The sequence below is a fragment of the Schistocerca nitens genome, chromosome 9, assembly GCF_023898315.1.
Source record: "Schistocerca nitens isolate TAMUIC-IGC-003100 chromosome 9, iqSchNite1.1, whole genome shotgun sequence".
In the NCBI taxonomy this organism is placed as follows: domain Eukaryota; kingdom Metazoa; phylum Arthropoda; class Insecta; order Orthoptera; family Acrididae; genus Schistocerca; species Schistocerca nitens.
The window spans coordinates 467,870,243-468,014,421 of record NC_064622.1 but is presented as its reverse complement, the minus strand read 5'-3'; the positions used below and the strand labels follow the sequence as shown (position 1 = coordinate 468,014,421).

General features: G+C 41.4%; 1 protein-coding gene across 5 annotated transcripts; it reads right to left on the bottom strand.

Moving 5' to 3' along the window:
• Positions 1-66,308: 66,308 nt before the first annotated feature.
• Positions 66,309-143,415, bottom strand: LOC126203893 (uncharacterized). 5 transcript variants are annotated; one of them, XM_049938279.1, is made up of 7 exons: positions 143,166-143,223; positions 142,999-143,076; positions 139,238-139,398; positions 129,807-129,969; positions 98,323-98,605; positions 79,943-80,180; positions 66,309-67,169 (listed from the first exon to the last, which is right to left on the bottom strand). In XM_049938279.1, exons 4-6 carry the CDS (start codon positions 129,962-129,964, stop codon positions 79,959-79,961), a joined length of 663 nt encoding a protein of 220 aa, XP_049794236.1. In that variant the 5' UTR covers positions 129,965-129,969; positions 139,238-139,398; positions 142,999-143,076; positions 143,166-143,223; the 3' UTR covers positions 66,309-67,169; positions 79,943-79,958. The 5 variants fall into 5 exon arrangements, with proteins under 5 accessions (XP_049794236.1, XP_049794233.1, XP_049794234.1 ...); XM_049938276.1 differs by lacking the exons at positions 139,238-139,398; positions 143,166-143,223 and adding an exon at positions 143,306-143,415 and having other exon boundaries at positions 142,999-143,165; XM_049938277.1 differs by having other exon boundaries at positions 142,999-143,268.
• Between the last annotated feature and the right edge of the window lie 764 nt (positions 143,416-144,179).

Here is a 144,179-nt window from a genome sequence, read left to right as displayed (position 1 = left end):
TGTAAAACAGCAAAAGTTGTGGATGATTAAGTTCTCAGGGCACTGTACTACGGACCTGTGTTCCCATATCTGTCCTACTCAATTCATATATGGGAAAGTGCAGAAGATAGATACCTAAAAAGAGTATTTAAAATTCAGAAAAGAACAGTGAGATGTATAGCATGGATACCACCAAGACAAACTTGTAGACAATCCTTTATACACCAAAATATTATGAAAGTGTGCTCGCTGCACATACATCATAATGTTGTGGCAGTGAGACCAGCTGCTAAACACCACATAAATAAAGATGTACAAGACCACGCAACAAGAAGAAGGGAAAATTATCACACAAGACAGTGAAATCTCAAACTGACAATGAGTGCTCCCAATGACACAGAAAAAAATGTTTTTTAACAAGCTGCCAAAATCAGTTACGGAATTAAAGGGATTAAATTTACTTAAAACTTATTTAAAAGTGTATTTCACAGAAAAAATGGATATACAGTATCTGTGAGTAATAAATATGAAATTATATGTTAGCTGTTATATTGTAACAGAAAATATGTAATCCTGTTTTCTTTACTTTAAATTTATTGTATATATTAAATTGTGTAGCACACCCTATACCCTCAGCTGAAAATTATCGCTTAGAGTTCAAGAGCAAAGAAAACATAAATAAATAAATAAAACTGAAATTCCAGCCTAGCAAAGAAACTCTGAGAAAACTGGTTTCCTTAATGCTACCGTGGACCGTACACTCTACAAGTCAATAAAAGTTTCAAGGTGACAGTGTGGGAAGCGTATTGTCAAACAACAGCACCAGGAAAAATTTCATTTTTGTAAATGCAGAGTATCATTTTGTGGTCACTTATCCTCTACAACTATAACAGGAAGTCTTCAAGCTATCATGTAGAAATTAACTAAAAAAAAATTAAAAGTACATAGAGACAAGGAAAGCCTAACTTTAGTCACTAATTAAGGAGCCTTCTCCTCCATTTTGCAGCGACAAAATTTTGCAAGAAAGTGGTTCCCTTCCAACTGACACCATACCATCTACACCTAAATCCTATAGAACTGCTCTGGAATCTTCCAGAGAGTAAGCTCTGTATTTGTAACACATCAGGTATCTCACTCTGTAACCCAACGTTTCTGCTGCTCATAAATATGCAGGCGAATCTAGAAGTCAGTCAAGGGGGGAGGGGGGGATAATGGGGGGAGGGGGTTTGAGGGAATGGAATATCACTTAACAAAAGGAGAGTTGGGGTCCTCCACTGACAAATTGGTAAAAATTTGGTGTTGCTTAAAGTAGTTTTTGGCAACTGTTTTGGAGTTCAGCGTAAAACGTGTATTAATAAATAATAAGACACCAAATTTAAGTTAAATGATATTTATTGGTTTAGATAGTAAGCTATTTGCCGCTCTTATTCTTTTGTTAAAATGTGTTTGAAATACATTGCAACCTATATTGTTACATAATTATTTAAAAAATGATTGAATCTGTTGGCGTAATATATTCGCTGTTTTCTGAAGTCATTTTACCCAGTGTAATATAATACATAAGGGGGGGGGGGGGGGGGGGGGCTATAGCCCCCCTTGTCACTGCCCCTGCAAATATACGTTGTATCACCTAGCATGTTGCAAACCTTTAGGTACAACTCTATTTCCCTGCGAGTCAGTTTCACTGCTCTTATATTCAAGCAGCTCTTCTGTTGACGTCACAAGGCTGAGTACACCTCCTTCCATACCTTTGCACCAGAGAAAAATTTGAGGTGGTCACCAGAACAGACCCATGACCTCAATTTTTCAATTCAAAAATGCTAACCACTAGTAGAGCATGTAGTCTGTTACTGTCTCTGCTATGACATTAGTTTGTTGACATTGGAAGTCTTGAAAGCCATGTATTAGGACAAAAATTTCTGTGATGAATGCTGGAGGAGAGATACTTTGACAGGCAAGGGAAGATTCAAAAGAGTGGGCATTATTATGCGGAACTGAAGCAGTAATCTACAAATCAACAGAGACAGCTGTGGAAATTGGCAGATTACCCAGGAAGGTAGTTTTACAAATACTGCTAGCTAAGTATTGTAAGCAGCCAGGGTGAGATATACCATAAGCACTGGTTCTGTTCACATTAGTAATGGGCACTTCCCTCAGTGACACAAAAAAGCATGCATCTTGTGGCAGTACTGTTTATGCATTAGTACTGATCTACTGGAGTGTATGTTGTTACTTACTCCCCTACCTGCTCCTCAGACATAAAAATGATGGTGCTGTCACCCAGTCCAGGTAACCAGTTCACCTTGCCAACGAACATCAAATATCAAACAACTTTGTGACTGGATTCAGGAACTGTCAGTGGATAAGACTCAACACGCCATTCTTAACCCGACAAAATCGACAGATGTCAATATTTCTTTGGAAAATCTCATATAAAGATGTGAAACAAATACTAACAAAGAGATAGAGGGGCTGGCCAGTACTTACCTCAGCTCAGTACAGCCGATAGATACACATAAAACAGAACCAAAAATTTACCTTCCTAGCTTTCGGAACAAATGTTCCTTCATCGGGGTGGAGAGAGGGGAAAGAAAGGGAAGAAGGGAAAGGAGATTCAGTTACTCACAACTCGGGTTATGAAGCAACAGGGAAAGGAAAATAGGGAGGGTAGCAAGGATGGAGGCATGGTTGTCAGAGGAAAGCCAAAGATATTCTACTGTAAGTACTGTGACAGCTTCAGACCAAAGAGGATGCATACAGAAGTAAAGAGGTATATACACTCCTGGAAATTGAAATAAGAACACCGTGAATTCATTGTCCCAGGAAGGGGAAATTTTATTGACACATTCCTGGGGTCAGATACATCACATGATCACACTGACAGAACCACAGGCACATAGACACAGGCAACAGAGCATGCACAATGTCGGCACTAGTACAGTGTATATCCACCTTTCGCAGCAATGCAGGCTGCTATTCTCCCATGGAGATGATCGTAGAGATGCTGGATGTAGTCCTGTGGAACGGCTTGCCATGCCATTTCCACCTGGTGCCTCAGTTGGACCAGCGTTCGTGCTGGACGTGCAGACCGTGTGAGACGACGCTTCATCCAGTCCCAAACATGCTCAATGGGGGACAGATCTGGAGATCTTGCTGGCCAGGATAGTTGACTTACACCTTCTAGAGCACGTTGGGTGGCACGGGGTACATGCGGACGTGCATTGTCCTGTTGGAACAGCAAGTTCCCTTGCCTGTCTAGGAATGGTAGAACGATGGGTTCGATGACGGTTTGGATGTACCGTGCACTATTCAGTGTCCCCTCGACGATCACCAGTGGTGTACGGCCAGTGAAGGAGATCGCTCCCCACACCATGATGCCGGGTGTTGGCCCTGTGTGCCTCGGTCGTATACAGTCCTGATTGTGGCGCTCACCTGCACAGCGCCAAACACGCATACGACCATCATTGGCACCAAGGCAGAAGCGACTCTCATCGCTGAAGACGACACGTCTCCATTCGTCCCTCCATTCACACCTGTCGTGACACCACTGGAGGCGGGCTGCACGATGTTGGGGCGTGAGCGGAAGATGGCCTAACGGTGTGCGGGACCGTAGTCCAGCTTCATGGAGACGGTTGCGAATGGTCCTCGCCAATACCCCAGGAGCAACAGTGTCCCTAATTTGCTGGGAAGTGGCGGTGCGGTCCCCTACGGCACTGCGTAGGATCCTACGGTCTTGGTGTGCATCCGTGCGTTGCTGCGGTCCGGTCCCAGGTCGACGGGCACGTGCACCTTCCGCCGACCACTGGCGACAACATCGATGTACTGTGGAGACCTCACGCCCCACGTGTTGAGCAATTCGGCGGTACGTCCACCCGGCCTCCCGCATGCCCACTATACGCCCTCGCTCAAAGTCCGTCAACTGCACATGCGGTTCACGTCCACGCTGTCGCGGCATGCTACCAGTGTTAAAGACTGCGATGGAGCTCCGTATGCCACGGCAAACTGGCTGACACTGACGGCGGCGGTGCACAAATGCTGCGCAGCTAGCGCCATTCGACGGCCAACACCGCAGTTCCTGGTGTGTCCGCTGTGCCGTGCGTGTGATCATTGCTTGTACAGCCCTCTCGCAGTGTCCGGAGCAAGTATGGTGGGTCTGACACACCGGTGTCAATGTGTTCTTTTTTCCATTTCCAGGAGTGTAGTATAAAGATAAACACAACTATGTAGGATGAAAAGATGTGTGAATGGCTAAAGAGGAAAGGGAAAGAGGAGAAGACTGAAGAGTAAATGGGAGTGAGGTTGTTTAACGTAGGTTCAGTCCAGGGGGATGGCGGGATGAAAGGATGTGTTGGAGTGCAAGTTCCCATCTCCGCAGTTCAGAGGGACTGGTGTTGGTGTTGGGTGGGAGAAGCCAAATGGCACATACTACACCGTATGTGCCATTTGGCTTCTCCCACCCAACACCAGTCCCTCTGAACTGCGGAGATGGGAACTTGCACTCCAACACTACATGCACTCCATGCACTCCATGCACTGCACCGTATGTGCCATTTGGCTTCTCCCACCCAACACCAGTCCCTCTGAACTGCGGAGATGGGAACTTGCACTCCAACACATCCTTTCATCCCACCATCCCCCTGGACTGAACCTACGTTAAACAATCTCACTCCCATTTACTCTTCAGTCTTCTCCTCTTTCCCTTTCCTCTTTAGCCATTCACGCATCTTTTCATCCTACATAGTTGTGTTTATCTTTATACTATATACCTCTTTACTTCTGTATGCATCCTCTTTGGTCTGAAGCTGGCACAGTACTTACAGTAGAATATCTTTGGCTTCCCTCTGGGTTAATAATTGGCTCCTTTTACCGACCTCCCGACTCAGCACCATTAGTGGCAGAACAACTGAGAGAAAATTTGGAATACATTTCACATAAATTTCCTTAGCATGTTATAGTCTTAGGTGGAGATTTCAATTTACCAGATATAGACTGGGACACTCAGATGTTTAGGACGGGTGGTAGGGACAGAGCATTGAGTGACATTATACTGAGTGCACTATCCGAAAATTACCTCGAGCAATTAAACAGAGAACCGACTCGTGGAGATAACATCTTGGACCTACTGATAACAAACAGACCCAAACTTTTCGACTCTGTAAGTGCAGAACAGGGAATAAGTGATCATAAGGCCGTTGTAGCATCCCTGAATATGGAAGTTAATAGGAATATAAAAAAAGGGAGGAAGGTTTATCTGTTTGGCAAGAGTAATAGAAGGCAGATTTCAGACTACCTAACAGATAAAAACGAAAATTTCTGTTCCAACACTGACAATGTTGAGTGTTTATGGAAAAAGTTCAAAGCAATCGTAAAATGTGTTTTAGACAGGTACGTGCCGAGTAAAACTGTGAGGGACGGGAAAAACCCACCGTGGTACAACAACAAAGATAGGAAACTACTGCGAAAGCAAAGAGAGCTTCACTCCAAGTTTAAACGCAGCCAAAACCTCTCAGACAAACAGAAGCTAAGCGATGTCAAAGTTAGTGTAAGGAGGGCTATGCGAGAAGCGTTCAGTGAATTCCTAGGAAGTTCTGGTCTTACGTTAAATCAGTAAGTGGCTCGAAACAGCATATCCAGACACTCCGGGATGATGATGGCATTGAAAAAGAGGATGACACGCGTAAAGCTGAAATACTAAACACCTATTTCCAAAGCTGTTTCACAGAGGAAGACCACACTGCAGTTCCTTCTCTAAATCCTCGCACAAACGAAAAAATGGCTGACATCGAAATAAGTGTCCAAAGAATAGAAAAGCAACTGGAATCACTCAACAGAGGAAAGTCCACTGGACCTGACGGGATACCAATTCGATTCTACACAGAGTACGCGAAAGAACTTGCCCCCCTTCTAACAGCCGTGTACCGCAAGTCTCTAGAGGAACGGAGGGTTCCAAATGATTGGAAAAGAGCACAGGTAGTCCCAGTCTTCAAGAAGGGTCGTTGAGCAGATGCGCAAAACTATAGACCTATATCTCTGACGTCGATCTGTTGTAGAATTTTAGAACATGTTTTTTGCTCGAGTATCATGTCGTTTTTGGAAACCCAGAATCTACTATGTAGGAATCAACATGGATTCCGGAAACAGCGATCGTGTGAGACCCACCTCGCGTTATTTGTTCATGAGACCCAGAAAATATTAGATACAGGCTCCCAGGTAGATGCTATTTTTCTTGACTTCCGGAAGGCGTTCGATACAGTTCCGCACTGTCGCCTGATAAACAAAGTAAGAGCCTACGGAATATCAGACCAGCTGTGTGGCTGGATTGAAGAGTTTTTAGCAAACAGAACACAGCATGTTGTTATCAATGGAGAGACGTCTGCAGACGTTAAGGTAACCTCTGGCGTGCCACAGGGGAGTGTTATGGGACCATTGCTTTTCACAATATATATAAATGACCTAGTAGATAGTGTCGGAAGTTCCATGCGGCTTTTTGCGGATGATGCTGTAGTATACAGAGAAGTTGCAGCATTAGAAAATTGTAGCGAAATGCAGGAAGATCTGCAGCGGATAGGCACTTGGTGCAGGGAGTGGCAACTGTCCCTTAACATAGACAAATGTAATGTATTGCGAATACATAGAAAGAAGGATCCTTTATTGTATGATTATATGATAGCGGAACAAACACTGGTAGCAGTTACTTCTGTAAAATATCTGGGAGTATGCGTGCGGAACAATTTGAAGTGGAATGATCATATAAAATTAATTGTTGGTAAGGCGGGTACCAGGTTGAGATTCATTGGGAGAGTGCTTAGAAAATGTAGTCCAGCAACAAAGGAGGTGGCTTACAAAACACTCGTTCGACCTATACTTGAGTATTGCTCATCAGTGTGGGATCTGTAGCAGATCGGGTTGACGGAGGAGATAGAGAAGATCCAAAGAAGAGCGACGCGTTTCATCACAGGGTTATTTGGTAACCGTGATAGTGTTACAGAGATGTTTAATAAACTCAAGTGGCAGACTCTGCAAGAGAGGCGCTCTGCATCGCGGTGTAGCTTGCTCGCCAGGTTTCGAGAGGGTGCGTTTCTGGATGAGGTATCGAATATATTGCTTCCCCCTACTTATACCTCCCGAGGAGATCACGAATGTAAAATTAGAGAGATTAGAGCGCGCACGGAGGCTTTCAGACAGTCGTTCTTCCCGCGAACCATACGCGACTGGAACAGGAAAGGGAGGTAATGACAGTGGCACGTAAAGTGCCCTCTGCCACACACCGTTGGGTGGCTTGCGGAGTATGAATGTAGATGTAGATGTAGACAACCATGCCTCCATCCTTGCTACCCTCCCTATTTTCCTTTCCCTGTTGCTTCATAACCTGGGTTGTGAGTAACTGAATCTCCTTTCCCTTCTTCCCTTTCTTTCCCCTCTCTCCACCCCGATGAAGGAACATTTGTTCCGAAAGCTACGAACGTAAATTTTCGGTTCTGTTTTATGTGTATCTATCGGCTGTGCCGAGCTGAGGTAAGTACTGGCCAGCATCTCTAACTCTTTGTTAGTATTTGTTAAATATATCTTTGGGCATATCTGAAAGGCTGTTATCGTTTCAGTATAAGAGGGGTGTTCAGTGAGTAATGAAATTTCTTTCTTTCTTTCTTCTTTTTTTTTATTTGCATTTTGGTTGAAAACATGTCCCTATAGTTTCATGAAACTCTGATAGGAGGTGACGCTATATGTAGCCTTCAAAATGGTGTGTGTAACAATGTGCATTCATAGGTGCTTGTAGAATGTCTACAGAGACCTGGTACTGAATAAAAGAATGGTGATCCATTGGGTGAGATGTCTGCCATCATCACAACAATGTTGTGCAAACCTGTCCATTCTCTGACATGCCAGCTGATGGGCCACAATGAAGTACAGCACTGCTCAACTGGATGCCTCCGTTGGTAGTATTGACACACTTGTCCACCAGTTGGGGTCCTCAAAGTTGTGTGCCCACTGGATTCCTCGCCATCTAACAGAAGACCATAAAGAGCAACGAATGACCACATGTGAGGAACTGCTTCAATATCATGAGGCTGTTTGTGACAATTTTTTGTCGAACATCATCGCAGGTGATGAAACATGGGTTCGTCACTTCAAAACAGAAACAAAACAGCAATCTTTGGAGTGGCACCATACAACCTCTCCTTCAAAAAAGAAAGTCAAACTCATTCCCTCAGCCTTTAAAGTCATGCCAATAGTCTTCTCAGACTCTGAAGGGGTTATTCTGTTTGTTGTCCTCCCTCATGGTGCAATGATCAACTCTGAAGTGTATTGTCCTATCCTCAGGAAAATGAAGAAAGACTTCAGCATGTCAATCACCACAAAAAATCAAACAAACTTCTCCTTCTCTATGAGAATGCAAGACCTCCCACAAGTCTGCACAGCCAAGAGTAGCTCACATAACTTCATTGGACTGTTCTTTCTCATCTTGCTTTCTGACTTTCACCTGTCTGGCAGAGCATAGGATGCTCTCTGTGTAGGTGGATGATGGAGAGGTTATTGCACCGCTGCAAGATATTGCCTTTGACATTGTCCAGTAGAGTGGTATCATGCAGGCACACATGTCTTCCCAGTAAGGTGATGTAAGGCCATCACAGTGAACCAAGATTATGTTGAAAAATTGGGTTTTGTAACCAAAATAGTGAGGAATAATATGGTGTACTGGAATCCTGAATAAAACAGATCTGCTTTCAGAAGAAAAAGTACTGCATTACTTATTGAACACCCCTTGCATATAAATGACCTAGTGGGCCTCTCTGCAGGCAATAGGCCTGCTGTTCCCCACATGAAGAATGTAGCACCAAAATACTGTAACAAAATGCAGGAATATCTGTAGACGATCAATGATTGGTGCAACGGCTGGCAGCTGTCAATTGCTCTCAAAAACAAATCATCACTTTGGTATCTACTTTGAAGTAAGCTATGAATTATGTCTCTGTACAAAAATAGTTTTGTGAAACACTGTCTATTTCCATCAACTGGTACACTGACTCAAGAACTGCTTTCGAATTTGGAGACGTGTTGCATGCTGTGGCTGTGAGCGTATTTGAATTTATGCAGCAAGTCTACATCTACATTTACATCTACATTTCTACATTTATACTCCGCAAGCCACCCAACGGTTTGTGGCGGAGGGCACTTTACGTGCCACTGTCATTACCTCCCTTTCCTGTTCCAGTCGCGTATGGTTCGCCGGAAGAACGACTGTCTGAAAGCCTCCGTGCGCGCTCTAATCTCTCTAATTTTACATTCGTGATCTCCTCGGGAGGTATAAGTAGGGGGAAGCAATATATTCGATACCTCATCCAGAAACGCACCCTCTCGAAACCTGGCGAGCAAGCTACACCGCGATGCAGAGCGCCTCTCTTGCAGAGTCTGCCACTTGAGTTTGCTAAACATCTCCGTAACGCTATCACGGTTACCAAATAACCCTGTGATGAAACGCGCCACTCTTCTTTGGATCTTCTCTATCTCCTCCGTCAACCCGATCTGCTACAGATCCCACACTGATGAGCAATACTCAAGTATAGGTCGAACGAGTGTTTTGTAAGCCACCTCCTTTGTTGCTGGACTACATTTTCTAAGCACTCTCCCAATGAATCTCAACCTGGTACCCGCCTTACCAACAATTAATTTTATATGATCATTCCACTTCAAATCGTTCCGCACGCATACTCCCAGATATTTTACAGAAGTAACTGCTACCAGTGTTTGTTCCGCTATCATATAATCATACAATAAAGGATCCTTCTTTCTATGTATTCACAATACATTACATTTGTCTATGTTAAGGGACAGTTGCCACTCCCTGCACCAAGTACCTATCCGCTGCAGATCTTCCTGCATTTCGCTACAATTTTCTAATGCTGCAACTTCTCTGTATACTACAGCATCATCCGCGAAAAGTCGCATGGAACTTCCGACACTATCTACTAGGTCATTTATATATATTGTGAAAAGCAATGGTCCCATAACACTCCCCTGTGGCACGCCAGAGGTTACTTTAACGTCTGTAGACGTCTCTCCATTGATAACAACATGCTGTGTTCTGTTTGCTAAAAACTCTTCAATCCAGCCACACAGCTGGTCTGATATTCCGTAGGCTCTTACTTTGTTTATCAGGCGACAGTGCGGAACTGTATTGAACGCCTTCCGGAAGTCAAGAAAAATAGCATCTACCTGGGAGCCTGTATCTAATATTTTCTGGGTCTCATGAACAAATAACGCGAGGTGGGTCTCACACGATCGCTGTTTCCGGAATCCATGTTGATTCCTACATAGTAGATTCTGGGTTTCCAAAAACGACATGATACTCGAGCAAAAAACATGTTCTAAAATTCTACAACAGATCGACGTCAGAGATATAGGTCTATAGTTTTGCGCATCTGCTTGACGACCCTTCTTGAAGACTGGGACTACCTGTGCTCTTTTCCAATCATTTGGAACCCTCTGTTCCTCTAGAGACTTGCGGTACATGGCTGTTAGAAGGGGGGCAAGTTCTTTCGCGTACTCTGTGTAGAATCGAATTGGTATCCCGTCAGGTCCAGTGGACTTTCCTCTGTTGAGTGATTCCAGTTGCTTTTCTAAGGGAGTCCTACAGTACTCATTCATCAATAATAATATTGAACCATGTCTTCTGATAACAGCTTTCTCATTCAGTGCTCTAAAATGATTAATTTCACTGCAATGAGATACAAGGTTTTAAACACTTATCACAAAAAGGACTAAAACTGGAATTTACATGCAGAGCCACAGCGGTAGTGTCTTCACTTGTGACCCCCCACCCCTACAAAAATATCAAATAAGTTTCTTTGAAGAGGCAGTTTTTTGATAGAAGTGATTAAGTAAGAAAATTACAATGTTAACTATTTTCTAAACAGTTTTTTAATGGAAACAACTAAGTAAAATGGATTTTTATAATAAAATAGTGTTGTGTCTTCCCCAATGGATGCAACAGGAAGAGTTGCAGCTCGTAGCTACAGTTCATAGCGGACATCAGCCTGCGAGACTCAGTCTACAAGTGTAGATGCCTATATTCTTTGCATAGGGACAAGTGTTAACTACAGTGATTGACAGTGTGGCACCCAGGAGAGGCAAAGTCTTCTTGACATTTTATTCAGTAATGCACACCTTGACAGCCTACTGCTTAGTCGTATCTGTCCACACGCACATCCAACGAGTTGCTGAACAACTTAAGTACCACAGCACGATAAAGTGTATATATGTGTGTTACTGCTTTGTTTGCACTGTCACAGTTCCTCTCTCCATCTCAGAGTGCCTAAAACTAATACAATGTTTGTGAGCCATTCTACCCAGATGACCTGTACACATCAAGTAGTTTAACTCATTATTAATTATGCAGTACAAATAACCAAAGATTTCCTTAGTGATAGGTGACTTTAAATGTAGCTTGGACTCTCTTTCTTCTAACTTTTTGAGAGACAAATTTTGAAAGTATGGCATCAAAATCAATAACTTTGGCTACACAGTTTATGACTGACAAAATTGCCAAAATAAAGAGTTGTACTTGACTCAAAGTGGACCTAAGATCATTTGTTAATTAGAACAAGGGAACAGATTCAAAAATTCTTACTCACTGATGAACTGCAAGAATCTTAAAGATGTCAAACCAAGAGACTCATCCTTAAGAACTTTGGCAGGTTGCAGAAATCTTCTTATGTGTGGAAGGATAGTACTTTCAGAAATCTCATCATAGCTATCAGATTACAATTTTAAATAAGTGGTAAGTTCCAGTTCTGATGTTTCTGAGTGATTTTCCAAATTTCTTGGGTTTAGGGGCAGTCTGTAGTGGTATATGATATTACATATTTTTGCCCTATAATGGTCCAAAATTCATGAGTAGCAGATTTCTGCATCTAATATGCACTTAATGTATTTCACACATAAATACTAAGGGACAACAGTATTTGATATCACAGTCCATTAAACAATCAACCTGTAGGTACTGGAGTAGGTATAGGATAGAAATTGGGAATGTGCTGCCTATCACTGGTCCGCTATCAACCAGAAAGTTGCATTTATCTGCTAATCTCCTGTCCAAAGCCATGGAGATACTATTGTTATTCATCTGCTGCAAGTGTTTCACCACCTAAATTGGTGATGTAATTAAAGAAAGGCAACAGTGGGAAAGATATGTAACAGTAATAGCGAGTAATTGAAATTAATTCCCATTATATTGAAAATTAAGTTTTAGGAAGTCTTTTCTGAAGGCATCTGTCTGGAATGCAGCCTTGTATGAAAGTGAAATGTGGACAATAAGCTGTTCAAACAAGAAGAGAATACAAACTTTTGAAATGTGGTACCAAGGGTGCCCATATGATAGCTGATAGGGATAGGGATGGTGGTGTAGACCCATTTTTACTATATTGGAAGATGAATGGTGACTTGTTTGTAGCCCTAAAAAAAGCTTCAGTCCTGGCCCTTTTAAAATCTGTACAATACCAACTTTTAAATCTCCACTCGCTGCTCAGATCCTTAGGCCCATCCCAGAACCTCTCCCCGAAATCCGTCTCTCTACTTACCCCTACCACTCCCCGCACTCCTACCTTCTACATGCTTCCTAAAGTCCATAAACCTAACACCCCCCAGGACGCCCCACTGTGGCCAGTTACTGTGCCTCCACTGAGAGAATCTCTGCTCTCATAGACCAACACCTTCAAACTATTACCTGGAACCTACCCTCCTATATAAAAGATACCAACCATTTCCTCCATTTCCACCATTTACCACACAGTGCCCAGCTCATCACTATTGATGCCACCTCCCTGTACACTAACATTCCTAATGCCCATGGCCTTACTGCTATTGAACACTACCTTTCCCAATGCCCAACAGATTCCAAACCAACAATCTCCTTCCTAGTCACCATGACCAACTATATCCTCAACCACAATTACTTCTCCTTTGAAGGCATTACCTACAAACAAATCCAAGGTACGGCTATGGGCACCCGCATGGCACCATCCTATGCCAACCTATTCACAAGCCATCTAGAGGAATCCTTCCTAAACACCCAGAATCCTAAACCACTCACCTGGTTCAGATTCACTGATGACATCTTTGCTATCTGGATCAAAGGTGAGGACACCCTATCCACATTCATCCAGAACCTCAACAACTTCTCCCCCATTTGCTTCACCTGGTCCTACTCAGCCCAACAAGCCACCTTCCTAAATGTTGACCTCCACCTCGAAGATGGCTTCAACAGTACCTCCATCCATATCAAACCTACTAACCATCAGCAATACCTCCACTTCGACAGCTGCCACCCGTTCCATACCAAGAAGTCCCTTCCGTACAGCCTAGCCACCTGTGGTCATTGCATCTGCAGTGACGAGAGGCCCCTCTCAAAATATACTGAAGGTCTCATTGAAGCCTTCACTGACCATAATTATCCTCCCAACCTTGTACAAAAACAAATCTTCCATGCCTTATCTTTTCACTCTCCAACCACCTCCCAAAGCCCCACTGTACGGCCACAGAGGAGCATTCCCTTCATAACTCAGAACCACCCAGGACTAGAGCAACTGAATTACACTCTTTGCCAGGGTTTCGATTACCTCTCGTCATGCCCTGGAATGAGAAATGTCCTGCCCACTATTCTCCCCACCCCTCCCACAGTGGTATTCTGCCATCCCCTGAACCTATCGTCCATCCTTACGCAACCTCCTGCTCCCAATCTCTTACCTCATGGCTTGTACCCCTGTAATAGACTCATGGATCGTACCCCTGTAATAGACCTAGATGCAAGACCTGTCCCATGCATGCTCCCACCACCACCTACTCCAATCTGGTCATTAACATCACCTATCCCATCAAAGGCAGGGCTACCTGTGAAACCATTCATGTGGTCTACAAGCTAAGCTACAACCACTGTGCTGCATTCTATGTAGGTACGACAACCAACAAGCTGTCTGTCTGCATGAATGGCCACCGACAAACTGTGGCCAAGTAACAAGTGGACCACCCTGTTGCTGAACACGCTGCCAAACACGATCTCCATCCTTTGAATGATCCTTCCCACGAACACCAGCTTTTCTGAATTGCACAGGTGGGAACTCTCCCTGCAATACACCCTAGTTCCCGTAACCCTTCTGCCTTCAACCTTCATTAGTTGCTGTTCTCACCCACCCAGCCCCTTCCCTGCTCCCATTCCAGTACTAAAGAGCCGTCATTCCACTACCACACCCAGTCTTTTTTATTTTTTTCTCTCTATTTCTCTTCTTTTCCGCGGCTTCCCCCCCCCCCCCCTCCCCTGCACAACCTGACCTGCAGCACTTCACTGTCCGCCATCCCCACCATATTATCCCTCCCTCCCCTGCCCCAGCCTCCTCCTTTTCTCCACCCAGTCTCCAATCCCATCATGGACTGGTGCTGCTGCCCGCAGTGTGGTTTCAGTTGCCTGAGACTGCAGTCATGTGTGTGAGTTGTGTTTGGGTGAGTGTGTGTGTACATGTGTGTGTCTATTGTTGACAAAGGCCATTAGCTGAAAGCTTTAAGTGTGAAATCTTTTTGTTGTGACTCAGCATCTCTGGTATATGGTAAGTAGCAACTTTCCTTCTCAGAATATTATGACTGCACTGTATTTTTTCCTTTCCCTGTACACTGGACAGGGGGAGGGGGGGGGCACTTGCCCCTGGATACTGGTGCTCTTTGTGGCACTACAGAAGTATGCTGAAGATTAGATGGATAAATGATGTAATTAATGAGAAAGTACTGAGCAGGATTGCGATGAAAATAAATTTGTGACATAACTTGATTAAAAGAAGGGATGAGTTCATAGAACACATTCTGAGACATCAAGAAACCATCTATTTAGCACTGGAAGGATAAGTCAAAGGTAAAAATCATAGAGGAAGACCAAGAGCTGAGTACAGCTGGCAGTTGTAGATGGATGTGGATTGTATGTGTTATTAGGAAATGAAGAGGCTTGCACAGAATAGAGTATGTTGAGAGCTACATCGAACCAGCATTGAGAATGAAGACAACAACAAAATATTGAAAATGAAGACATAATGTAAGACACAATGTGTTACCATGTTGACTCACAATTCTGAGTGACTTGGCAAACTGCCACCTTGCTGTAGTACAAGTAATGAAATAGAAAATACATCAAGGCACAATGGAAACTAAATAAGAATGTGTCCAATCCCTAGTGAGAATTTCCGAAGTGAGATGACTTAAGAGAAGAGAAGATGTTAGCCAAGAGTGAAATACAATCACAGAGACAGGAGCAGCACAACAAAGTTTACTGCATTGCTATCAGTGGAATCACAATGCTGGGTGCTCGTGGTGAAAATGGCTTGATTGTATGGTAGCAATCAATGTAGTTGCTGCAAGCATTCTATCACAAAATATGTTAATCAAACTAGACTGTCTTCACACAAGGCTGCTCCCATGGTAACAGAAGACAATGTTTGTGCATCAAAATGGTGGTAACTTCTGCTCTACTACCATCCACACTGGGAAGATGTCGACAATCTGCAACCAAATTGACTCAAAGCGCATTGTCTCCACGCTTTTGTAAACTCAGATGCCACACCAGAGTGTGGGTCCATGATTACAAGAAGGTTCCCCTACCCAACATGACAGGAAGTGGAGGTAGAAGTGATGCTGCTGCCTCTGGCTGGTGGGACAGTATAACCTCCTGGTGCACAAATTGAGGAACCTGCTTTGCTGCCAATTTTTCAAAAAGTGCATTGAATTTGTACCCCTCTGCAGTGGTACCAACTTAAATTCAAAAGTAATGGCCTCAAACTTCAAGGGTTTTCTCCATCTTGCACACTTGCTAAATTAATTAAATAGTTAATATGGAAATTAATTGATCTTATCAATCTATGATCCTCTGTGGAAGTAAGCTGTAGTTGGTGTCTTGCACAACAGATAAAATTAATTTTTATTAAATAAAATAATTGATTTAGTTTAATGACCTTTTACTTAACTGAGGTCCTCAGCTGTAAACCATACTAACAGGACAAGTTGGTCGTTTTTAAAAATTGCACAGTAAAGTTTCAATAAAATTTCATAAACAAGTACATCTATTATATTTCAAGTATACCTATTATGATCTTTTATTCAGACAGGTTATTGTTTTCAAATATTTCAGAGTAATGACATATTTTTAAAATTGTAAATTCAATATGAAAGATATTCTCGAAAATATATCAATGAGTATTTGACACTGTCTACTTGGATACTAAGTGCACTTACCATGGGTTAGCAATGATTGACAACTGTGTTCGTGTTGGATGAGTTAGTGATAAATTACTGTGAAACATCTCAAACCACAAAGTTCGAACAACCGAAGTTTTATTACCAATTTTTGAAATAATAAAGTGTAACAATCTCAATAACTAATCTCTGTTTCAGCAAAACATGAATAAAACAAATCATGTGCCATGTTTCACATGCAATAACACTGTTTTTCATCGACTGTCTCTTTCCACTGTTTACAACCAAGGTCATCAATTGCCAGTCAGGTCCACAATTACTATCAATGACCTCAGAAATTTGCAATCAATTCCAGTGTGTGATTGAACTTATGGAATTAATTTTCTTTGGCTCTCTTTCTTCATGATGAAGAGTGGATTGTACATCCATTGTGGCTCTGACATGTGCACTGTATGTATTCTAAAAGTCTCGACATTGTAAATGCGTCTTTTATTTTCTTGGAATTTTCAATGTCTTATTGTTACACTACACAATATAATAGACAATACAGGTAGCTATAGCAAAAGAAACAGCTCCTTTTTTTTGTACTACACTAGTTTTGCTATTGGGTCTTGCTTTTTACATCTGAGCACTTGATTATCCCAGCACCAGGTAAATATGTGATAATGTAATTCTGCTTTTTAGCAGGGATCCTCTGGCCAAAAGGCTGTTTATTTCATTTGGTTTTACCATGCAGACCAGAATAAAAGGATACATTATTCATAGTGACCATTTCCACACCAGAATTGATATTAATATTTGAATAAGTATCATATTCACTTCCTTCAACCTTATCATGTTCAAGCTCAGAGAAACATCTCAACATTCATCACTACCACCACCACCACTGCAAAATAATCCCACAAGAATTTTCAGGCTTTGTGTATAAAAAAAACTGATAAATAAATAAAACAGTAAAGAAAGCACTTGTCACCTTCCATATGACTTTTTGCTGTTGTCTATACTATCCTAATGCATTCACTACGTTGTTTTGTAACAGCTTACATGTATTCCTATTTTCTTATTCATTGTTACACCTGTTCCTCCTAAACCTCTATTTGATTCTCCACTGATAATGCTGTACTGATCCAACCAAAAGTCCTGTTCTTCCTGCTACTGCACTTCACTAATTACCACAACATCCTAAATTCAATCCATCCTTTCTAAATTCTCTAAGCTACCTTAAGGGATCTAACATTCCACATTCTCGCCCATAGAACAACAGCCTTGTTTTGTCTGATAACAGTGTCTCCATGAGTAGTTCCTACCCAGAGTTCCAAACAAGTGAGCACCTTACCTCCAGAACATTTTACTGAAGCAGCTGCCATCATCATTAAGCCTCACAGTAGAGCAACATGAACTCAAGGAAAAAGGTAATGACTGGAGTTTCCTGTTGCTTTTAGCCATTTGCAGCAGCTTTGCTAAGCCATATTAGCTGTTACAAGACTAGATCAGTCAATCATCCAGATCATTGTTCTTGCAGCTAATGAAAAGGCTTCTACTACTCTTTAGTCTGGTGTCTCCACAGATACTCCTCCATTATGGCTGCATGTATGTTACAGCTATCTGTATCGTTCACGAACACAAGCCAACCCACCATGGCAAGGTCCATGGTTCATGGTGGGACTAAGAGAAGAAAAAAATGTGTACAAAAAATATTCATAACTATTTCCATGTACTTGCATATAAAAAAATAAATATTTTATTTGATCTTCTGTAGAGCATATCCTGCAGCATAAAACACTCACTCCCATTGGATCACACACAATGAGAAGAATGCCATCACTTACATTTGGTCAGACACACAATAACAGCAGTTTACCACGAAACAGTAATACAAACAATGACCAATTACATTACTCCGGGCATGTAGACAATATAAGAAAATACACTGCTGCAGAAAGTGTCAGAATAGGAACAGCTCATTTTGATTCACACTGAATACTCATGCACATAGTTAAAAAGTATTTAACAGTTCTGGAGAGAGCACAGCATCAAAGTTAGATGATTTAACAAATGTAAAAGCTCTGGATTTGTTGTAAATACGTACAACCAACTAGAGACCCTGAAAAAAATTGTTATTTAATATACATATATCAGTTTATATATATTCAAACAAAGAAATTATATTCAGCTACACATTTTTTGGAGAAACACTTCACTGAATCCAGGAAGCTCTGAATCAGGTATCTCCTCCATATGCAACCTCAGTTTTTATCATCGGAGCAGCTGTGCTAATAAAGGATCAGTTTTATTTATTTTACAGTCTCAAATCTCTACCTACCACAAAATAACAACAGCAAGAAAATGTTCACAGCACAACCCAATTGTAAAAATAATCTCAAGTACTGTGTGAGGATTTTTTTTACACACTATTTGAGCCGTTATATGTGCGTATTCATGCTAAAGGGCCTGGTCCAGTTCGTAAGCTCTCTATTTGCCACATGCTCCTACAAGTATCAGGAATGAAACATCGAATCTATATAACTCATGCCACAGAAGCTAGCAAGTTTTGTCATCCCCACAGACTGCACCTCCTGTGCCCCACTACCTGTAACACTTCATGTAAGCATTACATTTATTTTCATCTGTTATTAAATTATAGATTTGAAGTGCTGCTTTGGCATCACCAGACCGTCTCATGTTGTCTATAGGTGACTCAATTTCACCTTGTGAAGCAATCTTATTGTACATTCTACACACAGTACGATAAAAAAATTATGGCTGTCATACGATTGACCACGCTGTTCATATAGGACGTCCAACCTGGTCTGAATATTGTAGCCACACACTGCTGTCACACGCAGGATTTATGACTTTTATTCGTGTGAGTTTCCACTGTAGCCATACAATGTCTCCACTGCAACTTTTGAGAGTATCCATCTCCCCTAATGACACATTCATTATAAAAGTTGATGGCCGTCCTTCTTCCATCTTTGTGTCAACATCTGACTGTTGCATAAGGATGATTATGTTTTCCCATTTAGCTTTTATTCTGAGCCTTTATTTGTAAATGCATGACAGGCAAGTAGTTCTACATTGTTTCTCTTCCTACATCTGTGATAGGACTGAACCTCTTTAATTCCCACACTCAAGCTGTATGTTCTGCTTCTGTTTTACTTAAGTGTAGTAAGTTCATAGTAAAAGCCTTGCAGATAGGAATTCTTGGACATAAAATCACCACTACCACAATGATGCACTGATCACTATTCCCTAATCACCAATGTGCATCGCCCACAGGTGTTATGCTGTTATTATCTCAACTGTTTGCATTTTTTACAGTGCACCGCCGAATGGTATAGAGAATGTGTGCCAATCATAACATGCTACAAACCCATGTGGAATATCAAATGTGGAAAAAATGGTTAAAGTTGACATTCCAAAGACTTTCCTTTTGTCATATGTAACATGTATACATGGAAGAATCCTGGAGATACTAAAAGGTATCAGGTAGATTATATAATGGTAAGACAGAGATTTAGGAACCAGGTTTTAAAATGTAAGACATTTCCAGGGGCAGATGTGGACTCTGACCACAATCTATTGGTTATGTGCTGTAGGTTAAAACTGAAGAAACTGCAAAAAGGTGCTAATTTAAGGAGATGGGACCTGGATAAACTGACTAAACCAGAGGTTGTACAGAGTTTCAGGGAGAGCATAAGGGAACAATAGACAGGAATGAGGGAAAGAAATACAATAGAAGAAGAATGGGTAGCTCTGAGGGATGAAGTAGTGAAGGCAGCAGACGATCAAGTAGGTAAAAAGACGAGGGCTAATAGAAATCCTTGGGTAACAGAAGAAATATTGAATTTAATTGATGAAAGGAGAAAATATAAAAATGCAGTAAATGAAGCAGGCAAAAAGGAATACAAACGTCTCAAAAATGAGATCGACAGGAAGCGCAAAATGGCTAAGCAGGGATGGCTAGAGGACACATGTAAGGATGTAGAGGCTTATCTCACGAGGGGTAAGATAGATACTGCCTACAGGAAAATTAAAGAGACCTTTGGAGAGAAGAAAACTACTTGTATGAACATCAAGAGCTCAGATGGAAACCCAGTTCTAAGCAAAGAAAGGAAGGCAGAAAGGTGGAAGGAGTATATAGAGAGTTTATATAAGGGTGATGTTCTTGAGGACAATATTATGGAAATGGAAGAGGATGTAGATGAAGACGAAATGGGAGATAAGATACTGCGTGAAGAGTTTGACAGAGCACTGAAAGACCAGAGTCGAAACAAGGCCCCGGGAATAGACAACATTCCATTAGCACTACTGACGGCCTTGGGAGAGCCAGGCCTAACAAAACTCTACCATCTGGTGAGCAAGATGTATGAGACAGGCGAAATTCCCTCAGACTTCAAGACGAATATAATAATTCCAATCCCAAAGAAAGCAGGTGCCGACAGATGTGAAAATTACCGAACTATCAGTTTAATAAGTCACAGCTGCAAAATACTAACACAAATTCTTTACAGACAAATGGAAAAACTGGTAGAAGCGGACCTCGGGGAAGATCATTTTCGATTCCGTAGAAATGTTGGAACACGTGAGGCCATACTAACCTTATGACTTATCTTAGAAGAAAGATTAAGAAAAGGCAAACCTACGTTTCCAGCATTTGTAGACTTAGAGAAAGCTTTTGACAATGTTAACTGGAATACTCTCTTTCGAATTCTGAAGTTGGCAGGGGTAAAATACAGGGAGCGAAAGGCTATTTACAATTTGTACAGAAACCAAATGGCAGTTATAAGAGTCGAGGGGCACAAAAGGGAAGCAGTGGTTGGGTGAGACAGGGTTGTAGCCTCTCCCCGATGTTATTCAATCTGTATATTGAGCAAGCAGTAAAGGAAACAAAAGAAAAATTCGGAGTAGGTATTAAAATTCATGGAGAAGAAATAAAAACTTTGAGGTTCGCCGATGACATTGTAATTCTGTCAGAGACAGCAAAGGACTTGGAAGAGCAGTTGAATGGAATGGACAGTGTCTTGAAAGGAGGGTATAAGATGAACATCAACTAAAGCAAAACGAGGATAATGGAATGTAGTCAAATTAAATCAGGTGATGCTGAGGGAATTAGATTAGGAAATGAGACACTTAAAGTAGTAAAGGAGTTTTGCTATTTAGGGAGTAAAATAACTGATGATGGTCAAAGTAGAGAGGATATAAAATGTAGTCTGGCAATGGCAAGGAAAGCGTTTCTGAAGAAGAGAAATTTGTTAACATCGAGTATAGATTTAAGTGTCAGGAAGTCGTTTCTGAAAGTATTTGTATGGAGTGTAGCTATGAATGGAAGTGAAACATGGACGATAAATAGTTTGGACAAGAAGAGAATAAAAGCTTTCGAAATGTGGTGCTACAGAAGAATGCTGAAGATTAGATGGGTAGATCACATAACTAATGAGGAGGTATTGAATAGAATTGGGGAGAAGAGGAGTTTGTGGCACAAGTTGACAAAAAGAAGGGACCGGCTGGTAGGACATGTTCTGAGGCATCAAGGGATCACAAATTTAGCATTGGAGGGCATTGTGGAGGGTAAAAATCGTAGAGGGAGACCAAGAGATGAATACGCTAAGCAGATTCAGAAGGATGTAGGTTGCAGTAGGTACTGGGAGATGAAGAAGCTTGCACAGGATAGAGTAGCATGGAGAGCTGCATCAAACCAGTCTCAGGACTGAAGACCACAACAACAACAACAACAACAAATATGGTTAGACTAATCTTCCACATTTGCACTATTTATTTTGAAGAATGCCACTTAACCTGCCTTTGGGAGGGCAAAGTCATAAGTAAAAGTAGAGAGCATATGTATTGAGATGGAGTGGCGAACACTGCTACAGTGGTCACATTTTGTCCAAACTGAGATGTATCATACAAACCGATGATAGTGGTGTGCAAAGTTCACAGAACTATTTCTGTTAGTAAGACAGCAACACATAATGAAATTGTGATAAATATAACAGTTAACATTTTTTTAACTACTGGGTCAATGCTAGAATCCCTAGTGCTGTTTAGACTTACACAACATGGAGATCATATAGTGAATGTAAAAGCCATTTAGGCACATACATATTTCTGCTTTGGAGATTATTCAGGAGACAGGTCTCTGTGCCAACAAGAATACAGAGAACATTTAAGATTTGTTTTCCATGTAAAGTGTAAAAAGTTGAATCTGAAATACATTGTACCAGATGAGAGACAATCGTAAGCAGTCAGCCATTCTGACAATCGGCATGTCTTTGAAAATGAAAACATTCACAGACTTGTGCTGAAATAATTTCATGGTGATCTGATGAATAACAGTCACTTTAGAGATCCCATAAACTTAAACCGTACTTCAAAAACAAAATAAAACAACAAATGTAACAAGAAAATAGCCTCTGCCGCACAATAAATATTACTTCCTTAATGTGGATTTGTAGTGTGTCATGAAACTGTAAAATGACTAGGCAAATTGTGCAGCAAAAACTCAACTGGACATTTATTTCAATGAACAGTGCAACAACAATCAATTATAAATGCAAAAAATGTGCTAACAATTTATCTGCTCAAACAGTCATTAGTAATACCAAAACTGAAACAATGCCTAGTCTTCCGGGTTGCAATATAAGGGGTGATCAAAAAGTTTCCATTCAAAGGCCATATAGCCCAAAATCAGTATGCCAATCAGTCATCCCACTGACACACCAGGTTGAGGACAACAACAGTGCACAAAAAAGTTAATTCATTGCACTACTTGGTGGTCCATATGACATGAGGGAAGATCAGAAGTAACACACAACAATTTTATTACCAGGAATTTTAATAGACAAGAAAACCAAAAAAAATCAGAAATGAACTTAAAATTTTTACCTGCTTTTCTACATAGTCAACAATGCTCTAAAACAGATGGAAGTCTGATGGCGCAAGGACCAGACAGTATGTTGAGTACTGCAGCACCTCCCATACAAATCTGGTGATTTTCTCATGAACAGGAGCAGCAACTTGGAGCGAGCATTGTCATGAAGAAATTTGACACTGCCAGCATTAATTTTGCGGCATTTGTCATGAAGGAAATGACAAAACTTAACCAAAGTTTTAATATAGGCTGCAGCATTTACTGTGGTCCCATGTTCAGAAAATTCCACCAAAAACAACCCGTGCATATCCCAGAACACTGCCACAACCACTTTCCTAACAGACTGAGTCATTCTGAATGTTTCTCATACTGGGGAACCAGCATGCTTCCACTCCATAGACATCTGCTACGTTTTGAGTGTGTGGTGGTACAGGCACGATTCATCACCAGTCATTATTCCTTCAGAAAGTCATGTCCTTCTGTGACATAACACATTAAGTGATCCTAGCTTGTCATCATTCCCCAGCCCTCGCGGTTGTCTATCAGTTAGTTAGGAAACCAGTGAGCACCAACTTTACAGAATTTCAATGTGCCATGAACAATAGTGTAATCAGCCCATAGGAAATTTTGAACTGCAGTGATGAGGTTTGCATTTGTACACACCAGTCATTCAAAATTGCTGTCTCAGTGGCTCTGACTTTCTGCGGGGTTGCAGCTGTTACCAGCTACCTGGAGCACGATGGATCACTAAGGTTCACAGGGCAATCTCGGATGAATCCACACCACCTGGAGACATTGCTACAGTCCATACAGTTGTCCCCATACACGGCATGCATGTCCCTGTGAATTACACTTGGTTTATGACCTTTGGGCCAAAAATATCGAACTACACTTCGCTGCTCTTCACAAGTTGACACGCTCGTGCATATGAAAACAAAATATCCTCTGTGGCGCAAACTTCAAATATATCATCATGAAATTTCAACATCCCATCTGGTATATCAGGGGAGAGAAAAATCATTGTGTATTACTTTATGATCCTCTCTCATATTTGCAGGAACAAGCTAAAACAGTCACAAGACATTTTGAGAGTCACAATGAGTGAAGTAAAGAACCAATGATTATGACTGGCATAGGAGTACTCTAATAGATTCTTCTTGTGTAATGGAGGTTCGAAAGCAAGGCAGTGTCTATAGAAATATCTGTTAGTCAACTGCCAATGGACTTTTTCCCTGTATGTTTTATATTTCCTCTGTTTACTGCTTATGTCCACTGAATTCTGCTTTCCTCATTCTGTAGAAAAAAAAGTGTAGAATACTTTATTATTTCTAGAGACCAAACCGTATTACTCCTGTGTATAATTTATGTCATTTTCATAACATGTTATTCTTCTTAGAAAATAATTACAGTCAACTGTGCAATACATTTTTGTACTTAACAACACTCAAAAATTCTCTAATCTCCTCCTTTCGAGAATTGAATTATACTGCTTTAGGAAACTGATGTCCAGGTGTTGATCTGCAAGCCCTGTAAGTCTGAATGAAATTGAAGAGGGCAAAGCAATTTCTAAGGTCCTCTTCTCACTCATTCTATACAGCCTGCTTCTGGTCAAAGTGTAAACACATACAGTGTGCATAAAGTGTCCAAAAATAAATCAGTACAATGCAAACATCGCACAAGGTTCAAAAACAGTATTCCTCTTCCGGCGTAATGACAAGCACCGGCACAAAGATCAAGAACGATACAGCAGAGAGGGCTGAGAGACAATGCCAGCCAATAGCATGCTGATTAGGACGTCAATGACAGGAGCAGTCTCTACACGACAAGATTAAAAGTGACACGATGCCTAGCCTTGGGCACACTAGAAGGCGGACTAGAAGATGGGCGCTGGAAGATCTGCACTAGAAGAGCCGTGACTTGAGATCCATATCATTTAATTGCACAGAAATTGTATATTTTGAAGGACACTGATTGTTTGCACGTCGCCAATTGATTGTGACACCACCTTGTACATGCACAAGTTAAGTATTATTAGTTCAATTACTGTAATAAACCCCATTAATATGATTTGCTTGTATGTTGTATAGCTATCCGAGACAACAGCTTCCTAGGCACCCTATAAGAGAGGAGTGGGTAGGATCCCACAATTCCAGCAGTGAAAAGCACTGCAACATATTAATCAAAAGACAACCATAGACAAAGCATGACCTCACAGCTGAAGAACCAATCACGCAATTTCACCTATGAACACTCTCCCTCTGCATTCAAGTGGATGCTCTAAATAAAAGGCTATGTTGGCACTACCATTGGCAAGAATTGGAACTGACTGTTGCAAGAGAGAGGAAGAACATCATAGTACACCAGCCAATGGTGGAGCCATTCGAACTACCACAAAAAAATTAGATGTAGAGGGAATGATAAAAAATATCTATAATTTTCATTTTAATAATGTAAAAAGAGAGTCGGATGCATACATTTCATATTTTCTACATGTATTATTCTATGTAGCCTGAAGGTTTCCCTGCTAGTATGAAGCAGGTGAAGCTGATTCATCATCTGCCCCCTTTTATAGAAGAAAATAAAAACCATAACTAAAAGTATTTTTTAAATTGTTGATACTTACAGTTTACATGAAGTAGTGTTGAACCTGAAATTCCCATCATTTGCTTCCTTTTTCAAGGAAGTGTTGTGTGCAATGTAGAAAGCTGTGTAGGAAAAATAATTTATTTTTTTTATCCATATATTGTCTTTTTTTTTAATTTACATATTAAATTCACACTAAGAAGTCTGTCTGTATTATCTGCTGTAAACTACTTAGAAAATTAAATCTAATATGAGTTTTACAACATAGCAGTATGCAATCATCATGCTATAGTTTTTGTGGCTCTATGTACAGGGTGTCCCTGGAGGAATGGTAAATATTTAGCAATATCACTGGGACCATCATTGAAAGCAAAAAAGTTTAGTAAAAATGGTCTCTAAAACGCATATCATAAGAACTACAAGCACCATATCTTTGATACCATAAAAGAAATCTCTTCTACTGCAAGCTTTTTGCTTTCCAAATTTTGGGAGCAGACAGTATGAATCAAAACAAGAAGAAATTGTCTAGCAAACATGGGTAGTAAAATTAAACCCTTAAGAGCTATGAGCATTTATTTAGTAGACTGGGTGTGTTGCACAGTAGTGAAGATGAACAAGTGCTCATAGCTTTTACGGTATGCACTTTAGAACCCATGTTTTCAGGACATCTTTCTCTTGGTTTGGTCATATTCAAAGATGAAGTGCTCATGGATCCTATGGTATGCATTTTAGAGTCCACATTTCCTACACCTTTTTGCTTCATATGATCATTCTTGTCATACCCCTGGACATTGACCATTTCTCTTGGGACACCTGTATTCCATTCATTAAGAGGTAAACAGTTAAAAAGAAATAAATAAAATTATCTATGAGTTTGCACCTCTGCAGTGAAATAAAAGATCTTTTCTCTAAACTTTTCAGTGAATTAGTTATAAACTTATTTAACATTATTTTTTTCTTGTCGATGGTCAATGCCACTTCATTTTAAGCAGCTTGATAGTGTTATACAACACTCTCAGGCATTGTGCAGAATCAGTAGTGGTACATTGTCACAGAATACTACGTAGTGTTACTAGTTACACAAGTTATTACTGGGTACAAGTGTCAATGAAATAAGAAGCCAGTTACATAATATCTCACCCATGCAGTGGTAAACATGAGGCACAGGGCCACATTTAGGAACTATGGCCATTTCTAGGTAGAATCTTTGGTGCAGGCATTGCCAAGGGACATTTTGTGACAATAATGCAGCATTTAAGATTCACTACTACTTTTGTATAAAATTTTACTACACTATTTATAATTTAATGAACTGATGAGATCTAAAAAGTGAAAAGAACTGAAATAATAAAAATCAATATTTCAGTTCTGAAAATAACTTAATGTAACCATATGCAAACATGTATGTAAGGCAAATACAAGATAAAAATAGTGTTACAACTAACCACTAACCTAAACAATCTGCCCTAAACTAAAAGTTTCAAATAATCTTAAGAGCGAATTGGTTTGCACCTACACTTCATACTAATGCACCTTCTTACATCATCATTATTCAATTTTTTTCAAACTATCACTTTCAATGTTAACTAAAGACAAAATGTTGGGCCTGTCTTCTAACATCGAGATTTGAAGCGAGATTAATTTCATTTTGAAAATGACCTCTTTCGACTACTGTTTGTGACCGTAGAAGGTAGGTACATTTTAGGACTGACCTTGATACTATTGTTGTACTGCCGCCAACATACATTTCGTTGAAGGACGACGAAGACAAGATAAGAGAAATGAAGGCTTGTACAGAGGGATATAATCATCAGTTTCCCCCCTTACTCCATTTGCAAGTGGAACGGGAAAGGAAATGATTAGTAGTGGTGCACGGTACTTCAACCCATATGCCATATGGTGACTTGCAGAGAATGTATGTATATGTGGATCCACCTCTGCTCACTAATTACTTTTTGGTTGTTCATTTTCTTTCCAACGCTCGTCGTAGAAACCCTTGAACTCAATAAATTTCCTAATTGACCTCATACGTCCTTGTTAAGCATCTCAATTATGCCTTTGTGCTGCTGCAATTCTCTCTTCTTTCAGAATATATCCAGCTCGATTTCTGGTGCTTGAATGGTGTTAAGAGGTGACAAACATTTTCTTCTTGCACTGTTCCACATTTGTTCTCAATGCACTATGCTAACTCAGCAGCTTCCACCTCACCACCATCATCATAGCTGCCCTTTTGTTTCTATGGAGTGATGTCAGTATTGATGCAACTGTCTTCATGTAGAATTTTTGTGCCAAGTTTCATTAGGTTTGTTTATTTGTCTCAAAGTGTCATCCCAACATATTGTATAGGGCCCATTTTCTTCTTTGACATTTTGTTGGCAATCTTTGACATTTTGTTGTGCCAACTTAAAGCAATTATGTGTGATCTGCATGATCGTTCCATGTCTTCTGAAATTTTAAAAAGTGAATTCTCAATTTTTTATGACCTCACAGGAGCACTTGTATAGCATCAGCTCAGCATGACCAATGTGTTGTTTTTATCCTTTCTGACATGACAAGTAGTTTATCAGTTTTGCTCTTTTCAAGTTGTTGGTTGGAACTTGTTTACAGCGTCAACTAACACTTATTAAGTTCTTCCACACAAAAAAAATATTATCATCATCTTCTTGGAAATGTAGTTCATCTTTACAACTAAATATTTTAGGAGTGTACGAAATGAAATTCTTACTTGAGAATCTAGATGATACACAACATTACACAACTTATAAACAGAAACAAACAGTAAGAATAACGGAAAACACACCAATGTTTGAAACAGCATTTTATGTTAACAAAAAAGCTTAGACAGTATAACAGATTTTAAGTTAAAATCGGAAAGGATGTCCACATTAACAACAAAGTGCAAGGATAACAGCTACACCTAGTAAATTGTCTTGCACCTAAAAAGAAGAAAACATAAGAAATCTACATAAAGTAAACCAATTTTGGGATACTTTAGAATATGACATCTGCAATACACTTAGAAACAATGTTAACCCATTAATGCCCAAAGCTTGTGACAAAGCAAACTGGGATATTTTACTTCCCCTCTTGTTTTGCCATCTGCCTCCTTTAATTTCATTTTTTTTCACTTTTAACTAATTAACATTAACATATGTGAGTATAATTTGCATTTTCATAAAAGAGAAATGTTGGCCCTCAGTTTTAAAAAATATAACACCAGATCTAATTTTGTGCTCAGTTTTATGTTTGTAATTGATTTTCTAATTTATTTCAATTATTCATAGTTAGTATCTTTCATTATAGGGCAAAATCAGTAATTGTTTCATAACTTAAATTCTATTGTTGACTTGTAAACAAATATAAATTCTGTAATAATTATAAACATTTGGAACACAAAATGCTACTAATCTTAAAGTATCTGTTTGGCTCTATTTGAAAACATGTTAGCAAAACCAGCCCTTAATTAATTCCAAAGTAATTAACAGTTTTGTCAAAAGTATTATTTGCATAACTATATATGTTAATTTCATCATTTCAACAAATAATTCAGGCTAAAACCTTGTAGTAGAAGAAACTGTTAAAAATACAGAAGTTTTTGATGTATGCAATTAATTTAATGATTTAAGTTTTAATTGTAATTTTTGTAAATTTAACTTTGAACAATGTGTAGTTTCAGTACCTATTATTGTGATGATATATAAGGGCCCGATTTTTTAGCAAGAGACAGTCAGACCACAGCCGAGTTTCAGACAAGAGACCTGTGTTGGTTAGAACAACAAAAACAATGCTTCAACTCAACTGTGAAATAACTGTTACACAATTAGGCAGTGTTAAGACAATGACAGTGTCTGCTCCATATGTATTTTATTTATTTATTTATTTATTGTTCCGTGGGACCAAATTAAGGAGAAGTCTCCATGGTCATGGAACAAGACAATACATAAAATTATAACACGATATTAGAAACAGATAAAATGAAATATAAGAAACATATTCAGGTGTCAATTCGTAAGTTTAAATAAAGAAAATCAACAATGTAACACTGGAATTTGCTTAATTTTCTAGCTCTTCCAGGAGCTCCTCGACAGAATAGAAGGAATGAGCCATGAGGAAACTCTTCAGTTTAGACTTAAAAGAGTTTGGGCTACTGCTAAGATTTTTGAGTTCTTGTGGTAGCTTATTGAAAATGGATGCAGCAGAATACTGCACTCCTTTCTGCACAAGAGTCAAGGAAGTGCATTCCACATGCAGATTTGATTTCTGCCTAGTATTAACTGAGTCAAAGCTGCTAACTCTTGGGAAAAGGCTAATATTGCTCACAACAAATGACATTAAAGAAAATATATACTGTGAGGGCAATGTCAGAATTCCCAGACTATTGAATAGGGGTCGACAAGAGGTTTTCGAACTTACACCACATATAGCTTGAACAGCCCATTTTTGAGCCAAAAATACCATTTTTGAATCAGAAGAATTACCCCAAAAAATAATACCATACGACATAAGCGTATGAAAATATGCGAAGTAGACTACTTTTTGTGTTGAAGTGTCACTTATTTCAGATACTGTTCTAATGGTAAATAAAGCAGCATTTAGTTTCTGAACAAGATCCTGGACATGGGCTTTCCACAACAGCTTACTATCTATCCGAACGCCTAGGAACTTGAACTGTTCCGTCTCGCTTATAATATGCCCATTCTGACTGATCAAAATATCGGTTCTTGTTGAATTGTGAGTTAGAAACTGTAAAAACTGAGTCTTACTGTGATTTAGCATCAAATTATTTTCCACAAGCCACAAACTTATTTCATGAAGTACATTATTTGATACTGTTTCAATATTATACACAAGATCCTTCACTATCAAGCTGGTGTCATCAGCAAACAGAAATATTTTTGAATCACCTGTAATACTAGAAGGCATATCATTAAATAAATAAGAAACAGCAGTGGCCCCAGCACGGACCCTTGGGGAACGCCCCACTTAACAGTGCCCCATTGGGACTGAACATCACTACCACTCTCACTCTCAATATTGCGGAGAATTACCTTCTGCTTTCTGTTCTTAAAGTAAGAGGCGAACCAATTGTAAGCTACTCCCCTTACTCCATAATGGTCCAACTTCTGCTGTAATATTTCGTGGTCAACACAGTCAAAAGCCTTCGTTAAATCAAAGAAAACACCTAGCATTCGCAAACTTTTATTTAATCCGTCCAAAACCTCACAGAGCAAAGAGAATATAGCATTTTCAGTTGTTAAACCATTTCTAAAACCAAACTGAACATTTGACAGCAAATTATGTGAATTTAAATGCTCCAGTAACCTTGTATATACAGCCTTCTCGATAACTTTAGCAAACACCGATGGCATAGAAATAGGTCTAAAATTGTCAACATTATCAATGTCTCCCATTTTATGAAGTGGCTTCACTACCGAGTACTTTAATCGGTCAGGAAACTGACCACTCCTAAAGAAAAAGTTACAGATATGGCTAAGTACTGAGCTAACATACATAGTACCCTGTTTTGAACGTTCTAACGGAAAGCAACTTTCAAAGAGCACGAGAAAAGTCTTGAGAAAAGCATTATATTTATCTACTGTATCAGCGCTATAAACATCTTGCCACTCTTGTTCCTTGATAAGGTTTACAAAGGTCTCTACAGCAACTGGATCAGCTTTCCTAAACAGCTGGTGACTATATTTAACACGTGTTGCAGCACAAAAATCTTTTAGAGTTAAAATTTGTGCATCATGATCTGAAAGGCCATTCACCTTTTTGCTAACAGAATGCCCTTCTAGTAATGAGGAATGAACAAAAATGTTATCTATGGTTGTTCTACTGTTCCCTTGCACTCTCGTTGGAAAGAATATGGTTTGCACAAGATTATATGAATTAAGGAGGTCTACCAGCATCCTCTTCCTTGCACAATCACTTATACAATTAATATTGAAGTCACCACATATAACTAACTTTTTGTATTTCCTATAAAGTGAACCAAGAACCTACTCTAGCTTTAGCAAAAATGTTGTGAAATCGGAGTCTGGGGATCTATAAATAACAACAGTTAGAAGTTTAGCTCCATTAAATTTAACCACACCTGCACAACATTCAAACACCTTTTCAGTGCAGTACTTTGAAACATCAACTGACTCAAATGGGATGCCGTTTTTCACATACATGGCTACTCCCCCACACTGCAAAGAGCTCCTCGAAAAGCTGCCAGCCAACCTGTATCCTGGTAAAGGAAGCCTCTGAATTATCTCCTCATTTAACAAGTGTTCAGATATACCAATAATTTCAGAGTCAACATCTATAAGCAGTTCAATAACTTTATCTCTAATACCTTGTACATTTTGATGAAATATACTAATTCCCTCATTACTCGGATACCTAAGCTTTGTCGAAGGTGGTTCCTTTGTTAGAGAGACTTCCCTTAAGCAGGAATACCTATCAGCTGACTTCAATCTAAAAAAGGTGCAGCTCTAACACCCACTACTGCAGGAATTTTCCCATGAGTGATCCCACCCACCCCACCTATGCTGTCACCTATAAGCTTTGCCAACCTCCCCTTCCCATACCTGTTGAGGTGCAGGCCATGTCTAGTGAAACCCGTCCTGCTGATAGACTCCACCGACACCACTGAAATGTGACCCATGCTTTCTGTCGTCAGCGCACCCCCAAGTCTCATGTTATTACGCCTGACGGCTGTATTAAGATGAGGCCGATCGTGACGCTGAAACAGTTCCACGAAATGCACATTCGTGTTGCCAGTCTGAGTGGCTATCTTTTCCATCTATGTCATACTCCCCATCCCTATCAATACTATTACCAGCCCCACCCACAATCACTACCTGATCCTCTTTAGTAAAATCCCTACATAACCCCCCTATGTTAACAGTCACCTGAGCCAATCCTGCATTAGGCTTCACAATGCTGGTGACCTGGTACTCACTACCCAGCACTTCCTGCAACTGCTGGCCTACACCTCTGTCATGAGAACTACCTAACAGCAGAACCTTCTTCTTCCTCTTCGACTTTGCAACTGTTCTAGCCACCGTAACTACTGAGGTCTGCTGCATACTTCCTACACCTACAGCTACTAGAGATTCCTCTCCACTAGACTCTGACAGTTGGTCATTCCTACATCTACAGCTACTAGAGATTCCTCTCCACTAGACTCTGACAGTTGGTCGTATCTATTGTAAACACCAATAGTAAAACTACCTGAAAATCTTCTTCTCCTAGCAGATCTCTTGCCAACAGCCAGCTCCCATTCCCCAACCCCCTTCTCCCTCCTCATCCTATCTAGCTCCTCCTGTGCGTTTTTCAACTGCACCTGAAGGGCACAGATCTTACGCTCCTGCTCCTCTATCAACTTACTCTTGCTACATAACCTGCAGTTCCAGGAGAGGATCTCACCAGAATGCCCACTGGCTTCCCCACTGCATTCCCCCCAGTGAAAATACTTCGAACAAGTCTCACACCGCAATCCACTACTCACGAACCTACGGCAAAGCCCACACTTCTCACTCATGGTAAAATTTTACTTTTACTAAGTTCCGCTACTACAATAAGAAGATGTTAAAAACCTGACTACAATAATCACAAACTTACTCTACAAGGGAAGTAACTACTATTATTAACAGTATTAATAAACAACAAATGTGAATATAACAAAATACTAATACAGAAAGAGAATCAAACGTCTAATGACACAGTAACGAAGCTGAAAACAGTTCCCAAAAGGTTATTCTGAAATTATTTCACCACAAAACACAAAAAACTCCGGTTGAAGACTACTAAAGTTCCTAAATAAACCACTATACACAAACAATTAATTAGTACTTAGCTTTCGATGCGCCGCTACAGCTGCAACTGGTCAGCGCGGAATGTAAACACAGGTAAGAGGTTACGTTGCTCAATACGAAACACTCACAAATATCAGGTCACACCACAAGAAAGGCAGAGGTGAATGAAGAAACCACTAATAAATCACTTATATAGTAAATATTATCACAAAAACCGTTAAAATATGTATCTGAAACCTAAAAATATTCTATTCTATTCTATTCTATTCATTTCTTCAAGAACTGTGAACTTTGTGATTAGGTTTTTACTACTCCTAGATGTTCAAAGGTAACCTATTGTAGCAGTATGAGGATTTTCGCTTATCAAAAGTTAAACAATAGTGCAGTGGCCATTCAACTGTGTAATATTGGAGCGCAGTAAACAGTGAAAGTAAACTACTGTGAAATGCAACTGTGCACCTGTTGACTACATTATTTAAAGTAGACAGTGTTGCACTTCCACAACCCACTTTTCAGCCAGTGTAGCGACGCAGTACGTCGACATCAAGGGCAACAAATGAAGAAATAAAAGTAGGCAAGCATCGTCACAAGCTATATCTTGTTTTTGATTCCGATGAAATTATGTCAAAGTAGTTCTTTTAAGGGTTGTTGTTGTTGTGGTCTTCAGTCCTGAGACTGGTTTGATGCAGCTCTCCATGCTACTCTATCCTGTGCAATCTTCTTCATCTCCCAGTACCTACTGCAACCTACATCCTTCTGAATCTGCTTAGTGTATTCATCTCTTGGTCTCCCTCTACGATTTTTACCCTCCACGCTGCCCTTCAATGCTAAATTTGTGATCCCTTGATGCCTCAAAACATGTCCTACCAACCGATCCCTTCTTCTAGTCAAGTTGTGCCACAAACTTCTCTGCTTCCCAATCCTATTCAATACCTCCTCATTAGTTACGTGATCTATCCACCTTATCTTCAGCATTCTTCTGTAGCACCACATTTCGAAAGCTTCTATTCTCTTCTTGTCCAAACTAGTTACCGTCCATGTTTCACTTCCATACATGGCTACACTCCATACAAATACTTTCAGAAACGACTTCCTGACACTTAAATCAATACTCGATGTTAACAAATTTCTCTTCTTCAGAAACGATTTCCTTGCCATTGCCAGTCTACATTTTATATCCTCTCTACTTCGACCATCATCAGTTATTTTACTCCCTAAATAGCTAAACTCCTTTACTACTTTAAGTGTCTCATTTCCTAATCTAATTCCCTCAGCATCACCCGTTTTAATTTGACTACATTCCATTATCCTTGTTTTGCTTTTGTTGATGTTCATCTTATATCCTCCTTTCAAGACACTGTTCATTCCGTACAACTGCTCTTCCAAGTCCTTTGCTGTCTCTGACAGAATTACAATGTCATCGGCGAACCTCAAAGTTTTTACTTCTTCTCCATGAATTTTAATACCTACTCTGAAGTTTTCTTTTGTTTCCTTTACTGCTTGCTCAATATACAGATTGAATAACATCGGGGAGAGGCTACAACCCTGTCTCACTCCTTTCCCAACCACTGCTTCCCTTTCATGCCCCTCGACTCTTATAACTGCCATCTGGTTTCTGTACAAATTGTAAATAGCCTTTCGCTCCCTGTATTTTACCCCTGCCACCTTCAGAATTTGAAAGAGAGTATTCCAATTAACATTGTCAAAAGCCTTCTCTAAGTCTACAAATGCTAGAAACGTAGGTTTGCCTTTCCTTAATCTTTCTTCTAAGTTAAGTCGTAAGGTTAGTATTGCCTCACATATTCCAACATTTCTACGGAATCCAAACTGATCTTCCCCGAGGTCCGCTTCTACCAATTTTTCCATTCGTCTGTAAAGAATTTGCATTAGTATTTTGCAGCTGTGACTTATTAAACTGATAGTTCGGTAATTTTCACATCTGTCGGCACCTGCTTTCTTTGGGATTGGAATTATTATATTCTTCTTGAAGTCTGAGGGTATTTCGCCTGTCTCTTACATCTTGCTCACCAGATAGTAGAGTTTTGTCAGGACTGGTTCTCCCAAGGCCGTCAGTAGTTCTAATGGAATGTTGTCTATTCCCGGGGCCTTGTTTTGACTCAGGTCTTTCAGTGCTCTGTCAAACTCTTCACGCAGTATCTTATCTGCCATTTTGTCTTCATCTACATCCTCTTCCATTTCCATAATATTGTCCTCCAGTACATCGCCCTTGTATAAACCCTCTATATACTCCTTCCACCTTTCTGCCTTCCCTTCTTTGCTTAGAACTGGGTTGCCATCTGAGCTCTTGATATTCATACAAGTGGTTTTCTTCTCTCCAAAGGTCTCTTTAATTTTCCTGTAGGCAGTATCTATCTTACCCCTAGTGAGACAAGCCTCTACATCCTTACATTTGTCCTCTAGCCATCCCAGCTTAGTCATTTTGCACTTCCTGCGATCTCATTTTTGAGATGTTTGTATTCCTTTTTCTCCTTTCATCAATTAAATTCAATATTTCTTCTGTTACCCAAGGATTTCTATTAGCCCTCGTCTTTTTACCTACTTGATCGTCTGCTGCCTTCACTACTTCATCCCTCAGAGCTACCCATTCTTCTTCTACTGTATTTCTTTCCCCCATTCCTGTCAATTGTTCCCTTATGCTCTCCCTCAAACTCTCTACAACCTCTGGTTCTTTCAGTTTATCCAGGTCCCATCTCCTTAAATTCCCACTTTTTGCAGTTTCTTCAGTTTCAATCTGCAGTTCATAACCAATAGATTGTGGTCAGAATCCACATCTGCCCAAGGAAATGTCTTACAATTTAAAACCTGGTTCCTAAATCTCTGTCTTACCATTATATAATCTATCTGATACCTTTTAGTATCTCCAGGATTCTTCCAGGTATACAACCTTCTTTTATGATTCTTGAACCAAGTGTTAGCTACGATTAAGTTATGCTCTGTGCAAAATTCTACAAGGCGGCTTCCTCTTTCATTTCTTCCCCCCAATCCATATTCACCTACTATGTTTCCTTCTCTCCCTTTTCCTACTGACGAATTCCAGTCACCCATGACTATTAAATTTTCATCTCCCTTCACTACCTGAATAATTTCTTTTATCTCGTCATACATTTCATCAATTTCTTGATCATCTGCAGAGCTGGTTGGCATATAAACTTGTACTACTGTAGTAGGCATGGGCTTTGTGTCTATCTTGGCCACAATAATGCGTTCACTATGTTGTTTGTAGTAGGTTACCCGCACTCCTATTTTTTTATTCATTCTTAAACTTCTCCTGCAATACCCCTATTTGATTTTGTATTTATAACCCTGTAATCACCTGACCAAAAGTCTTGTTCCTCCTGCCACCGAACTTCACTAATTCCCACTATATCTAACTTTAATCTATCCATTTCCCTTTTTAAATTTTCTAACCTACCTGCCCAATTAAGGGATCTGACATTCCACGCTCCGATCCGTAGAACGCCAGTTTTCTTTCTCCTGATAACGATGTCCTCTTGAGTAGTCCCCGCCCGGAGATCCGAATGGGGGACTATTTTACCTCCGGAATATTTTACCCAAGAGGACGCCATCATCATTTAATCATACAGTAAAGCTGCATGTCCTCGGGAAAAATTACGGCTGTAGTTTCCACTTGCTTTCAGCCGTTCGCAGTACCAGCACAGCAAGGCCGTTTTGGTTAATGTTACAAGGCCAGATCAGTCAATCATCCAGACTGTTGCCCCTGCAACTACTGAAAAGGCTGCTGCCCCTCTTCAGGAACCACACGTTTGTCTGGCCTCTCAACAGATACCCCTCCGTTGTGGTTGCACCTACGGTACGGCCATCTGTATCGCTGAGGCACGCAAGCCTCCCCACCAACGGCAAGGTCCATGGTTCATGGGGGGGCTTTTAAGGGTAACAGCATGTATAATGACTAAAACATTATTTTTTTTAATTTTTAACTGTGTTGTTTCGTGTATGATAAAACATATGATGGGCATTAACATTTACAGTTCAATAGCGCAATGTAATTTTTTATGTTGCAAGAAAACAATGTTAAATCTAATTTTATTCATAAAAACTGATACATTACTGTCTTTCCAATTAACAACTCAGTCTTTAATGGTATTAGCAAAATAAAAACGAACTGGATGAAGTCCAACATCACATCATATCAGTGATATATTCTGTATTTTGCACAATGTTTACCTGTGATATCACAAGAAACAAGAATCTGGGTGAAGACCAACATTACATTTTATGCAACAAAATTTTGTTGCATTTTCCACAATTTTTACATCTTCTGAGTTGGAAATTTGTCCATGAGGTGTCTAACATTGTCTCTGCGGATATCGTTTGGTACATCTTTCCTGGATTTTGGCATGGGCCCTTGAGGTGTATCTATTACTGGTGACGTCGGTAGAGACAATACAACACCTCATTGGAACTCCCACAAACTTACATTAATCACCTTTCTATACAGCATCCCTCTGGCCCTGTAACACTAACCAAAACGGTCTTGCTGTTGTGGTACTGCGAACGGCTGAAAGCAAGGGGAAACTACAGCCGTAATTTTTCCTGAGGGCATACAGCTTTACTGTATCGAACTGGTATCCCATCAGGTCCAGCGGCCTTTCCTCTTTTGATTGATTTTAATTGTTTCTCTATCCCTCTGTCGTCGAAATAGACAACAGAGGGATAGAGAAACAATTAAAATCGCTCAAAAGAGGAAAGGGCGCTGGACCTGATGGAATACCAGTTCGATTTTACACAGAGTACGCGAAGGAACTTGCCCCCCCTTCTTGCAGCGGTGTACCGTAAGTCTCTAGAAGAGACTAGAGTTCCAAAGGATTGGAAAAGGGCACACATCATTCCCGTTTTCAAGAAGGGACGTCGAACAGATATGCAGAACTATAGACCTATATCTCTAATGTCGATCAGTTGTAGAATTTTGGAACACGTATTATGTTCGAGTATAATGACTTTTCTGGAGACTAGAAATCTACTCTGTAGGAATCAGCAAGGGTTTCGAAAATGATGTTCGTGTGAAACCCAGCTCGCACTATTCGGCCACGAGACTCAGAGGGCCATAGACACGGGTTCCCAGGTAGATGCCGTGTTTTTTCTTGACTTCCGCAAGGAGTTTGATTCAGTTCCCCACAGTTGTTTAATGAACAAAGTAAGAGCATATGGACTATAAGACCAATTGTGCGATTGGATTGAAGAGTTCCTAGATAACAGAACGCAGCATGTCATTCTCAATGGAGAGAAGTCTTCCGAAGTAAGAGTGATTTCAGGTGTGCCGCAGGGGAGTGTCGTACGACCGTTGCTATTCACAATATACATAAATGACCTTGTGGATGACATCGGAAGTTCACTGAGGCTTTTTGCGGATGATGCTGTGGTATATCGAGAGGTTGTAACAATGGAAAATTGTACTGAAATGCAGGAGGATCTGCAGCGAATTGATGCATGGTGCAGGGAATGGCAATTGAATCTCAATGTAGACAAGTGTAATGTGCTGCGAATACATAGAAAGATAGATCCCTTATCATTTAGCTTCAAAATAGAAGGTCAGCAACTGGAAGCAGTTAATTCCATAAATTATCTGGGAGTACGCATTAGAAGTGATTTAAAATGGAATGATCATATAAAGTTAATCATTGGTAAATCAGACGCCAGACTGAGATTCAATGGAAGAATCCTAAGGAAATGCAATCCGAAAACAAAGGAAGTAGGTTACAGTACGCATGTTCGCCCACTGCTTGAATACTGCTCAGCAGTGTGGGATCCATACCAGATAGGATTGATTGAAGAAATAGAGAAGATCCAACAGAGAGCAGCACGCTTAATTACAGGATCACTGAGTAATCGCGAAAGTGTTACGGAGATGATAGATAAACTCCAGTGGAAGACTCTGCAGGAGAGATGCTCCGTAGCTCGGTACGGGCTTTTGTTGAAGTTTCGAGAACATACCTTCACCGAAGAGTCAAGCAGTATATTGCTCCCTCCTACGTATATCTCACGAAGGGCCCATGAGGATAAAATCAGAGAGATTAGAGCCCACACAGAAGCATACCGACAATCCTTTCCACGAACAATACGAGACTGGAATAGAAGGGAGAACCGATAGAGGTACTCAAGGTACCCTCCACCACACACCGTCAGGTGGCTTGCAGAGTATGGATGTAGATGTAGATATGATTAAATGATGATGGCGTCCTCTTGGGTAAAATATTCTGGAGGTAAAATAGTCCCCCATTCGGATCTCCGGGCGGGGACTACTCAAGAGGACGTCATTATCAAAAGAAAGAAAACTGGCGTTCTACGGAGCGGAGCTTGGAATGTCAGATCCCTTAATCAGGCAGGTAGGTTAGAAAATTTAAAAATGGAAATGGATAGGTTAGATATAGTGGGAATTAGTAAAGTTCGGTGACAGGAGGAACAAGACTTTTGGTCAGGTGAATACAGGGTTAGAAATACAAAATCAAATAGGGGTAATGCAGGAGCTGATTTAATAATGAATAAAAAAATAGGAGTGAGGGTAAGCTACTACAAACAGCATAGTGAACGCACTATTGTGGCCAAGATAGATATGAAGCCCACGCCTACTACAGTAGTACAAGTTTATATGCCAACTAGCTCTGCAGATGATGAAATTGATGAAATGTATGATAAGATAAAAGAAATTATTTAGGTAGTGAAGGGAGACGAAAATTTAATAGTCACGGGTGACTGGAATTCGAGAGTAGAGAAGGGGAGGGAAGGAAACATAGTAGGTGAATATGGATTGGGGCTAAGAAATGAAAGAGGAAGCCGCCTGGTAGAATTTTGCACAGAGCATAACTTAATCATAGCTAACACTTGGTTCAAGAATCATGAAAGAAGGTTGTATATATGGAAGAACCCTGGAGATACTAAAAGGTTTCAGAAAGATTATATAATTGTAAGACAGAGATTTAGGAACCAGATTTTAAATTGTAAGACATTTCCAGGGGCAGATGTGGACTCTGACCACAATCTATTGGTTATGAACTGAAGATTAAAACTGAAGAAACTGCAAAAAGGTGGGAATTTAAGGAGATGGGCTCTGAATAAACTGACAGAACCAGAGGTTGTAGAGAGTTTCAGGGAAAGCATAAGGGAACAATTGACACGAATGGGCGAAAGAAATACAGTAGAAGAAGAATGGGTAGCTTTGAGGAATGAAATAGTGAAGGCAGGAGAGGATCAAGTGGGTAAAAAGAGGGGGCTAGTAGAAATCCTTGGGTAACAGAAGAGATACTGAATTTAATTGATGAAAGGAGAAAATACAAAAATGCAGTAAGTGACGCAGGCAAAAAGGAATACAAAAGTCTCAAAAATGAGATCGACAGGAAGTGCAAAATGGCTAAGCGGGGATGGCTACAGGACAAATGTAAGGATGTAGAGGCTTATCTCACGAGGGGTAAGATAGATACTGCCTACAGGAAAATTAAAGAGACCTTTGGAGAAAAGAGAACCACTTGCATGAATATCAAGAGCTCAGATGGAAACCCAGTTCTAAGCAAAGAAGGGAAAGCAGAAAGGTGGAAGGAGTATATGGAGGGTCTATACAGGGGCAATTATACAATTACACAATATTATGGACATGGAAGAGGATGTAGATGAAGATGAAATGGGAGATATGATACTGCGTGAAGAGTTTGATAGAGCACCGAAAGACCTAAGTCGAAACAAGGCCCCGGGAGTAGACAACATTCCATTAGAATTACTGACAGCCTTGGGAGAGCCAAGCCTAACAAAACTCTACCATCTGGTGAGCAAGATGTAAGAGACAGGCGAAATTCCCTCAGACTTCAAGAAGAATATAATAATTCCAATCCCAAAGAAAGCAGGTGTCGACAGATGTGAAAATTACCGAACTATCAGTTTAATAAGTCACAGCTGCAAAATACTAATGCAAATTCTTTACAGACGAATGGAAAAACTGGTAGAAGCTGGCCTCGGGGAAGATCAGTTTGGATTCCATAGAAATGATGGAACACGGGAGGCAATACTGACCTTATGACTTATCTTAGAAGAAAGATTAAGGAAAGGCAAACCTATGTTTCTAGCATTTGTAGACTTAGAGAAAGCTTTTGGCAATGTTGACTGGAATACTCTCTTTCAAATTATGAAGGTGGCAGGGGTAAAATACAGGGAGCGAAAGGCTATTTACAATTTGCACAGAAACCAGATGGCAGTTATAAGAGTCGAGGGGCATGAAAGGGAAGCAGTGGTTGGGAAAGGAGTGAGACAGGGTTGTAGACTCTCCCCGATGTTATTCAATCTGTATATTGAGCAAGCAGTAAAGGAAACAAAAGAAAACTTCGGAGTAGGTATTAAAATTCATGGAGAAGAAGTAAAAACATTGAGGTTCGCCGATGACATTGTAATTCTGTCAGAGACTGCAAAGGACTTGGAAGAGCAGTTGAACGGAATGAACAGTGTCTTGAAAGGAGGATATAAGATGAACATCAACACAAGCAAAACGAGGATAATGGAATGTAGTCGAATTAATTCCGGCGATGCTCAGGGAATTAGATCAGGAAATGAGTCACTTAAAGTAGTAAAGGAGTTTTGCTATTTGGGGAGCAAATTACTGATGATGGTCGAAGTAGAGAGTATATAAAATGCAGACTGGCAATGGAAAGGAAAGCGTTTCTGAAGAAGAGAAATTTGTTAACATCAAGTATTGATTTAAGTGTCAGGAAGTCGTTTCTGAAAGTATTTGTATGGAGTGTAGCCATGTATGGACGTGAAACATGGACGATAAATAGTTTAGACAAGAAGAGAACAGAAGCTTTCGAAATGTGGTGCTACAGAAGGATGCTGAAGATTAGATGGGTAGATCACATAACTAATGAAGAGGTATTGAACAGAATTGGGGAGAAGAGGAGTTTGTGGCACAACTTGACTAGAAGAAGGGATCAGTTGGTAGGACATGTTCTGAGGCATCAAGGGATCACCAATTTCGTACTGGAGGGCAGCATGGAGGGTAAAAATCGTAGAGGGAGACCAAGAGATGAGTACACTAAGCAGATTCAGAAGGATGTAGGCTGCAGTAGTTACTGGGAGATGAAGAAGCTTGCACAGGATAGAGTAGCATGGAGAGCTGCATCAAACCAGTCTCAGAACTGAAGACCACAACAAACAACATACAGCATCATCCACATATTGATGAGGCTAACATCAAGGCAGAATTTAACGAGAAGTCAGTACCACTTCTTGAAGTGAATCCTGGTTCTACACAGACCTCTCACTTTAACAAAAAGATTGACACCTCCCATCCCTTTGTTGTAGAGTTGTACTAAGGTCGATTGACCCACGGGTACATGCTTTTGTTCTGCTTTACTCCATCTCTCGCAGGTCTCCTTGGCAAGACAATCACTGATTTACAGATATGTTGCTAATGTCACTTGGCAGTTGTCATACCACCTTAGCAGCATTAGTTGTTCATCATGAAGGACATGATAAGATCCATGAGGTTCCCTTTTTAAGTCTTTCAGTGGTGCTTTCTCAATCCTGTCTCTCCAGATAGTGCCAATGAAGTGTAGTTCATGCCTGCTTAGTGTTTCCAAGAGCTGCAGAAAGTTGAAATAGTTGGCAACAAAGACAACATAATTAGGAGGAAAAAAAAACCTACCCAAATTTTTTTCTGTAATTGAAGTTCCCAGTATATGTCCTTTTTCTTCGTCACCAGCACCAGAATAAGGCACCATAACTTGTAACCACAACAAATATGTTTTCCCCTTATGAATTGTTTCATCCTGTCATGTCCATAGTAGGTTTCCATGGCTTCATCTAAAGAGAATGAATGTCCTAGCGACCGATCAAGTTCCAGAAACATAATGTCGATGTGTTTCAAAAGCCTATAAATTTTGTAAGCTTTATTACTTGGATCTATAGTTGTGTTGTTATTGAACTACGAAAGCGATGAATTTGTTCAAACTTGTTTCTGTTGAGTTAAGTACTAGATAATTGTAAATATCTGTCCTTCTCTCCCAATATGTTCTTCTAAATGGCACAAAGGGACTGAATTGTAACCATAAAGAATAAGAATTCCAAAATATTTGTACAACTCATCAACTGAAAGTTGAAATTTTAATATCCTCTCTGAGCAGCAATTTCACTGTCTCTTTACAAGTTTACTCCACAAATTCTTCCTTGAAAATGTACTTGAATATATCTATAGGCATTTTATGAGACAGTGAAATCTATTTGACTGCCAACAGTCATGGTTTTCAGTTCCTTTAATATGCACTTCCTTGGTATTGTTTTACATTTCTTTGGTAGTTCTGGTGTGTTATTAGCTGCACTGTTGCATTCTCTCACAGGCTGAACAATAACATCATTTCTGTTTCCTTCTGAAGTGGCTTGTACTTCTGTTGGTTGCAAAAGAACTCCTTTACCAGTGTCACAGAAACTAACAAGCCTTTCACTGTCACAAGGCACATCATCACGTGGTGGAAGGAGGACTAAATCCATCTCATCAGCTCATTCTATTTCACTGCAGATACTATCTTCATCACTGAAATTTTCAAGCACTTTTAGAATCTCTTCTGCACCACGGGGATTGTCAGGATTATAATAGTATTTGTCTGACCTGCCAATAAGCTATACTACATCCGAATCTAACAGAATGACCTCAGGAAACAACTGCATCTATGATTTTACTCCAAAAATAAAATATAAATGTTTCCTGAATTATGTTTAAAAGTAGTGATAGTTTCCCAGTGTATGACACATCATACGATAAAGTATTACCCTGTTACATAGATAAAGATTTAAAACCAGAAATAAAGTCATGCTTAATTGTTATTCTGATCTAATACTAGAGCCATAAGCCAAACATTTATACCAATACCAGCAGTTTCAGTATAGGACCAAATTCTTACTTGTCAAACATTATCTTGCTGGTTCAGAGTGGCACTAAGAGGAAATAGCAAACTGTGCAGTAATAGTATTTTTGTGTCACTGAGAACTACCATTGTGGAGAGGCATTCACTGACAGTACACACAAATACACTATTCCATCTAGTGGTAACATATGGGCTACCTATGATATAACAAACTGTCGGCATTAATGGGTCGAAAGATTACTTACCGAATTCAGTACATAAATTAGGAATGAAAGGAAATTTAAGAATATTGTATGCATGCATATATCCACCACACTTAAGAACAAACAGAAATGGTGTGATCAATATGTGCAAAATGTTCAATTTAAAACTGGTGTCCACCCATTTTTGCAAACTGCAAAGAAATGCCAAAACTTTTCATCCCCATATCTAGAAGAATTTCAACTGCAGCAGACAGCTATATCCAAAAGGAATATCAAGAAATTACTGATGTTAAAAGCGATAATAAATGGGGGATTTTGATACATATCGTAATCTCTTTGAGGTTGAAATATGAGCTAGCCCATCTAAGAGAAAAACAAAAACCCAGAAAGTAGTCAGGTGTAACTCTAGTACAGCCACTATTACAAAAGAAAAGACGAAAAAATTATAGAACGTGAGACAGCTGAAAAAGGTGACTGGTATGAACTCCAGGTACAAATTACTACAGCAGCAAAGAAAACATTAGGATTGGTCAAGAATATAAAAAAAAGACATGGTGGAATGATGAGAGCAAAGAAGCACTAGAACAAGTATTTCAAAAATGAAGAAAAGGAGATGTTCAGAAAAGAACACCTGAAACAATTAAGATCTCAAAGAAAAGAAACATAAAAAAATATTCTGGAAACTCAAAAGAAGCTTTGAAAATCTCAGCTTATAGAAATACATGAAAATTTCATCAAAAATAAAACTTTTGAACACACATTTAAAGTGTATCAAGCCCCAAGTATTTGTTTAAAAGCTGAAAATGGCATATTGGGATTAAATAATACAGAAAGTTTTGAAATATTACTAAAAATTTTTGTCAGGCTGTTACACCACTTACCTCAAACAGTTAAGTTAGAATTTCCAGGAATACCAAAAAAATCTTGAGAAAGATTTCCCAATGACAGAGCTAGAAATTCATGAATACATCAAAACACTCAAAAACAAAGCAGGTGAGAAGATGACATTTCAGCAGAATTATTGAAATTGGAAGACCCAAAGATTATTAGTCGTCTACATTTGCTTTTTGAAAACATTTGGAGAATAGGAGAGTTGGAAACAGCATTAATCCACAAGCTACATAAAAAGGCAGAGAAACAAAATATCAAAAATTACAGAGGAGTATCACTTCTGCCAGTGACATACAACATATTGCAAACATTCTCCTGGAAAGAGTTGAAGAAACTTTAACAGACAACTGGGAGCGTATCAGTGTGGATACTGCACAGAACAGATTTTTAGCTGAAAAGCAATAATTTGCCACACAGTGTTCACCAACAAATTTATAATAGTATCATTTACTGATTTTAAGGAAGCATTTGAATTGGTAGACAGACAAATATCAGGGTGTATATGCAGACAAGGAAAAAAAAATTCCCAGACTTTTCCCAGATTTCCCAGTTAAAAATACAATTTCTCTGGTGAAAACACTTTTTCCATGTTAAGTGACAGTATATTTTCCCTTGGAATTGCAAAACTTATCAATCCTTTGAATGGTTATGGTTTTATACATGGGCATACAACTTCCCGGCACTTAGAAAACGAAACTCAGGTGGGGAAAAAATCACCTTTTGGAAATATCTTTGATGTGCAGCAACATGTACGCTGCGTATTTTTGTATTACGAAAGTATACATTGGAATTCCGCCATACACCACGTTACTTTCCAAATCATTGAAATCGAGATTGTGATGCGCTTTTGTAAGCGTCATAGCTCATGTCACGTGGTCTCGCCAGCCAATGACAGCAGATATTCAGAGCACTGAACCAGCCAAAAGCTACATCACTGTTAAGTAGCACGAACACACAAACAGGGAAAGTTAATAGTTTAAATTAATATACATAGTGCTGCTACAAGAAAAGTAAAGCTTTCACGTATAATATAGGTCTCTAAGGTTAATAAGCTGCAAGAGAAGCTAAGCTTTCGCATATAACGCTGATCTTTTTTGCACGTGTTACACTTCAAGATATACACACAAATGAGCCAGTAAAATTTTTAACAATGACATAAATGTCTGATCTTCAGGGTTCGAAATTCTTCTAAAATGGCTCGTCATCAAAGAGTTGATTTTTAAATGAGAGTCAAACGCTCTGTGATTTTAAGAAATTCATGGTACATTCTCACACATAGTTCAACTTAAGTAAAAGGATATTTACTTTGAAAGTAACGCTTTTCAGACCACCATTCGCAATATTTTCCCGCGACCTGTTAGAAATAGGTTCGTTTCAGCAGTTGCCAGAGAGCGCAGATAACAGGCGACACGGCATTTGTGCAGCTACCATGACGTAGGGAGCCAGTATGTACGTACGTGTAAGACATTGAAAGATCATAAATTATGCCATAAAAGAAATAATACATCAGAGGATACTCCTAGAGCATCATAATTTCATGAACCATACTAAAATGTGCACATTTAAAGTGCATACTTAAAGTGCACATTCGTATGTTTAGATTCCCAATGAAGTAGACCTCGACCTGATATTAAGCTTTTCAGTGTGGTTTTCAGGATGTAAATTTTCTTGGAGCACCAGTACTGTATTATATCATGTTTGGTTCGTTATTATGGCATAACGCCATACATGCTAGAAGATGAAAACGTGCACTTGAAATGCAGCTAACAGCTGACAGCCAGTACTGTGGAATTAAACATTTCGTTTCAAATACATTGAGTGCCTCTGCTGGAAAGGTTAATAAAAGTCAAATTTCTTTAGCAAACAGACTAAAATGACTTCATTGTTCTGCAAGGTGATTAATGCTTGACTGTCAGAAAGGTGGAAATAAAATAAAATCTAAAACTAATACCATATTTAAGGCTTCCATAATTATGTGAATGTATTTTAATTCACTTGATAGCTCCCAGCCACAGATATCCGTTTTGTTTGAGAGTAAACGAAGGGGAAACAGCAAAATCACTAAACGTAAACACGGGTCATGTGGAGACTACCCACTATAACTCAAAACTGTACTGTGCATCAGCCCCAGATCTACGATATTTGATAACCAGGTCAATACTAAAAAAATTGAACGTTCAAAAATATGTTCATCTTGTAGCGCACATCTTTCTGAAAAGTCTGAAACATAAAACATATGTGTTCGAGGAAATTTAAGACATGTTATTTGGTCTTAAGTGTGCGAAAGTGCAGTGCCACGCCTCTTCATACAGCATTCTTCTATCACACGTCACTGCATTTCGCTCTGTGGAACTGAAACGTGTATATTTTGTAATGGATGCCATCAAACTGTATTCAGGACAGCGGAAATTGAAATGTCCTGTGGTGCCTCTCCTGCTCCCAGTTGGCCGGTTTGACAACCTGACCAACCCCCCTTCCCACCCCCCCTTTAAAAAAAAAATCGCTCAGTTAATAGCGGATGAGATTATTTATAATCGGGAGAACAAAAACTTTTCAGAAAATTTGCACTCTATATTACCTATTAGCTAATAGCTTGCTGTTTTGTGTGACATAAAATTAAATATAGAATACATAAAACCAATAAAGACAAGAGACAAGCAAGAAAGTACACATTTCTTCAATCCTTAGCTCCTAGCATTTTCTCTTTAATCTCACTACAGCTTTACATGGCATGCTTTCCTTTCTGCAAAAGAATCTATTACCTCATCAAAGTTTGTCAACCGTTTTGCTATATGAAAAATCGAAATGTCGTTATCTAATACTGAAAAAGCTGTCAGTACAAATAATACCCAAGACTGTTGTCGTTTCTCGATCTGATTAAGTCTATTTTGTCACAGTCTGCTAGATAAAACAAAATAGGCCTCTCTAATATTACAGCAATTTTGTAACACACACCAAATAAACGAGACTGTTTTGGCACAAATGGTCATTTTTATAACACGACAGAATATAATTCACAAATATCAAATGCCTGTTAGGCCTACTACAAGCAAAAAGCTTTATATTAGGAAATAGTTTCACATTTCATTCATACGCACCAGTTTCTCAAGCACGAGATTGAAAAGTAGTATTATGAAATTTTTATATAAATTTGGAATCATCTAATTCTTCCATAATTTGTGTGATGTCCCCATTTCTTCTCTTCCTCATTCTAACAAACAATCTTGTCGTCACCAATTCTGTAGCTATTCCTGCCACTGTCAAAATTTGTTCGCCGATTAACTTCACTGAATCACAGGTTTAGTTATCCCGCTATTATTCTCCGGTTAGGCGTTGGTACATGTTCATACAACATGTTTTCCGCGTTACTTCCAGAATAGAACTTAAGCAGCTGCTAGCCAGGGACTGTACAACTGGTCTTTACTAGTGTAGCAATCAAGCCAAAAAAATTTCTGTCAAAATTTGATTTTCTTGGATACATTGAGAAGATAACACGTAATATTTGTCATCTGTTCTTCCTGTTAGTCGTTTATTTCTATTCTGGCAGTCTGAATCTACGGATTTCGCTTATAATTGTAATAACGCTGATCATTCACAAACTCAGTCAACCACATAATCGGACAGCGATTGGCATTATTCATCTGTTCAGCTTTACTCTGCTCAGCTCGTACAGCCCCGTCCCCTTTTGTCTGCGGAAAGTTTATTTCTAGATGCGACGAGGATTCTCCTGACAGACACATCACATACACTAAGCTCGCGTTCAAAAATCAACTTATGATTCATTCAGAAATCAACTTAAAATTTGTTCAAAAATGTTCAAAAACCAACATGGATGCTTTTCAAAACCATATGAATAATCGATAGACCAACGTCCGTTGGATGCTTGGCTCTTTGTGAAACAAGTTTTTTTTCCCTCAAGAATATGAATTTAACACCCCCTTTTCCGATAGCATCTATCTGCTTGCTGCGACTGCTTGCACCACCAACAGCCACATTCCTGTAGCCAGAAACGGAAGAATCTACAACTCAAACAAGACTCAACTGTGCATGCGCATGAACCCCAGTTGTGACTTCACGCTCATCGGACACACTTTGCTGTTGGCAGATGCTTGCATAAGCACTGTGTGTCGTCGTTACATATGGCGCATTTCCTTTGCAATTTAAGTAATTTTCATTTTTTTCTCTCATTTATGTTTTGTTGTTGAAGTATTATTCTGCAGTAGTGGGATACAGTAATATCCTTTGTTAGAGTATAGGTTCTTACCAGTCAAAATTACAAAAATTTAACAGAAAACTAAAACAATCTCAAATTCCCGGAATTCTAAAAAATTCCTGGATTTTTCCCGGTTTTCTCCTGGATGAAAAAATTCCCGGATCTCCCGGTTGTCCCAGGTCGTATACACCCTGAATATTAGATAAAGTCCTTGGAGACTTTATCTCAGCCATGTGAAATAAAACCAGATTATTTGCAATGTTTTCGAAATAATTGTAAGAATCTGGAATTTTGAACTAAAAAAAAAAAACACAAAATTGAACCAACAATTCTTTCTGGTTAGAAAGACAAATGAGATTAAGGAAAACTGCCTGGCTTCTGCAGACATTTTCATAATACTTTCAGAAAATCTAACAGAAGCAGTTACTCACATTTTCTGGAAAGAAATAATGAATAGTAGTGAGCTCAAAATCTAAGCTGCAAAAAATGACAAATATCAAATATGCACCAAAACACATAGAAACACAAACAAGTAAAATTGAGTGAGACTATAAATTTAAATATTTTGGAGAAGCTTTACAGCAGCATGGAGTAGGTAAATTTGCAATAGAGACGTAAGAGTTATAACATTTTGCAAAAAAGACATCTACAGTAAAAAATACATCTCTAAGAAAAGAAAACTAAAATAATCTACCACAGTTACCACTGTGGTAAGAATAGACCAATTGAAAGAAGGTTTATTAGAAAAATAGTTGATGAATTACAAATTAAAGATGGTTGGGAAATTAGAAACAACAGGGAGATCAATGAAAATATCAAGAAATTATCAAAGGTGATGGCAAAGTGAAGATTAATCTCCTTTGGACAGTTCTAACTAAAGAATGAGAACACACTAATGAAACAAATATTCCCACTTTTTTGTAAAAAAAAATAAACAATACCATGAAATATAGAAATAATAACAAAATAGCTACAAAGAAACGCTATCAAGGAATCAGGAACAACAGACAGAAACATTTTTCAGAATAAAATATTAAATTTAGAAGTCCTTCAAGGCACAAAAAAAAAAAAAGAAAAAAAAACAGAAATCAGGAGCAAAACGGACAGAAGAAAGGAATAGATAACAAGATAGAGCACAGGAAAAATAGAAAACAACAAAGAAAGGAGAGGTAATGAAGTTGTTAGGTGATCCTAGTTGACCTGCAGGACAGCCACAGCTCAGATTGTTAAAGAACACACTTCTGGGTCACCTAGAGGTGCACCAGCCCCAGATCAAATCCACCTCAGTGATTATTGGCAATGGACAGGATGCCAGCCAACCTGGTTGCGATCCTTAGCCAGTTTCGCACATCTGAGTAAGAAAATACCAGGCTGGTATCCACGTCCTGCTTTTATATACACATTATTCAGACACTTAGAAAATGTTATGCCACTTGAACTTGAGATATACATTAGATGACACAGATAAGGTAGTGGTAATGTAGATGACAGCTCTGTTGAAATGCTTTGCATTTGCATTTCCAAGCATATATTACAGATCATGGCAATTTAATCTGTTGCATGCTTCCTTTGTGGTGTTACAATTTACTTTACAGCAGTGTAAAATAATTGTTGTCATAATTATATGGTACCTAATAATACATTTCTTCACTTACTTAATTTTATTTTTTACCTATTTTAATGCAAAAGAATTTTGTAGTGTAGTGCTTCAGCAGGTTTAAATTTTTCTTCTCCCTTACTTAAAAGAACATCTCCTTCCTTATTTGCTACTGCTGGTTACAGAAAAAACTCAATGTGTCTTATTTTGAACTCAAAATGTTTCTGGATCAAATCCAATGACAAGCAACTATTCAAATTTCCAGGGAAGTGGACTTTGACCATAATTTATTGGTTGTGAAATGCATGTTAAAATTGCAGAAAGGTATGAAATTAAGGATATGGGGCCCAGTTGAGATTTTCAAAGAGAGCAATTTGGCAACATCTGATTGAAATAGAGGAAAGGAATACTTCAGAACGTGAATGGACAGCTTTTGAGAGGTGAGATATTGAGGTAGGCAGAGGACCAAATAGGCAAAGAAACAAGGTCCAGTAGTAATTCTTAAATAACAGAGGAGACACTGATTTAATTGGTAAAAGGAGCAAATATAAAAATGCGACACTTGAAGTGGGCAAAGAAGAATATAGATGTCTGAAAAATGATATTGACAGGAAGTGCAAAATGGCAACACAAATATGGGTAGAGGGCAAAAGCAGGGCTGTACAAAGAAGCACGAATATTGCAAAGATAAATTAAAGAAATCTTTGGAGAAAGGAGAAGCACCTGTATGACTGTCAAGAGATCAGATGGCATGCCTATACAAAGCATAGAAGGAAAAGTTAAAAACCAGCAGGAATGTCTACAATGTGTCTGACTATTACAGGCAGAAATGAAAAGGAACAAGTAGAGGACAATCAAACCAAGTGAACAGTCTTAATAAACAATGTATTATCACTGAGTATATAAACACCTTGTAAAAGTTTCCAAGGATGCAGACTGCAGATATGCACATGGGAACAAACACATAACAACAAGTGTCCCACTTTATGAAGTATAACATGAGATTTTCCAGAATGACATGTTCCACTACTATCCTCTTAGGCTGATGAAAGATGGTCATGAAAGTAGAAAACATAATTGAGGTAGTTTGTAGGTAGCAAACACGCAACTGTATCCACTTTATGTTGATACATGCAGAAACAATAAATGAAGTGTGGACACAGGACATCAGCAAAGTGTTATGATGATAGAACATCTCCAGCTGCTGTGAAGGGATTGCTTATGCTTTGGCATCACAGCTTGGTGATATTTTGGATGGCAGAGACAAAGGGCTGCTGTCTACAGTGTCAACACCCAAGAAAACAATTGAAATGATTTAAGTCTGATATGTAACGTGACTTGATGTACTCTTGACATGATGTCATAAGATTCACTTCCAATCTGTTGCTCGAGTTAATGAAATATGTGTTCACCCAACTGTGTCATGGTTTTATTTGAGCAACAAAACATATAAGAGTTCTTTCAAAAGCAGTTACATCATTTCGTAGTGAGTTGACATAGTTGTGAGCTCCCTTACAGCTCTTGAGCCTCCGCAGGTGGCAAAGAAGTCCGCATGATATAATTTAATAGAACTGAGTAGCAGGTCCATAGCTTCAAGAAAATACAACAAGGTAAACATCAAGAGTTTTTACTATGTACAGCATTGGGGTGACAGATCAACTAGAAGTGAGAACATAGTTACAATCCATAACAATGGAATCCCACTTTGTCCCACTTCAGTGACCACCAATCATGTGAAGGCAGGCTTCAACACATCTCTTCATTGAGCCTGTATATGTTCATACATCCTAAGTATGTTTCAAAGGCACTGACAACCATCCACAATGCATTCCCCCAGTTCACCAATTCTGTCAACAGGACTGGAATACATCTAAGATTTTGCATATTCCCACACAAAAAAAATCCAAGTGATTTAAGTAAGAGAGCTACGGCACCGGCAAACCAAGAATGATAATAAAACACAAGGCAGTTTATCACTTTGTAATTTACTCCTCACTTGCTGTGTTTTGACAGAAACATAGCCTTGAACATCAACAGCCTTGTAACACTGGCACAACTGCACTTGTGTATCAGGTTTCCCAAACAATGTTTATCACAATTATATGGTTTTTTTTTTCATAGTCCTCTACTTGCACCTTTAGTTTATGCTTATAATAGTCAAACACCCAGCAGAAGAGCTACACAACAGAAATTAATGTCAAGAGAAAGATATTAGTTTTATGTTCCACTGATAATTTGCACTGTAAATCATGATGTGGAATGAGTCATTTTACATTCAGATCACAAATTAATTTGTAGATATGGCTGCATGTGACGACTTACAAGAGTTAATATGTACATGTGAGAGAAATTTCTGTCCACCACCTTCCATACACTACAGCACCATCATTTCTTCTATGAAATATCAGTTATCAAGGAGATGTTTTCAATTTGTTTTCAAATTTTACTTTGCTTTCTGTCAGACATTTTACATTACTGAGTAAATGATCAAAAATTTTAGTTGCCAGATTGTGCACCCATTTTTGGGCTACTCACAACCTTATTGTGGTGTAATTAATGTCATTTTTTTCTTATGGTATTGTACTTGTGAATGTCATTCATCCTTTCAAACTGCAGTGATTCATTTAAACAAACTTTATGATAGCATAAGTGTACTGTGAAGCAGTAGTCAAAATGCCTTACTCCTTAAACAGATGTCTGCAGGAGAATCATGTGTGACCATTATGTAATATTCCTACAGCACATTTTTGAGCTTAAAGAAGAGTTATCTAAGAACATTATTCCAAAAAACACTACTAAATGAAAATATGCAAAATACGCCAACTTGCTGATTTCTCTCTCAAAGTTCAAATGTGACTAAACTGTGTTTGTATTTAAAGAGTATCTTATTGTTCTTTTTTCAGTTTAAATTTTTACCAGTATTAACAACTAAAAATTTTGAAGTTTCCATCCTATTTATTACTTCCTCGCCAAAACTGGGAAAGGGAATTAAAGTTCAGTGAGAGAAAATAAAAACAATGTTTAGCAATGACATTGTAACTCTGTCAGGAATGACAAATGATATGGAAGAACACTTCAATTAAATGGGTAGTGTCTTGCCCTTTTGAAATGTAGAGCTACAGAACAATGCTGGAGATTAGACGGGAAATCAATGAACTAATAATGAGAAATTAAACTGAACAGGAAGAAATTTATGGTACAGCTTGACTAAAAAGTAGGATCAGTTGATGGAACACTTTCTGAGGCATCAAGGAACTCACAGTTTGGCAATGAAGGAAGTGTATGGGGTTGTATGTTTATAGGAGGAGGTCAAGGCTTGAATACAATGAACAGGATCAAATGATTGCAGGTTGGTACGAAGAGATGAAGAGGCTGGCAGAAGACTAATGCAGAGAGCTGCATCAAACCAGGACGTGTGCATTCAGCATTTTCTGAACAATTTTGTAGGGCCTGTGATTAGCATGTCAGACATAATTCCTGCTTTGTTTGCATGCCTGAAATCAAGGTTTTTCTGTCTAATACTTTTCTGTTGCTCTGTAACATTGTAGGCTGCTATTTTTCAGTCAACTCTTTTTTTGTTGCTCTGGAACATCAGAGGTCACTATTTTCTTCGCCTGAAACATCGGGAGTCACTTTCTACGTGTTCTCCTGTCTCCCTCACTCACCTTCCCATGGGAGCCATTTTGTAACCACATTCCCTAGTTTGTGTTCAGATCCCATATTTAAAATACACAACACACAGACAATTTATCAATACGTTTATTCTGCTTTTATAACATGAATGTGATTTTAGCATTTTCCACGTTATTTATGTTAAACATGAATTAAAAATCAGCTCTATAGTAAGTATGTGGTTTTCTTGTACTTGCATCTATTCTATCAGATTACAGGTACACCTGGAAATTTTAGTATAAAAAAGTCGTTCTCGATTGGTGGCTATTATAAGAAAAAAAACATTCAAGAAAGAATTTAAAATAAATATATTTCACTGCAATAAAAATGTACACTGAATACTTTGTACAAAATAACATAACTTTATTTAAAAAGTACAGAGTATATGACTAGGAATTTGTATCATTGCTGACTGAGAATATGCACATACTGTGGAGTCTTCACATTTATTCTTTGGTCATCTGCCTTTCACAGCTCCTTTTTTTTTTAAATTATTTTATGACATAGGTATTATGGTATTTGATGAAAATAATTAAGCATTGCAAATAGTTACATGTATCCAGAAGAGCTTGTACAGTCAATTATGTTCTCAATTATGTTCATCACAATTTGCTACACACGACACTCACTTAGAATATGCATTACAGAGAAATGATTTTTCAACCAATTAATACTGTTAGCCGTATCATCATTTGTACAAGGTGACAAATTCAAACATTATGTTCCAACAGTACTTAAAGGTTTTACATAAAAATTTATAGAGCGCCACTGTCTGTGACATGATGATATTAACATTGTCTCTAAAGATTATATCAGATGTTTGAGCATTAAAAGAAAATATTAATCATGAATAACAGAAGCTTACCAAAATTGTAGGTAGACATATTACCAGTAACAAGTAATTACCAAGTTGAAACAGCAGAAAGAAGAAGTGGGGAACACCTAGAACTGCCCCACTGACGAAGATTGCAATATAGTCCCAACTTTTGATCATCACATAATTGTTAAAGTGGCATACATAAATGAGTAAACACAGAATTGACAAAACAGTTGAAGCTGCTCAACAGATGATTGTGTATTGAATATGACACGACTGTCATTAAAATCTGTATTAAGTGGAAGAAATGGTTATCTTCCAACATCAGTTTATTGTAGGCAACTGGTGCAATTAAGTGTTAGGCAACCAGACTCATGCACAAGTCATTCTAATCTGTAATAAGGGTTGAAAGACATGCAATACTGCCTGCCAAACACACTTATGTAAATTGGTTTTAGAATTATGGAATACATTTTGTGCCCGCATTTGATGACTTTTAGAGACTGAACAGCTACTCTGCTGGAATCAAGACTGATTCTGCAAGAACAAATCATGTGAAAAATAGCTTATTTTGTTTGTGCATGGTATGCAGAAGACAGAGCTCGAGTTGATGCCATGCCTCATATTCAATATAGTCTCAGATCATTATCTGGTACACAAAGTACATCCTTACTGAAGATGCAGGGTTGCAATCGAACTGAGAGATTCCCAGCAAACGGAACTCAGTAATACTTGGTACTGAGGTAATGTCAGAGGAGAAATGGACATCTTGTATACCTCATGATAATCACATTATGCTGTTAGTATTCACTATGGAAGACTTTAAAAGACGACACCTTTGGTTCAAAGAGGAGCTTTGCCAATGAGTTGGGCTACGTAAAGTAAACTCAATACTTTATGACTATATACTTTATCATCAGTCACTGAGTAAATAAGAGAATGAAAAATAATAGTTTGACATTACATCCACTGCAGATACCCTTACTCTGCAGATACTGAGAGTACACTGTCTCCGACATAAAGCCTTCATAATGGCCACAACTGTAAAATTAGATAAATTTATGTTTCAAACAGTAGTCTTTCCTGTCTTTCCTATCTGCCATATGCTAACACCCCTCCCAAACACACACACACACACACACACACACACACACACACACACACACACAGTGTATGGTTGTTTATGGAGCAGAAATGCAAATGTAAATGGACATCAGAGAACACAAAAAAAAAAAAGAAGAAGAAGATAAGGTCACCTCTAATTTCATATGATGACAGCAGTAGCACAATCACTGTATTAATGTCTTCTTTTTCACTATTTGTATAAGATGTCACGCAATTTCGGCTGACAGCATGGGGATAATGATTGTCCTTTAAAATGTCGACACACAAGGGGTACTGTTAATCTCTGATGATATGATATAGAGATATTGATCCCCCTTATTTATCACTGGCTTACAGTATTTTCGAACCTTGGAGTGCTTTTTCTCTGGAGGGAGCATTGTCTTGCTACATAACATCTACAATGCCACAGTGGTACCGGTCAAATGCCAAGTTAAGAGTGGAGAGAGTGTAAGTTAGGCTTCAGTAAGGAGTGGACAGGAGCAGCCATGTTGTGGATAAATAGTGTGAAGAGTGTGCTAGAAAAATATATGAGACACTTGTTCATATTAGGCACATGGTAAGGTTTATCTAATAACAAAGCGAGTTCTCTCAGTAAAGCCACAAAACTCTAGTTCACGAAAAATATACTTAACAAACCACGGGTACAGAGCAGGTGTACTACACTTGTCTCTGTGACAGGACACAATTTAATTTTTATCACTGTAACAACAGAGATGGGAAGATATATTACAAAGTTTCAAAATTTTCAAATAATTCGCAAGCAAACTTCTAAACTAGAAGAACCCATGAGAGGTGAAATGAGGAAAGAGTAGAAAACATAAAAGCACGATTAGAAAAGGTAAATCACAGGGTTTTAGAGTAAAATAGGAAAAGTTGGAGTCAGCAACAAGCGAAACTCTAGCACAAGACTTGAAAAGCTTATTGGACTACGAGTAGTCTCACGAAATTGTAGAATACTAATAACCACAGATGAAACTATGAAATTTAACTCTTCCTAATAAGAAAAACAATTTTCCTTTCAGCTGTGTTCTGCACTGTTCTGTTCATTTTACGGTGCTGTTGATTTCACATCCTCTGACTCCATCTTCAGAAACATGGCAGAAGTGCACAGTATAATAAACATTGGCGAAAATGTTACATGTTTTTTTTCTATCAGCTGTACCAGGAGTGGATCCTGATTAAGTAACATGCTACCAAATTAAGGAATTTCTAAATAGGACTTCTCTTTTTATACAATAAATCACCTTCTTGGTCCACCATTGTCTTGTTATTTCCCAAAGTGTTAGACTTCATTCTTGTCTGTTGTCTGTTCCAAATTTCTTTTAAAATGTTGACTTGTTTTGTGTGTCTAGCAGTCAGTCTCCTCTCTCCTGCTATATTTTTTTGTAGAGAGGTACTTTTTCTAAGGTCAGTTACCATTTTTCCTAGTGAGATGCTGTTCGTTCTTGTCTAGAAATACTTAGTGTCTTTAGAAATTTACTTTATTGGAAAATTGTTTGGTATAATTTATTACAAAGCCTAACAATCCTTTTTGTACACTTTGTCTGACACCTATTTGTCTCTTATAATGTTACTTTTCATCAGTGTTACTTGTCCCACTTTTTAATTAGTAGCCCTCTGTTTTGTTTCCAATACTACTCTATCTATAATGACCTCAATGTCAGTGGGATATTAAATCCTTATCTATCTATCTATCTTTCTTCCTTCCTTCCTTCTTTCCTGTACCATTACATGTGCTTTTCTCAGCACTCCTGTAAAAATGCATTCACCATAGCTAACCTACAGTTCTCATTTTTCACACAATCCTACAGGATCTTTGGTACTGCCTCCAAAGACTTCATCTTAAAAGTTTTTATACCAAAGCACTATCCATCTTTTCAATGATAAGTTTTTAAATTTCAAACAGTCAAAACTTGGTGCCTTGTTAGCTTTATCACTGACCAACACATTGTCTCTGTTGGGTAATTGAGAGCTACCCACTATCTATTCAAAGATATACCAACATGAGGAGTACTCTATTCTTAATATTGCAGCTCTGGTATTTCAGTACATTTGGTGGTTAAAGAACTCAAATGTCACTGAAACAGTAATCGTAATCAAAACATATATGGAGAAATTCTTGAGGATGTAAAGATAGACAAACCTGAAGCTAAGTGTAATAGCTTGGAAATTTGACAATGATCCACTGCTGCATGCTGAAGCTGATGTTTTTTTTCTTTCTTCCTCTGGCAGTTAACATGGAACCATCCCTTTGAGAAGTTCAATCTGATGCTACATTAGCTCATTTTCTACATACTGCCTTGAGTTTAAGCAAACACTGAATGAAACCTGAAATCACTTCTAAAATTAATGGGTAAAATATTTTTCCAGTATACATTGACTTACAGACTGACAGAAGCTGACGGTAATCTAATTCAAACTATCTCCAATTTGAAAAACAATTAGTTGAATATAGTACTTTAAATACTTGCACAAAATAAGCAACTTCGTGGTTCTGTAACTGATGGGGCAATGTGCAAGTTACATTTATTTATCACATGTCTACGAATAACCGATGTGTTGGGAAAATAAGGTTGGGCAGAAAAACTGGATGATCAATTTTTGAGAAATGTTCTTGGCAAAAACTTTGCCAACTTCATGTATACAGTTAAAATGGCAGTGTTTCCCAAAGCAATGGTAATGTAGAGTGAGGCTTCTTTGTGAATGCAAAGCGCATGTTTGAGAAAAAAAAAAAGTATCAGCTGTCACATGTTGTCAATCCAGGTTACTGTAGATAAAAGTTTCCAGGTTGTCAACGTGCTTCTTGACTTCAGTAAGGCATTTGATACAGTTCCGCACTATCATTTAGTGAAGAAAACATGAAGTACCGAGTATCAGAGCAGATTTTTGACTGGATCCCGGGCTTCCTTACAGAGAGAATTCAACACATTGTTCTTAACAGGACCAAAATCTTCAGATGTAAGGATAATTTCAAAAGTACTACGAGTAAATGTAATAGGACCCTTACATTTTACAGAATATCTAAATGATCCAGTGGATAATATCGAAAGCACCATAAGGCTGTTTGCAGATGATGTGGTTGTCTATAAGAAGGAAGCATCATCATAAGACTTTAGAAAACTGTAGGAAAACATGCTGAGGACTGGTGAATAGTGCAGGAAGATTTGGCAACCTTGCACATAAATAGGCTACTGTCCAATTACACTATTTGTGGCACATCACTGGAAACATTAAGTAAAGTAAAACACCTATAAATTACCATACAGATCAACCTAAAGTGGAATGAGCACATAAAACAAGCAATAGGGAAAGCAAATGCCAGACAGATTCATAGGAAGCATCTGAAGGAAATGTAATTCATCCACAAAATAAGTGGTTTACAAAATGTTTGTTTGACCGATTCTTGATTATTACTCATTAGTCTGGGACTTCTACCAGGTCAGGCATCAATCACCGAGCAGCCGAGCTGTGTGGATGCAGTAGGAGCGTGTAGCGGTACAAGACACCTCCTACGCGTCAAAAGAAAAATTGTCATGTCATAGGGCCGACATAGACGACAGGCGAGGCCACCCGTGCTAAATGGGCAGTTAGATGAATAGCATAGGGTACAAAGAGGAACCAGGGCCTCATCCCTGGGCGGCTGACCAGCATACGGCCCACCCCCCAGCGGGTGTACGTCCGCGCTCCTCAAGGCAAAGATCCAGGAGTAGGGCAAAGGCAGATTCCGCGGCTAGGTCTGAGCCGAACCAACCACCCACCCAAATCGTCAAGACGGCGTTCCGACAACAAACTGAAAAACTGTAGAGACAACAGAAAGCTGTAATGGCTAACAACGCCGGTGCCAACATGGCCGCCGACTATCAAGGACAAAAGACCAACTACCATACGGAAGACGCAGTAATGGAGTACCAATCGTCAAACCCAGACACATCAAGCGAGGAGGAAATGGAACAAGGAGAAAATGAAGGAGAATTCCAAAGCCCACCCCGCCAGAAAACCATAAAAAGGAAAAACTCCACAGATGGGGGAACCCCCAATAAGCAGTTCACGGTTACAACTCAAAACTGTTTCGAACCGCTAACAGGGAGAACAACCACCAGCAACGCTGCAAACACCAAGGCAGCAAATCCACCTACACAAGAACAACGCAACATGCCTCCAACCACTGAAAAAAGACCGATCACAATTCAATATGACGGACACTATTTCACCCTGAATGCGACGCTCAAAAAACACATGGAAGGACAGATCAAAGCCATCCACAAGGGCAAATCAATAAGTACCATTTCGACACCATCACCGATCAGAGAACAGCACTGGCATTCTTCAAACACCACAAGATTCATAATTTCACACATCAACCACAGGAAGAAAGACAACTGAAAGTCGTAGTAAAAGGACTACTGGTCACTATCACGGAAGACGAAGTAGCAGCCGACCTCCGACTACTAAATTTCAATCCCAGACACGTCTACCAATACCAAAAGAGAAATACAGAAACCAAGGATCTTTATACCCAATGGACATCTTCGTCGTCACACTAGACAAAAAAACAGAAAATGACGCGGTGCGATACATATTGGACACGAAAGTCACAATCGAAAGTTACGAGAGCATGGAAGGCCCCCCTCAGTGCAAAAAATGCCAGGGTTTCTTCCATACAGCGAACTATTGCGACATGCCCACCAGATGTGTACACTGTGGAGGGGACCACAGAGCTAGAGACTGCACCAAACCGCCAAATGCAACTCTCCACTGGGCACACTGCAATCAAGACGGCCACCCTGCGTCCTTCAGAGGGTGCGACGAATACCAGAAAGCAATCAGGGCCTACCACAAACAAAGACCAGTCAACACAGCAACCACCACCAGACAACTGCAACAAACCATAAAGAACACTGCAATGCCAACCCCAGCAGAAGCACAACAAATGAGGCACGGAGCCTGGGCAACAAATGTACAAGCAAACGAAGCAACCACCTCATCCAGCGACAACCAAAACCAGCAGACCATAAACAACAATCAACAGAACAACTTTTCGTCCTTCTTTGAAATGTTCAATCAGACCAAATCAGTGGGAACGTCTTCAGTGGAAAAATATAATTACAATAGCAACAACAACTATTCAAGAATTTACAGCAGCACCAGACATCATGTCAAAGATCATGGGAATCATCGGAGAGGTGATGAAATTCTTCGGCTCCGATAATGGAAATTAGACCCTCAAAACGTTCAAACCTCCGATTTTGCAATTTTAACGCAAGAGGAATTAAAAACAAGAAACACATTTTAAATGAATTTGTAGAAGACCAAAAAATCGATGTCTTATTCGTCACAGAAACCTACCTGCCCCCCACAGAAGACTTCAGACTGAGAAATATGACATGCCACAGAACAGATCGAGTCAACCGACTGGGAGGAGGATCAGCAATTTTCCTAAGATCGCACATAACGCACAACGCAGAACCGACACCACCGATGACATCACTAGAGGCCACAATCGTCACAATAGAAGCAGACCATGGAAAAATAGTGCTAGTAGCAGCATACCTCAGCCTACACGTCGTCTCTGGATGAAAATGATTTACTACAAATCTTCGACAATCATAACCAGGTAATTCTGTGCCGAGATCTAAATGCAAAAAACGCGGCTTGGAACTCGCACCAAAATAACGCAAGAGGCCACATGCTCCAAAACCTAGAAGGATGTCTCCACGCTGTTATTACAGCTCCTGAAGAAATCACCTACATCCCCTATAATCGAAGACACCATCTGGACGTCCTCGACATCACCATCGCAAATAACAATGACCCCAATTTCAGCCTAAGGGTACTAAATGAACTCACGTCCAACCACCTTCCCATGATCGGACATGTTGGAAAAGCGAATGAGCCGCCAAGACCGAGATGCACCACCACAATAGACAGGGATCAGTTTGAAAGAAGGCTGAACAACAATGTACAGCCAAACATCGAACTAAACACGCAACAATAAATTGATGAAGCAATAGAGAAACTAACAGGAAAAATCAAATCAGCACATAGGCAAGCATCAACAAAAATCACATTTCTGGACAAAAAATTCAACACCCTCCCACCACTCATCCAAGACCTCAAATATCTAAAGAACCAAGCAAAGACGCAGGTGGTTACGATCCCGAAATCCGGCAGACAGAACAGAAATAAACCGACTAACGAAACAGATCCACCGTAGAGTGAAGGAATGGGAGGCAGAAATCGAATGAGTGAACTTCGCCTCCGCAACCGAGACGACTGGAAGTTAATCAAAGGCATCAGAAACTCCAAACCAAGAAAATCCGCACTCGAAGACAACAACTACACCTTAATCTTCGACGCCCTAAAAAAAGTGGAACTCTTCGCTGCCACATATGAAAATCAAAACATGATAAATGAAGAAGCTCAGCCACACCCCGAAGCAGCAGACTTCAAAGACAGAGTCGCAGCCACAGCAAACCGCATAAGAGAGGACCCAGTAAACGATAGACCAGAACTCACGACACCTGCAGAAGTCAGAAAAATAATTAACCAGCTAGGAACGAACTCTGCACCAGTACCGGACCAAATCTCCAACATGCAATTGAAACACCTGCCACGGAAACCCTTGGTTCTCCTAAGAAGAGTAATTAATGCGTGCATGATCCAACACTACTTTCGTCATGCATGGAAAATCAATAAAATAGTGCCAATACCGAAGAAAGGAAAAGACCTGAAAAAACCAGAAAACCATAGGCCCATAAGCCTACTCTCCACTTTATCTAAAGTACCAGAAAGGGTGCTATTACCCAGAATCAGACAACCACTATTAGACGGAAACATCATACGCAGGGAACAATTCACCTACCAAGAAACTCTATCTGCACAACTCCAGCTACTGAGAATAACCAAATACGTAACAAGAAACATGAATTTCTCCAAATACACGGTGGCAATCCTACTAGATGTCGAGAAAGCGTACGACAATGTGTGGAAGGAAAATCTACTGGCTAAACTCAGAGTGGACACAGACATCTCACACTGCTACCTAAAAACCATTAACAGCTACTTAACAAACAGGAGGTTCTACATACAAATCGACGGCAAGAGATCCGAAACAAGACCACTGGACCAAGGAATCCCCCAAGGATCCGTGTTATCGCCCACCCTGTTTACGGTTTACGTAAATGACGTACCACTAACTGGAGAACAGGTCGACCTCACAGACAAATGGGCAAAGCTAAATAAAGTCACAATAAACACGGAAAAAACAAAAGCAATTATGTTCACTCGCAGAAGACCCATCCTCCATGACAGAATCGAACTAAATGGAAGACGCATTGAGTGGTCCAATGACGTTAAATATCTCGGGGTCACAATCGACAAAAAAATGCTATTCAAGAAGCACGTAGAAGAGAAAAAGACAAAGATCAACAAAGCCATCCATGCAATCTACCCACTACTTTCCAGTAAGGAGATGCTACCGAAACTGTAAATCTACAAATCAATAATACAACCCATGATGCTGTATGGTTGCTCGTCCTGGGGAATCACAAGCAAAACTAACGCCAAACCCCTTCAAATATTACAAAATAGATGTCTTAAACTCGCACTCAACGCCCCATGGTGGACAAACACCGAACTGATACACCACGAACTTCAGATGCCGAAGGTAGAACAACAGATAACAGAAACAACAAGAAGGCTAATAGAAAAGGTAGATCAGCTCAGGAATCAACTAGAGAACCTTGCCACTTTTGAGCCAGCCCCATGACACAAAGTCCGAGTACCCCTGACGATTGTAAGAAATCAAAACAAAATTTTGGAAAAGAAAGACTACAAATCAAAAGCAACAGAACACCAAGAAGGAATGCCTAAAAGGACCAACTTGAGCCCAAAGGCATCTCCAAAGATGACAAAATGGTACCCATATAATATTAATAAATGGTGTCCCAAGTAAGCAACCTTACCCTACACACACGAGGGACCAATCTCCGCTGGAGATAGAGCCCTGGCCTCGAACACACACAAAAAGAAAAAAACCAGACAGAAGAGACAGTCATGGTTCAACAAAGAGTGGTGCAATTCATCACAGGATGTTCAGTCTGTGCCCATGCTTTATGGAGATTTTCAACAAACTCCAGTGGCAGTCGTTACAATAGAGGCATTTACTACTGAAATTTCAAGAGTATGTTACAGAAAGAGCCAAGCAACATATTACTTCCTCCCGCGTATGTCTCAGGAAAGGACCACAACAAGACAATCCAATAAATTAGAGTTAAAATAGAGGTTTACCGACAATCCTTCTTCCCGTGCACTATTCCCAAATGGGACTGGGAAGGAGTGAGCAAACAGAGGTACCAGAAGTACCCTCTATCACACACCATCTGGCACCTTGCGGATTACAGATGTACATGCAGATGTACTATGCAACAGGACAGGATAGAGAATGTATGCTTAACAAAGTATCGTCTACTCAGTGTTAGACACAGACTTCCTCTGCACTTTCAAGATAAGGAGTGTAGTTATGAAAACGGGCTACTGTCGCAGAGAAAGGATGGGAAAAGAGAATGATACAACACAAAGTAAAAGAGTTGTGACATACAGGGAAAAAAAAGACCTACTGACAGAGGAAGTCAGTACAATGGCAGCTAAGGTTTTGTTGTAAATTTACTGACTCAGAGGAGAAAAGTATTTTTTTGTTTATTTTAAGTGTCCATAATAAACAGTTTTATGTTGGGGAGGGGAAGGGGGGGGGGGGGGGGGAAGTCCCCAAGAGAATACAGCAGCTAAAACATGTCCACATCTCCACGAGATGAAAATGATCCTTGAAGAGCTTCTCAGGAAAGTTTTAATAACACATCACGAATAAATAGCTATGTATCTTCTACAAATATGAATAAAGCCTAAGAAGTCAGAAACAACACTGCATTACTACTTTCCCTCAAATGAGGACAAAAAAGATGTGTTTTGCGTGAAGCATAAGGGAAGTGCCAGGAAGATGTGAAAAACTATACTTACAGCCAGAAATCTGCAACAAATCTAGGACTTCATTCTACTGGTTGTTTTGAAATGTATCGTACTTTACATAAAGTATCTTCAGCAAAACTGTTGTTTTCCCTCAGTAAAAACATTAGAAATCTGCAAGTATATGCAAACATCACAGTCAATCATGGCTAAAAGTTTGTGCTGGGTGTCACAAGGAAAAAGAGAATATGACCATAACAGATTGAATGGAACACATTAAGACAATAATTGTGCCACAGTGACAGGAAATCGATTTGCACAAAAAAAAAAGAAAAAAGAAAAAGAGAGCAATAATGCTTCCTACGCCTGCACATCCAGGCTGAATATCTTGTGATTGATGAATGATCACCTTCATAACAAGAATGTTCACAATGTTATATTTTTCATAAACATGAAAAACAGAAATCACAATCTGGTATCACACATAATTGACAATACAAAGCTTATTTATTGTTGTCTTGATATAGAAACACTGACAACAGGATGTGTGGCAATAGATAAACTACACTGATGATGCAACTTACAATGAGAGTCAAGTTTGAACTGTTTCCCACTTTACAATTTCTTCTTCTATTATTACAATATCAACCTTCTCTTATATTAAACTTCTATTTTGCTAATTAAAGCATTTATAATAGATATATGACATAAAATGGCCCCTTTTTCAATTCAGTACAATGAGTAAACAAACTGACAAGGTGTGGAACTTTAATTAATTATCACAAAAAAGAGGTGTTAAAGGTGTACAATCAGAAAGTTGAAAGATACTGCCTATAAGTGCTGTTACTTATGATATAAAAATATGCCACAATCATCAATGGAAATGAACAATGCATGAAGTAAATGGCAAGCATAAATATTAAAGTCAACACAATACGATCAATGTGTATAAGATGTCTGCTCTATCTCATTCAAACTATGTTAAACGCAAAATGCAGTAATACAGGAATGTAACATTCCTGTTGTAACACACTGTGCTTTACGCAGATTAATTCACACTATTTTTTTAACTGATTTGATGATAATTTTGAAACAACTGTCAGTTACTGGCAACATAACAACAGAATCTAAACACTTTTCCTTCTTCGTATTCAGTTACACTTTCACATTCCACAATGGGGAGTACTTCTGAAAAACCTCATTTTTAGAAGTACCTCATCTTTGAGATAATACATTTCTACCAGACTTCTGGTTGTGCACTCTTCCTGTCTTATCTCCCTCTTAAGTCAGTGGCACATTGCACCGACCTGACAATTTCTTTTTTAATGAAGGAAGCTTTCTGAAATAAATAAAACAATTTCACTGCAATAAAGCTTATCAGAAAAATGCTTCAACAAAGATCAAGAATTATCTCAGATATAATCAAAACTCATAATATCTGAAAGTTCCCTAAATTTCAAGACACCACTACAAGATGTAAATACAGTAATAGTTGGTGAAGCTTCCAAGTGGTATGCTCACGGTCCATGAAATGCTTCTGTTTATAACATTTTGTCCATAGCTGTGGCAGAAATCTTCACAGGTGCTCCTGGTTCAACCACATCTTGATGACAGAACCAGGAGGATCTCTGAAGATGTTCAATGCGGCTCTGGACAAAATTTTCCGAACCACAACGTTTCATGGATCATGAGGATACAACCCAAAAGACTCACCAGCTACTAAGAAAACTCGAGAAAGAAATGGCAGTCTCAGTCGCGTAATGGTTTTTTATTTATTTAATTTGCAATGTGTGTCACTATCACAGGGGCATCATCAGATATCTGGGGGAAAAACAAGTTCCTCAGCCAGGAATTAGCTATAAAGTTACATTGTCAGTTAAATAAAGCAACAGGGAAACCTTGGCCTGAGTTGTGAAAAGAGCATAATCAAAGACATACTTAGCATATAAAAACACTCTAGGACCACTGGCAAGTGTACAGAAAGTTCTGCCGTCACCAAAAATGGCTCATCATCCAATAAAATTTACAGGACACATCCACCGGGTAAAAACACTTAAGGATTACTGGCAATAGTACAGAACATCCCGCAATCACCAAAGATGGGACATTGTCGAATAAAACATACGCAACACATCTATCTATGGAAATAAAAAAAAATATATGTTTCAAAGCAAAGGGTGGTAAGCGGACCAAACGTAAGGAACCACGTAAGTAAGGTTGGAGATAAAGGAACAACTACTGAGGGCTAAGATACCTTGGTTGACAGAGTATGTGAGCAATATAAAGACTAAAATCATACAAGAGTCACATGTACCTGTGTTAAGCATATCCACTCTTAACACAACGCAGCACATGTTTACAACATAGGTCAGGTGTATACATCAGCCCTATGACACACATTTACAGCTCTTACTACAGAGCTATGAATCAAAGTGAAAGACACCATAGTAGGTGGTCCTGCCAGACAGGAAAACGGAGAATGTGTTTACAGAATAATGATATACTTAGATCCATTAAATAATATAAAAATAAGGAAGCACAACTAAACCATATCAATGTATAAACCAAAGCCAAGTGTGCAAAAACATTTATTTAAAAAGTAACGTCATGGCCTCAAAGTAACCCAGGTTATAAAGGCCCCCCATAAAAGATCAAACATTTTGTCAAACTTGACTATGCTTGCCAAATATCTGACTGTGAACAGTGCAGTTTGATGTGTTTCTCAAGCATAGATCATGTTTGATGCGTTCGTGAGAAATTTTGATTGATGAAAAGTTTGACCATACGGTGTACGTTGTTTGTGTCGATGTTTCACCGTGCTTGTTTAGTGAAAAATTGTTGTATTACAATTTATCTCACTGTATCGTGAGTTTCCGCTACTATGATCAAGTATAAAAAAGAATTGCACTGACAATCACCAAAATGATACAGGTGCCACACCTTTCCCAACCCTATATTATGCATGAAGAGGTTAGAAACAAAATCAATATTTTACACATACAGTGACATATAAGTGGAGTGTAATGAAATAAAAGAAATCTAAGTTCTCCGGTTCTTCCATGGACGCTGTGGGCTAACCATGAGGTTCTGAGTGCAACATTTCCATTAACAGGTTTCCAGTTGTTTATTATCTAAATCATTCCTTGGACCAGCATCTTGTTTTCTTCTTCTTTAAACAAAGTGTCAGAAGCAAAGTTAGGAATGCTTTATCAGTACCAAAATACAGCATACATGAAAAGCATCTGCTTCAAAAGTAAGGTCAAACTGACAAGCTTTCTCAGTACATGTACGGGATAGTTTGACACATCCGTAGCTATGTAAGAGATAACTTGACAAGCTAGTTTGTTCCAGACTTAATAAGTTTTTAAAACATTTCACTGTCCATTCAAAGAAAGTTGATGTACTCACTCTGGGAGTGATATTTCCTTTAGCATACGTACATGGAGAAAATCTCTCATTTTAAGCCATTCTGTGGATCAGAGTTGTTTTTTCTGTCTTCTTTAACCACAGTACTTCTTTGTCTGCATTTGTGGCCATTCGCACTACTCTCAAAATATACACGAACATGAATATCATCTGCTTCAAAGTGAGTTAAGCTGACAAACATTGTTTGAATGTGTACAGACTTGCTTGGCACATCTGTGGCTAGGTAAGAGAGATTTTGCCAACCACATTTGATCATTTATGGGGGCCTTAAAGGGTCAGTTATTTGTCGAGCAGGCCTGGGCTCTTAAAACAGACTCTTTTTCAAAATTTCAAATTCTTTGAGGGTATTCATCTTCTTGCCTTTTTGTACGACACGCAAAATATCAAGGTCATTTATGGATGGTGTGTGATGGTGAAAAGTTTTCAAATGTTGTGCAAAGGGAGAATATTTTTTAAGTTGCCTTTTTTTTGTTAAAAGATGCTCACTGAAACAGACTATAAAGGACCTCCCTGTATGGCCGATACAGTGTGTCACAATCAAGACACTTAATTTTATATACTCCTGACCTCAAAAAGAGGAAAGACCTAGGTTTCTCATTGTGAGGAAGCAGGAACTGTGTTCCCACATTTCTAGAGAACACAATTTGCACCTCAGTGTTCTATAGAAAAATGAGAACACAGTTCCTGCATCCTCCCTTTCTCGTGACTTCAAACAATAATCATAATTAATATATCTAAAAACACAGATGATGTGACTTACCGAACGAAAGCTGTGCTGGCAGGTCGATAGACACACAAACAAACACAAACATACACACAAAATTCAAGCTTTCGCAACAAACTGCCTCATCAGGAAAGAGGGAAGGAGAGGGAAAGACGAAAGGATGTGGGTTTTAAGGGAGAGGGTAAGGAACTTCCTGGCAGATTAAAACTGTGTGCCCGACCGAGACTGGAACTCGGGACCTTTGCCTTTCGCGGGCAAGTGCTCTACCAACTGAGCTACCGAAGCACGACTCACGCCCGGTACTCACAGCTTTACTTCTGCCAGTACCTCGTCTCCTACCTTCCAAACTTTACAGAAGCTCTCCTGCGAACCTTGCAGAACTAGCACTCCTGAAAGAAAGGATATTGCGGAGACATGGCTTAGCCACAGCCTGGGGGATGTTTCCAGAATGAGATTTTCACTCTGCAGCGGAGTGTGCGCTGATATGAAACTTCCTGGCAGATTAAAACTGTGTGCCCAACCGAGACTCGAACTCGGGACCTTTGCCTTTCGCGGGCAAGTGCTCTACCAACTGAGCTACCGAAGCACGACTCACGCCCGGTACTCACAGCTTTACTTCTGCCAGTACCTCGTCTCCTACCTTCCAAACTTTACAGAAGCTCTCCTGCGAACCTTGCAGAACTAGCACTCCTGAAAGAAAGGATATTGCGGAGACATGGCTTAGCCACAGCCTGGGGGATGTTTCCAGAATGAGATTTTCACTCTGCAGCGGAGTGTGCGCTGATATGAAACTTCCTGGCAGATTAAAACTGTGTGCCCAACCGAGACTCGAACTCGGGACCTTTGCCTTTCGCGGGCAAGTGCTCTACCAACTGAGCTACCGAAGCACGACTCACGCCCGGTACTCACAGCTTTACTTCTGCCAGTACCTCGTCTCCTACCTTCCAAACTTTACAGAAGCTCTCCTGCGAACCTTGCAGAACTAGCACTCCTGAAAGAAAGGATATTGCGGAGACATGGCTTAGCCACAGCCTGGGGGATGTTTCCAGAATGAGATTTTCACTCTGCAGCGGAGTGTGCGCTGATATGAAACTTCCTGGCAGATTAAAACTGTGTGCCCGACCGAGACTCGAACTCGGGACCTTTGCCTCATTCTGGAAACATCCCCCAGGCTGTGGCTAAGCCATGTCTCCGCAATATCCTTTCTTTCAGGAGTGCTAGTTCTGCAAGGTTCGCAGGAGAGCTTCTGTAAAGTTTGGAAGGTAGGAGACGAGGTACTGGCAGAAGTAAAGCTGTGAGTACCGGGCGTGAGTCGTGCTTCGGTAGCTCAGTTGGTAGAGCACTTGCCCGCGAAAGGCAAAGGTCCCGAGTTCGAGTCTCGGTCGGGCACACAGTTTTAATCTGCCAGGAAGTTTCATATCAGCGCACACTCCGCTGCAGAGTGAAAATCTCATTCGAGAGGGTAAGGAGTCATTCCAATCCCAGGAGCGGAAAAACTTACCTTAGGGGGAAAACAGGAAAAAAGGACAGGCATACACTCGCACACACACGCATATCCATCCGCACATACACAGACACACTTTCTTGTTACAGTCCTATAATTCTGTACTTGCATCTATTCTATCAGATTACAGGTACACCTGGAAATTTTAGTATAAAAAAGTCATTCTCGATTGGTGGCTATTATAAGAAAAAAAACATTCAAGAAAGAATTTAAAATAAATATATTTCACTGCAATAAAAATGTACACTGAATACTTTGTACAAAATAACATAACTTTATTTAAAAAGTACAGAGTATATAACTAGGAATTTGTATCATTGCTGACTGAGAATATGCACATACTGTGGAGTCTTCACATTTATTCTTTGGTCATCTGCCTTTCACAGCTCCTTTTTTTAAAATTATTTTATGACATAGGTATTATGGTATATGTGTGTATTGTTCGATGCTCTTATGTACAGTTGATCGCCACTCCGATTGGCGCAATGCTAGCTCCTCCCAACGGTTGCTTGGAATGCCAGAGGCTGCAAGGTGGCGTTTAATGGTGTCTTTATATCGCAGGTGTTGACCACCTTTCCTCCTCTTCCCGCACGAGAGCTACGAGTAGAACACCGCTTTAGGTAGCCTACTGTCATCCATGTGTACTATGTGACCACTCCATCTCAGTCGATGTTTCATTATTAAAGCTTCAATACCAGCCAGTTTCACGTGGCGCAAAATCTCCGTGTTTGGGACACGGTCTTCCCATTTGATGTGCAGAATTGATCTCAGACATCGAAGATGAAATTTATCTAGCTTCTTAATGTCAGCTTTGTAACAGCACCAGGTTTCCGAGCCATAGAGTAAGGTGGATAATACTACTGCTTTGTAGACAGCAATTTTTGTTTGTAGTTTGAGATCATGTGATTTCCATACTTGGTCATTAAGCTTACCGAAGGCTGAGGCTGCGCTGGCTATACGCGCTGTGATTTCCGTTGTCAGGCTGTTGTCACTTCTAATTTGGCTTCCCAGGTATTTGAAATTTGACACATTTTGCAAGGGTTTGTTATTTATCTCAATACTGGAGTCATCTGCATTAAGTCCTCTAAGTGGCTGTTTGAGAACTTGCGTCTTAGTGATGCTAATGGCTAAGCCAAATCATCTGCAGGAGGCATTTAGCAGATTTATGTAAGTCTGAAGAGTTTCGCATGAATTAGCCATCATGCATACATCATCCGCATAGAGAATCTCTAAGATGGATAGTTTGGTTACGCGACTTTTTGTTCTGAGGCGAGAGATGTTGAAGACACTTTTGTCTGTCCTTGTGTCAAGACTAATTTGATTACTACAGGCTTTGGTCGCGTCTCTCATAACAACTGCGAAGTAAAGTGAGAAGAGTGTGGGAGCCAGAACACAGCCTTGTTTTACACCACATGTCACGGGAAACTGTTCTGAGAGCTTGTCCTCATGGTGGATTTTTGCCATCATGTTTTCATGAAACTGCCGAATCAAACTGACAATTTTGTCAGGGCACACAGTTTTCTTTAGTATGATCCAGAGAGCTTCCCGTGGGACACGATCAAAAGCTTTTTCCAGGTCTACAAAGCACATGAACACAGGCTGATGTTGCTCTAAGCTTTTCTCTTGCATTTGTTTGACAACAAATATGGCATCCACTGTGCCTCTGTTTGGGCGAAAGCCACACTGGGTCTCTGGTAGCAGTTTTTCTGCAAAGTGTGTTAACCGGGTGTTAATTATGTGGGCAAGGACTTTTCCCGCTGCTGAGAGAAGAGAAATGCCCCTGTGGGAGCTGCAGTCTGATGTGTCGTCACCCTTGCCTTTATAGATCTTGGAAATACAAGCATCTCTCCAGTCTTGTAGAATCATTTCATACTCCCAAATCCTTAAGATCAGAGCAAACAATGGTTTCTTGATGTTTGCCCCCCCCATATTTATATAGCTCTGATGGCAAGTTATCTAATCCTGCTGTTTTGTCATTTTTCAGCTTAGCCAGTGCTGAAATGAATTCATCGTAGGAAGGGGCATCCGCAAGTTGTTCCTAAACTGGCAGGTCTTCAAGTGCTTCTATGTATGGAATATCGGTTGTCTGATGGTCGGGATTAAGAACGTCATTAAAATGTTCCGCCCACCGAGACAGGATGTCACTCTGTTGCGTCAGCCGACAACTTTTATCTTTGTTATAGACTGGTGCTATCTTCCCAACTCTTGGACCAAAGATAGTTTTCAGGGACCCAAAGAATCTGCCCGTTTGGTTTGTGTCGGCATATAACTGTATTTCATTTGCTTTATTTGCCCACCAACTGTCTTTGAGAGCACGTAGCTTCACTTTCAGATTGTAATGCGCTGCTCTACACTTGTTATCGTCAGGGGTGCGAAGAGAGGTTCTGAAATCATTAATTAGCTTTCTGATCTCTGGATCTGAGTCGTCAAACCAGTCCTGGTGCTTCTTCTGAGGCTTTCCCAAGACTTTTGAAGCACAGCCACGCAGTCTGCTAGCGCATGCACTCCACTGTTCATCTACAGGGGCAGATTCAGATATCAAAAGGCCATCGACAACAAATTTTTCATCCAGTTTTGCTCTCATAGTCTGATCATTGGCCAAGATTTTGCAGGACAATTTTGTTGGTATTTTGTGTGAAGCTCGGCGTGGTGCCTTCAAAGTTATCTTTAATTTGGACCTCACGAGTCGATGGTCTGTCCATCCCTGAGCGCCTCTCATTGCACGTGTGACCAGTACGTCACCAAGATCTTTTTTCCGTAATATCACATAATCCAGAAGGAATCCAGAAGGTGCCAGTGTTTAGATCGCGGATGCATCCATGTCGTTTTATATTTTTCAGGCAGACGAAAATATGTATTTGTCAGACAGAGTTCAAACTCGGCACATAGAGTTAGAAGATCCAAACCATTCGAGTTGCATTTTCCAATCCCATGGCGACCGAGGACTCCATTCCAAGCACTGAAATCATTCCCAACACGAGCATTAAAATCACCAAGTAACAGAAGTTTATCTGCAGAAGGAATATCCCTAAGGACATGTCGGAGGTCTTGGTAGAACTTGTTCTTCTCTTCATCCGGAGATGGCAATGTAGGTGCGTATACAGTGATCAAGTGAAGATATTTCTTGGATGCCAGATGAATTCTGAGTGTTATTATTCTGTCACTGATACCTTTTGGGAGTTCTGTTAGTGAACATGCCAATTTATTGCGTATGGCAAAGCCTACCCCACTTTCCGCCCTTTCAGTGGATGATTTTCCACTCCAGTAGTAGGTATAACCTCCGAGCGGTTCACATAACTGTCCAGAGTCACTAAGATGTGTTTCACTTATGGCGGTAATGTCGATGTTATATCTAGCCAATTCCCTTGCGATAAGTCCTGTCTTTCTCTCTGGGCGCTGATTATGGTCGTTATCCTGTAAAGTACGGACGTTCCAAACTCCAATCATTAGCTATTTAAGGTAACTGTTTATTTTATTATTTTTTTGACCGCATATGTTAGTGAACAAGTGACCACAGTTTGCCACTTGTGCTGGGTTGAGACGGGCTATGTTTAGGCCACCTTTTCTAGGCCCCTCCCTGGATTAGGGAAAGCAGAGCGATCCTAAATAGGGCTGCTTTGTCTTCTGACGAGCTGCCGAACCAGTCCTCCCGTCTCTCACGAGTACCAGAACGACCATCACCGCCTAACGTGCAGAGCACCAACTAAGGTTCAGGTACACCAAACCCTTGCCTCACCATCAGTACTCCATCGCCGCAGGACTTTCAAAGCTCATAGTCCATTGAAACTTTGCTGGAGTCATCTGCGCATGAAGGTATTTAAAGTGGACAAGCAGTTGCGCAGATGCAGATCCACTCTCTCGTCCTCTGCCTCTGGTTGGCAGTGGATCGTAGGGCCGATACGACTGGCAAGAGGCAGGGGATGCAGTGAATGGCCATATACCACTGGAAGTATCCTGACATACGCCCTTAAGGCACATCACAGGTGCCTTGCTTCGTCGGTACAGAAGCCGTGAGTGTTTACCTATCGATATTACCCGCCTCCTACACCGATGAAGAGACTGACAGAAGGGAAGAAGGAAAGGGGACTGGAAGGGAAAGGGAGGAAAGGACGGTAGGTCGTTGTGAGGCTCCTCTGCTGAGACCTGACCGGCTAGGTCGAACCTGCCAGTAGCTACGCTACCACCGGTATAGCTCTCAGCATCACAGGAACACGCACTCTCTCCCACCCGCACGGACAGTGCTACGATAAGGTGGTGCCTCCAGGGAGAGACACAAGCAGACATTTTCAAAATGAATAGGAGAAATTAGAACAGAATTTAATGGAAGCCTTCAGCTGAATTAAAAGACAGTGAAAGAAAAGGCAAACCCAACAGTTTCATACAGTGGTTGAATAATATTTCAAGCAAGAACTGAGAATTCAATGGGTTCATCATCTTAGTGTTCAATAAATTCTTGTGAAATTAATGAGTAATAGCCTGTATTAACATATTATTAGCTAACTTTTCATTGTGTTTCATCTTTGCTTTAAGTTTGCTTGTCTGAGACAAGTGTTACAACAATTTTTGGCCAAATACTACTACCACTACTACTACTACAACTACTACTACTACTAATAATAATAATAATTATTATTATTATTATTATTATTATTATTATTATTATTATCCCCGTGGAGGCCCAGGAAAAGAATAGGCCTCCGGTATGTTCTGCCAGTCGTAAAAGGCGACGAAAAGAACAAACCACTAATAGTGCTAACCCCCCTTTTAGTGTGATTAGTTGGTTCAGGACAGAACTAAAGAAGCCTCGGACAAGCGCCGTCATGGTCGGGGACGACGCTTGAACCCTATGCCCGCCCACAATGGTAACGACACTGCTAGCCAACTGGAAAATGATTTAAATCCAAATAGAGGTGTTTTGTAGGATATGCTTCCTGCAACCACCCTAGAAGGAAAACAAAGAAAGAGGATGAGATGGTCAGATGAAGTTAATCGACACCTCATGTTCTGTTATTACCAAGCAACAAACCTAGGAACCAACACAACTGGATACAAATCACAAGTATACACAACATTCATTACCAGATACCCAGAATTAAAATTTTTAACAGAACAACGACTAGCTGATCAGATCCGTGTAATAATCAAAAATAACAGGATACCCCATTCAGAATTAGAAAACATCAAACAACAAGTACAACAAATACTGGAACAAAATAATGTGCAATCAGAAGAAGAAGAAAATACGGTAATGGACTCAAACATCCCAGAGCAAACAAACAAAGAACAACACGCACCAATTAAACAATCAGAGGAAAACGAAATCTTAAGACAGCCACCAGAACAAGCACAAATAGAACACGAAGTGACACAGATGTTAGATATAGAAGAAAAATTTCAGCTAACATATATAGAATACAAAGACACAAATACAGACATCAGACCATTCTTGCATAGACCACCAAATAACCCACAAGTCGAAACAACAATAAAAACTATCAACACAATCATACACAACAAAATAAATGAAAACACAACTATGGAAGAGTTACAACTACTGGTTTATATAGGAGCACTCACTACACTAAATATACACACTAGGCAGAGATCAGAACCAACCAACACACAGAAGAAACCCACAAAACCAGCATGGCAACACAGGCTACAGATCAAAATAGAAAAACTGAGAAAAGATATCGGACAGCTAACACAATTTATAAGAAATGAAATCTCGGAAAAAAAAAACGAAAAAGGTTAGGTAAAATAACAAGAAGCGACAGAGCAATTAGGCGAAAAGAAGCAGAAACTACAAGCATTAGCCAAACGACTCAGAAGATACAAAAAAAGTGAAAATAGAAGGAAACAAAACCAAACATTCAACACAAACCAAAAGAAATTTTACCAGACAATAGATAACACACACATTAAAATAAACAATCCACCAAACATAACAGACATGGAACACTTCTGGAGCAACATATGGTCAAACCCGGTACAACATAACAGGCATGCACGGTGGATACAAGCAGAAACAGACACATACAAGATGATACCACAAATGCCTGAAGTGATAATTTTGCAACATGAAGTCACCCAAGCAATTAATTCTACTCACAATTGGAAAGCCCCTGGAAATGATAAAATAGCAAATTTCTGGTTAAAGTAGTTCACCTCAACACATTCACATCTAACTAAATTATTTAACAGTTACATTGCAGACCCATACACATTCCCTGATACACTTACACATGGAATAACTTATCTGAAACCTAAAGATCAAGCAGACACAGCGAACCCAGCTAAATATCGCCCCATAACATGCCTACCAACAATATACAAAATATTAACTTCAGTCATTAAACAGAAATTAATGACACATACAACACAGAACAAAATTATATACGAAGAACAAAAAGGCTGTTGCAAAGGAGCACGAGGATGTAAATAGCAACTGATAATAGATGCAGAGGTGACATATCAAGCTAAAACTAAACAAAGGTCGCTACACTACGCATACATTGATTACCAAAAAGCTTTTGATAGTGTACCCCACTCATGGTTACTACAAATATTGGAAATATACAAAGTAGATCCTAAATTGATACAGTTCCTAAACATAGTAATGAAATATTGGAAAACCACACTTAATATCCAAACAAATTCAAATAATATCACATCACAGCCAATACAGATTAAGCGTGGAATATACCAAGGAGACTCATTAAGTCCTTTCTGGTTCTGCCTTGCTCTGAACCCACTATCCAACATGCTAAATAATACAAATTATGGATACAATATTACTGGAACATACCCACACAAAATCACACATTTGCTATACATGGATGATCTAAAACTACAGGCAGCAACAAATCAACAACTCAACCAATTACTAAAGATAACAGAAGTATTCAGCAATGATATAAGTATGGCTTTTGGAACAGACAAATGTAAGAAAAATAGCATAGTCAAGGGAAAACACACTAAACAAGAAGATTACATATTGGATAACCACAGCGACTGCATAGAAGCGATGGAAAAAACGGATGCCTATAAATATCTAGGATACAGACAAAAAATAGGAATAGATAATACAAATATTAAAGAAGAACTAAAAGAAAAATATAGACAAAGACTAACAAAAATACTGAAAACAGAATTGACAGCAAGAAACAAGACAAAAGCTATAAATACTTATGCCATACCAATATTGACCTACTCATTTGGAGTAGTGAAATGGAGTAACACAGACCTAGAATCACTCAATACACTTACACAATCACAATGCCACAAATATAGAATACATCACATACATTCAGCAACAGAAAGATTCACATTAAGCAGAAAGGAAGGAGGAAGGGGATTTATCGACATAAAAAACCTACATTATGGACAGGTAGACAATTTAAGAAAGTTCTTTCTAGAACGAGCAGAAACTAGCAAAATACACAAGGCACTCACTCATATAAATACATCGGCTACACCACTGCAATTTCATAACCACTTCTACAACCCTTTAGATCACATAACATCAACAGATACGAAGAAAGTAAAGTGGAAAAAGAAAACACTTCATGGCAAGCACCCGTACCATCTAACACAGCCACACATCAAGACGCATCCAACACATGGCTAAGAAAAGGCAATATATACAGTGAGACGGAAGGATTCATGATTGCAATACAGGATCAAACAATAAACACCAGATATTACAGCAAGCATATTATTAAAGATCCCAATACCACAACAGATAAATGCAGACTTTGTAAACAACAAATAGAAACAGTAGATCACATCACAAGCGGATGTACAATACTAGCAAATACAGAATACCCCAGAAGACATGACAATGTCGCAAAAATAATACATCAACAGCTTGCCTTACAACATAAACTTTTAAAACAACAAGTTCCTACATACAAGTATGCACCACAAAATGTACTGGAGAATGATGAATACAAATTATACTGGAACAGGACCATTATAACAAATAAAACAACGCCACATAACAAACCTGACATCATACTCACCAATAAAAAGAAGAAATTAACACAACTAATCGAAATATCCATACCCAATACAACAAATATACAAAAGAAAACAGGAGAAAAAATTGAAAAATACATCCAACTGGCTGAGGAAGTCAAAGACATGTGGCATCAGGATAAAGTTGACATCATACCAATTATACTATCAACTACAGGAGTCATACCACACAATATCCACCAGTACATCAATGCAATACAGCTACATCCAAACATATATATACAACTACAGAAATCCGTAATTATTGATACATGTTCAATTACCCGAAAGTTCCTAAATGCAATATAACACATACCGTACAGTTAATAGGAAGTGACGCTTGATCAAGGTCCGCGTCACTTTCCATTCTTAACCAGACTTAACGTCTGAGAAAGTAAAGAAATAATAATTATTATTATTATAAACTGTGGAAACATACCTTAGCCAAGTTATATTTAACAGTTCTTAGGCAACACTTCCTTCCACCAGTTACTGGGATAGTGGTACTTCTGTATCTCGATACCTTCACGTGGTACAGGCATGACATATCCACCAAACTCCTTCTGAGGCAACGGAGGAGTGATCAGCCTTGGCGGGAAGCACTGCAGGGAGTCCATGCTCTCGCAGTCTGGTGGAAGGACCCTGCGCTTCCATCCCACTCTCCGGAGCATGTTTATCTGGACCACAAAGGAATGTAGTGTTCAAAAGCACATTTAATGTCTGAAGATAGCCTTGTAACTCGAAAACCGATTAACACAATACAAGTAATACTGTAGAACAAAAGCAAACTACTGCTTTTCATTTATTATAATGTTATTCTAGAAAGAACCGACAGAAGATTCAGTTAACATGAATGTAGTGTTAACTTAGAACAGAAATTTAATAACATAGGTCCCCTACCATGGTGACATCTGCAACACAAACACTGAACAGCAATACATAAGATCACAAAAAGGTGTACAATGAATGTTCTAACAGATCTCGAGTTAAAATATAATGCAAAAATGTCACCTAAAAACCATTAAATTTGGAAAAATACAACTCTACAAAAGGTGAGAACAATGTAAGCTTTGATAGTTCCCATACAGATGGCAACACTTATCTCTCAGTTTTTACGTTTGAGGGCTAGCACATTTTTCCACGCATATCTTTATACGATAAGTTGCAGGAGGAGTTCCCAACTGCACAATTCACAAAAGGTGGTGTTGGAGGGAAGAAGCCAGATGACTATGAGGTGGTCAGTGAAGACAAGCATGGAGTGTTGTGCAGCATGCTCGGCAATGAGGTGGTCAAGCTGCCTCTGGGTCACAGTTTGGCAGTGACCTTTTGTGTGAACAGACAGTTTGCTAGCTGCTGTCCCCCAGTATGCTGCACAGAGGTTGCAGATAAATTAGTAATACACAGGGCTGCTTTCACAGGTGTCTCTGCATTTCACAGGGGGGGGGGGGGGGGGGGGGGTAGGAAATGCATGTGACAGGACTGAAGTGTAGCAGTGGGAGGATGTAAGGGACAGATCTTGCAGCTATGTCTTTTACACGAATAGGAGACGTGGGGGGCAACCCAGACAAAGAGGAAACAACAAGAAATTTTGAGAGAATAGGATTTGTAGTTCCCAACTGCTATCCGGAACAAGAGGACAGGATACATTTGATGAAATAAATGCAAGGACATCAAACTACCAGTGGAATATTAGAAGAAAAAGAGGATTAAAATAGGTGAGAAATTGCATACTAGCAAATTTGCAAACACTAAGCCGCTGTGGTGAAGATACACACCAAAAAGGAATGTGATTGTTGAGCACTTGAACCAAAACTGTATGAGAAAGTACTATGATTGTAACCATATAAGCTCAGGTTGCAGGAAGCTGGTTGAGAAATGTAACACATGAAGACATCAAACCACTGCCCACAAGTGTGAAGGTAATATTTGTGGTGAGGAAGAGTGCGCAACAAATGAACACATGCTTATTGTAAACATGTTTCAACAAACAGCAGGTCACAGCAATAGAGATAAATTTGGGAATGCGGTTTATGATGTTCAGAACCAAGACAGTCAAAATATTGAAGTTCTAGAACAACAGACATGAAACACACAAATATATAGACACTGGACAAAACTGTAAAAAAGGATGACAATTATAAGAACAACAAGTTGGATTCTAGTATAATAGTCAGTAGTAGTACAAGAAGAATTACTTGACTTAGTGGAAGGTGTGAAGAAATGGTCTATGAGAATTCTACTCAAGAGGAGATATACAACATTGTAGAGCATTGTAAAAAGGAAGAGAGTGCTGTAGCTGACATTACAGAACACAAAAAATAATAATAATAATAATAAAGAAAGCCTCTAATTGCATTCTGACGTTTACACAAGCAACGAAGATGAAGGTACTGGTAATGAACAGGAGGACAATTTTAAAGTGAAGTGCCACATGATTAATTGTGAAAGAAGATATGTGTGAATTTGAAAAAGACTGGATAGAAGCATGAATTTAAAAGAAGTTGCAGTGTAATTACTAATATGCACTAAGAAGAAAAGAGGTAGATTTGAAAGAAAATGAAGAACATAGGGAAAGATAGATTGCTACTTACTGTGAAGATGACACACTAAGCTGCAGGCAGGTACAGGGTGTACATAAAGTCTGGGAACACTTTGAATGATTTATTGCACAAGAACCAAACATTGTACAGATATCACATATATGTCATTTTGAAGAGAATCTCTGAAACTTTTTTTTTCATATATACTGCCACACAGTGTAGTTTGGTAATTTGTGGATAGTCAGCGCTAGTCACAAACATGGCGAGTTCAGGTGTGGAGTGAGCTTTCTGTGTGTTGGAGTTCCAAAAGCAAGTGTGCTACAGCAGTTCAACAGAACCAAGCCACCAACAAGGAAGGCCATTTACCACTGGCAGAACAAATTCGTTATGACAGGTTGTTTGTGCCCGGCAAAGAGAAGCAGATGTTCCAGTGTGAGGGAAGTGAATGTGAAATCCAAAGAAATCGGTGCGTCGTGAACTCAAACCGGCTCTAAGGACAGTGTGGAAAGTCGTGCGACAGAAACTGCCCATAAAACTAGTCAAGCTGGAGCTAGTGTGGAAGCTCAACGACAATGACAAAGACAAGCATTTTGAGTTTTGTTTGCAGTTGCAACAACTGAATGAGGATGGTGATGGCATTGTTGATTGCTTAATTTTTAGCGACAAGGCCGCTTTTCTCACTAATGGGAAAGTGAGCAGGCATAATTGTCGAATCTTAGGTACAAAGCATCCACACGAATGCATTAAATTTGAGTGTGATTCTCTAAAGGTAAAAGTTTTTTGTGCCTTGTCACATCGAAATTATACGAGCCATTCTTCTTCACTGAGAAAACTGTCACTGGATATTTCTACTTGGACATGCTGATGCCTCACATGCAATCAGGCTCTCCGTTCATCTTTCAGCAGGATGGGGCTCCACTCCATTTTCATCGTGAAGTTCGTGGGTACCTGAACACGGAGCTGCCGCATCGATGGATCGGCTGTGCTACAGAAGGGGAAAACTGTTTCATGGAATGGACTCCCCGATCACCAGATCTCATTCCATGTGACTTTTCTGTGGGGACACATTAAAGATCTGGTGCATGTACCACCTCTACCATATGATGTAGCAGAGCTCAGGGAGGAGAGAATATGGGAAGCAACTACAACGGTCGACGATGCCATGCTGAGACAGGTATGGCAAGAATTTGATTACCGTATTGACATCTGCTGGGTCACTCATGGTTCACATATCAAATGTTTGTAAAAAAAAAAAAAAAAAACTTTTGAGTCTCTTCAAAATGCAATATGTATGACATCTGTAAAATGTTTAGTTCTTGTGCAATAAATAATTGAAAGTGTACCTGGACTTTATGTACACTCTGTACAATAAAGAGACACTTAAGCCCATTTCACACAAGTGACTTTTAGCTCAAAACTGACAACTCAAAGTGTGTGTAGCTTTTGTGTCAGCATGTAAATCAGCAACCAACCATGATGAAATGTGTCTATGACGTCAACGATCTACAGATTGTGCCGAGTGTGGAGTTCTAAATTACTAAGTATGCTGCAAACTGCACATGCACAGTGGCACGGGATTATGGCGGCATTTGCTAACATCGTAAGTTATGACCTATTCTCGTTGAGTTCACTTCCATTATAGAAATGGATTTTGTGCATTTATGTATGCTGTATATTTGCTATGTTGTTTACTTCATTTCTGTGACACACTGGAAAGGTTGCACAAGGTCTTGGCATTTTTCGTACTAGTTTTCTCCAACAAAAGAGATGGAATATATGAAAGCAAAAAGTATTTACATTTTAGAGAGATGAAAAACTTACACTGTGCACAAACAAGAACATTAACAGATAAACATATTTTAATGGCATTTACTTCAACAGAGAGGATCTCAGTGTTATAGGACAAAAAAAATAATGTTCATCGTAAGCGTATTTGGCACTTAACACAAAAAGCATGTTACAAAGGATAAAGCAGAAAGGCACTATTTACTGCGCTCTACATTTTGTCTAATGTGTTTACAAATATATATTTTCTCCAGCAAATACGTGTTTATGTTCTGAAATGTTTGGATGACAATTTTCCGACACTTTCACTTCTCAGGAATGTGAACAATTTATCACAAGACCTTCAACAAGAACTTCCAATATCAATTCCTATTTAGTCTTTAATAAACTCTATTGTCATTGCCTGTTCCTACATTCTCTTACTATCTTTTGATTTTCCTGTAACAAGAATAGCACCTCATAGCCTCACTTTCACCACTCAGATGAAAAACTGCACAGTAGACATCTCTCACACCGGCAAATTTGGTGCTGACATGTTAACAAAAATGTCTACTCCACGCATACAAGACTCAGTATGCAAATAAAATGCCAAGAGCACCACAGTCGACGCACTTGTCTCGAGTAGTCAATTGAGACAAGCAAGAAAATCATGTAAAAAGGGCTTTACACATTAGTTGTTGGCCACTGCCTTCATCAGAAAAGGAAACACATACACATTCACTCGCAAAAGCAAGCACAGCTAATGCACACATGACTATCATCTCCAGCAACTCAGACCAGACTTCTTTACCAGTCCAAGCTGCCTCAGATGGTGTTCATTTCGTGTGTTAGGTGTTCTTGCTTGTGTGATTGAATGTGAATGTGTTTCTTCTTATGACAAAGGCTGTGGTCAAAAGCTAATGTGCAAGTGCCTTAATTGTGGATATCTGCAACTTAGCATGTCATCTTTACAGTAAATAGTAATCTATCTTTTTCCTTACATTGTTGATAATCCAATATGGAATTTCCATTGTTTAAAGAGAATAAATAGAAAGGAAAACATGAAGAGATGTAGAACAGGGGCAGCATGAAAATATGTTAGAAGACTTTTGAAAGCAGCAACACAAACCAATGTTCGCGAACAAAGCGAAAAGCTCAATATTGTAGAATTGAGAAAGGTGAACATATAATCAGACCAGCACAGAACGTTTTTAGTAAGCAGGGGAGAAAGAAGGAGGGACTGACTTCTGGTGAGGAAAGATATCAATACCTGAGCCAATCAAAGAATGGAGTGAAGGAAGCATGACAAAAGAAAGTCAAACTGTGACAGAACCATTAATTCGGAGTCACAACAAGCTGAAATGCTATTTCATGGGTGAGGAAGACAGGAGCGGAAAATATGATTTTCACTGTATCAGTGAATGATGATAATTTACATACTGGGAACAAGTGGAAGAAATACAAGGAACATGGAAAGACAGAATACAATTGCTACACTTGCTCAAACAATGGATGCTGGTGTGAGTCACAAAACTCACACATGAAACTTTTGAACTTAAATCACAAATTAGCATTACCACATTCCTTTAGAACTACTGATAGCCTTGAGAGAGCCAGCCCTGACTGGTGAGCAAGATGTATGAGACAGACAAAATACCCCCAAACATACACACAGAATTCAAGCTTTCGCAACAAACTGTTGCCTCATCAGGAAAGAGGGGAAGGAGAGTGAAAGACGAAAGGATGTGGGTTTTAAGGGAGAGGGTAAGGAGTCATTCCAATCCCGGGAGCGGAAAGACTAACCTTAGGGGGAAAAAAGGACGGGTATACACTCGCACACACACACATATCCATCCACACATATACAGACACAAGCAGACATATTTAAAGACAAAGAGTTTGGGCAGAGATGTCAGTCGAGGCAGAAGTGCAGAGGCAAAGATGTTGTTGAATGACAGGTGAGGAATGAGTGGCGGCAACTTGAAATTAGCAGAGATTGAGGCCTGGTGGATAACGGGAAGAGAGGATATATTGAAGAGCAAGTTCCCATCTCCGGAGTTCGGATAGGTTGGCGTTAGTGGGAAGTATCCAGATAACCCGGACGGTGTAACACTGCGCCAAGATGTGCTGCCCGTGCACCAAGGCATGTTTAGCCACAGGGTGATCCTCATTACCAACAAACACTGTCTGCCTGTGTCCATTCATATGAATGGACAGTTTGTTGCTGGTCATTCCCACATAGAATGCATCACAGTGTAGGCAGGTCAGTTGGTAGATCACGTGGGTGCTTTCACACGTGGCTCTGCCTTTGATCGTGTACACCTTCCGGGTTACAGGACTAGAGTAGGTGGTGGTGGGAGGGTGCATGGGACAGGTTTTACACCGGGGGCGGTTACAAGGGTAGGAGCCAGAGGGTAGGGAAGGTGGTTTGGGGATTTCATAGGGATGAACTAAGAGGTTACGAAGGTTAGGTGGACAGCGGAAAGACACTCTTGGTGGAGTGGGGAGGATTTCATGAAGGATGGATCTCATTTCAGGGCAGGATTTGAGGAAGTCGTAACCCTGCTGGAGAGCCACATTCAGAATCTGATCCAGTCCCGGAAAGTATCCTGTCACAAGTGGGGCACTTTTGTGGTTCTTCTGTGGGAGGTTCTGGGTTTGAGAGGATGAGGAAGTGGCTCTAGTTATTTGCTTCTGTATCAGGTCGGGAGGGTACCCATCACATTCACCTGGTCCTACTCCAAATCCCATGCCACTTTCCTTGATGTTGACCTCCACCTGTCCAATGGCCAGCTTCACACGTCCGTCCACATCAAACCCACCAACAAGCAACAGTACCTCCATTACAACAGCTGCCACCCATTCCACATCAAACGGTCCCTTCCCTACAGCCTAGGTCTTCGTGGCAAACGAATCTGCTCCAGTCCGGAATCCCTGAAGCATTACACCAACAACCTGACAACAGCTTTCGCATCCCGCAACTACCCTCCCGACCTGGTACAGAAGCAAATAACCAGAGCCACTTCCTCATCCTCTCAAACCCAGAACCTCCCACAGAAGAACCACAAAAGTGCCCCACTTGTGACAGGATACTTTCCGGGACTGGATCAGATTCTGAATGTGGCTCTCCACCAGGGATACGACTTCATCAAATCCTGCCCTGAAATGAGATCCATCCTTCATGAAATCCTCCCCACTCCACCAAGAGTGTCTTTCCGCCGTCCACCTAACCTTCGTAACCTCTTAGTTCATCCCTATGAAATCCCCAAACCACCTTCCCTACCCTCTGGCTCCTACCCTTGTAACCGCCCCCGGTGTAAAACCTGTCCCATGCACCCTCCCACCACCACCTACTCCAGTCCTGTAACCCGGAAGGTGTACACGATCAAAGGCAGAGCCACGTGTGAAAGCACCCACGTGATCTACCAACTGACCTGCCTGCACTGTGATGCATTCTATGTGGGAATGACCAGCAACAAACTGTCCATTCGCATGAATGGACACAGGCAGACAGTGTTTGTTGGTAATGAGGATCACCCTGTGGCTAAACATGCCTTGGTGCACGGCCAGCACATCTTGGCGCAGTGTTACACCGTCCGGGTTATCTGGATACTTCCCACTAACGCCAACCTATCCGAACTCCGGAGATGGGATCTTGCTCTTCAATATATCCTCTCTTCCCGTTATCCACCAGGCCTCAATCTCCGCTAATTTCAAGTTGCCGCCACTCATTCCTCACCTGTCATTCAACAACATCTTTGCCTCTGCACTTCTGCCTCGACTGACATCTCTGCCCAAACTCTTTGTCTTTAAATATGTCTGCTTGTGTCTGTATATGTGTGGATGGATAGTGTGTGTGTGCGAGTGTATACCAGTCCTTTTTTCCCCCTAAGGTAAGTCTTTCCGCTCCCGGGATTGGAATGACTCCTTACCCTCTCCCTTAAAACCCACATCCTTTCGTCTTTCCCTCTCCTTCCCTCTTTCCTGATGAGGCAACAGTTTGTTGCGAAAGCTTGAATTTTGTGTGTATGTTTGTATTTGTTTGTGTGTCTATCGACGTGCCAGCGCTTTCGTTTGGTAAGTCACATCATCTTTGTTTTTAGATATATTTTTCCCACGTGGAATGTTTCAACAAAGATGATGTGACTTACCGAACGAAAGTGCTGGCAGCTCGATAGACACACAAACAAACACAAACACACACACAAAATTCAAGCTTTCGCAACAAACTGTTGCCTCATCAGGAAAGAGGGAAGGAGAGGGAAAGACGAAAGGATGTGGGTTTTAGGGGAGAGGGTAAGGAGTCATTCCAATCCCGGGAGCGGAAAGACTTACCTTAGGGGGAAAAAAGGACGGGTATACACTCGCACACACACACATATCCATCCACACATATACAGACACAAGTAGACATCTCACAAGCAGACATATTTGCTTGTGAGATGTCTACTTGTGTCTGTATATGTGTGGATGGATATGTGTGTGTGTGTGTGCGAGTGTATACCCGTCCTTTTTTCCCCCTAAGGTAAGTCTTTCCGCTCCCGGGATTGGAATGACTCCTTACCCTCTCCCCTAAAACCCACATCTTTTCGTCTTTCCCTCTCCTTCCCTCTTTCCTGATGAGGCAACAGTTTGTTGCGAAAGCTTGAATTTTGTGTGTGTGTTTGTGTGTCTATCGACCTGCCAGCACTTTCGTTCGGTAAGTCACATCATCTTTATATATATATATATATATATATATATATATATATATATATATATATATATATATATAATTCCAATCCTAAAGCAAGCAGGTGTTGACAGATGTGAAAATTACCGAACCATCAGTTTAATAGTCACAGTTGCAAAATACTAACACGAATTATTTACAGATGAATGGAAAAACTGGTGTAGAAGCCGACCATGGGGATGACCAGTTTGGATTCCGCAGAAATGTTCGAACATGTGACGCAATACTGATTATATGACTTATCTTAGAAGACAGATTAAGGAAAGGCAAACCTACATTTCTAGCATTTATAGGCTTAGAAAAAGCTTTTGACAATGTTGATTGGAATACTCTCTTTCAGATCCTGAAGATGGCAAGGGTCAAATACAGGGAGCGAAAGGCTATTTACAATTTTTACAGAAACCAGATGACAGTTGTAAGAGTCGGGGGGCATGAAAGGAAAGCAGTGGTTGGGAAGGGAGTGAGACAGGGTTGTAGCCTATCCCCGATGTTATTCAATCTGTATATTGAGAAAGCAGTGAAAGAAACAAAAGAAAAATTTGGAATAGGAATTAAAATCCATGGAGAAGAAATGAAAACTTTTGAGGTTTGCTGATGACAATGTAATCCTGTCAGAGACAGCAAAGAACCTGGAGGAGCAGTTGAATGGAATGGACAGTGTCTGGAAAGGAAAATATAAGATTGTTTGTTTTGTTTTGCTTTGGGGCACAAAAAAACAACCGTCGTCATACGCACCCAAGTCAAAACTATAGAACACAAACACAGAGAGGAGTTAAATGACAATATGTCAATCTCAATGGACAGAATAGGAGACAGCTAAAAACAGGCATGCAGAAAAAGGGCTAAAAAGAAACATGTGCTATTGTTAAGCATCTGTCCAATTTTAAAGTCAATTCAATCCAGAGTACATATGAATTCAGACAAAATGCAGTTTAAATGTGATAAATGTTCCTAAAAAGCCACATTACGCATTGTAGATTCCATAATTGGCAGCACGGCGAAATTTGCTTCCTGCACAACACCCTCATTGCCCACATTTGTCGTAATTCAACTTCTCACTCAAGCTGGTGTCACTGCTCCCCTTCCAACTATTCTGTAGTGCTGTACTTGAGCAATAGTAAAACATGGACGGCAATATCTTTTAGGGTGCAGATCATATGTAACAACAGCAACTAGTATGTAAATAACAGAAGCAATCAATCACGATTCAGTACAATTCTCAATCTTTCGCTCGTCCTGCAATCTAGTGACATATGTCTCTACTATCTCCAAAATGGGTTTTTCTGCCATAATTTATTCCTGCAAAAAATTGCTGCCTGTTAAAAAAAAAAAAAAAAAAAAGAGCAGTGAATTCTGGATTAATTTTCTTTCTCGTTTCATCTGAATGTCACCATCCTGTTGTAAGGTTGGTAACGTTTCTCTCGTTATCCTGACACATGAACATCGGCCAGATTTCTCATTTGTGACCCACGTGGTAAATCATTACAGTTTCTCAGAACCAAATAAAATATTGACTGTGGTTCAGAATCAAGTAATGGACTTTGAGGGACAATGTTTTCACCTCTTAACTGCACCTATACTTAAAAAGCAGCATAAATTCATGCATACAGTATCGATAGATCTATAAGAACTTTTATTGCAAACCTGTTGAAATACAACAACATTTTTAAGTTGATAGAATTTAATGCTATTTCCTCCCGTGAGTCACTAAACTGTCGATTTTAAAGCAGAGCATTAGACTGTTTTACTGGCTAATTCATAGTTTCTTGACTAGCCTTTGCACTAGCACCCCAAGTCACACATCACATGATCGTTCGAGCAAGATTGGTACTGTAGCAAGCGCTTTGGCATACTGGGAAATCTCGAGCCTATTAGAATACAGATATTGTTTGCTAAGCCCTACCATTCAGAATTCTACAAAATACATCTGCACAAAATCTCAATGACCAAAGCTTTATTTGTAATGTAGGTTGAATCCCATAGTCATATATTAAACAGTGTGAAAATGTTGACCTCAGCAACAATAGTTTAATCTGAGAATATAAGATGACCCCGTATTTTTCGAAAGATGGATTTGGGGAAAAAAGCCTTGTCTTATGAACAGATAAATACAGTATACTGGTGTGAACAACTCCCGTCATGACCACCTCACCTCCCAAGGATGATGTTTAATGGAAAAGAAATTTAAACAACAATAACAGAACAAAGTTCAAAATTTTTATGTTGTTATCTTTAAGTAACATAAACTGAATTACTTGTTGTCATGGTCTTCAGACAGAATACCTGTCCGATGCGGCTCTCCATGCTACACTATTCTGTACAAACTTCTTCAACTACAAATAACTACTGCAGCTGACACCCTTCTGAATCTTCTTACTGTACTCATCTCTTTGTTTCCCTCTAGGATTTTATACCCCCACACATCCCTCCAGTACTGAACTGGTGATCCCTTGATGTCTCAGAATGTGTCCTATCAAACAATCCCTTCTTTTGGTCAAGTTGTGCCACAAATTTCTTGTCTCCTCATTAGTTACGTGATCTACCCATATAATCGTCAGCATTCTTCTGTAGCACCACATCTCAAAAGCTTTTATTCTCTTCTTGTCTAAACTGTTTACTGTCCATGTCTCACATCCACACAGAGCTACACTTCATACAAATATTTTCATGAAAGACTTCCTAATACTTATATCTATATTTAATGTTAACAATTTTATCTTCTTCAGAAACACTTTTCTTGCCAGTGCCAGTCTGCATTTTATATCGTCTCTTCTTCAGCCATCATCAGTTATTTTGGCACTCAAATAACAAAACTCATCTACTACTTTGAGTTTCTCTTTTTCTAATCTAATTCCCTCATCTGATTTAATTTCACTACATGCCATTATCCTTGTTTTGTTTCTGCTGGTATTTATCTTATATCCTCTTTTCAAGACATGGTCCACTCCATTCAACACTGCACTTCCATGTCTTTCACCATCTCTGACAGAACTACAATGTCACTCACAAACCTAAAAGCTTTTATTCTTCTTACTGAAATTTAATTCTTACTCTATACTTTTCTTTGGTTTCCTTTACTGCTTGCTCAATGCACAGATTGAATAATGTCAGGGATAGGCAACAACCCTGTGCCATTGCCTTCTCAACCAGTGCTTGCCTTTAATAATAAGTTTATTGCAGCCAAATAGCCATACAAGTTCAAGGTACAATGATTATAATACATGAAATTAGAAATTTTACATACTGTGATTTGCAGTCACTTACTGACTGTGTCCTTTTGGTACAGAGTTCTATATGGTAACATTTGCATATTTGATGACACAGCTTACACTCACACATTGTGTTTGTTTCATGATATGGCACGTTGCTGCAAATATGGTGATGGAAACCATGGACTGCCATTTTGGTGATCACGTGTCTCATTTCGAAGTTTTCTTTTGTCCATGTTTGGTCAATCATGGCGCTTGTGTTGTAAAATTCTGGGGTATATCTTCCTTTTTTCCTGCAATGTTAGACTTTCCAAAGCGCTGATATTGGTTAAAATCAGGTTTGCCCATAGATTTTCAATGAGAAAGGGTTCCCTCGCCAGCAGGTGTACAAGTCTGGAGCCTGTTGTTTTGAGCACCCCTATTGCTTTCTTTATATAGGTCACCTTCACTCTTTTATGTGTCATTAGGTTTTTCACTGTAAATTCTATGCCGAACAGTGCTTGCCTTCATTTCCCTTGAATCTTGTAACTGCCATCTGGTTTCTGTGCTAGTTGTAAATAGCCTTTTGCTCCATGTGTTTTACTCCTGCAACCATCAGAGATCCAAAGAGTGTACTTCAGTCAACGTTGTTAAAAGGTTTCTGTAAGCCTACAAATGCTGTAAATGTAGGTCTGACTTTCCTTAACCTACCTACTAGATAAGTCATAGGGTCAGTATTGCCTCACGTGGTTCTACACTTCTCCGGAATCCAAACTGACCTTCGCCGAAGTTGGCCTCTACCAGTTTTTCCATTCTTCTGTAAGGAATTTGTGTTAGTATTTTACAATGATGACTTATTAAACTGATAGTTTGGTAATATTCACTCTTGTCAGCATCTGCTTTCTGTGCAATTCAAACTATTACATTCTTCTTGAAGTCTGAGTGTATTTTACCTGTATCATACATCTCGCATGCCAGATGGAACAGTTCTGTCATGGCTGGCTCTCCCAAGGCTATCAGTAGTTCTGATGAAATACTATTTCTGGGGCCTTGCTTCGACTTAGGTCTATCAAATTCTTCTCACTGTATCAAATCTCTCATCTCATCCTTCTCTTCATCCTCTTCCAGTTCTATAATATTGCTTTCAAGTTCATCTCCCTTGTACAGACCCCGAATTACTTATGCTCTTATAGTTAAACTACAAGAGTTGAACTACAGTAGTTGTTCATTTACAATATCAAACAAGTGATGCTGAGTTTTGGCATGTTGTTATAGTTTATTTAATATTGATTTTAATTTGTTTTGTTTAATAATTTAGTTTGATCCTTAACTCAGAAACAGACCAGTCTACCAAGACAAAGGTCAAATACTAGTAAGCAAAATTACTTACATGAACAAACACACAGCTTAATGTGTAAATCCATTGTCAGATGGTTATGATATAAATGCTTTCAACATTAGTTCTATTACAGCTTCAGTTTCAAAACAGGATGTATGGTGCAAATACATGAAGTGTGTTTATGCCTTCATGAGGTATAGATATCATATATGAAAAAAAAGGCTATGGTTTCTGTAGTAGCCACCAGAAAGATCGCGGGAGGCGCACATTGGCACGGCGCGTCACGGGCGGTAGTTGCCGCAAGTAGAGTCCCGTCCACCAGAGGGCACGCGAGAATTCGGACGCGACCTCTGCCGGCGTAACAAGAACAACAACAACAACTCCAGCAGCACGGGCCGTGCCCAGTCAGTCAACATCGGGCATGCCTAGGACACAGTCCCGGTCTACGCTAAGTGAAGTGCGACGTAAACGTGAACAGTGTTACTACACAATTGGCGACGAGTAGGGTCGTTCTTTCGCGTGTTGCGTCGTTGTTCCGGTTTCGCAGTTTCTCCCCGGCATGGAGGATTTGGTGCGAGTTTTGGTTGCGCAGCAGACGGAACTCATGGCCACCATGAAACAAGTGCTTCCGGCGTTGCTCTCCACGCCGTCTGCTCCGGCGCAGTTCCCTCCTCCCTTTCCCCCGTATGACGAGACGGCGGAGGATTGGGACGCATATGAACATCGCCTTCGGCAGCATTTCCAGGCGTTTCATGTTGCCGAGGCGGAGGTATGTCGTGCTCTCTTCTTGTCTTGGATATCTCCCTCGCTGTATCAAGTTTTGCGGCAGCTAGCGCCGTTGCAGGAACCCTCGTCCTTGACTTTTGACGCATTGTGTTCGTTGCTGTCTTCCTATTATCGCCGCCGCACGCATGTTGTGGCGGCTAGGGTCGAGTTCTATCAATGCAAGAAACAGCCCCATCAGTCTTACCGGGCGTGGGCCGCTACCCTGCACGGTCTTAGTCGCAAGTGTCATTTTGTCACGGAGCAGTCGCGAGAGTCGTATGCCCACGTTATGGTGCGCGACGTCATTGTTCGTTCGGCCCCTGATAGGGAGGTCCGGCAACGGGCCCTGCAGTTAGAAGACCCTTCCCTCGAGGAAGTTCTGTCCATTGCTCAATCGTATGAAGTCTCTCACGCGGCAGGTCAACAGCTGCAAGCGTGGTGCGACGTCGCGGAGGTTCAGGGTGGCGCGGCCGCGTCCACTGTGTCCGGGGTGGACGACGTGCGAGCGGTACAATCCGGCCGTTACGGCCGCTCCCGCACGGCGCGTAAACAGAATTCCGGCCGCCGGCCCCTGTTGCCGTCCTGTGCGTCGTGCTATATACATCACGATCGGTCAGAGTGCCCCCAGCGTTGGGCCGTTTGTCGCAAATGTAATAAAAAAGGTCACATTGCTAAAGTTTGCCGCTCAGCCTCAAAGGCATCAAAGGAAGCAAGTACAGAGGACATGGACGTTGACATTCAGGAAGTTTCATCGGGCCAGGCTCCCGACGCATCGGCCCACAAACTCTTTATTGAGGTGTCGGTTCGGTCGCGCCGGTTACAACTGCAAGTAGATACGGGGGCGGCAGTTTCGTTGTTGAATGCATAAACTTATTCCGACCTTGGATCGCCCCCGTTGGCGCCAGTTTACCGGCGTCTACGCGGTTATGGTAAACAGTTCATTCCCCTACTGGGTCAATTCACTGCCGACGTGACTTACAAATCAGTCACTCGGCCTATTACTTTTATTGTTGTCAGTGATGCGAGCTCCGCTAACCTTTTTGGCCTGGATGCCTTTCAGGCTTTCGGTTTTTCTATTGCTGACACCATACAGTTGGTCTCCGAAGACGTTCCCTATCACTCATTGGAATCTTTGATCTCAGACTTTCCAGATATTTTTGAGGAGGGCCTGGGGTGTGTTTCCGATTTTGAAGCTCACTTAACGTTGAAGGCGTCGGCTCGCCCGCGTTTTCTACGCGCGAGACAGATCCCCTTGGCTCTCTGCCCTCAGGTAAAGGAAGAGCTAGACCGGCTGACAGCCCTAGGTGTCGTTCTTCCTGTTTCTTCCAGTGAGTGGGCTTCGCCCCTCGTTATTGTCAAGAAGCCCTCAGGAAACTTACGTCTTTGTGGCGATTTCAAGGCCACCACTAATTCCCAATTGGTGGTGGACACCTATCCTTTGCCTCGTGCTGATGAATTGTTCTCCGCCGTGGCGGGTGGCCAATATTTTTCGAAAATCGATCTGTCGGAGGCTTATCATCAGATACCTCTTGATGAGGACTCCAAACGGCTGGCGGTCGTCAACACCCCGTTTGGCCTTTACCAATACCAGCGGTTGGCTTTTGGAATATCCAGTGCCCCGGCGATATTCCAGCGTTATCTTGAGCATGTCACGTCAACAATCCCTCATTGTATTAATTACCTGGATGACATAATTGTCACAGGCCGCAGCACGAAGGAACACTTGCACAACCTTCGCACCCTCTTTCTCAAATTCAGGTCTGTGGGCTTGCGTTGCAACCTGCGTAAGTCAACCTTCTTCCAACCGTCCATTGAGTATGTGGGCTACACCATATCTCGGCATGGCATACAGCCACTAGGAAGTTTGGTCCAAGGTATCGTCAACCTTCCTCGGCCCACTTCGCTGAAAGAGTTACAAGCTTTTTTAGGCAAGATAGCCTATTACCACCGGTTCATTCCCAGGGCTTCCACTATAGCCCACCCCCTGTACTGCCTTCTGCACAAGGGTGTTCCTTTTGATTGGTCGCCTGCATGCGAGCGAGCGTTCACCTCGTTGAAGGGCCTCCTCACTTCAGCCCCTTGTTTGGCTACTTTTGATCCCCGTAAGCCGTTGGTCCTGGCTACAGATGCTTCGCAGTATGGGGTGGGGGCGGTCCTGGCCCATCGCAACGCAGATGGTTCCGAGCAACCACTGGCGTTTGCGTCTAAAACGCTTAGTCCCGCGCAGGCCCATTACTCCCAGGTGGAAAAAGAGGCTTTGGCCATTGTCTACGCTGTTATCAAGTTTCACCCTTTCTTGTACGGCACGAAGTTTCAGTTAATCACTGACCATAAGCCGTTAATATCGTTATTTGGCCCCACCTCTCAGATTCCGGATAGGGCGGCCCACAGACTACAGCGCTGGGCCTTGTTCCTCTCTAAGTACCATTATGACATTCATTTTCGCCCTACAGGACAGCATGCCAACGCCGACGCTCTTTCCCGTCTTCCGGTGGGCCCGGATCCTACGTTCGATCGAGAGGAGATTATGTGTTTTCATTTGGATGTGGCATCCCGCCAAGCAGTTGATGGCTTTCCGATCACTAGTTCTCGAGTCGCCAGGGAAACGGCGGCTGACCCGGTTCTCCGGCGAGTAGTTCACCTCATTCAGCAGGGGTGGTCCTCCCGCCCTCCAGGCCGGGCCTCGGACCCTCTTCGTAATTATTTTCTTCTACGAGACCGCCTCTCGGTCTTGGAAGGAGTTCTCCTTCTGGCTACCGATGATACAGCTCCTCGCGTGGTTGTTCCTGCAGGTTTACGAAGGGAGGTCCTCACGTTATTACATGCGGGGCACTGGGGTGTTTCCCGTACTAAAACCTTGGCTCGCAGACATGTGTACTGGCCCGGTATTGACAGAGAAATTGAGCACTTGGTGGCCGCCTGTTCCCAGTGTGCGAGCCAACAAGCATCTCCCAGGGCAGCGTTCTCTTCATGGCCGCCGGCAACACAAGCATGGGAACGTGTTCACATCGATTTTGCGGGCCCGTTTCTCAATGGCTTTTGGCTCATTGTCATTGATGCTTATTCCCGATTCCCGTATGTGGTTCGCTGCTCCTCAACCACTTCAGAAGTTGCAATCCAGGCACTAGCAAAAATCTTTTCTGTGGAAGGTCTGCCAATCACCCTGGTCTCAGACAATGGACCGCAGTTTATTTCGCAGACCTTCCAGGATTTTTGTAGGCGCTTCGGTATTCGGCACGTTTGCTCTCCCCCCTTCCATCCACAATCGAATGGGGAAGCCGAGCGCATGGTGCGCACATTTAAGACGCAGATGAAAAAGTATGTGCACGAATTTCCTGCAGAGGAAGCCTTGACGTTTTTCTTGACGGCATACCGGACCACACCAATGGGCGACCGCAGCCCCGCAGAGCTCCTCCATGGGCGTCAACCTAGGACCCTGCTGCACCTCCTCCGGCCTGGTCCTCGCCAGTCTTCACAAAACGAAGTACCTGGCTTTCCACTGGGTATGTCGGTCTGGGCCCGTGGGTTTGGTCGCAATCCACGTTGGATACCGGCGGTGGTCCTGCGCCGAAATGGCCGCCGGCTCTATACCTTGCAGGCGGGGGATCGGGTGGTACGTCGTCACCAAAATCAGCTACGTCCACGTTCGGGCACCCACCCTCCGACCTCTCGGACACCGGCTTCCCCATTGCCGGCACCTGTATTGGTTTCACAGGGGACGTTACCTCCTCTCCCCGCTGTGACTCTGCCGCACTGCGATGGTTCTCAGCCTTGGCAGCCTCCAGTAGCTCCAGCACCGGCATCGCCATCATTCGAGATGCCCCAGCGAGAGCCGGCCCCCCTAGCAGGTTCGGTTTCTCAGGGGGCTAGTTCACCTGTGGTTGTCCCTTCCCCTTCATCCCCACCACTGGGTCTTGCCCCTCCCGAGGTGGAACGGGATCCGGAGTTCGACAGCTTGTCACCCGTTCTGTCCCGAGCTCCGGTTGTGGGACGACGGGGGCCTCTTCGTGTGGGTCACTTCCAGGCGTATTCGAAGGTTCCAGCTCGAGGGTTGGCAGATCCCCTCGACTCCGGCCATCCAATGGATGTGGAGGTCATCGCTCCTGCCCGACGCTCCACCTTCCGACGCAGTGGATCACAGTGGCTTCACCCCCCGAAGGAGGAGGAGTGTAGTAGCCACCAGAAAGATCGCGGGAGGCGCACATTGGCACGGCGCGTCACGGGCGGTAGTTGCCGCAAGTAGAGTCCCGTCCACCAGAGGGCACGCGAGAATTCGGACGCGACCTCTGCCGGCGTAACAACAAGAACAACAACAACAACTCCAGCAGCACGGGCCGTGCCCAGTCAGTCAACATCGGGCATGCCTAGGACACAGTCCCGGTCTACGCTAAGTGAAGTGCGACGTAAACGTGAACAGTGTTACTACAGTTTCATAGCCAAGAATATTCCAACAAGCAAGCATGGAAAACATATTTCATACACACGGCTTACCATGCGGTCTTCCTCAAAAACAATAAGTTGCACAGATCCACCAGTAAACTGTGGATCCTTGACAGTGTACCTCCCTTCCGCACTATCGTAGGCCAGCTGTAGGCCTTGCTTCCGGAAAGCTCTAAGAAGGAAGACTTCATCCTTCCTAGCCAGCTCCTCATTGCGGAGGCACATCTCTACATCAGACTCCCATGGCAGCGAGCGGGATAGTCTTATCTGGCCCCACAGTGCTCCGTAGCAAAGGAAGTGCGTCAGTCCCAAGGAAGAAAGAACTCTGTGTGTTCTGTAAAGCAAATTACAATTTTTATTTTGTGTTTTAAGTCCATAACTGTACAGTAATTAAGGACCAAGTTATGCATAACACAATTTTTTTAAAAAAAAAAGTTGGTTCTTCAACAACTAAACCTTAGTCTAGCAATAACATTAGTTACAATACAGCAGCTGTTTTGTGACAAGCAAAATTATGTCCCCCTAGAGCGAGAGTGCCACCATGCCTACATCTGGGAAATAGAGAAATGGAAGTAGAAAGAGAGTATCCTTCAGTGTTGCTATACACTGAAGAGCCAAATGAACTGGTACACCTGCCTAATATTTTGTAGGGCCCCCGAAATCACACAGAAGTGCCGCAACATGATGTGGCATGGACTCGACTAATGTCTGAAGTAGTTCTGGAGAGAACTGACACCATGAATCCTACAGGGCTGTCCATAAATCTGTTATGGACAGTTATAACGGAAAAATATCTTTTTTTCACATTTCTGGATTTTTCTCTCCTTATAAAATTTGAATTTTCCAAATTAAATAATTAATATCAATTATAAACTCTCATGGGAAGTATTTTGTTTATTTTTTTTTTAATATAATCTACACCAGTTGAAAATGTTAAAATTTTTACATGCATTACTTCAAGATCTAATAAAATCGGTAATGGTTTTATATAGAAGGCTGTGGATTGCTGTGTTACACAGGTTAAATTACGTGTTTGTATTGGTAGCACTGCCAAAAACAGTATCGTATCATCTCATAGTATAAACACGCATTGTATGTTGAAGCGCTAACGTTTTTCTGAGGAAAAGTGAGGAATAGATTGGTAAATCTCTCAAAAAGTAAAGTATGACACCAAAACGAAGTGTTTTTAAGAAATGTGGGTTTCACAGAAATAAATTTTTGAATAAAGCGAAACATTGTGTTCAACATGTGATGTGAGAAGTTACAGACAGTTTGGCCCCTTTAATCCTCAAACCAACCAACCAAGTTACAGACAAAGAAATACAGGCAAACTCATCAGTATCTAGAGAAACACCCATTAGTGCTTCGAAGATTAAAATAAAACGTGGTGATACACAGTTTTCTCAAAACGAAAGTGATGTAAATGGTAGGTTAGGTTATATTCTAATAGGTTTACATATACTGACAATGGTGTTAGGTGAACGTGTGAGTTATAAAATATGTGGAGGGCCAGTTAGTTTACATGTAGACAGCAAGGTGTCAAATGGACTAGCCAGGAAACTCATGATTAATTGTGCCAGTCATAGATATAGTCATTCATTTTGGAATTCTGGTAAGTAATAAAGATAATCATTTATTATAGTACGTTTGGTGGTTTTATGGATTGAGAGCCATTAGCAAAGGACACACTGCAGCAGAAACAACGTATGCCGTGTATGAATATGCCATGCCCACCTTGTAAAATCGACAAGTATGCAGGATTTATTGGAGCTGCTGTGGAATCTGTTGCATGTGAGTCAGAGAAGGGTGCTTCAAACTAAGCTGCTGAAATAAATGATGGTATGACTGACATACAAATAGCTTTTGATAGAACTTGGTCGAAGCGCGGCTACAGTTCTAAGAATTCTGTTGCTACGGTGACCAGTTTGGATAATGGAAAGGTAATAGATTCCCAGATTTTAACCAAACATTGTTATAAGTGTAAGTCAGGGAATGAAGAAGGGCATATCTGTAACAGAAATTACGAAGGGACAAGTGGTGGTATGGAGGCCTATGCCACTGTTAAAATTTTTAGTTGATCTGTGAACGAAAGGGGAGTGTATTACACTAAGTTCTTAGGTGATGGAGACTCAAAAGCATGTGACAGTATAATAGCCGCTCAGCCTTATGGTGAGAAGATTATCACAAAACTGGAATGTGTTGGCCGTGTCCAGAAGAGGATGGGCACCAGGTTTGAGAGACAAGAAACTGTCTGATGGTAAAACCATAAGAGGCAGGCTGACAGACAAAATGATTGATGAACTACAGCAGTATTATGGGATGGCCATTAGAAACAATACAGAGGATTTGTTGCAAATGAAGCAGACAGTATGGGCTTCCTTCTTCCACAGACCGTCAACTGATGAAAAACCAGTACACCACCTTTGCCCTTCTACACCTGATTCATGGTGCAATTACTGCAACACCCAGTACTCAGACAGTTCATACAGCCACAAACATTCCATCCCAGCAGCAGTCATGGATATCATAAAACCTATTTACAGTCACCTGGCAAATCCTGAATTACTGAAGAAGTGTCTGTGTGGTCAGACTCAAAATCCCAATGAGTCGTTCAATAATCTTACATGGACTCGCTTACAAAAAAATGTTTTTGTTGGAATGAAGACACTAAAGTGGGGAGTCAGTGATGCTGTTATTGCTTTTAATGATGGCAACTGGTAGGGTGAAAGTGCTACAGCATATGGGACGCAATCCTGTAGCAAACTGCATCAGAGAACTTGAATGGAGGGAGACAAGGTTCGCATTGATAAAGCAGAGTATGCAGCACAGTTGGTCACTAAGGAGTCCAGAAATAAGAAAAAATTTGGAAAAAGATCAAGAGGATGATATACAGTACAGTGCAGGGTGCTTCTGTGCGACTAAAAATAAAAGATTAAGCATATATTAAGTGAGTTACTGTCTTCTGAAACTTTAGAAGCTGTTGCAGAAAATTTACATTTTCTGTTGCATTTTTCCCTCAATCTCGGAAACCACTTCGAGCAGATTATTCAAATTTTCAAGGAGTAATAACATACATATCCTGTGTCTACTGAACTAAAAGAAGAACATAATCTTATGTATAATAAAAATTATTTAGGATAATGTACAAAAAAAAGTACACAAAATTTTAAACGTGTAATTAAAAAATTGTATTTCTGAAAGCAGTGGCTGAAATGTTATTACTGTAGTTCAGTAGATTCAGAACACAAAGTTTAATGCCCTGTAAAAGTTTCATGTCAATGGCTACAGTGGTTCCTGAAATACAGGGAAGCCAAATCACTAAATTTAACATTTTCGGGATAGGGCGTTCCACCTCCCTTTAAGAGTACAAGGCGTTGAGATCTCTTCTCAACAAAAGGCTGCAAGGCACCCCAGATATGCTCAATAATGTTTATGTCTGGGAAGTTTGGTAGCCAGAAGAAAGAAGAGTATTCCTGGAGCCACTCTGTAGCTGTTGCCAATGGGCATCACTGTGGGGGTCCGGATGGGGGTTTGTCGGGGACGGCCAGCTCGTCCCACATATCCCCCGATCGGACTACGACTGTGGTTGCCCGGGATACTGCCCGCATTGAGGCTGATCCCTCACCTGTGGTAGAATGGGAGGTCGTCTCAAGGTGTGGCAGGGGGCGAAAGACATTCCGGAGGGCTGAACGGAAGGCCTCTCTAGTTTGTCTGACGAACCAGTTTCAGGCTCTGTCTCAGGCTGATACTGATCTTCGGCCTGACATGGCTGCTTGTCCTGTTCCAGAGGTTGCCCCTCAGTCTGCAAGATCCGGGCGGTCGCAGCAGGTGGGCTTACTGGTAGTTGGGAGCTCCAACGTCAGGCGCGTAATGGGGCCCCTTAGGGAAATGGCAGCAAGAGAGGGGAAGAAAACCAACGTGCACTCCGTGTGCATACCAGGGGGAGTCATTCCAGATGTGGAAAGGGTCCTTCCGGATGCCATGAAGGGTACAGGGTGCACCCATCTGCAGGTGGTCGCTCATGTCGGCACCAATGATGTGTGTCGTTATGGATCGGAGGAAATCCTATCTGGCTTCCGGCGGCTATCTGATTTGGTGAAGACTGCCAGTCTCGCTAGCGGGATGAAAGCAGAGCTCACCATCTGCAGCATCGTCGACAGGACTGACTGCGGACCTTTGGTACAGAGCCGAGTGGAGGGTCTGAATCAGAGGCTGAGACGGTTCTGCGAACATGTGGGCTGCAGATTCCTCGACATGCGCCATAGAGTGGTGGGGTTTCGGGTTCTGCTGGATAGGTCAGGAGTCCACTACACGCAACAAGCGGCTACACGGGTAGCAGGGGTTGTGTGGCGTGGGCTGGGCGGTTTTTTAGGTTAGATGGCCTTGGGCAAGTACAGAAAGGGCAACAGCCTCAACAGGTGCGGGGCAAAGTCAGGATATGCGGGGACCAAGCAGCAATCGGTATTGTAATTGTCAACTGTCGAAGCTGCGTTGGTAAAGTACCGGAACTTCAAGCGCTGATAGAAGGCAGCAAAGCTGAAATCGTTATAGGTACAGAAAGCTGGCTGAAGCCAGAGATAAATTCTGCCGAAATTTTTACAAAGGTACAGACGGTGTTTAGAAAGGATAGATTGCATGCAACTGGTGGTGGAGTGTTCATCGCTGTTAGTAGTAGTTTATCCTGTAGTGAAGTAGAAGTGGATAGTTCCTGTGAATTATTATGGGTGGAGGTTACACTCAACAACCGAGCTAGGTTATTAATTGGCTCCTTTTACCGACCTCCCGACTAAGCAGCATTAGTGGCAGAACAACCGAGAGAAAATTTGGAATACATTTCACATAAATTTTCTCAGCATGTTATAGTCTTAGGTGGAGATTTCAATTTACCAGATATAGACTGGGACACTCAAGATGTTTAGGACGGGTGGTAGGGACAGAGCATCGAGTGACATTATACTGAGTGCACTATCCGAAAATTACCTCGAGCAATTAAACAGAGAACCGACTCGTGGAGATAACATCTTGGACCGACTGATAACAGACCCGAACTTTTCGACTCTGTATGTGCAGAACAGGGAATCAGTGATCATAAGGCCATTGCAGCATCCCTGAATATGGAAGTTAATAGGAATATAAAAAAAGGGAGGAAGGTTTATCTGTTTAGCAAGAGTAATAGAAGGCAGATTTCAGACTACCTAACAGGTCAAAACGAAAATTTCTGTTCCGACACTGACAATGTTGAATGTTTATGGAAAAAGTTCAAGGCAATCGTAAAATGTGTTTTAGACAGGTGCGTGCCGAGTAAAACTGTGAGGGACAGGAAAAACCCACCGTGGTACAACAACAAAGTTAGGAAACTACTGCGAAAGCAAAGAGAGCTTCACTCCAAGTTTAAACGCAGCCAAAACCTCTCAGACAAACAGAAGCTAAACGATGTCAAAGTTAGTGTAAGGAGGGCTATGCGTGAAGCGTTCAGTGAATTCGAAAGTAAAATTCTATGTACTGACTTGACAGAAAATCCTAGGAAGTTCTGGTCTTACGTTAAATCAGTAAGTGGCTCGAAACAGCATATCCAGACACTCCGGGATGATGATGGCTATGAAACAGAGGATGACACGTGTAAAGCTGAAATACTAAACACCTTTTTCCAAAGCTGTTTCACAGAGGAAGACCGCACTGCAGTTCCTTCTCTAAATCCTCGCACAAACGAAAAAATGGCTGACATCGAAATAAGTGTCCAAGGAATAGAAAAGCAACTGGAATCACTCAATAGAGGAAAGTCCACTGGTCCTGACGGGATACCAATTCGATTCTACACAGAGTACGCGAAAGAACTTGCCCACCTTCTAACAGCCGTGTACCGCAAGTCTCTAGAGCAGGGCCACACGAACATGGAAAACCGCACGCGTGCAAAGCGAGGTGCAGCGAGTGCCTGCACAGTGCATCGGCTGAACTCGGCATACTTCGCCTCAACTCGGCTTCCTAGGTGAGGCCGACGCTGTGCGCTGACGAATGCGCTGCCAGACGGCTTAGTCAACATTGGAATACGTAAGCGCAAGACAATTACCGGAATAATGAAACCATCTGCTCCAAAAAAAGGGAAAATTGCCGAAAGTCAATTTAAACAGGAATGGGAACTCTCCTACTTTTTTGGGTGTTGTGACGATAAAGCCAAATGTCTAATCTGCGGTACACTAATTACGTGTGTCAGAAAATCGTCTATTGAAAGGCACTACATTAAATTGCATTCAGAAAATTATAGTGAGATAACAGGGGATGCCAGAGAGGAAGAATTACGGAAGTTGCAAACTCTTGCAGAAGAGAAGTCTGTATCTACAAACGAGGTTTTTTGCAAGTACTTTAGCAAGTATATTTTGGTTAAAGGTCATGCGAAACGAAATAACATTTGTTTAGATTCCTTAGTTTTCGTTTTCGCATAAATTATTTCTAACATACCTTTTTTCTCTACTTTAGGGTGAAGAAGATGAGGGGTGTTGCGAAAAGACTCTCAGAGCTAGTTACAAAGTTGCTCTACGTTTAGCAAGAGCTTCGAGGCCATTTATGGACGGTCCATTAATAAAAAACATTATGTTGGACGTAGTAGAGACAATGAATGCCACATTAGCTCCCGCGTACAGCAGAATACCACTTTCCGGAATGACAATACATCGGAGAATCAACAACATTGCTGAGAATTTGCATGAACAACTGGCAGCCAAAATTGAAAACTTCCTAGCGTACTCCATCGCACTTGATGATTCCACGGATGTTGAAGACATGGCTCAGTTAGCAATATTTTTGCATGGCGTGGACGACGACCTACATGTAATGGAAGAGCTCCTGGATATGATTTCGTTGAAGGACACTGTTACAGGGGCGGATATTTTAGCAGCTGTTGAAATGGCAGCTGAAGGAATAGGACTCCCTTGCGAGAAGCTGTTTTCCGTAACCACAGACAGGGCACCAGCAATGTGCGGTAAAGCAAAAGGGTTTATTAGCCTACTGCGGAAAAAACTTAAGATGTCGAATTTACCTTCCGTTCATTGTTTTGCACACCAAGAGGCTCTTTGTGCGAAAGTTATCGGTCTTCAAGATGTGATGAAGGTAGTGGTGTGTATCGTGAACTACATTCGTTCTCATGGACTCACTCATCGTCAATTCAAAGAATTTTTTATTTCCTTTGAAGAGGAGTATCCAGATATTCCCTACCACGCTGAGGTGCGCTGGCTGAGCAAAGGGAAAGTGATTTCCCGAATTTTTCGACTATGCCACATTGTGGCTCAGTTTTTGGAGACCAAAGGACGTCCGGAGCCACTTTTTCATGACCCTGAATGGGTAGCTGATTTAGGATTTTTAGCAGACATTATGGCTCTCCTAAATGATTTAAGTCTGAAACTCCAAAAAGAAAACAATATCATCAACGATATGATCAGCAAGATAAACGATTTCCAGTATAAACTGAAGCTCCTCAAAAACAACCTTTCAGAGAAAAATATGCAACACTTTCCTGAACTAGGTAAGCGAGATATAAATTGTACCTTTATTAAAACAGCCTGATTTTTATAACCGCTCTAATCAAAACGGTACTATGTTTTTGTTTGAGAGCATCTGTGCAGGAAGGAGCGCGCTTTGAAAAATACGTCGAGGTGCTACAATCCCTTGAAAATGCGTTTAACGACTGATTCCAGGTAATGTGCCGGTATATGACATACAGCTAAATAAAGGAAATTGCGTTACATATGCAAGTGTAACATTACATTAAAACCAATAGTACACATTACATGTTTATTAAAATCTAACGCATTTTAGTACTTCGAAACAACGGCTTACATTACTTTCATTTATTAACATTGGCTTTGTTATTGTTTCAGGAAATTACCTACCTGCAGCAAATTCTTGATGTTTTTGTGAAACCTTTTTCGATGGATATTGAAAGTGTGCTTTCAGATTTACATTTCGAACTAATTGATTTGCAAAGCGATGTTCACCGAAGGATGTGTTTTACAATACAAAAGGTTTGCTCCAATTATATCAGAATTTGCCGAAGGAAGAATTTCCCACGTTACACAGAGAAGCAGCGAAGATTATTTCTATGTTTGGTTCCACTTGTGTATGTGAAAGGTTTTTTTCTGTTTTGTCTTGTACAAAAATTAGATTGCGTGCGAGTATTTCTAATTGTAATTTAAAAAATTCTCTCAGAATTGATGTCAGCCAATCTCTTGTTCCAGATCTTAGTAGCATTATTGCAAATAAAATAAAGAGCACATAGGAAGATAAAAAATGGCTCTGAGCACTATGGGACTTAACAGCTATGGTCATCAGTCCCCTAGAACTTAGAACTACTTAAACCTAACTAAGGACATCACACAACACCCAGTCATCACGAGGCAGAGAAAATCCCTGACCCCGCCCGGAATCGAACCCGGGAACCCGGGCGTGGGAAGCGAGAATGCTACCGCACGACCACGAGATGCGGACACATAGGAAGATACATTTGTGTTAAAACCAAATTTAAAATTGTTACCATTACAGTAATTTTATAAATCTCTTTTGTACCGGTACACCGAACTAAGCTCTCCACCTAGTGTACATTAGTATTTGGCAAGGAGGAAGACAACAGGGTTAAAGCTTTGAAACAGTTCGAGACAGGCGGCGCAAGCGACACAAGCTAAGGAAGCGAGAGGCAGCGCTGTTGCGCAAAGCTGAGAAGTGGGGGAGTCTGCACCGTCGTCAACATAGCGCAGCCGTCTTCTGCACTCTGCGATGCACCTTGTGCGGCCCTGATCTAGAGGAACGGATGGTTCCAATGATTGGAAAAGAGCACAGGTAGTCCCAGTCTTCAAGAAGGGTCGTCGAGCAGATGCGCAAAACTATAGACCTATATCTCTGACGTCGATCTGTTGTAGAATTTTAGAACATGTTTTTTGCTCGAGTATCATGTCGTTTTTGGAAACCCAGAATCTACTCTGTAGGAATCAACATGTATTTTGGAAACAGCATTCGTGTGAGACCCAACTCGCTTTATTTGTTCATGAGACCCAGAAAATATTAGATACAGGCTCCCAGGTAGATGCTATTTTTCTTGACTTCCGGAAGGCGTTCGATACAGTTCCGCACTGTCGCCTGATAAACAAAGTAAGAGCCTACGGAATATCAGACCAGCTGTGTGGCTGGATTGAAGAGTTTTTAGCAAACAGAACACAGCATGTTGTTATCAATGGAGAGACGTCTACAGACGTTAAAGTAACCTCTGGCGTGCCACAGGGGAGTGTTATGGGACCATTGCTTTTCACAATACATATATAAATGACCTAGTAGATAGTGTCGGAAGTTCAATGCGGCTTTTCGCGGATGATGCTGTAGTATACAGAGAAGTTGCAGCTTAGAAAATTGCAGCGAAATGCAGGAAGATCTGCAGCGGATAGGCACTTGGTGCAGGGAGTGGCAACTGCACTTAACATAGACAAATGTAATGTATTGCGAATACATAGAAAGAAGGATCCTTTATTGTATGATTATATGATAGCGGAACAAACACTGGTAGCAGTTACTTGTGTAAAATATATATCTGGGAGTATGCGTGCGGAACGATTTGAAGTGGAATGATCATATAAAATTAATTGTTGGTAAGGCGGGTACCAGGTTGAGATTCATTGGGAGAGTGCTTAGAAAATGTAGTCCATCAACAAAGGAGGTGGCTTACAAAACACTCGTTCGACCTATACTTGAGTATTGCTCATCAGTGTGGGATCCGTACCAGGTCGGGTTGACGGAGGAGATAGAGAAGATCCAAAGAAGAGCGGCGCGTTTCATCACAGGGTTATTTGGTAACCGTGATAGCGTTACGGAGATGTTTAATAAACTCAAGTGGCAGACTCTGCAAGAGAGGCGCTCTGTGTAGCGGTGTAGCTTGCTCGCCAGGTTTCGAGAGGGTGCGTTTCTGGATGAGGTATCGAATATATTGCTTCCCCCTACTTATACCTCCCGAGGAGATCACGAATGTAAAATTAGAGAGATTAGAGCGCGCACGGAGGCTTTCAGACAGTCGTTCTTCCCGCGAACCATACGCGACTGGAACAGGAAAGGGAGGTAATGACAGTGGCACGTAAAGTGCCCTCCACCACACACCGTTGGGTGGCTTGCGGAGTATAAATGTAGATGTAGATGTAGCAATTCTAGCTGTGTGGGGTGTCACATGGTCCTGCAGGAATTGCCCCAGTCTGTCAGAATGCACAATGGACATGAATGGATGCAGGTGATCAGATGGATCTTACATGTGTGTCACCTATCAGAGTCGTATCTAGACGTAACAGAAGTCCCATATCACTCCAACTGCACACCACCCCACACCATTACAGAGCCTCCACCAGCTTCAACAGTCCCCTGCTGACATGCAGGGTCCATGGATTCATGAAGTTGTCTCCATACTCGTACATGTCCATCTGCTTGATACAATTTGAAAAGAGACTCATTTCCAGTCATGTTTCCAGTCATCAACAGTCCAGTGTCAGTGCTGATGGGCCCAGGCGAGGCATAATGCTTTGTGTTGTGCAGTCAGCTCCAAAAGCCCATATCGATGATGTTTCGTTGAATAGTTCACACGCTGACAGTTAATGGCTCAGCATCTGCAGCAATTTGCTGAAGGGCTGTACTTCTTTCACGTTGAACAGTTCTCTTCAGTCGTCTTAGGTCCCATTTCTGCAGGATCTTTGTCTGCCGCAGTGATGTCGGAGATTTGATGTTTTACCAGAATCCTGATGTTCATGATACACATATGAAATGGTTGTACGGGCAAATCTCCACTTCTTGCTCTGCGAGAAGCACACAGAGAAGACTGCCACAAGGTTGTGGTCTCGTTAATTGTCTTCAGTTTGTTTGGGGGAATCAGGGCAGACCATTCTGATTCCATACTTCCAGCAGCGTATGGCAAGGCCTGGTTCTGGGACCCCCATTTCCAGAATTGGCATACTGGTCGCCAGCTTAACCAATGGGTCAGCTAGTTCATTTACAGAAATCCAACATGACCAGGGTCCAAACGAAAATGACTGGTTGTCTAGCTAGGAGGAGGTCGGAGACAAGATCCTGGATAGCCACAACCATTGGGTTAGGAGAGTAGCATTGGTGTGTAGCTTGAAGGTTGCTAAGGGAGCCATTACAGATTAGGATACTCTTGCCAGTGCAAGAATGAACATGGCTAATGACTAGTGTAATGGCCACAATTCAACAGTGAAGATACTGCAGACGTCTGGCAAAGAGTTGAGTTCACTGCACCGTACACATGCACATGCCAAACCTATTTGTCTGTCGGCTGTTGAGCCATTGGTTAACACCACTTCTGAACCCAGATACATGTGAAGGATAACCAAGAACAGGTAGTGAAAAATAGTGGAGTGAATGGAATCTTTTGGACCAAAGGAGGCAGAAAAATCCAAGGTCAGGGCACAATCCATGTGGCAGATGTGATTTCTTCATGATCAGAGACGACAGTGGAGGTGGTTTCACTTTCGAGCAGAAACACTGGAGGTGCGCAGCAGTTGTAAACCCAGTTCTGGGTTGCTGTTATGGGAGGCGGAGCTCCCTTCCAGGGAAAAGGACACAGTAGTTAGGATGTTCAGGGAAGGTACAAATGCATATAGTGTAATGCAGCAGCTGTTGTTGGTGCCTGTTAGGTAACGGAGGGACTACAGCCTCAACTAGTAAGCTGTTCACAGGGTTAGTTTGGAAGGCTCCTATCCCAAGTCGGCTCCCACAATGATGAATAAGGTCCAGTATCCGCAATGCTGAGAGTGATGCTGAACAATATGCAAGAATCTTATAATCAAAATGGGAAAGAATCAGGGCTTTGTGGAGCTTCAAAACGGTAGAGTGATCTGTTTCCCAGCTAGTGTTACTGAGGAAGCGAAGTATATTGAGGAGTTGCCAGCACTTTCGTTTAACTTGGCAAAGGTGGTGAAGCCACGTCAGCTGGGAATCTAAGACCAGTCCCAAAAAGCAAAACATCAAATTACAAGAATTAATAGAAAGTTTAGGTTAAGCTGTGGGTGTGGGTGGGCAGAACGACGGTGACAGAAGTGCATAACACGAGTCTTGGCAGCTGAAAAACCAAAGCCATGGGTGAGAGCTCATGAATGCGCCTTTTGTACGGTGCCCTGTAGGAGATGCTCACTGCCCTGTAGGCGATGCTCAGCAACACCCATACTAATGAGCAACTACAAAAGCAGAAACCATCAGCATATTCGGAGGGCGATACCGAATACCTTACAACTGCCACTATACAACTGATGGCTACCAAAAAAAAAAAAAGAGGGTGAGGCTCTGCACAGAGCCCTGAGGAACCTCATTCTCTTGGATACAGAGGGGGGGAGGGGGGGGGGGGGGGGAGGTACGGGATGAAGCACCCATCTGAATCTGGAACATACAGTGCAAAAGGATGTTCTTGACAAAAGTCGGGTGTGGACCCCATAGACCCCACAATGTAATGTAGAAAGGATGTGGTGATGCCCTGTCATGTAATCAGCCTTCTGTAGGTCGGAAAAGACAACAAAGAGGTGCTGATGATGAGCAAAGGCCATCTGGATGGTGGACTCCACGTGAACCAAATCATCAGCAGCAGAGCAGCCTTTGCAAAAACCATCCTGATATGCAACCAAAAGGCCCCAAGACTCAAGGAGCCAATACAGCCCCTTGTTCACCATGCATTCAAGCAACTTACAGAGAATGACGGTAAGGCTGGTTGGATGATCATTGTCTACCTACAATGGGTTCTTATCTAGTTTCAGTACCAGAACTACTGCGCTTTCACACCACTGAGACGGGGACTGACCCTCGCCCCAGATCCGACTAAAGGAGGCAAGGGTGTGACACTGACAATCCACTGAGAGATGTTTTAGCATCTGGTTGCCGATGCAGGCTGGCCCTTGGGCCATATCCGGGAAAGTGCTAGGGCACTGAGAAGTTCCCATTCACTGAATGGAGTATTATATGACATACAGCAGGTAGTAAAAGATAAGTGCATTTGCTCCGCCCGCTATTCAATGAGCCAAAAGATGGGTTGGTAGTTGTCAGATGCAGATGTGCAATTATAATGCTCACAGCATCTGGATCAGTATAAATAGCACCATCTAAGAAAATACTTGATGCACCTGACAGGGAGTCGAAGCTGTAGAGCAATCTAATTTTTGCCCATACCTGTGATGGAGAGGTATGTAGTCCAATAGTGGAAACATACTGTTCTCAGGACGCTTGCTTTCGTAGTTTTATGAAGTAGTGGATGCGGGCATAGACCCATTTAAAGCAATGAGGTGCTCCTGAGAAGGGTGCCGCTTATGGCATTGGAGAGCCCTCCTACGATATCTAATGGCCGCAGCGACCTATGGGGTCCACCAGCATCTTATGATAGGGGGATCCCAAGGAAGAGTGTCTGGCTTACTTTGCTGCTAAAAGAATGGCTGCCATTGTATGCTGAACAGACGGATCAATACTACCTTGCGATGGGGAACTAAGGATGGTTGGTTGGTTTTGGGGAAGGAGACCAGACAGCGTGGTCATCGGTCTCATCGGATTAGGGAAGGATGGGGAAGGAAGTCGGCCGTGCCCTTTCAGAGGAACCATCCCGGATTCGCCTGGAGTGATTTAGGGAAATCACGGAAAACCTAAATCAGGATGGCCGGACGCGGGATTGAACCGTCGTCCTCCCGAATGCGAGTCCAGTGTCTTACCACTGCGCCACCTCGCTCGGTCTACTAAGGATGACAGCAAGAGGTGAACCCATCCCAGTCAGCATCAATACAGAGAACCCATCTGGGGACGCATCCAGGAGAGCAATACTGAGGGAGGAATAGGAAGATCAGGAACTGATCACTTCCACACAGGCCACCGTGGACCCGCCAGTGCAGAGATGGTAGAAGACTCTGACTGCACAAGGAGAGATCAATGGCCTATTAAGTTTTGTGTGCCACAATGAAGTTTAGGGAGACACAAGAGTTCAAGAGGCAACTGATCAATGTACCACCCCACAAAGGGTTATGGATGTTGAAGTCACCCAAGAGTGTGAAATTGAAGGGAGGTGAGAGAGCAATGGAGGCAGTACATCCTGGGACATGACATCATCAGGAGATGATGGTAAAATCTGGAGGGAGATAAACATTACAGATGGTAAAATCATGATGTGCCTTACCTGATCTGTCACAGCCTTCAAAGATGTATGATGAGGCACAAGATCACTGTATACAGAGTCCAGAACATACGTACAAACTCCACCTGATACCCTTTCATAATCTATGTTTCTTAACATAACCTCAGTAGCCATGAAGGGCAAGAGTTTGAATTGCTGGAAACAACATTACCTGGACAGCAATACAGAATGCTGGGTAAGTGCTTAAAAGCTACTGTCGCTCAGCCAGGTGGTGGAAAAACCTATTACAATTCCACTGGAGGATCTGACTGTGTGAATACTGTGGGGCCTGAAGCGACTACACAGGGACAGGAGGGCAAGTTATGACCCTGGGTCATGTGCTGCCATGTCCCTGAACTGGTTTCAGAGACAGAGGAAGAATGAGAAATCTGACTGCCAGCAGCCTGTTGTCACTTCAGCCACTGGGTGCTGTCTGGCTGTGGACCAGCAGGAACCATGTAAAGAAGGGTCCCAAGGGGCCTCTTCCTAGCTAGAGAGGTGCCTCCAGCTTGGGGTGGGGACCAGTGACCTGAGCATGTGAGGACCAATGCTCCCAAAGTAGGTGCAGTGGAAGCACCAGAAGGGACCTCAACAGCCGGGGAGGGGGGGGGGGGGGTGGCAGATATCAGCAAATGGCTCTGAGGACCCATTTTAAGAGGTGCAACGGAGGAAGGCGATGATGTTGCAGCTGTAGTGTAAGATTCTGTCATTTGTATGGGAATAATATGCTCATACTTCTTTTTAGCCTCTTGATATGTGAGGCTGTCCATGGTCTTATACAACTGGATTTTCCTGTCGCGCTTAAAAACTGAGCCATCTGTTGAGCAGAGAGAGGTTTTTTTTTTGTTTTTTTGTTTTTTTTTTGTTTGGTTTTAGGGCGCAAAACTGCTATGGTCATTAGCGCCCAGCCCGTAACTTAGGAAACAGTAAAAAAACCGAAATTGAAAACAAGCAGCAATGGGAACAAAGTCATAAAATTGGAGAAACTAAAAGCAGAAGGAAGGCTTAAAAATCCACCACAGAAAGGTGTTTGTTATCCCCAAAAAAGCTTCAAATAACTGACGTCATTTCACTGTCACTAATAAACTGGAGAACGCGGTCGGCTGAGCGCGTGTCATCGGCTAAAATCGACGATAGATCAGGCGATAGCTGTAGACGGGCGCGTAACGGATTAAAATAGGGGCATTCAATTAAAAGGTGTCTTACCGTCCACAGCTGAGAGCAGTGGGGACAGATTGGGGGAGGATCGCCGCTTAAAAGATGTTGATGGCTAAAAAGACAGTGCCCTATCCAGAGTCTAGTTAAAATTACCTCCTCCCGACGACGCGTTCGGGAGGAAGAGGTCCAAGCGCAAGGAAGGGCTTTCACTTCCCGCAATTTATTATGGGGAAGTGTGGACCAATGCGCATGCCATAAACGAGCAACTTTGCGACATAAACTGCTCCGTAGATCGGTGAAGGGAAGCGACTGAATAGCTGGCCGAGGAAGAGAGACTGCAGCCTTGGCCGCTATATCGGCCGCCTCATTCCCACAGATACCAGCGTGTCCCGGGAGCCAGAGGAACGCCACCGAGACGCCCCCCAGGTGGAGCAAGCGCAGACAGTCCTGAATCCGGTGGACCAGAGGGTGCACAGGGTAAAGAGCTTGGAGACTGAGGAGAGAGCTGAGAGAATCCGAGCAGATAACGTACTGTATCCGCCGATGGCGGCGGATGTAGTGGACAGCCTGGAGAACAGCGTAAAGCTCCGCAGTATACACCGAACACTGGTCGGGAAGCCGAAATTCATTTGGGGTGTCGCCAACAATATAGGCACTCCCTACACCTAACGATGTTTTCGAGCCGTCGGTGTAAATAAATGTGGCGTCTGTCATTTGTGCACGTAGAGCAGCAAATGCCCGACGATAAGCAAGTGTAGGGGTACCATCCTTGGGAAATCGACAAAGGTCACGGAGCAGGCAGATCCGGGGACGGAGCCGAGGCGGTGCTGTACCCCAAGTTGTCAAGAAGGTTTTAGGAAAGCGGAAGGAAAGAGAATGGAGCAGTTGACGGAAGCGGACTCCCGGGGGTAGTAGGGAGGAGGAGCGGCCTGCATACCCTACATCAAATGAGGGGTCGAAAAAAAGGGCATGGGCTGGATTAGCAGGCATGGAAGACAGATGGCTAGCATAACGACTCAGAAGGACTGCTCGCCGATTGGACAACGGAGGTTCAGCAGTCTCAGCATAAAGGCTCTCCACAGGGCTAGTGTAAAAAGCTCCAGACACTAAACGTAATCCACGGTGGTGGATAGAGTCGAGACGCCGAAGAATAGACGGCCGAGCAGAGGAGTAGACTATGCTTCCATAATCCAATTTCGAGCGCACTAAGGCGCGATAGAGGCGGAGAAGGACCACTCGGTCCGCTCCCCAGGAGGTACCATTCAGGACACGGAGGGTGTTAAGCGATCGCAGACAGCGAGCCGAAAGATAGGAAACGTGGGAGGACCAGCACAGTTTTCTGTCAAACATAAGACCCAAGAATTTAGCGACGTCTGAAAACGGAATGTTGACAGGTCCTAGATGTAAGGAGGGCGGAAGAAACTCCTTACGTCGCCAAAAATTAACACAAACGGTCTTACTGGGAGAGAAACGGAAGCCGGTTTCGATGCTCCAAGAGTGGAGGCGATCGAGACATCCTTGAAGACGTCGTTCAAGAAGGCTGGTCCGTTGAGAGCTGTAGTAGATCGCAAAATCATCCACAAAGAGGGAGCCCGAGACATCGGGAAGGAGACAATCCATAATTGGATTTATAGCGATGGCAAACAGTACAACACTCAGCACGGAGCCCTGGGGTACCCCGTTTTCTTGGGAGAAAGTGCGGGAGAGAGTAGTGTTCACCCGCACCCTAAATGTGCGCTCTGCCATAAATTCGCGAAGAAAAAGGGGCAGCCGGCCTCGAAAGCCCCATGAGAACAGTGTGCGGAGGATGCCTGTCCTCCAACAGGTATCGTATGCTCTCTCCAGATCAAAAAATATTGCTACCGTTTGGCGTTTCCGGAGAAAATTGTTCATGATATAAGTGGAGAGAGCAACAAGATGGTCAACTGCAGAACGATGCTTTCGGAATCCGCATTGGGCAGGTGTTAAAAGACTGCGGGATTCCAGCCACCACGCTAAACGGTAATTCACCATACGCTCCAAAACCTTACAGACACTACTTGTGAGAGAAATGGGGCGATAGCTAGAGGGGAGATGTTTGTCCTTTCCAGGTTTCGGAACAGGAACGACGATAGCTTCCCGCCATCGTCTGGGAAAAGTACTGTCGGTCCAAATTCGATTATAAAGGCGAAGGAGGTAACGCAGACTATGGGTTGATAAATGTAGCAACATTTGGACGTGGATACCATCTGGTCCTGGGGCGGAGGAGCGAGAAGAAGAGAGTGCATGTTGGAGTTCCCGCATGGAGAAAACAGTATTGTAGCTTTCGCGATTTTGAGAGGAGAAAGCAAGAGGTCGCACTTCCGCTGCACGTTTCTTCGGGAGAAACGCTGGCGGGTAATTTGAAGAGCTCGAAATCTCGGCAAAGTGCTGACCCAACGAGTTAAAAATTGCGACGGGGTCCACTAATGTGTCATGCGCGACAGTGAGCCCAGAGACCGGGGAGAAACCAGGCGCGCCTGAGAACCGTCGAAGCCGACTCCAAACTTCCGAGGAGGGAGTGAAGGTGTTAAATGAGCTAATAAAGAATGTCCAGCTTGCCTTCTTGCTATCGCGGATGACACGACGGCATCGCGCTCGGAGCTGCTTATAGCGGATACAGTTGGCCAAAGTAGGATGGTGGCGGAAAACGCGGAGAGCACGTCGCCGCTCACGTAGTGCATCACGGCATGCCTCGTTCCACCAAGGAACTGGGGGGCGCCGGGGCAATTCGGAGGTGCGTGGTATTGAATGTTCCGCAGCTGTAAGAATAACGTCGGTAATATGTGTGACCTCATCGTCGACGCTGGGAAAGTGACGGTCATCGAATGTCGCTAGAGACGAAAAAAGTGTCCAATCGGCTTGAGCAAACTTCCAGCGTCGCGGGCACATATATGGCTGTTGAGGCTTCAGTCTAAGGATACATGGAAAGTGGTCACTCGAGTGTGTATCATCAAGGGCGAACCATTCGAAGCGCCGAGCTAGTGGAACAGTACCGACCGCAAGGTCCAAATGAGATAAATTTGCTGTGGAGGCGGACAAAAACGTAGGGACCCCAGTGTTGAGGCAAACTAGATCTGCTTGGTGGAAGACGTCTAGCAATAGTGAGCCACGTGGACAAGGATGTGGAGATCCCCAAAGCGGGTGGTGGGCATTGAAGTCCCCAACCAGCAAATATGGGGGTGGAAGCTGACCAAGAAGATGAAGGAGATCAGCTCGTGCCATTGGTGTGGACGATGGAATGTATACAGTACAAAGAGAGAACGTGTATCCGGAAAGGGAAAGACGGACGGCGACAGCTTGGAAGGAAGTGTTTAAATGGATTGGGTGATAATGGAGAGTTTCATGGAGAACAATCATGAGTCCTCCATGTGCTGGAGTGCCTTCAACAGAGGGGAGATCATATCGGACGGACTGAAAATGAGGGAGAACAAAGCGGTCATGGGGACGCAGCTTTGTTTCCTGAAGACAAAAGATGACCGGCGAGTAGTGTTGTAAGAGGATCGACAATTCATCCCGATTGGCTCGAATACCGCGGATATTCCAGTGGATAATGGACATAGGGTGAACTGGAAATGGAGGAATGTGACCAAGGTCGCTGTCAACTCAACGACTGCTCTGAGCTTGCGACCGACAGCACGGAATGGCATTCAGCCGAAGGCAGAACATCCTGATCCATAGGTTGGTCAGGAGCAGCTCCTGCCACCAGCGACCGGCCGGTTGATCGGCCGCCAGCAGTGCGCCTCGGCGACACAGAAGACGGCCGAGGGCGACTTCCGCCAGGTGGTGCTGTAGATGGGACACGCCTTGGCAGAGAAGGAGAGGAACTGGGTTTCTTTGTAGCCTTCTTGGAAGTATGATGTTTAGAGGAAGGAGGAACCGATGATTGCGAAGTTGCCGTACGTAAAAACTCTTCACGAGTATGCTCTTTTTTCGAAGTCTTGGTGTCTGACTTTTGGGCTCGAGATTTAGCAGAACTCTACGAAGGGTGAACCAGAGAGTGGGCAGGCGAAAGTGGTGAGGTTGAACGGGCGATCTTTGCGCTGGCCGATCTGACGACCGTGGCACTAAAGGTGAGGTCGCAAGTCTGCGTGGCCGCCTCCTTTGTTGGCCGAGGAGAAGCAAGGACAGTGCTGTATTTTCCTTTCTGAGACACGGTGGGCTGTCGACTGGCGAATAATTTTCGAGCAGCAAAGGTCGACACCTTTTCCTTTACTCGAATTTCCTGGATGAGCTTTTCGTCCTTAAAAACGGGACAATCTCGAGAGGAAGCGGCGTGGTCACCCATACAGTTGATGCAGCGAGGGGATGGAGGTGGACAAGCACCCTCATGGGCATCCCTGCCACACATAACACATTTGGCCGGATTGGAACAGGACTGGCTGGTGTGATTGAACCGCTGGCACCGATAGCAACGCGTAGGGTTCGGGACGTAAGGGCGAACGGAAATTATCTCATAGCCGGCTTTGATTTTCGATGGTAGTTGAACTTTGTCAAATGTCAAGAAGACAGTGCGGGTTGGAATGATGTTCGTGTCAACCCTTTTCATAACCCTATGAACAGCCGTTACGCCCTGGTCAGACAGGTAGTGCTGAATTTCTTCGTCAGACAGTCCATCGAGGGAGCGTGTATAAACGACTCCACGCGAGGAATTTAAGGTACGGTGCGGTTCCACCCGGACAGGGAAGGTGTGTAGTAGTGACGTACGCAGCAATTTTTGTGCCTGGAGGGCACTGACTGTTTCTAACAACAGGGTGCCATTCCGTAATCTGGAACAAGACTTTACAGGACCTGCAATTGCGTCGACACCTTTCTGAATAATGAAAGGGTTGACCGTGGAGAAGTCGTGACCTTCGTCAGACCGAGAAACAACAAGGAACTGTGGCAACGATGGAAGAACTGACTGTGGTTGAGACTCAGTGAACTTACGTTTGTGAGCAGACATAGTGGAAGGTGAGGAAACCATTGCGGAAGAATCCCCCATGATTACCGGCGTCTCCGATGGCGCGCTCCTCCCTTGTGGGGGCCCTCTCTGAGGGCACTCCCGCCTTAGGTGATTGTTCACACCTCCCGACAAACGGACGGAGGGACCAATCGGCACTTTCGGAAGGTATCAGCTCGGGTAATCACCCCTCCCTGGGCCTGGCCGTTACCAGGGGGTACGTACGTGTCCTACCTGTCTACCCGGGGCGGGGAATTACGCGTTACCCCGTCACCGGCTACGCATGGAAGTGCGTGGGTTGGCCTTCAGACACGCACAGGGAGGAAGAAAGAGAAAGGGAAAGGAAAGAAGAGAGGTCTCAAACGCCGCAGCGGAGAAGGTAGAGAGAAGAGGTAAGGAAAAGAGAAGGACAAGGGAAGGATGAAGACTTACAAGCAAGGAAGGAAGGCGAAGAATGTAGTATATTTATAAGCGTCCGTCTCCGGACGTAGGCACAAACCATAACCCCAGAGAAAGGGAAAGAAAGAGCCAGAGGTGAAGAGGGGGGGCGAAGATGGGGGATGGGGAAGGATGCGGAAAGGGAAGGTATGCAGCCCGGAAAGGAAGGAAGGCCACATCAGCTCGGGGTCCCGTGCTCGCTACGCACGTATCCACAAAAGAGTTGTGGATCCCCTGGGGGGAGCAGAGAGAGTGGAGCTTGCAGCAGTTTACACAGATGGGGGCAGGGGCACAAGGAAAGTTCACATGCAGCACGGCCACAATCCATGCAGACACGGGTAGACGTGCAATGGGGAGACATATGTCCGCACTTCCTAAATCTAAAGCATCTCATAGAAGGAGAAACTTGGGGTTTCATGTCACACCAATAGACCAACACCTTGACCTACTCAGGCAACGTACCACCCTCAAAAGCCAAAGTGAAGGCCCCGGTAGCAACTTGGTTTTCCCTTGTTCTGGTGGTGGTGGTGGTGGTACAGTTCCTATGGGACCAAACTACTGAGGTCATCGGCCCCTAGGCTTACACACTACTTAATCTAACTTAAACTAACTTATGCTAAGGACAACACAGGCACCCATGCCCGAGGGAGGACTCCAACCTCTGACAGCGGGAGCTGTGTGAACCGTGGCAAGGCGCTCCCTTGTTCTCCTATCGACTTGACAGATGAAGTGCACACCACATCACTAAGTAGGCCAGCAGCTCCTCGTCAGATTGCAAAAGAAGATCGCAGGTGATGTCCTGGATCACATTGAGACTCTCGTGGGGAGTGGCAGTCACAGTAATGTCACCCAACTTTTCACGAGGGAGCAGTGCCTGTCACTGGGTAGGAGATGACATTTTTATAAGGAGGGAACCTCTATTCATCTTAGAGTTGGCTGCAATTTCCCCATATTTGTCTTCAACATACCCACAAAAAATAAAAGCCAAAAAGGTGTTCCACTGGTCCTGTTACAGACCAGGAATTGGGGAGAGGATTTTACTCCTTGCCAGCTAGTTCTGCACTACTCCTATGGCATGGCCAGGGAAGGGAATGCATTGGGATCGTACTTTGTTGCATCATATGAGCCCTTTCCATTTGAAGACTGCTGCGTCAATGTAACCAGCAGCAGGAGAAAGTTTAAGTCACCTCATGTGCGCACTATCCACCATGGTGCCATCCACTCTGAAAGGGGGCTCTCCCCATGGGCACCACCCAGCCACAGCAAGGGCTACCTGGCCAGTAATCAGTTTCCAGGAGTCCCGCACCCCAGCCATGATGGGCAAATAATCCATGGCATAGACGGACAGTGTGGAGTGCAGGGAACGATACTAAACTTCTTGCGTGGTCAGGGGGCTGCCATTGTGCAGGTACTTGATGATCCCCAGAACGGGATGGCTACCATGTTGGGTTTTGGATGCACTATGACAACAAGATGGAAGGGTGCCAGGGTAGAAAGGTACAGAGGTGGAGCACACATCACAGTAGGCAACCTTCCCTGCATGACAAGCACTTCTGTAAAATTTGGAAAAGATGGCAGGCCAAACCCAATAATGAGGACCATATAATCACTAAGGTGAAGATAGCCAAGTCCAGCAGGGTCTGCACCAAAAGGACCATCTGAGGGGAAATCAGAGGAGATATAAGATAGTCAAAGTGTAGGGGTTTGCAGCACAGAAAGAGGAAGTAGTATTGCAAAGGCTGGGATCCTGTGATAGCTACCCCATACCCACCAAAGAGTGGTTGTGGTGATAAGGGGAGTTGGGGAGTGGGGGAAGGAGTAAGAGGAAGGGAGTTCTGTAATAGTAAGGAATGATACAGGCTAAAAACACAATGAAAACTGGCATGATGATGACGATGAGTTGGGTTGAGGGGGCGCTCGACATCACGGTCATCAGCGCCCTGAGGAAACAACAACAGGAAATCTCATGGGTGGGGACGAAGGCTGTCCCCACATGCAGAGTAGTTTATAACATACGAAAGTCTGCCGCCCTTCCCCACCAGTTCAGGAATGACACCTGATAGTTCACAAAATTTCACCACTCTGTTAACACTGATATTGGTATCTGTGAGGACGGTGGGCAGATCTCCAGTGAGACTAAGGGCTGCCCTATTATCAGTATATAGGACACACGTAGCCACAATATGCTGAACTGAAAGTGTAATGCGACGAACTTCACAGAAAAGTGGATCCCCCCCCCCCCCCGGAGGAGGAAACTATGTGTGAAAGGGCTATGCCCAATGCACGGTCTGGTAAGCAAAACCTCCTTCCAGCGGCGAGGCTGACACGCAGTCTGCCAAGCTTTTGTGGTTGGTTTGAGTGACCGCAGTTTGTTGTCCGACACCTGCAACTATTCAGTCTCTCACTGACGCATGATGCATCTGTCAGAAAATGAGATAATAGCACGTTCTCAATGAACATTTCTTCTGGATGCAATTCTCTTGGAGAAAAGGACTGGTGACCTCGTGGGCCATCCCAACATGCTTCCTTGGCAGCTTTATCAGCCATGTCGTTGCCCTGTATCCCAACGTGGCCAGGTACCCAGCAAAAGATCACCTGCTCGCCACGGCATTGGAGCCGCTGTAAGCAGTCATGGATGAGCTGAATCAGCAGGTCTACCGGATACATCTGGTGAAGCGCTTGCAGTGCACTAAGAGAGTCGGAACAGGCAGGAAAACTCGTATGGTGATGTCTGTGAACCTTCTACAGTGCCATTAGAATGCCATATAACTCCGCATCATAATTTGAAAATTGTTCTGGGAGACGCACTTTAAAAACCCCATCAGGGAAAACCACAGAACAACCAAGAGCATTCCCCTGAAACAATGGAGTAAGAGAGCCCTATAGGAAGGGGCCAATAAGATTTCAGATGCAGAATTATATGTAGCCTGTGTTGATTTGGAGAGTAACTTGGAATTTAGGATGGTGGAAAGATTAGGAAACTTAATGTTTTGGGAGAACAACATTTTGCACGCCTCCTGCAAGAAAAAGTTAAAAACCCAAGAGGCTTTAAAGAAATTTGCCAATATTCAGAATATTTTTTTCATATGCAGAATAGTTATGGACTTTTAACTTTATCATTAACATAAATAACCACTGCTTACTGTAACTTTATTTCTATGCCACTGGTGCTTGAGCAAACTTCAAAAATTATATGGGCTTGCGAAATGGAGCAAGAACTGAAAGTTAAATACATCGAATTTTTGTGAACTCGCACTTGTTCACAACTCTGATTAAATTCACTCGTGCTGTGTATACTTTTGACTCAATAAGAATTCAGAGCATTTTTTTTAGGTCAATGCTACGATAGATACAGATGCTGTTGCATGTCCATTCAGGGCAACATCAGATGTCAAGTGTGATTTATAAACATACCTTTCAATAAACAAATATTTAAATTAAAATTGCCATGTGTTGTCAATCTTAATCTCGGTCAGAAATTGGCAGACCTATAGAGGTCAGATAGCTAAAAAAGAGTTGCAGATTGAACACCAGGGATTTAACGCAGCTGTGTGGTTACCTGTAGGCAAACTGTGAACCAAACTGACCATACACTGTCCCACCATCCACAGGGCAAGCCAAATGACAAACATGTTGAACAGAACTTATTTCCCGAGTGATGAAGTACACACAGTAACCTCCAACGGAAGCACCGTTACACGTGCTTTACATATACAGCTTGCTCAGCATGTGAATTTTGGGCCAAATTTCACACACACAGAACTTGTGCAAACATGTAAGCCCCTGCGGTGTGTAGAAGTTTTGGTTGGTTTATTGATTGGAGGAGGGGCGGGGATGGCCCACGAGGTCACCAATCCTTTTATCCAAGAGCACTGCATCCAGAAGAAGAGATGTTCACTGATAGGGGGGCAAAAGGCCCATTTGAGAAACCAGGATAATAGTGAGCAACCATCTTTTCAAGCAGCTTACGAAGTATGTTGGTCAGGCTAATCAGTTGGCAACTGTCAAGAGACATTGTGTTCTCACTGGGCTTAAGGATTGGTATATCTACGCTATCTCACCATTGTGAGGGGAAGGCATCTTGTAGCCAAAGACAGCTAAGGCCCTAAGAAGTTGTTGCCTTTCAGGAACATTCAGATGCCAGATCATCTGACTGTGAACTGAATGAGGAGACATAATGCTCCCAGCATTTCTTCTTACTGTGTTTGAGTAGATAGCAAACCTAACCACAAAGTCACTTAAAGTGATTAGCTTGGTCTGCGAAGAATGTCTGAATCGTTGCAGGGCTCATCATAGCTATTACAATGCCTCAATGTCTTTACAGTACTGGCTGAGGAATGGCCGGGGCCAGGATGAGGGGGATACCCATAGAAAGTGAAATAGCAGTTCCAGTGGTGTGGATGACTGCACCTGAGACACCTTGCACAACCTCATCAACACAATCTGACAGAGAGGAATCAAATGTAGCAGCAGAGGTATACAAAGGCCAACGCCAAATGGCTCTGTGAAGTGCTGAACGTGGTAGTCAGTCTGTCAGACTGTGGCAAGGAAATGTCAGATCACTGGAAAGTGGTCATTGGCAAAAATGTCATCATGCAACAACCAGTATAGCGAAGTCATAATATTAGGGGAAGAGACTGTTAGATCGACAGCTGAAAAGGTGCCATGGATGGCACTGGAGTGAGTAGGAGAACCATCATTAAGGAGGCACAGATCACGTCCGTGAGAAGCCGGTCAATTAAAAAGCCACTACCAGGGGAAATGTTACCCCACAAACAGGCGAATGTAGTTACTGAAAAAAAAAGGGGGGGGGGGCTGTTGGATTACTGTGGTCAATTCAACGTAAGTGGCCTGCCTGGTGACATATAAATGTTGCACATTACGATTGCTGAGGTCATTCATTCACACATGCGCCACTGTTGCCTCGAATGAGGTACGAAGGGGACATCCATATAAACTCAAGCGTAGACCTCTCCAGAAGCTCTCTCGAGATGAGCATGGTTACAGCAGAATGCACGATAACGATGGAGAATTGGAGAATGGTCATCAGTGAAGTGCATTTCTTGGAGAGCAATGCAAATCACAGAAGAGGAAATAAGGTGTTGTTGTATCGGAAGGTGTCAATAGTACCCATTAAAACTACACTGAATGATCACATGACTGTGACCAGGTTAGGCATGAAGGGGTCAGGAGCACCAGTCACACGGCAGGATCACTGCCTGTCACCAGTGAAGATGGAACCACATCAAAAAACACCAGCTCAGAATGCGACAGCGTGGGGGAATCTGGCACCTCTGGGGATAATGGAGGAGCCTTGTGCCAATTCTCCTCCTCCTCCTCCTTTGCAACCTTTGATGTGCAAGGTTTTTTCAAGGGAATATCTGCATTGGGTGCTGCAGGGAGAGTTGAAGAGGAGACAGATCTGGGACTCTCATGCCGCAGCTCCTTCAGCTATTGTTTGGTGTCAGGCCTCTGGTCCAGGTGTTGCTAGGGAGATGGATCCCAAGAAAGAGCCCTGTCACTACGAGATGCCAAAGAAGAATGCTTCTCCAGTTGGGTGCAGGACACAGATCCCGAAGAAGGAACCGTGGGACCCACAAGAGAGGTGGGTGGTGGAAGATTTGTTTTGGAGAAGGTTGTATGGGTGCTTTTTGTCTCCTTAAAAGAGAGAGAGAGAGAGAGAGAGAGAGAGAGAGAGAGAGAGAGAGAGAGAGAACAGAAAGAAACTGAGAAAACTGGCAGACTTGAAGGTTTATGTACTGGGCATTTTACACACAAAGGTAGATCTTCATAAAGACTACCTTCAAGGAGTGATTACTCATCGCACCAAATTTTGGGATCGCCATGCAGCAGGATGACATATGCCCAAAGTGTAAACATCTTAAGCATATTGTAGGTGGTGGGACATGCCATTCCACATCACATCTGTACACCATGACCTTAACTTTCTACAGGACACTTCCTTTAAAGGCTTAGGTACAGGCGCCTGGACCCTTTCTGTACATCTCTGATAAAATGCATGCCGCATATCAGTCCAGAGTACCTTGCCTGTTTGGAGCATAAGATCTCTGAACGATGATTCCTTGGTCAATTTTCAAAGTTTTTTGTGGGATAATGGTCAGGGGTATGTCACTTAGACAATCAGATGTCTGAAGAGCTGCAGATTGGCAGCAGATGAAGTTTTAAGTAATAACAAACCATTTTGCATTTTTCCAAGAGACTCAGTTTCCCCACATTTGCCTTTAACTTATTTGACAAAAAATAATGGTTCCATTGCAGTAGAAGTACCCCCAGCAGTCTGAGTACATACCAAGTATTAGGTGAAGCATTTCACTCCCAAATGTCTGGCTTATCCCTCTCCCCAAAGCATAGCCAGGGAAGGAAATATCGCGGGGTTGTATCTCTCTGCATTGTAATAACATTTCCCATCTAAAAAGACTGCTGGAGACTTGCAGCCACCAGTGGAAGATAGTTTAATTCAGAAGTTTGATGATAACTGAGTCCACAGACTACGTTATATTTTTAAGAGACATCATTCCACAGCTTTCTAATGTATATGGTATATGGAACAGCTGCAACTCCACAAGCAATTGCTCTTACACAGTATGTCAAAGTTTTATATTATTGAGTGGGTTACAAAAGTGTACGAAGCTTCAAAATATTATACTTGACGACTGACTGTTTTCACAAAGCTTAAAAATAACCATGTGTCAAAAGTTCAATCACAATAAATAAGATTTTAACAGCCTAAAGCAAAATGATTTCATAAAAAAGTTTAATTAGTTCATGTGTGAATCTTCTGGCATGTTACCAACCACTCTTATCATGGGTTCACCTCGTGAGGGCCACAGCAAGGGTTACTTGGCCAGTAAACCATTGCCCAGAGCCTCTTTGTCCCAGCCAGGAAGGGTACATACTCCTTGGCTTGTGTGAGGAGTTTCCAGCTAAGGTGGCAACAGTATGATCCCTGCGTGGTCAGGGGGTTACCACCATGCAGGTACTTTATGGCCCCCTGCCCTACAACTGAATGGCTACTATGCTGAGTTTTGGACACAGTAGTTTTGCAGGAGAAGAAGGAAGCAAACAGAGAAAGGAACAAAAGGTGGAATATACACCGCACTGGGCGACATTCCTTGCACAACACACACTCCTGTAAAATTTAGAAAAGAGAGAGAAGATCAAAGCCAACAATGGGGGCCATACAGTTAAGAATGAAAAGTTGTAGAATGCCAAAAGGAAAGAAAAATGAGTGTCCAAATTCACAAACCAAATCCAGGCATAACTGGCAACCAACAGACAATCCAACAAAGAGGAAAAGAGGAAATAAGAATAGTAGAAAGATAGAATTGTAGCGCGAAAAGGGAAGTAGCGCTGTAATGGCCATGGCTTTGTAGTGGTCAAGCATGTACTCACAAGAGATGTGAGCCCCTGGGGGCCCTCATTTTTGCTTCATAGATGTGTTTAAGAGAAATCTGGAGAAACTATTATCACTCATAGTAAATGAACATGTGGAAATTCATTGTTCACATGAAAGGTGCATGGTAGCAGGCTGTGCTTTGAATTAAGGCACCAGAAGGCAAAGAGTAATCTCCCCCATCCCCCTCATTTTACACATACAATAGAGAGAGAGAGAGAGAGAGAGAGAGAGAGAGAGAGGTGGGGGGAAGGGGGGGGGTTTATACTGACAAATATTTCATCTGAACGTCAGTCTCTCTCTCTCTCTCTCTCTCTCTCTCTCTCTCTCTCTCTCTCTCTCTCTCTCTCTAGGTCTTTCCATCTAATCCTATCTGATAAGTCTCCCCTGACCTGTGGGTCTGTCTGACTTTTCCAAGCTCTCCCCATTTCCTAAACTTCACCAGTCCTTTTCCATTACCCCTTTTCCTTCCCCTTCATACCTTCTGCCAGAAGAAGGAGCAACTAGCTCCAAAACAGCTTGCAGACTTTCATATCTTTTATAACTGCAATCTCCTGCTGCCACTTAGTGAGTAGTTTTTCCATCTATCCAAAAAAATTACAAATAATATGAAGTAAGCCTCAAAATATCAAATGGGTAAGCTGTTACACAACTTTATTCCTAAAAAGCTGGAAAAATAATACATTGGCTTTAAAAAGTTTTTTCTACAGTTTCCTACTGAATGATGGAAGATACAGAAAAAATATCATATGATTTTTGTAGCATATTTGTAGAATAGTTGCTGTCAAAAATTATGTGGATGAACTTATTAGCTGTGAAGCTTTGAAAAGTTAAAGATTTCTTTAAGCGATAAGAAACAAATGGGCAACATCTCACAGTGGTGAAAAAAATCACAGCAGCAATAGGGATATGTCGGTCCTAAGCTTCTTATTCTTCTTCTTCTTCTTCTTCTTCTTCTTCTTCTTCATGTGTTTTTGCTCATGCAGATCTTTCACAAAGCCTCTTCCAATCTTCTCTCTCTCCCACTTTAGTCCTCTTCGATTCACATCATCCTCACACAGTCTTTACATCTTGTTCATGGTCTCCCAAGTATTGGCAGGTAAACAAATAAACCTTATTCACATGACAAAATGCCTGTCAGGTGCAGACCATCTAGTGCAGAACAAAAAACAAAATATTAACACAAAGATCAATGAGAGGTCTAGCAAGCCAGTGCTAGCTCACCATCACTGTTTTCAAAAAACAAATGAACTTGGGATTCAACCCACATGTATTAGTTAAATTTGCACAAAATGCCAGCTCAACCAGTTCCAAAATTTATATTCAGACACCATCTTGTCCTCATGATTCATCTCATACTGTCACAGTTCTTTAAATGATAGTCTAACTGGGGAGAACAACAACTTGAAAGAATACAACCCAATCAAAATTATTTTGAAGCACAGACATTTGTCTGTTCTACCACCCATCTAGATCATTCATATGTAAATCTCTGCATTCATGTATAATCAATGTTTGAAGGTTAGCAAGTCTAAAGATTACAGAGGCACATGTCACTGGAAAAAAAAAGTGACAAATTTTATTTTGAACTCTACCCAGATATCTTGTTGATTTTGAATGCTTGCATCATTTGAAAATGTGATATCTGTGGATTTTGACATTGGACTACTGCAGTGCAGATGCACAGAAAATAAAGTAGCATGTGCACTTGGCTTTGTTAAGTGGGTGTTCTGTTTCTCAATTGTGAAACTCCACCTTCGCATTTTGATGACAAATACGGGAATAAGTTCAAAACCACATCAGTTCATAATGAAACTGGTCAATTCCTTCCCTCATATTTTAGTAAACAACTTGATACATCATTTTCATACACTATATGATACATTGTTATTTCTCATAGTAGTTATTGGGTTTGTATTTTGTTACTCATTTTCTACTCATTTAAGCATACACAGTGTACACACACACACACACACACACACACACACACACACACACACACACACAAATATGATATGCTTTTGTGAGCTGTGGCTACCCTAAATGATGACAATCTTGGGAATGGTTTGCAGGCTTTTGTCATTTCTTTATATATTTCATTCTTTTGCAAGTTTTCTTTATTATAGTACATTTATAACTAATGTTACTGACTTTGAAACATTTAAAATAAAATCACAAAGACATGTAAAGCAAATGAAATTCATTATTTCTTTTAAAATAGTTTCTTTGACACAAGTGAAATAACTGTAGTGTAACCTCTTTCATGTACAGCTTTTTTTGGCAAAAAGGGTTGTAAGTTATGCACCAAGTTGTTTGGAAGTGTTTAGCAACTACTGTAATAATATTTGAGAATTATGAATAAAAATGTGGAAGACTAAAACCAGTGGCCTGAGGCTTTCATTTAGTAATGTGGTAAGAAATTTTGTAAGTAAGAATTTCCAAGATAATTGCGTTAACAATGAGACAATGACTACTAATGGACAAGCAATACAAGATACATAGCAGAAACGCTCACTTGTTATAAAGCTGACATATATATAAACATAATATAACTGTTCCTCATATTTTTTCTCAAGGTTTGAGAAAGTGGACTGCAAATGAAATCACAGCAAATATTTGGAAGTTTTGATGAGAGTTTTGTAAAATATTTTTTTAAATCTTAATTCAACATAAAGAGGGGAGTTAGGATCTGTAACAATATCTTTGTCAAGCTGCATTATTAATATATACACCTGGATGCCCTGTAATTCTATTTCGCAACATGGAGGATGATTTTATACACAAAAATCTCTGCGGGTAGGTGTACTGTATATATTAACACACATTGTTTCTAGCAAATGTTCAACTATTTGTCAAATAGCACCCTTCATTCACAACTCTTGTGAATCTGCTGGTCATATCTCCTGGTTACAGTTTTAAATATCTAATACAAAATCATTTCTCCTGGCCAACCCCCCCCCCCCCCCATGGACAAATTTTTAGTTAAAAACTGGTAGCCTATAAGAAAACTAGTCTTACATTGTAGTTGCATGAGTAGAACTAAAAAGTATGTTCATCACGTGCATATACTGTAAATTGACTTGCTCCACATCATTTTGATAAAAAAATCATTCAAATGATCTATGGACTATGTAACTCACTAACTAACTATTGTTTCTTCAGTAACCATTGCTTCTGCAGTCTTTATATTAGTCAACCTTCAAACACCAACTGTAAACAAAGGCATAATTTTGCAGATAAATTGCCTTGCTGGCTCGTAGAACATGCACATCTTCATATTTTGGTACCATTTTCATTTGGTTTTAACTGTTAAAAATACGATACTTTCTTTGTAATATGGAGAAGATCAAAGTGATAACATTATTTTAGAATGAAAGACTGGTGTATCTTACCTGTCAGCTAAATTATGAAGATCATCCTGGAAATTGGTTGGGTGATGACACGTTTGTGTGAAGGCCTTTGTATGCATTTGCTTCAGCACCACCCAGGTCAGCATAGTAACAGTACACAGGCACAGCGAAGATAGCACTCTGGTGAGTGTGAAGCGCATCCTACCTGTAAAAATTATTAAGAAATAAACACAAAAACAGAAGTGAAGAAAACACAAAAACCAAAGTGAAGAAGTGCCTCAATTACAATTTAAAACCCTTCAGTTTTAATTAAATTAGTAATCATGTGACATGTATAAAACACATTTAAAGTCAGACTGATTTGTAAAACAATAAAGATGTTAACTGAATATGCCTACGTGTTTCAGTGTTTAGTGAACCATGCTGCTATCTGAATGAGGGAAGGGCTCACACACAGGGCAGGGTGCCTAATGAATTTTGCTTAATGGAGGAAAGACAACAGATTTCGTTCAACTGTTCCAATCTCTCTGACATCCTTCTGTTGGAGAACCTTACATCAATTCTGAGCTCCAACATAGGGAGACATGTCAAACAGAATGAGCTCCTCCAGCCAGACCAGCATGGATTCTGGAAAAATACGTCCTGAGAAACCCAACTCCTGCTTTTCTCACACATCCTGGAGGTCACAGATTACAGCAGTCAGGTTGATTAATATTTCTTGACTTCCGGAAAGCATTTGAATCAGTACCATTCATACACTTTTTATAAGCACACTCCCGTGAAGTATCAAGTGAAATTTGTGACTGGCCTGATGATTTTCTCATTGAGAGAACAAAACATGTTATCTTGGACGGAGGGTCATCGCAATACTTGCTTTAAACATATAGAAATTTAAAATTATGCACTTCATTGAACGAAAAAATGCAAGACCCTACAACTACGACATCAGTGAGCTGTAACTGAAAATGGTCAACTCAAATACCTTGGTGTAACAATTTATAGGGATACAAATTTTAGTATCTGCAGTAGGTGTGACAACACCTCTGCTCGGTACAGTTGGCATGGGTACTACACAGGCTGACAGTTACTTGGTTACATCCAGAGAACAGAACCCCTTAAACTGAACAAACTCACTGTGCAAATTGAATTACGGGATACAGAGCGTCAAAGCCATGTAGATATGTGCATGACAATATACTCAGCATGCGACTGGCAGAGCCAGCTAATGACTGAGAATATGACAGCTCTTGGCCCAAGCGCAAGGTTAGTTCTGAAGCCGATGAACTCTGCAGGAGTTTTGGCCTGCTCTGCCTACTGTCATTCACAAGTAAACACCTCTATCAGCGGGTCTACCCACATGACACAATGTGTACACCCTCCATGGTAGGTTTCTGATCTATTCTACTATTCTACCCATGCCAGCTCAGCTACCTCCATTGGGATGACCACTGATGGGGTTACTGAAGAAACTGAATCATCAAACTAACGTGGGATACTGAACATGCGTAAGGAAGGTCAGTACAAATTGTCACAGCTTTGTCTACATCATGGCAGAATCTTACAGTAATATCGGAAAGTCCTTACTTGGCAGACTCAGGAGAATGGACACATATTATACCATGAAAGCTTTGTCAACCTACAGGGTGGGGGGGGGGGGGGGGGAGGTCAAGGATAGGGTGGGGGGCTATGGCACTATTGCTCTCTGCAGACAGCTCAGAGATTCAGTGCCACGTGTGGTTGGCCATGGTACTCCACACAGCCAGTGCAGCAGCACTCTGCCAGAGTACCACAAGCTATGAAACCTTCTGACATATTGCTCACTGCAGCACTTAGAGAGATTAATGTTGTTTATATCTGCCACTTCACTTCAAACCGTTGCACTGAATTACTGCCCATGATGTCATGCAACAGTGCAAGCTTCATGTTTCTGTCAATTTTGTAGCAGGTCAGCATTTTGGAATAGGCTGAAGTGAGACTCACAGAAAGACACATTTTTTCCTACTCTGCATGCCACTGATGACATTTATATTCCCAATGTGAACAACAGATCTGACAAATTCTGCCAGTGCAGTCCTCTGCACACGACACTGCAGTCACGGAGTCAACATCGCAGGTGAAGCTGTATATCATGCACAAGTAAACAAAATGATCATAAAATCTGTTGCAGAAACTGGAGGCCACAGTTTTCACTATAAGAATGTCCCCTACACCAAAATACATAGGTTTGTTTACTTTCACTATATGAATGCTCTCACTGTCTCTTACACTAAAACATGACGGCTTGTTTGCTTTGCATACTTTCACTTGCACCATCTTTCATTTTGGGGCAATTCTGTGCACTCAACAAGAATATTCTTAGCCCAGGAAAGGGTGGCCACAGATCTGCAGTGCCAGTTTGTGAACTTTGCATATCTTAGAATTATAGCTCTGCCATCCCTGTATGTGGGATCTGTTGTTGACAGTAATGACTTATGCAAATAAAAGTGCAATATTCACTTGGGGAACACCAGACAGAAAAATGATGTGTGCCTGGGTAACATTTCCTTGAGCCCTGCACAGAATGGTGTACACTATTCAGCATATTTTGTAATCAATAAGTTTGCAGAAGAGCTGAAAATATTGAGTGATGAGCCCCATGTAAATATTCAGATCCAAGTTGAGAAGTATTCTTGTGGCTCACTAATAGTATTTTGTACAGGAGATCCTCACACTGTTCGATACACTTTCTTTGTAATATCTTATTTATTCACATTTGCTCTCTTTGTTAACATTTTATTGATACTTTAATCATGTATTAATTTTTCTGAACAGGTTTCTGTGAACTATGTGCCGACTCATTCCGTGACCAACTAGCTTTGACCCAGAACCTGAGAACAAATCAATGAAACCCATGCTGAGGTCATACACTGTGACTGGACACTGTTTTTTACTCTTCTGTTCACAGATTCTACACACATAGTGCTGCCCTAGCAGAGTGTTCTGAATAACCCAGAAGATGGCTATATAACACATCCATTTGTTCACAGTGGATGCTGCATTCTTTGACAAAAGTATTAAAGTGGACATACTATGAGATGTGCCAGATGACCCATTTCATCACACAAGACTGGGACAATAAACTTCATTTGTGTAAATGGAAGAAAACATTGTATCAGCATATGAATGCAAGTCACGCATCGTATATGGCACCGGTACCAAAACTCGTGAACACTTCTAAGGTATCCCTGTGTGCCATTGTTTGTAATGGCAATATTTTTTTCCAGATTGTATCATAAATCATTTCTTTGGTAAGGCTACCTTCTGCACTACACATTATAGAATAAACATCTGCCACTGAAAGGTAATGTGGGAATACATGACTCATTCACAGATATCAGTCACATGAACATGTAGAATTCTCAGTATATTTGGATTAAGTATCATACTGTCAACCACTGTTGGGTGGTTGGACATACTGAGGAATGTGGTACGGATTTGAGGGATATATATAAAACTCATTCCACAAACAGCACTGATGTCCCTTGCATCACTGTTCAACTGTGTAAATTTTTTGGTAGATGTGCACCACACCAAGTTTGCAAAATTAAACAATGGAACATCCAGGAGGAAACAGCAATATTGGAAGGATAAATTGTTACTCACAATACAGAGGAGGTGATGAATCACAGACAGGCACAATGACAAAGACTGCTAAAATATTAAAGCTTTTGGACAATGTCCTCCTCCTACAGATGAAAACACACATACACAAACACAAGTCACACACATATGGGCACTGTATCAAGTCACAATAGCCCAACTGTGACTGTATGTGGAGAAGCATCAATCTGCTGTGATGGGCAAGCAGGTGACACAAGGCAATGAGGGGAAGGTACAGTAGGGAAAAGCTGGGCGAAGCTGCTAGTGTTGCATAACAGAGCACGCAGGGACTTGGTGGGGAGAGAATATGGCTGTTAGGTAGGAGGGGTGGAGTAGGGCTCAACTAGGATACTGCACAGGTTGAGTGGGTAGCGGAATATCACTATGGGAGATATGAATAGTATAGTGGAGAGGATATCCTTCATTTCTGGTCACAATGATATAGTCAAAACTGTGGCGGAGAATATAATTAAACTGTCCAGTCCTGGGTGGTACTGACTCATGAGAGGAGTGCTCCTATGTGGCTGACAGTCCTATGTGGCTGACAGTGAGTATGTGGGAACTGGTAGTGATAAGCACAGGATGTCTTTTCCTGGACAAGGTTGGGAGGGTAATTTTGATCTGTGAAGGCCCCCATGAGACTCTTGATACATTTAGAGAGGCACTGCTTGTCACTATAGATGTGATAATAAGCGACCTCTTTGTAAGGAATGGGTGGCAGCTGTCTAAGTGGAGGTATTGTTAGTAGTTGGCAGGTTTGATGTGGACAGAGCTGCTGATGTAGCCATCATTAGATGGAGGTAAATATCAAGGAAAGTGGCTTGTTGGGTTGAGGAGGACCAGGTGAAGAACATGGATGAAAAGGTGTTGGGGTGTGGAGGAATGTAGATAGGGTAATCTCACCCTCGATCCAGATCATGAAGAAGACATCAATGAGACTAAACCAAGTCAGGTGTCTGGAATTCTGGATGGTTAGGAAGCCTTTCTCCAGATGACTCATCAATAGGTTGGCATAGAGTGGAGCCATGCGGGTGCCCCCTGTGTACCAAGGATTTGTTTGTAGGCGATACCTTGAAAGGAGAAGTATTTGGGAGTGAGGATATAATCGGTTGTGATGACCAAAAAGGAGGCAATAGGTTTGGAGTCAGTCGGTTACTGGGAAAGATAGTGCTCAATAGCAGCAAGGTTAAGGGCATTAGAGATGTTAGCATAGAGGAAGGTGGCATCAATAGTGATGAGCAGGATGCGATGAAAGGAACAATAACTGTGTCCTGGCTGTTTCAGTTTATAGGAAGCATTTAGAAGATACGACTGCAGGGAGTGGTATAAGTGAGGAGAAAGATAGACTCTGAAGAGAGGCTCTGGCATGGACCTAAGGATTTGAAGAGGGACTGACGATGTTGCAGAATTGCTGAAGTGGGGCTATTGTGGCAGAGTTTGTAAGTGGATGTATCTGACAGTCCCCCACCCCAGGTGATAATTGTGATCCATTACCACAAAATGTCTTTGTCAGCAGGTAGGATTATAACGTCAGAGTCAGCTTTTAGGTAGTGGACTGCAATTCTTTCTGTGGATGTGACGGTTTCCACCTTGAGGAATGGTGGTGAGGCAAGGTCAAGTTTAGGAAATTCTGAAAAGTTGAGAGGGAGTGATTTGTGAGCAGTAGGTTTGCTTCACAGTTGGATGGAGGAGCGAGACATGGTTCAGTGTAGGTTTTGAATTGAGTCTGATTAGTAGTGTTGATGGAAGTGAGGGTAGGAAAGATAAGTCTTTGACAAGCCAGCATGGCTGAATTTAGGAGTGGGGCAAAAGGTAAGGCCTTTGGAAAAGACTAATACTTCTGTGGGACTGAGGGTTTTGGAGGACAGGCTCATGACTATAAATGTCGCAGGTCTGTGAGGTAGTGTTTGCCGGCTATGAAGAGCTGTGGGGAAGGTTTGGAGGTTCTTGTAGAGGTAGTGGATAGTGGTACTCCAAGGCAAGAGTATGAAATGAAAAGGATGGGGAGTTTTTTGAGTAGATGCTGCTGTAGTTCCTGGAGGGAAAGGGTTTTAATCTGGGAAATGGGATGCAGGAATCTGGGATTGCAGAGCAGGAGAATTTTACGAACAGAGAGGAGGTACTGCAAGGAGGTTTGGGCCCGATTCTCTGATTTTGAATCACTAGGTTGGTGAGGGCTATGCACCGATGGAATCTGAACAGGTAATGTGGAATGAGGGGTTGTGGCTGGAGACGGCTGACAGTAACACCATTTGTGAGGGTTCCATGAGCTGGGCAACATTGCACAAAAAGTATGTGGGTTCTGGGTAGGGATAGGGAAAATTTTCTGCACTGGCACAGACAGAAGGATCAAGGGTCCGTGGTCGAAGATAAAAAATTATAAATTGCTTCAAATTACCATTGTTCCTAGCAACTTTCCAAAGACTGTGTTTTCTTCTACAGTTAGACTTTTGGACTTTCAACAAACGCTGTTCGAACTATGCAATGTCTTGAAATTGTTTCAAGTTTCGTCAATGAGGAACATGCTACATGTACACTGATAACCTCCAAATGCTGTTTATTAGAGGAGAATATTTCCCTCATTTGCAACAGAATCACCTGACTCAAAGTTCACAGTTTAGTGATTAAACTGTATATATGCATGTCTGGAGCAAAAGAAGTAACAATGTGCAACAATTTACTTGACTCAGGAAAGGTTGGAGGTAACGTGTAAATGCACACAATCCATGTGAGTTGTGGCACTGCTTCAACTTGACTGACTGTTTTTGCTGACTTCTGAATAAGTGAGTGTTTTTGGCCATACCACTAACTGTGTTCAATATGCTCACCAAAAATATGGCTTATACTGCAGTGGACAAGTGAGGCGAACACTGATATTGCAAAAGTTGCACTACTGGCACTGTCATCTTCAAACATCTCCTGGCCTCATCATGGATACATTTGCAAATGCTATGGGAGCTGTGCTACAACATACGAACCAACGATAGCCTTTGGCACTCTATCACCATATTAATATGTCCACATGAAACTATGAGCTACATGCTTACCTATGCCTCTGTAAAAATGTTCCGGCACTTGCTTGTAGGCCAATAATTTACAATCATCTGAGGTACTTAATGCATCCCAATCAATTTTGTAACAAGTGCAATGACTACAGCAACATTGCTGGGGATTTGCTGGAGGAAACGCTATGTGGCAAGGAAAAGGCTCTTGAGCAGCGCACTCAATGAAACATACTAGTTGGACTGAGCAGGAGGCTGCCAAGTGATCTGCAAGCTGGTGCTGAAGACTCTGCTGCTGACAGTAGTTCTGTGTGTGGCAGCCACGAGAGTCCAGTCCAGACAACAGCAGTGAGCAAGCACTGTGGGCTGTATTAAGATGCCTTGTTTTGACGGGATGCAATGTGCGCACATCCTCGAGATGCAAGGTATTCGGTAGCACAGTGGATGGCTGCTTCTATGGTGGGCTGGAAATCTGAACATTGGGGGACTGTGTTGGCATCACAACTCATTAGAAACATTATACAGTACCTTCGCTGCAGTTATTGGATTTCGAATTTATGTCCTTGTGGGAATTTCAAGGCTTTAATTGCTAGTGTCAATCTCACTTCACACATTGTTCAAGTGACTGCTTACACATTTGTTCATTAGAGGGTGAAATTGTGAAAGAAGCTATTTTGGAAGGACTGACATATTATGTCGCCAAGAACGACATTTATGAAAAAACCATTTTGGATTGCTGTGTCTTGTCAATTGTGCATGTTGTAATGCATCTGCTAATTAGACACACATATTGAAATGTTTGTTACTCGAGTTACCTAATTTCATTTCCCTTTTGTTGTAGAAGTCTGATAATACACTGTGCTCCAGTTTTCTCTGCTGCCACAGGATTGTTTTGTAATTTATTTGTAGTGCAGGCGGCCTACAGCTGGTTTGTAGTTCTTGCCCAGCCAAAGGGATGGTGCATAATCTGGGTCTAGTCCTGTAATGTTTAACTGAGCTGCACATCCTGGTATGGTGATACACGAATTTTCTGGTCTTAAGTTTTCAAGAGTATTTTACTGCTTTGTTCTCATTTAGTGTTATTGTAACAAAATTGCCAATGATCATTAGTCATTTGTTGATGACAGCATATTGTTTTGGATTGGAACTTGCGTCATTTTATCTGCTGTAATGTACTATTAAAAAGGTGGTTCAAGCTGATCTTAGGCAATCACCTACTGGTGTTTATCAAAGATAAAAAATTCTGGTGAATACTTTAGAATTTCCTTCAATAACTTCATGATATGGGCAAGGACCCATCGAGATTTGGTTTAGTGGTGTAATGTCTTGTATTGTTTGATGTACAAGCAGTTAACTCAGTGTTCTCTTTTAAAATGCAACTATAAGTTAATAGTTCCCATTTGCTTGTATCACTCTGTTTTACATTAATATTGTTTCTGCTGGGGGTTTGCCCCATATTTTCTGGTTTTTAAAGAATAACACATATTTATTGCTTAAAAGAATAATATATATTTACTGCTTATATGAGCTGAAGTTTTATTAATGTATATCTTTTGAGTACGAAGGAATGAAAGCTTTTCCTAGCCAACCTGCTCAATTGGTGTAAAATCACGAGCAGTTTCAGTATCACATAAAGAAAGATAAAGCACCTCAACATGATGATATTTAGATTATATTATGCAGCACATAAAGGACATCAAGCAAGTTGACAGTGAGCAAAAAGCACTGGTGGACACACACTCCTGTAGGGGAGTGATCAGGAATAAACTCGACTTCAAAGCCCTCCAACTTGCACAGCAAGAGGACACACCCGTTAAAGATAAAATGAAAGACAATGCCCATAACAAAGAGAAAGCATATGACAGTATCTGCTTGAAGATTGTGGTGAACACCTCTAGCTGGTGAAACAGTATAAGTATTTAGAGATATTACTAAGAAGTTATCTTAAATGGGACGGTCACATAAAAGCCATATTAGGGAAGACAGATCAGAAGATACAGATTTGCTGGAAAGATTCTGAGAAAATGCTATGCATCCGAAAAGAAAGGGGAAAAAAAGCAGATACAAGGTACTACAATTATTAATTGTAGAATATTGTTCCAGTGTTTGGAACCATTGTCAACAAGGTGTGACAACAAACATCAAATGTTTTCAGATACTATAACAGGTAGGTACAGGCAATATATAAGTGTAACAAAAATGGGGAATACAGAAGCATCCGATTCCACCTGTTGGCTTTGAACCATGACATCACCAATAAGGCGGAAACAACCATTCACTACGACTCCAATATTGCGCCTATGAAGTCATTACGTAAACATAACAAACATGAAAATACATTAAAAAACCATCACACTCTTCTCCCTGCACAAATATAGTCAAACAAAAGGGACAATCATGGGAAATTGAGGGTTTTTGGGTGGGGGCAAACACCACTGTACCAAACAACACAAAACGACAAAATAAAACAACAACACAAAATTCCCAAATTCCACTACACACATTATCCTCTGGAATCGGTCACTTCCCTTCACTTATACAGCTCAACTGCAATTGTCGATACCACATTATAAAACTCCAAAAATTACACCACCGCCACAGCTATTAGTACCACAAAAACAACACCTAGACAAACAAAATTGGAATCAAACACTCCCCTTGACCTATATAGGTCACCAGCAGCTCAGGATACCAAAAGACCTATAGCAACAACCGTGCATTGGAATCAAACACTTCTCCTATATAAGTCAACAGCAACTCACGATACCAAATCACCGATACCACCAACCATTATAACATGCAAAAAATACACCGAAAAGAACGACTACTTACCACAAAAAAATTTCTGGCACTGCACTCTAGGTCAGCCACCACAATCACACACATCCACACACACAGCCCATAAAGATGCAAAATTTTGATGAGGGACAAAGCATTGTCCCCCATCTCCACACGGAAACGCGCACTGTTGAACTTATCTGCCATATCCATACCTAACAAAGGCAGCAACAAATTAATTTAAACAAATACACACACAACACACAACAAATAGCACTACAATAACTTAAGACACAACGAAAACTAAATCGTTAAGTCACTGAAACCAATTCCTGTCGAAGCACAGTCAAAAACAATACCTCACGGGTCAAGCAGTAACACGAAAATGAACCCAATACACCACATAACACGCAACCCATATACACACCACCAGAGGGCACCACAGACTGCAACAAAATGACACCTATAAACACGCCACACTCATAAACTAAACTCCGCGCCACTGTGACGTCACACACCGCAACAGGCTTATGTCACGGGTCAAAGCCGACCGGTGGTTTCGGACGCTTCCGTTGACCCCAAAAATGCTCAAGGAATTTAAATGGGAATACTTGGAAGAAACATGACAACTCTCACATAACACCCTGTTTGATAAATTCAGAGAATCTGTACTCAAAGAAGACTGTGCGGCCATTATGCTGCCACTATTGTAGATCTCCTGTAGTGCACATCAGCGTGCATGGGGATGAGTCAATAGAGGTATTTATACAGTGCAGCAGACAAATTTACATCCTTGAGAGCTATCCATTAATTTTTAGTGACGAGCATTCTACCTCAGATCCTTACCATCAGCTTCTGCACTCCATCACGCCCACGTAAAAGAGAAAAAAAAAACTGTCCTGCAAGTATGTGCTAACACCGTGCACAAGGAACACAAGTATCAGTGGTTTCAATGGTGTGTCGATACTTCAGATTCACCAGTGTGAAGAACAATGTTATAAATTGCAAAAGAAACTGTTGGATCATGAATGACATGTAACAACTAAGCGTTAAAATGTGGATAAAAACAGGCACGTTAATTGGCACTTTTAAGATTGCTGCCCACTTAATTATCACATACAGAAGTCTTTTGCACATGTTCTAGGCAAAAACTGAAATGGTGGAATAATACAACTTACCCCCACCAAAGGTACTCAATAAATTACAGAAATAACACTTCTTCAATAAGTCAAATCATTGCACTAAGTCATACATGAGACAACAGCGGCAATACGTTCCATGGAAGAACAATATCAGTGCTACAGATGGCAATTAACCTATACAACTTGTGTATGTCCAACTGTGGAAAAAAAGAGGGAAAAAAAAAGAAGGGAGACAACATGTACTAATGACAGTGTAACATTAATTTTGGAATTAAATAAACCTGCCTGAAAAATCACTCAGTTGTACAAAATTGGCTAGTTGTTCGAAATTCTCAGTAAAATACATATAAGCCATAGGTAAAGACTGGTAACATGAAATATATACAGGAATCAAGATACAGCAATAAAGGCTAGAATTCGACACAGTACCCCATCTCCATATCCCCCTTTGGAATCTTTGTTGTGGTGACAGAATGATCTGTAGTGTAGTCCGAGGTCTAGGTTACGTTGGAACTTGATAATTTAGTTGATGGTTGGTGCAGCCAACAAATGTGAATGCAAAATAAAGGCTGTGGTAACAAACAGATCTGTAGTATCACCTGATACTTTTCCATATTTAATGCACTTTTTGTTGTAAGAACTAAACTGCATTACAAATTCAGAAATGCATAAAATATAATGGGCAAGCCTCCAAACAGTATTTTTGTGCATATTATACACCAAATGCTACCTACAAAAAGTGTGACGAATGTCCACTATGTGACTTATATTGCAATCAAAGTGGGGAGATCAAGAACAAATCACTCAAATAAAAAATGCGCAAAATTCAAGGATGCAGTCTCTTGCAATTACTGCTCAGTCTATTACAACAAGGAAGCATTGACAGAAATAAGAGAAAGGTTGAAATTCTGTGTGTAAGGACATCAATGACACAGTTCACTGATGACACTGATATACTCAATGAAAGTGAGTGAGAAATTAGTGAGTGAGAAATTACAGGACCTTTTCAATGGAATGAACAGTCTAATGAGCACAAAATATTGACTGACAGTAAACAAATGAAAGACTAAAACAGAGTGTAGCTGAAATGAGATTAGCAGTAAATGTATCAAAACTGAGTACCACAGGTTAGATGAAGTGATGGAATTGTTACCTCTGAAGCAAAATAAATAACGACTGACAAAGAAAGGAGGATATATGACAAACTAGCACAGGCAAAACAGATATTCTTGATCAAAAGAAGTCTACTAGTAGGTATCATACATCACAGTTATTTTGAGGCAAAAAATTATGAAAATGTACATAGGCCTATGGAGAACAGTACTGTATAGAAGTGACTCATAGACAATGGGAAAACCAGAAAACAAGAGAATTCATGTGTCTGCGACGTGATGCTGAGCGATGATGGTGGACTAAAAAAATGAAGAGCTTTATCGAATTGGCAAGGAGAGGAATATCTGAAGAACATGATGAAACAAATAACTCACAATGATGTGTGGAAGTACTAGTCCAAAATCAAAATGCTGTCACTGGAGAAGCCATAACAAGCTGCAAATCATCCAGAAGACTGGTAACTCAAAAAGTACTTATAAATCAGTATCTCGTAACTTTTAACTATGTTTCTTCTTGTATTATGTTTAAAAATCCAATGTCACTGTAAAATAATCTGTGGATGAATAAATAACTATTACCTAATCATGCAGTCTCTTCAATCAAATGTATTCTTGGAAATCAAGTATGGTTGTACTAAAAAGGTAATCCAACATGATAAAGGTTCTCCAACTTATTCTGAATCCTGTGATTTAACACTGGCCTAATCTTTCCAATCGCCTTAATTGCTCTTCTAGCATAAGAAAATCCAAACCAAACAAGTAGCAGGTTTATGTCAATAACACTGGCCACAAATGATCCTGTAGTACTGTACAATTTCATGGGGTCCACACTGTGTTTACATTTCTGTAATTGCAATTTCTTTCTTGCCAGATCTAAGCTACGTATTTGATAGAAACATCCCAAAGTTTCTGTGAAAAAATATTCTGAAACAATCAATCCGCTTACCCGTTAATCCACTAGTCACAAGTATCCCCCTCACCATTGATCCCCCCCACCCATTTTTGAACGTTATTTTGCCAACTACCAATGTTACTTCATTATACTGTTCATGTTCCAAATGCCCCATGACACATATGAACATATCTGTCCGGCACAGCAAATGTTGACATCCAGAAGATATAAGTATATGACAGATTGTCAACATTTAAACATAAACCAGAATTTTACCTCACTACAGCCCGTCCGTACAATACACCAGAACACCTATAAGAATATTACCTCAACTAACACAAACTGTGTGTGTTACCATCACGAGTGCTAACTGGCCTGACAGTTATATTATGTTGTCTGGTGTACCGACTACGTGTGTTTTTTCGTAAATATTGTCTTTGTTGGTACTCAAACATAAATGAATACTACACACAATGTGAAAGTAATTACGAGACCGTGTACAACACAAGGAACAACAATACATTTTTAAGAGTACGTAGTATTCCATTATTTGTTTGGATCTACTTCTTAACGCAAAACTCTGTTACCGTTACTTACGTTAACTGACACGTGTGCTATTTGTAAAATGGTCTACCGACAAACAAACTAAACACTGTTTACATTACTCACCTGCGTCACGAATGTTAAAAACATTACTTATCCATGTTTACGTTTGTCCACATTATCTATTTCTCCGGGACATTGACTCTGAGAAAGGACAAATGTAATAACAATCACCGTATTTCTTCAGTCTCATATATTTAACGTCAGGAACCTGCTAAGCAATTTTGCATCACCTGTTCAACAATAAATTAGCACATCTAATTGACAGACGCGCCTCGCCACAGATATGTTTTATATTTGTGTCATTATTTACATTTATATTGTGACTGTGTTCTTTCCAAAGTTATACTTTGAATTTGTCGAAGAGACGTACTTGTTGCAATGGGCCTTGGACTTCTAGTTCTAATATTTCGGTGTTCTCAGTTCTGTGAGTTTGTGGCTGTTTGAGTGTTTGTCCATTGGTGCAACGCAACGGCAACGAGATGTTTTGGCTACCGTTGGATGATAGTTGCTTTACACTTTCTTCGTCCACTGATGCAAATATTTTGCGACGCGCGATCGCCTCAAATGTGCTGATTTTTGCCATTCTGCTACACAACGCCAAGTTATGCAGTTCGCAATGGTCTCATTGCGTATTTGCATTTGAAGAAGCTTCAAAGAGAGTGGATATTCTGGATTTATCTATTCCTTCGCAAGAAACAGATACATTCAACTTTCGCTTTATCGCGAGAACTCGAAAAAGACGAAGTAAAATTTAAAGGAATTTATAGGATGTTGAAGGATCTATATGAGGAGCTGACAGAAAGTATTCGAATAACCATTCCAAAAAAAGATACAAACTGAAGGAAAAGTGTTTCAGTTAAAGTAAAACTGCTACTTACTTTGAGGTAACATGCATTTTATTAATCATAATAATGTATAAAAGAATTTCATGGTGAAGCAAATCCATATACCCATAAATCTCAACTCATTATAAAAGATGTAATTGTACAGTATTTAAATTGTTTTAACATAAAAAATGAAAAAGATGATGTGAGTTCTTCTAACTGAACATGTGGGCTGTCAGCATCAAATTGCTACCAGCTGACTGATTCATCCATGGGCATGGAGAATATATATGTGTTGAGTTAGGGGACTCTTGAATAACATCTATAAATGGTAGCACTTCGCTTCTGAACTGAAAAAAAGACTTTTTTCTCATGCTTTCCACATCTGCCAGTAGATTAGTAAAAATGTCGTCTCGGATT

Excerpts from the sequence above, each read along its gene's own strand:
- LOC126203893 (XM_049938276.1), bottom strand. The coding sequence starts at position 129,964 with ATGCGCTTCACACTCACCAGAGTGCTATCTTCGCTGTGCCTGTGTACT. Across the intron at positions 98,606-129,806 it reads CTTCATAATTTAGCTGACAG|AACACACAGAGTTCTTTCTT; the intron begins GTAAGATACACC and ends TTTGCTTTACAG. Across the intron at positions 80,181-98,322 it reads TTTTTGAGGAAGACCGCATG|ATAAACATGCTCCGGAGAGT; the intron begins GTAAGCCGTGTG and ends TTTGTGGTCCAG.